The sequence below is a fragment of the Oncorhynchus masou genome, chromosome 5 (genome assembly GCF_036934945.1).
Source record: "Oncorhynchus masou masou isolate Uvic2021 chromosome 5, UVic_Omas_1.1, whole genome shotgun sequence".
Lineage (NCBI taxonomy): Eukaryota > Metazoa > Chordata > Actinopteri > Salmoniformes > Salmonidae > Oncorhynchus > Oncorhynchus masou.
Window position 1 is genome coordinate 34,857,992 of NC_088216.1, and position 129,716 is coordinate 34,987,707.

The 129,716-nt window shown below is 42.3% G+C and overlaps 2 protein-coding genes and 2 long non-coding RNA genes across 6 annotated transcripts; 1 reads left to right on the forward strand and 3 right to left on the reverse strand.

The window, feature by feature from the left end:
* Positions 1-10,516: 10,516 nt before the first annotated feature.
* On the forward strand, positions 10,517-11,198 carry LOC135526665 (uncharacterized). The gene is made up of 3 exons (XR_010453342.1): positions 10,517-10,651; positions 10,900-10,959; positions 11,109-11,198. It is a non-coding gene; the product is annotated as an uncharacterized LOC135526665 (long non-coding RNA).
* Positions 11,199-25,612: 14,414 nt separating this feature from the next.
* cpne1 (copine I) lies at positions 25,613-92,314 on the reverse strand. 3 transcript variants are annotated; one of them, XM_064965431.1, is made up of 16 exons: positions 92,247-92,314; positions 66,744-66,875; positions 52,193-52,372; positions 51,971-52,045; positions 51,801-51,872; positions 51,585-51,668; positions 46,198-46,287; positions 45,726-45,824; positions 45,268-45,354; positions 44,392-44,451; positions 43,759-43,892; positions 43,191-43,245; positions 43,044-43,095; positions 35,643-35,776; positions 29,803-30,039; positions 25,613-29,545 (listed from the first exon to the last, which is right to left on the reverse strand). In XM_064965431.1, the coding sequence occupies exons 2-16, from the start codon at positions 66,873-66,875 to the stop codon at positions 29,432-29,434; spliced, it is 1,605 nt and encodes a 534-aa protein (XP_064821503.1). In that variant the 5' UTR covers positions 92,247-92,314; the 3' UTR covers positions 25,613-29,431. The 3 variants fall into 3 exon arrangements, with proteins under 3 accessions (XP_064821503.1, XP_064821502.1, XP_064821505.1); XM_064965430.1 differs by lacking the exon at positions 92,247-92,314 and adding an exon at positions 70,029-70,274; XM_064965433.1 differs by lacking the exons at positions 45,726-45,824; positions 92,247-92,314 and adding exons at positions 45,891-45,986; positions 70,029-70,273.
* On the reverse strand, positions 76,696-92,326 carry LOC135539516 (RNA-binding protein 12-like). The gene is made up of 2 exons (XM_064965429.1): positions 92,247-92,326; positions 76,696-80,213 (listed from the first exon to the last, which is right to left on the reverse strand). The coding sequence occupies exon 2, from the start codon at positions 80,186-80,188 to the stop codon at positions 77,579-77,581; it is 2,610 nt and encodes an 869-aa protein (XP_064821501.1). The 5' UTR covers positions 80,189-80,213; positions 92,247-92,326; the 3' UTR covers positions 76,696-77,578.
* A 92-nt stretch (positions 92,327-92,418) lies between these two features.
* Positions 92,419-99,080, reverse strand: LOC135539518 (uncharacterized). Its single transcript, XR_010455626.1, has 2 exons — positions 98,313-99,080; positions 92,419-94,891 (listed from the first exon to the last, which is right to left on the reverse strand). It is a non-coding gene; the product is annotated as an uncharacterized LOC135539518 (long non-coding RNA).
* Between the last annotated feature and the right edge of the window lie 30,636 nt (positions 99,081-129,716).

Here is a 129,716-nt window from a genome sequence, read left to right on the forward strand (position 1 = left end):
TGTTCCAGAGTCATCCTTTCAGAAGTGTGTGTTACTTCTATGACAAATGTATTTTGGCATACTGTGGTAATACTGACCTCGTTTGCTTAGAGGATTAACTACCTGAAATTGGTTTTGAAGGGAGTTTTCAATGAATAGTACATTCATTATGGGTATTGCAATACATGACCCAGCAGTGATGTTTCAATCACCAGATCTGATATGTAGTACTATAACCAGATAAATCCATTTATTCTGTCATAACACTGGGCCAACTCTATATTGGCCTAGATTCCATCCAGATCGTGTAAGTTCTGTGCTATAGTGTAATTGACGTTTAAAGGCAATGTTCCCACGTTCGTGGAGACTGCATTCACGTTAAACACTGCATATGTCAGCTCAATCAGAAATTACCTTTAAAATTCAATCGCGTTAACACGCGGATCTTCCGAGGTCCGGATTGAATCTAGCCCATTGTCTTGCCCCATCTATTTCAGCACAGGGTCTCCAAAATACTATGTCACTGCCCTCAACTCCCTATCTGAACTACCAGAGAGAGGTAAACTATTCTATCTATATTTTACAGATTTAATAAATTTTACTCTGTTGTATCACACGTGAAAGCACACCTCTTTCTTGAAGTGGAAAAACCACATATAGTATGCTCTCTAGATGCTGTAGAATTCAACCACATTTACTTCACAGGCATAATGTCTTTATTGCTCTCTCTCCCCGTTGTGTCACCCAGGAAATACGTGCAGATGGAGCGAGCAACTCGTCCCACTTTCTCTATCAGATGTCTCAGCCCATCAGCAGAAACCCTCCCCACATCTCCTCACACCTTCATCCTGGAGTCCAATGGGGCCTTCTCCCACTATGGCAACCCCCTGTACCCTCTGTCCAGGAGAGCACTGGTGAGAGTTGGCAGAGTGGCACATTTCCTCAGAAAATGTTATTTTTTGTTCACAGTAATTTTCCACCTCAAAGTAGTGTATTTTCATAATCTATAGTTTGATATGTTTGGTAGTTCAATTTAGTATAGGCTAAGGCTAGCAGGTTATATTTCAGTTTTAGTATTACTGTATATACACTGCATGACCAAAAGTATGTGGACAACATGCTCGTCGAACATCTCATTCCAAAATCATGGGCATTAATATGGAATTGGTCCCTCCTTTGCTGCTATAACAGCCTCCACTCTTCTGTGAAGGCTTTCCCACTTGATGTTGGAACATTGCTACTGGGACTTGCTTCCATTCAGCCACAATAACATTAGTGAGGTCGCGCACTGATGGTGGGAGATTAGGCCTGGCTCACAGTCAGCGTTCCAATTCATCCAAAAGGTGATCGATGGGGTTGAGATCAGGGCTGTGTTCCAGTCAAGTTTTTCCACACCAATCTTGACAAACCATCCTGTATGGACCTCGCTTTGTGCATGGGGGATTGTCATGCTGAAACAGGAAAGGGCCTTCCCCAAATTGTTGCCACAAAGTTGCAAGCACAGAATCGTCTAGAATGTCATTGTATGCTGTAGCATTAAGATTTCCCTTCACTGGAACTAAGGGGCCTAGCCCGAACCATGAAAAACAGACCCAGACCATTATTCCTCCACCAAACTTTACAGTTTGCACTGAGGAAGGTAGCATTCTCCTGGCACCCACCAAACCCAGATTTGTCCATCAGACTGCCAGATGGTGGAGCGTGATTCATCACTCCAGAGAACGCATTTCCACTGCTCCAGAGTCCAATGGCGGCGAGCTTTACACTACTCCAGCCGACACTTGGCGTTACATATGGTGATTTTAGGCTTGTGTGCGGCTGCTCGGCCATGGAAACCCATTTCATGAAGCTCCTGACGAACAGTTCTTCTGCTGAGTTTGCTTCCACAGGTAGTTTGGAACTCGGTAGTGAATGTTGCAACCGAGGACAGACGATGTTTACGCACTATGCTCTTCAGCACTTGCCGGTCCCGTTCTCTGAGCTTGTGTGGCCTACCACTTCTTGGCTGAGCCATTGTTGCTCCTAGAGTGTTTCCACTTCACAATAACAGCACTTACAGTTGACCGGGGCAGCTCTAGCAGGGTAGAAATGTGACAAATTAACTTATTGGAAAGGTGGCATCCTATTGACAGTTTTATTAGGAAGGGCTCATTGAGATTAAAATCTCTTTTTCAAGAGCGCCCTGGCCAAGATAGGCAGCACCAAGTCATTACAAAAAAAAATACAGACAACATGAAAAACTTCAAGTAATCTAGTAAAAACCATTGAATTCACAAGAGTATTAAAACAGCAAATTAAAAACATTGACAGGTCAGGGAATCAGCCTCAAAATCCTTCATCAGTGCCACGTTGAAAGTCACTGAGCTCTTCAGTAAGGCCATTCCTCTGCCAATGTTTGTCTATGAAGATTGCATGGTGTGTGCTCAATTTTATACACCTGTTGGCAACGGGTGTGGCCGAAATAGCCAAATCCACTAATCTGAAGGGGTGTCCACATACTTTTGAATATATAGTGTAGTTGTTTTTACATCCAAAGGCAGGGCATTTTTATCTGTGTTTTTTTGGACAAGCTACACTTGGATACTTCACCACAGAAGGATTGGTTCACCTTATCCTCAGAGATCTTGAGTTAATCTGATGATAGCAAAATATATATTTTGACATTTTCCCTGACTCATTACTGTTGGGCATACACCTATTTTTCTTCAATGATATGGGGGTTTTCCTCCTCAGAGCAAATCTGTTATTTTGGTTAAGCACAGGTTTGGCTTAGTCACCTTTAGGGATGATGTAATGTTTTTCTTTCCTTACTGGTGTTTTTCATTCAATAGTGATGTGGTGTTTCTCTCTCCAGCCCAAGCCAAAAATGAGGCGGGTCCAAGCGACTGTGAGATGACCACCATGATGAGCTCGCCTTCAACAAGGGCGAGATATTGGTTGTGCTGGAGGAGGACGATGCTGATTGGTGTTAAGGTATCTCTGTTACAGGTAGAAGTTGTCCTCAGACACAGACCTAGCATCAGATTACCCTCCACAAATCCGTTTCGGTGGTGTGCCTTCTTCACTGTGTTCATTTCAAAGTCTTTGGGCAACAGCTAAATTGATAAATTGATATAATAGTGAACAAAAGGTGCTACAATTAACTCAGCTGCTTGAAATTGGTACTGACTTTAACCATTGGAGGGGTAAACTATTAGTGATCAGTGTTTATGAAGGGACTTCTTACTTGCATTCACTCATACATTCTGTGTTGTACCGGCTGGTCAGTCATGCATAGCTACAGGATTGGGTCTGCTCTTCTGTTTCTGTTTAAATAATCAAATTGTATTGGCCAGATATGGGAAAAACAACAGGTGTAGACTTTACCTTAATTTGTGGAATTTCTTTCCTTCTTAATGCATTTGAGCCAATCAGTTGTGTTGTGACAAGGTAGGAGTGTAATACAGAAGATAGCCCTATTTGGTAAAAGACCAGCACAAATAACAGCACAAATAAGCAAAGAGGAACGACAGTCCATTACTTTAAGTCAGTCAAATTTCGATAACTTTTTAAAGTTTCTTCAAGTGCAGTCGCAAAAAACATCAAGCGCTATGATGAAACTGGCTCTCATGAGGACCGCCACAAGAAAGGAAGACCCAGAGTTACCTCTGCTGCAGAGGATAAGTTCTTCAGAGTTACCAGCCTCAGAAATTGAAGCCCAAATAAATGCTTCACAAAGTGCAAGTAACAGACACATCTCAACATTAACTGTTCAAAGGAGACTGCGTGAATCAGGTCTTCATGGTCGAATTGCTACAAATAAACCAATACTAAAGGACACCAATAATAGGAGAGACTTGCTTTGGCCAAGAAACACGAGCAATGGACATTAGACTAGTGGAAATCTGTCCTTTGGTCTGGAGTCCAAATTTAAGATTTGTGAGATGACACCGTTAGTGATTTATTTAGAATTCAAGGCACACTTAACCAGCATGGCTACCACAGCATTCTGCAGCGATATGCCATCCCATCTGGTTTGGACTTAGTGGGACCATCATTTGTTGTTCAACAGAACAATGACCCAACATACCTCCAGGCTGTGTAAGGGCTATTTGACCAAGAAGGAGAGTGATGGAGTGCTACATCAGATGACCCGGCCTCCACAATCACCAAACATCAACCCAATTAAGATGGTTTGGAATCAGTTGGACCACAGAGTGAAGGAAAAGCCGTTTCAGTTTGTTTCTGTGCCTGAATTATCTGTTGGAATACATCTCTAGACTAACAGTAAAGGTCCTGATGGACCAAGACCGCTGCTGCTGGACCTCTCTAAAGACCCCTCAAGCAACTAGGGGGAGACCTCCCTGCCTCCCAGTACCAACCCCAAAACTGATGCAGCACTTTCTCCATGTACCAGGCCACACACAAACTGATGACAAGAATACACATGGACAGCTTAAGCTCTATGTCTGGCTGGCATAGTGAAGGAATGGGATGAAATGAACATTGATCTAATGCTGTGCAGAAGGCCGACAGTGGCAGACAATTTTACTTTGCTCTGTAAACATGGCCTTACTTTTGAGAGTACATTACTTCAGTACAGGCCCACCGCTATCACATGATCACCCCATTCAATTTGCCAAGCAGCTGCTCCTAAAAGGCTCTTCACAAAAAGTGACATCACACATCCCAACTTGCAATTTTTTTATTGGTTTAGAAGACAAAATAAGAGTGACAATGTCATTTTTGCCTATTGAAACACAGAGCAGACACCTGAACCTTATTTTGATTTAGAATGTGTTCGGTTGTGTACATGTGAGGTGATTTGAATGGGGAGATCTTAGGACACTAAAGAGGCCTTTCTACTGACTCCAAAGAATGCCAAAAGGAAGATGCCCAGGGTCCCTGCTCATCTGCGTGAACGTGCCTTAGGCATGCCGCAAGGAGGCATGAGGATTACAGATGTGGCCAGGCCAGGGCCAGTCCGTACTGTGAGACGCCTAAGAAAGCGCTACAGGGAGACGGGACAGACAGCAGATCATTCTTGCAGTGGCAGACCAAGTGTAACAACACCTGCACAGGATCAGTACATCCGAACATCACACCTGCGGGACAGGTACAGGATGGCAGCTACACCTAGCTGAATTACACCAGGAACGCACAATCCCTCCATCAGTGCTCAAACTGTCCGCAATAGGCTAAGAGAGGGTAGACTGAGGGCTTGTACGCCTGTTGTAAGGCAGGTCCTCACCAGACATCACTGGCAACAACGTTGCCTATGGGCACAAACCTACTGTCGCTGGACCAGACAGGACTGGCAAAAAGTGCTCGTCACTGACGTGTTGCGGTTTTGTCTCATCAGGGGTGATGGTCAGATTCGCGTTTATCGTCGAAGGAATGAGCGTTAAACTGAAGCCTGTACTCTGGAGTGGGATCAATTTGGAGGTGGAGGGTGGGTCATGATCTGGGGCGGTGTGTCACAGCATCATCGGACTGAGCTTGTTGTCATTGTAGACAATCTCAACGCTGTGCGTTTACAGGGAAGACATCCTCCCCCCTCATGTGGTACCCTTCCTGCAGGCTCATCCTGACATGACCCTCCAGCATGACAATGCCACCAGCCATACTGCTCGTTTTGTGCGTGATTTCCTGCAAAACAGGAATGTCAATGTCCTGCCATGGCCAGCGAAGTGCCCGGATCTCAATCCCATTGAGCACGTCTGGGACCTGTTGGATCGGAGGGTGAGGGCTAGGGCCATTCCCCCCAGAAATGTCCAGGAACGTGCAGGTGCATTGGTGGAAGTGTGGGGTAACATCTCACAGCAATAACTGGCAATTCTGGTGCAGTCCATGAGGAGATGCACTGCAGTAGTTAATGCAGCTGGTGGCCACACCCGGTACTGACTGTTACTTTTGATTTTGACCCCCCCCTTTGTTCAGGGACACATTATTCTATCTTTTAGTCACATGTCTGTGGAACTTGTTCAGTTTGTTTACATTGCATCTTAACTCCTTAAACCTGGAATCAGTGAGTTGTCTGCGACCCCCAGAATGCACTTATTTTGTTATTTAATTTGTAACAAAACCCAATACACCTATTTTTCTCACTTTTCTTTTTGGGTCGAATTGATGAGGATGCTTGTTCAGTCAAACATTTCTTAAAAACCATGTCCCTGCTACCACAACTGTTTATCTACAACTAGCTAGCAGCTGACTCTGCTGTTTACATTCCAGCTCCCTCATGCCCAACTAGGCAAGTCAGTTAAGAACACATTTTTATTTACAATGACGGCCTTATCTACCTAATCTATGCGCTCTCCCACAACCATAGATTGTGTATATATAAACAACACAAGAAGCGGGGGGAAGCCTGGGGTCATGGACAACTCTCTGATTACCACTTTAAATATGTAATGGAGTTCATTTGTCCAGGGGTATGTGTTTCATATCCCAGTTGAAAACTCCTCTGGAATATCAGTACCATAAACTAATAATTTCACGCCTGTCTTGTGTCTTTTTCACTGGACATCCCATGTCTCCTTGAATAGCAAGGCTTGAAGTGCATAAACCTGGCACAAGTCATTGGTGTTAACCGTTGTTTGAAGGGGGACATTTCAACCGTAGAGTTATGTCAATGGTAACCAATTTTCAATATAGACAAACGTCTAAAATGTGTAGAACTGTGTGTTTGAAACTTTATATGAAGTAAAAAACAAATTTGCAAAACAAACAAATTTCAAATGATTATTTATTCAAGCACTCTTTCAGATGTATAAAACCTTTAAAATCTTTGATATGACATGGTGTGCCCGGTAAGAAGATTTTTGATGTCCTGAAGATGCACCTGGAAAGTGTTGATGTGTGGAGAATGCAAACTGAGGGAGAGGTTGTGTTCTGTTCACAGCAAGTGACATGATGCCATCCTAATGTCATGCCAATAAGTGTCTGGAAACAGACACTCTTTGGACATAACACTAGTATGTCATCATGCCAAATGCTTTGAGAATCCTAGCGCCCAGGGTGGAACCCATTGTACTGTGAATGGGGATCAGGGAAAGTGTCCCTGAGTCTCCAAACACAGCAACTGGGGATGACAACTCGGTTTCCTGCACCAAGGGCACAAACTGTGTGTAGGCAGCATGCTGGTACTCCCGGGCATCATCTCCAGGCTCTGCTGCATCAGCCACTGTCAACACGTCAACCCTATGCCGCCTGTACAAACGTAAATATCCATTGTCTAGGCAGTAATGGGCAAAATGTGGCAGCTGGCTTACGCAGAGGTCTGGTCCCTGACCGTAACACTTCCTCTCTTTGTCTGTAGGCATCTCCCTGCAGTTGCCACAGGTGCACCAAGGTGGTACATGTGCAGATGGTGGCCCACTATTCCGCCGCCGGTAAAAATCTCTAGGACATCAATAACCAACCCTGGCTCTCGCTGAAACATCAGCCTCACCACCTCCCTGTTGTCTGCATCATCCAGCTCCCCGATGAAGAATTCCTGAATGAACAGATGCACACACAGCCTATTATCAGTAAGGCAGAATGTGATATACTCTCCACACCAAAGGTATTTTTCATATGTATGGTCAAGGTCTACGATTCATTCAAAGCCAATTCAAAGTACTTTCTATTGCACATTTATGAAACTAGATCATGTTTGTATTGAAGTAGCATGTGTGGAAAAATACCAAAAACCAAAATGACGTTGGTTAGATATTGTATGTCCTGCTTGTGTATGTGTAAATATACTGAAATGTAATTGGATGCATTTTACCGCCATATCATACTGTGCTATGATTGGTTAAGACCACCCAAATGGTAAGGTCATGGTCAGTTTGATCCTGGTTGGCGATACGCGAACATGACAGTTATAGCTAGCTAATAAAGAGCTACGTTAAGAAATATCCTGTAGTTCTGCATTTCATTATTTTGTACAAAGTGTGAAAAACAAGACACTGCTATGTGAAATACTTTCTTACATACATTGGCCATTACAAAACAATTTCACAACAACACAGCTAGCTTAGCTGTAGTTGCAATTGTGTCAAACTAGTTTTGGTTTAGCAAACGTTAGCAAGGGAACCGATAGAACACATCACGAAAACTTGCACAACGTTGCCATATAGGATTACAATGCAAATACTTTTTGGAGTTTAACATTATATTTCATCTCATCACTCGACATTATGTGTCCAGTGGTTAGCTTGTAGACTGCTGCTGTAGCTGTATGAAATGGCTAGCTAGCTATGCCGGTGTAAACAAATCCACACGTTTCAGAATGAAAGGGGGAGTCACGCTAGGCTTGTTGAGAAATGGCGCTGGGATGGAGAGGGGAGGAAGTTGTTTGAAAAAAGCCTAACACCATGCCCAATCCGGACGCGCGCAAATGGATTTTGCCCCCCCCCACACCAAACGCGATCACGACATGCAGGTTGAAATATCAAAACAATCTCTGGGCCAATTATATGAATTTGGGGACAGGTCGAAAAGCGTTAAACATTTATGGCAATTTAGCTAGTTCCTAGCTAATTTGTCCTATTTAGATAGCTAGCTTGCTGTTGCTAGATAATTTGTGTGGTGTAATTTCTGTGGTGTTACTCGCCCTTGTGGATGCCAATTACCACTTCACAGCTATTCAAGTGGGGGATTTTGGGAGAAACAGTGATGGAGGAGTCTATGCCAACTCCCCACTTGGAAGGACAATGGCATCAAAAACACTGCAGGTGCCTTTCTGCCTGGGGGTGAAGATTTAGGAAAGATACCATACACATTGGTGGTGCACGCTGCCATTCCCACTAAAGCCCTACCTGATGAGGCCATATGCCGGGCATAACATCAGCTACGAGAAAGAAATCTTCAACTATCGTCTCGGTCGAATGACAATGGAGAAGGCATTCGGGATCCTTGTGGCCAGATGGAGGATCCTCTACCAAAAAATTAACCTACTGTCAAGCGAGGTTGATATCCTAGTGGATGCAATGTACATCCTCCACAACTTCCTCACAGAGCCTTGTGATGTGGAGATGTGGCTACAGCAGGGTGGGGCAGGGATGAGGCAAGGCATGAGAGGCATAGCCATCCAGGCCAACAGAGCAGGTCAGTGGGCAGTTTCTGTCAGACAAAAGTTTACTAAGTATTTCACCTCTGTGGAAGGCAAAATTGACTTCCAGGACAGAATGGTTGTAGCTAGGCCTACTTAGATGCACTGTGTGAGAGTGTGTGTGTGTAGTTTATCAACTCGGGATAGTAAGTTCAACTTTGACATCTTCGTTTGTTTTGTGTATTCATTCTACACTTTAAAACGATTGTACAATTCCACCATTATTTCAACAACAAACAAAACATTTACATGAACATTTGAAAAATTTAAATACTTGTAATTTTCAACACAAAAATCTCACGACTGTTGGCTTCAGAGGATTTATGTATTAATAAAAGCATACAGCACACATGACATTTACATTCAGCTAACGCTAGCTAGTTCGTTTTATACCGAGGATGAACATTGGGTTGTTATACTTTACCTGAAATGTGCATGGTCTTTGCAATCTCTCTCCATAACACATCCTTATTAGTTGGATCCTTGTAGAATTTTGAAGACGGGTCATATAAAAGTGAGTACTTCTCTACTTCAACGATAAATCTCTCCTCGTCCATCTTTCAAGCACCCACGTTGGCTTTTGTTTACAGGAAGTAGGGGACGGACATATGTTTGTTGTAAGAACCAATGAGTTGATGAGAGGCGGAACTTCCAGACTTGATATGGCGGTTAGCAACCAATTTAAGGTGCATTCCGCCACCAACTGGAATGGAGTGTGTAACTTGCAGTTCGTCTTTCAGTCACACTTGTGGATAATAACCAATGAGGAGATGACACATGAGTACCTGATAAACCAATGAGGAGATGGGAGAGGCAGGACTTCAGCGCAATCTGTGTCAGAAATAGGAATGACTTCTATTTTAGCCCTTGGCGTCACAGACGCTCACAAGCAGTGGGTGCAATAATTGAATAACATGGATTTCTACATTTATTTTGCAACGCTTGTGCACGCGACGTGTCCGGGCTGGTCAGCATGTTATGATTAACTTAGACTCAGCAAATGAAGATAAATAAAATATTTTTCAGTGGGTTATACTAGACTAGGTCAGTGTGTTAATGCTGCCGGACCCCAGAGTACTGAACGATGTCTCGCTCATCTAACACATCTGTTTCAACTCATGAAGACTGAACTATGTCAGAGAGACGCCTATATTGTCCAGTACTGTGCTGGGTCGGAGAAGGACTGAGAAACATTTGAGTTAGCTGGTTTGATTGCACATGTGAAGATTTGGCATTTCTGTTTAAAACCAGGTATACGTGGCAGAGCAAAAATATGTGAAACTGTCTGAGCTGACATTTGATTCTTTCTTGAAAGAAGGCATGTGTGCGTTACCTTAGGTTTGATGGTGCCTTTAGTTAGTTAAGTTGTATTTTTCTTCATATTGACACTAGTCCCCTACTATTTCACCTGGACACACAATGTCTGTTTTTTTTATTCTTCAGTTTTCATCAAATTCAGCATACCAGAGGAAAGACAGTCTGATATCAAAGTGTATGACTAGTCTCACACAGAAATTGACTCAGAGGTGTTTGAAGAGATTGCAAAGGAGTCACCTGGCACCTTCTGGACCACTCTAGGCGATGAAGGACTTGGTGGGTCATCACTGTGTGAAATTATTTGTAGTATTTATTAATTCAGACTCTTCACAGTTTAATGTTAAGCTGAAAGGTTGATTTATTGCAAGTATGACACAATTCAAAATACTAAATGTTCACATATTCACATGGCTTTTACATTTTTTGCTCTCCTATTTCAAAGCTTTTCAATCATCATCATCATCCTCTGTAAGATCTGATGACACTAATTCTGAATTTCACTTTGTGTGACCATCATGAAGAAGCAGCCACTGGTGAAGGGAGCCAACCCAAAAGACAGTGCCGGATAAACTGAGGCTAAAACGGTATGTGGTAGAAACTACTTGTTTAGTGTAATCTGTATGTTTGTTTCATATTATGGGATTGGGGAGTGTTCTTGAGCTGATTCTTTACTATTTTTAAAAAGCTTAATTTACTCACCAAGAGCACCTAATTTCTTTTTTTTTGTTTAAAGTTGATTGAAAGACTCCGAACATCAAAACCTGGTGGTGAACGCATCATACAAGAGTATGGAAAAACCAAGACTGACAGATGCCACCAGAAGGCAGAGGTCAGGATGATGTATGCACAGGGAATTGTTGCATTGTTTACTTATCTCTAAGACTAATTTTCAAAAAATGTATATGTAAGTAAAGTAAAAGTGTCTCTGGAACATTACGTACATGATCAGTCTTTGAAATGTATACATTATGCATTTATATGTATGTTTTATGTGGGAACATTACTATGATCAAGAGAGTGGGTCTGGATACATGGCATGTCGATTGAAGACCATACAAAATAAAAGCACATCTCCCAAAGGTAGGTTCACATACATATTATAGGTTAATATAACAATGATTTAATGAGTTGTGAATCATGCAGGCTCTCAAATCTCCAGCTGTCTCCAGTTGGTGGGCCAGGCCATGGTCGATAGCCCTTCACCCGTGACGAAGTGCCAACTAACGAAGACATCGAGGCAGCCATTGCTGTTTTGAGATACTCTGCTGATGAAGACTCTGTCCGGGAGAAGATGAAGACTGCCTTTCCCTCATTGCCAAGCAATGGTTAATGATGCAGACAAATCAGCAGATGTCTTCTCAGTCTTCCCCAGGGTATTGGATATACCAGGACTGGTATGACATGTTAAATCACTACACCACCAAAATACCAAATACCGCTTCAAGTGTCAATCAGAAAATTATGTTATGTTTGTTTCATTGCAGATAGAACAAGACTTCAGGCTTCTGTTTGGTGAGGCCACAGCTAACAAGTTCTTGGAGAAGTGGCCAACCACTTTCAAGGGATGTGCAATGTTTTATCTTGCCATTATTGTTTTTGTGCAGGTGCACAATGTGCATTTTGGTAGCAATGTAAGTTTGTGACAACCAGTATTGAATGCAAATGTACATTTGACATTGATTTACTGATCAACAGGCTGGGACAGTGACATGGCTGCTATCTTGCTGCTGCTACATTTGCTACCACCAGCTGTTCAAGGTCGTAATAAGCCAGGACAGATGTCTGCATGTCAAGGGGTAGATCAGCTCATCAGATTTCAAAAGGTGTGTTGAAAAGTTGTCTAAAATGTGTACACCAGAAATGGCTCAAGTTTAATAATCTGTCCCTACCTCAATCTCCCATGCATAGTGTGAAGTGATCTGATGTTCCTATAACTGTCATGTCTTATTATGTCTGTTCCTGTCCTTTCTCTTCACTCTGTCTCTCTCTGCTGGTCTTATTAGGTTACCTTCTCTGTCTCTCCTTCTTCAGCTGTTCTACATCTCCCCTAACTAGCTCATTCATCCTTTCCCACCTGTTCTCTCTTTCTCCTCTGATTAGGTCTCTATTTCTCTCTCTGTTCCTGCTACTTTCAGTGTCAGATTCTTGTTTGTGTTTTTCATGCCAGAAGCAAGCTATCGTCTCGTTTGCTTCCACCTTGTCCTATCCTGTCGGAGTCGGCCTGGCAGGTGCATCCTGCACTATACAACGTCGGAAGAGGATTTATGCCATTCCTGTTTTTTCATTAAAGAACTCTGTTTTCTGTTAAAACCGCTTTTGGGTCTTCACTCAAGTACATAACAGAAGAATCTGACCAAGAATGGACCCAGCGGCTCCGGACCCTTTTCACTCCGCCGTCGAGATCCAGGGAGCGATGCTAGGCAGACACGAGGAGGAATTGTCTGCTGCTCGACATGCCGTTGAGACCCTGGCCGTCCAAGTCGCCGACCTCACAAGACAGGTTCACCAACTCCACCTCGATCCACCGCCCACTTCCAGGGTTTCCGAGTCTCCGGAGCCCAGGATCAACAACCCGCCGTGTTACTCTGGGGAGCCCACTGAGTGCCGCTCATTCCTCACTCAGTGTGATGTGGTGTTCTCTCTCCAGCCCAACACTTACTCCAGGAGCGCAGCCCGCATCGCCTACGTCATTTCTCTCCTTACCGGACGGGCGCGTGAGTGGGGCACGGCAATCTGGGAGGCGAGGGCTGAGTGTATTAACCAGTATCAGGACTTTAAGGAGGAGATGATACGGGTTTTTGACCGTTCTGTTTTTGGGGAGGAGGCTTCCAGGGCCCTGTCTTCCCTATGTCAGGGGAATCGATCCATAACGGATTATTCTATTGAGTTTCGCACTCTCGCTGCCTCTAGTGACTGGAACGAGCCGGCTTTGCTCGCTCGTTTTCTGGAGGGTCTCCTCGTCGAGGTTAAGGATGAGATCCTCTCCCGGGAGGTTCCTTCCAGTCTGGACTCCTTAATAGCTCTCGCTATTCGCATAGAGCGACGGTTTGATCTTCGTCGCCGAGCTCGTGGAAAGGAGTTCGCGTTCTCCGTTGCTCCCCTCTCCACATCACTGCCACCTGCCGCATCACTGCCACCCTCCTCCGCCGGCTCGGATGCTGAGCCTATGCAGCTGGGGGTATCCGCATCTCGGCCAAGGAGAAGGAACGGAGAATCACCAATCGCCTCTGTCTCTACTGCGGCTCCGCTGGTCATTTTGTCACCTCATGCCCAGTAAAAGCCAGAGCTCATCAGTAAGAGGAGGGCTACTGGTGAGCGCAACTACTCAGGTCTCTCCTTCAAGATCACGCACTACCTTTCCGGTCCATCTCCGCTGGCCCGGTTCATCTGCTTCCTGCTGTGCCTTGATAGACTCTGGGGCGGAGGGCTGTTTTATGGACGAGACCTGGGCTCGGGAACATGACATTCCTCTCAGACAGTTAGGGGAGCCCACGGCCTTGTTCGCTTTAGATGGTAGTTCTCTCCCCAAGATTCAGCGTGAGACGCTGCCTTTAACCCTCACTGTCTCTGGTAATCATAGCGAAACCATTTCTTTTTTAATTTTTCGTTCACCTTTTACACCTGTTGTTTTGGGTCATCCCTGGCTAGTGCGCCATAACCCTTCTATTAATTGGTCTAGTAATACTATCCTATCCTGGAATGTTTCTTGTCATGTGACCTGTTTAATGTCTGCTATCCCTCCTGTTTCCTCTGTCTCTTCACAGGAGGAGCCTGGCGATTTGACAGGGGTGCCGGAGGAGTATCACGATCTGCGCACGGTGTTCAGTCGTTCCAAGGCCACTTCTCTCCCTCCACACCGGTCGTATGACTGTAGTATTGATCTCCTTCCGGGAACTACTCCCCCCCGGGGTAGATTATACTCTCTGTCGGCTCCCGAACGTAAGGCTCTCGAGGATTATTTGTCTGTTTCGCTCGACGCCGGTACCATAGTCTCCTCCTCCTCTCCCGCCGGAGCGGGGTTTTTTTTTGTTCAGAAGAAGGACGGGTCCCTGCGCCCATGCGTGGATTATCGAGGGCTGAATGACATAACAGTTAAGAATCGTTATCCGCTTCCTCTTATGTCTTCAGCCTTCGAGATCCTGCAGGGAGCCAGGTTTTTCACCAAATTGGACCTTCGTAACGCCTACCATCTCGTGCGCATCAGGGAGGGGGACGAGTGGAAGACGGCGTTTAACACTCCGTTAGGGCACTTTGAATACCGGGTTCTTCCTTTCGGCCTCGTTAACGCTCCAGCTGTCTTTCAGGCACTAGTTAACGACGTCCTGAGAGACATGCTGAACATTTTTGTTTTCGTTTACATGGACGATATCCTGATTTTTTCACCGTCTCTCCCGATTCATGTTCAGCACGTGCGACGCGTCCTCCAGCGCCTTTTGGAGAACTGTCTTTATGTGAAGGCTGAGAAGTGCACTTTTCATGCCGCCTCTGTCCCTTTTCTCGGTTCCGTTATTTCCGCTGAGGGCATTAAGATGGATCCCGCTAAGGTCCAGGCTGTCATTGATTGGCCCGTTCCTAAGTCACGCGTCGAGCTGCAGCGCTTTCTGGGCTTCGCTAATTTCTATCGTCGTTTCATCCGTAATTTCGGTCAGGTGGCAGCTCCCCTCACAGCCCTTACTTCTGTTAAGACGTGCTTTAAGTGGTCCGTTTCCGCCCAGGGAGCTTTTGATCTTCTTAAGAATCGTTTTACATCCGCACCTATTCTTGTTACACCTGACATCTCTAGACAGTTTGTTGTTGAGGTTGACGCGTCAGAGGTGGGCGTGGGAGCCATTCTTTCTCAGCGCTCTCTCTCTGACGGCAAGGTCCATCCTTGCGCGTTTTTCTCTCATCGCTTATCGCCGTCAGAACGTAACTATGATGTTGGTAATCGCGAACTGCTCGCCATCCGCTTAGCCCTAGGCGAATGGCGACAGTGGTTGGAGGGGCGACCGTTCCTTTTGTCGTTTGGACTGACCATAGGAACCTTGAGTACATCCGTTCAGCCAAACGACTTAATGCGCGTCAGGCTCGTTGGGCTCTGTTTTTCGCTCGTTTCGAGTTTGTTATTTCTTATCGTCCGGGCTCAAAAACACCAAACCTGATGCTTTATCTCGTCTCTTCAGTTCTTCTGAGGTCTCCACCGACCCCGAGGGATTCTCCCTGAGGGGCGTGTTGTCGGGTTGACTGTCTGGGGAATTGAGAGGCAGGTAAAGCAAGCACTCGCTCACACTCCGTCGCCGCGAGCTTGTCCTAGGAACCTTCTGTTCGTTCCCGTTCCTACTCGTCCGGCCGTTCTTCAGTGGGCCCACTCTGCCAAGTTAGCCGGCCACCCCGGCGTTCGGGGTACGCTCGCTTCCATTCGCCAGCGTTTCTGGTGGCCCACTCGGGAACGTGACGCGCGTCGATTTGTCGCTGCTTGTTCGGTCTGCGCGCAGACTAAGTCTGGGAACTCTCCTCCTGCCAGCCGTCTCAGACCGCTTCCCATTCCCTCTCGACCGTGGTCTCACATCGCTTTAGATTTTATCACCGGACTGCCTTCATCAGCGGGGAAGACAGTTATTCTTACGGTTGTCGATAGATTCTCTAAGGCGGCTCATTTCATTCCTCTCGCTAAGCTCCCTTCTGCTAAGGAGACGGCTCAGATCATTATCGAGAATGTTTTCCGAATTCATGGCCTTCCGTCAGACGTCGTTTCAGACAGAGGCCCGCAGTTCACGTCTCAATTTTGGAGGGAGTTTTGCCGTTTGATTGGGGCTTCCGTCAGTCTCTCGTCCGGCTTTCATCCCCAGTCTAACGGTCAAGCCGAACGGGCCAATCAGACTGTTGGTCGCATTTTACGCAGTCTTTCTTTTCGTAACCCTGCGTCTTGGTCAGAACAGCTCCCCTGGGCAGAGTACGCCCACAACTCGCTTCCTTCGTCTGCTACCGGTCTATCTCCTTTTCAGAGTAGCCTCGGGTACCAGCCTCCGCTGTTCTCATCTCAGCTCGCCGAGTCCTGCGTCCCCTCCGCTCAGGCTTTTGTCCAGCGTTGCGAGCGCACCTGGAAGGGGGTCAGGTCGGCACTTTGCCGTAATAGGGCGCAGACTGTGAGGGCCGCTAATAAGCGTAGGACCAAGAGTCCTAGATATTGTTGCGGTCAGAGAGTATGGCTCTCCACTCAGAACCTTCCCCTTAAGACAGCTTCTCGCAAGTTGGCCCCGCGGTTCATTGGTCCGTTCCGTATTTCTCAGGTCATTAATCCTGTCGCAGTGCGACTTCTTCTCCCGCGCTATCTTCGTCGCGTTCACCCGGTCTTCCATGTCTCCTGTGTTAAGCCCGTTCTTCGCGCCCCCGCTCGTCCCTCCCCCCATCCTTGTCGAGGGCGCACCTATCTACAGGGTTCGTAAGATTTTGGACATGCGCCCTCGGGGCCGTGGTCATCAGTACCTAGTGGATTGGGAGGGGTACGGTCCTGAGGAGAGGAGTTGGGTTCCCTCTCGGGACGTGCTGGACCGTTCGCTGATCGATGATTTCCTCCGTTGCCGCCAGGTTTCCTCCTCGAGTGCGCCAGGAGGCGCTCGGTGAGTGGGGGGTACTGCCATGTCTTATTATGTCTGTTCCTGTCCTTTCTCTTCACTCTGTCTCTCTCTGCTGGTCTTATTAGGTTACCTTCTCTGTCTCTCCTTCTTCAGCTGTTCTACATCTCCCCTAACTAGCTCATTCATCCTTTCCCACCTGTTCTCTCTTTCTCCTCTGATTAGGTCTCTATTTCTCTCTCTGTTCCTGCTACTTTCAGTGTCAGATTCTTGTTTGTGTTTTTCATGCCAGAAGCAAGCTATCGTCTCGTTTGCTTCCACCTTGTCCTATCCTGTCGGAGTCGGCCTGGCAGGTGCATCCTGCACTATACAACGTCGGAAGAGGATTTATGCCATTCCTGTTTTTTCATTAAAGAACTCTGTTTTCTGTTAAAACCGCTTTTGGGTCTTCACTCAAGTACATAACAATAACCTTAAAAAGAAGTTAGTCACTAAATGCTCCTACCAATATCTCTTGTGTTCTAGGTTGGAACCAGTGTGCAGCAGCGTCTGGATAGCATCACCCAAAGCGGTCAGCCCTACCTTCTTGCCTTGGGATCCACAAAGAGCAGCATTCACTCCTACTTTGTTGTGATCGACAAGCATGCGGGTCCATGCAAGGCAACGGCCTCAGTAGGAACCTTTGACAAACACTTTAAGACTCACTTCATCGTTGGTACATCATACAGTTCTTGCCTGAGTAACTTCTTCACTTTTGTGCAAACAACCATCTATAAACATTGATATGGGGGAAACAAAGGAGACTCCCCAAGTTGCTGAGTTGAGAGCAAGAATGTTGCATTAGTGAAGATCTGCTAAGGTGAAATTATGAAGTGTTTTCTATGCAAGACTGAGCATACAAGTTCCACTTCAAGTGTCAGAAAATTATGATTGTATAATAATAATAATTGTCAAGCACCTTAAAGTAATTAATGGACTTTGTCCAGGGAGAACTCTTTATCTAAAATGTGGTCAAGTGGGATGTTCACGTTCCTTTGGTAGCTTTTCTGGTTTTAGAAAGCATTTAAGTAATTGCCACATTTGCAGTTTATTTGGTTCAGTCGATGATGTTGATTTTTCAAACTCTCAAAGCACCTTTAACACTTGTAAAGGTAGTGATGTTGGAGAAGTGTTGACTGGAAATGTAGAGTGAGTCAGCGACGTCTTCCCCAGACATTGTAAATAGTTGTGCGCCTGTAATTGCTGATCTAAAGGCAGCAGGTGTAGGTCAAAGTACAGTTAATTCTGTTGTGAATTCCATGGAAGAGAGAGTTCATGATATCCAACAGCGAGCTAAATAAACTGTCGTTAAGCATGTTCTATGTGATAAAGGACAAACTGAAATATCAGAGAAAGGAGGCATCTTTTGAAGGGTTAGAGAATTCTTTCACTGTGCTAAATTCTGAATACAAGATGTCCACATTTTTTAGAGAAGTGGGAAACTGTAGAACCAGTTGAACAAGTCATTGGCTCAAGATTTGACAGAAGACAAAACAAAAAGACTGGAACATATGACCAGATTGTAGTTCAAGACAAATTCATGTATGTTCCAATATTGTCTACCTTGCAGTCAAATGTAAACATGTTTCAGAGATGTTTCGCGATCCTAGTGACACAAGACTGATGGATCTTTTATTAGGAGTCACCCTCTTTTCTCAACAGAAAGACACGTCATACAGATTAAATTGTTCTAGGATTATTTTAAGGTTGCAAACCCTGTGGGTTTCAAGCGAGGATTTCATAAATTGGGTGCTATATATTTTACTTTAAGGAACTTCTCTCCTGAAATGGAATTCTTGATGGGCTAACATATACCTGTGTGCCTTATTTCATGTTCAAGATCTTAAATGTTATGGATTAAGGGCAATCCTTGCTCCTATTGTTCGAGACATTAAAGTGTTAGAGTGATGGCATTGTGGTTCCTTTATACAGTGGTTGTGTTCATGGCAGTGTGGTTCAGGTTACTGGCGATAATTTGGGTCTACATAGTTTGTTTGGCCTGGTGAAGTCTTTCAGTGGCAAGGTATTGCTGTAGGCTCTGTCTTGCAGAAAAAGATGACTCAGACAGAATTCTCTGAAGATTGTCCCAAGATAGTGTTGTGAACTAAAGAAATGCACACTGCTCACTGTCAGGAAATGAATCGGAATCCATCTCTTCCTTGTGTTTTTGGTGTGACGCATTCGTGTTTATTAAACTCTGAGTATTATCACAGAACTGAGAACTTGATGTGTTAGAGGGTGTGGCCCAGTACGAGTTGAAGTTATTTATCTGAAGAAAAAACATGTAACATCAGCAGAATTAGATTTAAGAATACAAAGTTTTGATTATGGATTCATGGAAAGAAACAAACCAGTGGCTGTGAATTTATCAGAAGGATTGAATGATTTGGGGCTTAATGCAATTCAGTCACAGTGCCTACTGAGAAATGCTCCTCTTATTTTTTGGGAATTGGTAACTTCTACTGAACAGCACTGGGGCCTACTCCTTTAATTACTTCAAATAGGAGAAAATATTATTTTAACTATGTTAACAGCGGGTCTCTGTGTTTATTTAAACAGTTGTTTTCCCAGAGAGAACTTTTACCAAAGCACCATTTTCTAATCCATTATCCCGCTGCATTTAGAAAATTGGACGTGTAATTCATAGTTGGTGTATGCAGTATGAAGGTAAGCATGTTTTTTTAAAACTACAATCTTTAAAAAAATAATGTAAAAAAATATATGGCGTATAATTGGCAATCCTCTACACTTTTTAGTCAATAAGACATTGGTCCTGTGAAATGTTGCCTTTGAATATGGTAAAAGCTGGTTCTATGATTGCTATGGCAATGCAAGTGCCCATTAGCACTCAGGTTATGAAAGTGGACTGGGCTAAATACCATGGTTATGTTTACCGCCCAAGCAAGGTTATCTGTTGTAAAATTGAATTTGAAATGCCTCTGTTTTATCAAATCAAATTTTATTTGTCACATACACATGGTTAGCAGATGTTAATGCGAATGTAGCGAAATGCTTGTGCTTCCAGTTCCGACAATGCAGTAATAACCAACAAGTAATCTAACTAACAATTCCAAAACTAATATCTTATACACAGTGTAGGGGGATAAAGAATATGTACATAAAGATATGAATGAGTGATGGTGCAGAGCAGCATAGGCAAGATACAGTAGATGGTATCGAGTACAGTATATACATATGAGATGAGTATGTAAACAAAGTGGCATAGTTAAAGTGGCTAGTGATACATGTATTACATAAGGATGCAGTAGATGATAGAGTACAGTATATACGTATACATATGAGATGAATAATGTAGGGTATGTAAACATTATATTAGGTAGCATTGTTTAAAAAGTGGCTAGTGATATATTTTACATCCTTTCCCATCAATTCCCATTATTGAAGTGGCTGGAGTTGAGTCAGTGTGTTGGCAGCAGCCACTCAATGTTAGTGGTTGCTGTTTAACAGTCTGATGGCCTTGAGATAGAAGCTGTTTTTTAGTCTCTCGGTCCCAGCTTTGATGCACCTGTACTGACCTCGCCTTCTGGATGATAGCGGGGTGAACAGGCAGTGGCTCGGGTGGGTGTTGTCCTTGATGATCTTTATGGCCTTCCTGTAACATCGGGTGGTGTAGGTGTCCTGGAGGGCAGGTAGTTTGCCCCCGGTGATACGTTGTGCAGACCTCACTACCCTCTGGAGAGCCTTACGGTTGTGGGCGGAGCAGTTGCCGTACCAGGCGGTGATACAGCCCGCCAGGATGCTCTCGATTGTGCATCTGTAGAGGTTTGTGAGTGTTTTTGGTGACAAGCCGAATTTCTTCAGCCTCCTGAGGTTTAAGAGGCGCTGCTGCGCCTTCTTCATGATGCTGTCTGTGTGAGTGGACCAATTTAGTTTGTCTGTGATGTGTATGCCGAGGAACTTAAAACTTACAACCCTCTCCACTACTGTTCCATCGATGTGGATAGGGGGGTGTTCCCTCTTCTGCTGTTTCCTGAAGTCCACAATCATCTCCTTAGTTTTGTTGACGTTGAGTGTGAGGTTATTGTCCTGACACCACACTCCGAGGGCCCTCACCTCCTCCCTGTAGGCCGTCTCGTCGTTGTTGGTAATCAAGCCTACCACTGTTGTGTCGTCCGCAAACTTGATGATTGAGTTGGAGGCGTGCGTTGCCGCGCAGTCGTGGGTGAACAGGGAGTACAGGAGAGGGCTCAGAACGCACCCTTGTGGGGCCCCAGTGTTGAGGATCAGCGGGGTGGAGATGTTGTTGCCTACCCTCACCACCTGGGGGCGGCCCATCAGGAAGTCCAGTACCCAGTTGCACAGGGCGGGGTCGAGACCCAGGGTCTCGAGTTTGATGATGAGCTTGGAGGGTACTATGGTGTTAAATGCCGAGCTGTAGTCGATGAACAGCATTCTCACATAGGTATTCCTCTTGTCCAGATGGGTTAGGGCAGTGTGGTTGAGATTGCGTCGTCTGTGGACCTATTTGGGCGGTAAGCAAATTGGAGTGGGTCTAGGGTGTCAGGTAGGGTGGAGGTGATATGGTCCTTGACTAGTCTCTCAAAGCACTTCATGATGACGGAAGTGAGTGCTATAGGGCGGTAGTCGTTTAGCTCAGTTACCTTAGCTTTCTTGGGAACAGGAACAATGGTGGCCCTCTTGAAGCATGTGGGAACAGCAGACTGGTATAGGGATTGATTGGATATGTCCGTAAACACACCAGCCAGCTGGTCTGCGCATGCTCTGAGGGCGCGGCTGGGGATGCCGTCTGGGCTGAAGTGTTGCTGCTCAGGTGCCTTTAATTACTCTAGCTTTTCGAGAACATTTCAATGTGTACAAAGTAACCAAGTCAAAACATGGTTTTGTTTTCTTTTATGTCTGATAACCTGCATTATCATAGACCATTTGATATACAAATGTCGTATGGAAGGAATTAGATCTCCATTTGTTGTCCCATATTGCTTTCTCTGGTGAGCATGTCACTTGCGATGTTGACAGTTGTAACGGTTTTGACTTGAGGTTATTATTTATAGGGGTGCCAGGTAGGTTGTGCCTACCAGAGAAAACATTGGTTTCTCCTTTTAGTTTGGGAGGGAATGAGTCCCATCTGGTCCGTCAAGTCTACACCAATACAAAGGACTTATGTAAAAGTCAGGATGGAAATAACTTCCAAAACAACTATTCTTTTGCGTGGGTTGTATTAGCTACATCAATGATTACACACACATATAATAATATAACAATGAGTTCTGGTTCCTCCAGAAATGTCCTGTACCTCGGGCCTAAAGAGTCCAGCCCGGTAAAGGAGTTCAGGGAACTCAAGTGACTGTCACGCAGTGTTTTTCCGTTCATTCAGTGTAGCGTAAACCCAGTATTAATCATACAATCCATAAGAATTATTTTACCACAGAACTTTAAAGCGTATCAACTCTTACTAAGTCCTCAACTACAACTAACTACATAAATCATCACCGTATACATGACATCAAAACAAATGAAATACCGTATACAAAAAGGTGGTGGTCAGTCAGACAATCCAATCCGCCAATAGATCTCCAGTGGAGAAAGGCCACGAAGAACAGAGAGGTGTAGTCCACGGAAGCAAAGAGTGGATCCGATTCTGGGTAAACTCAATTAGGCTACAAAACAACGGAATAGAGAAGCGTCGGGCACTAAGGGTTGAACACATCCTTATTCACGTCTCCATCACAACCCCCCCTTTTGCGCAGCTGATGCTGGCTATTTAATTGGGAATTAAAGGGAAAGCGCCCTATGGAAGGAGTAGCACTGAGACGGTTCAGAAAAATTCAGGGCCGTCACAATACTCAAATGACTTCACCAAAATTATGATTACGCTAATAGAATGCTAACATCAACACGCTGGTGTATTGAACTAATGATGATTCTTTCATGTCATTGTGTCAAGTCACAAATATATCCCTCAATTCTCAAAGATTGGAATTTACCTTTCAGCAGGGACAAATTTTATCTATGATTAGATTGAGATCTTACGAGAGAAAAAGGAAATGTTAATTTAAGAATAAAACAGAGACAGACAGAACCCCCTTCCCCTCTTTATTGCGGGATTGTAATGTGGTTAATCAACGTTGACATTTGTGATGTTTAACTGTATTTTGTATACATCATTTGCTAACATAGGTAGCCCTATAGATATGGCATATAGGATATACCCTTAGTCTCGTGGCATTCAATGGGACCTTTTCATTTGCAAACAAGCTTTCACAGCTTTCCATGAGGATAGAAAACAAAGAAATAGGCTTCATTATACAGCACTGACTATTATGTTGCTAGTATCTCTCAAAGTTTTCCCCTCTAGGGATTGGAACTGGAGAATCTTTTCATAATGTCTTCCCACAAAATGACCTGCCCTATCCAGTAGCCTACATTCTCCCTTTACTGACAGCTGGAGCTGCAATTTCACCCTCTTCCATGGCTGTTATCTACAAATGACTTTGGATAGGTAGCTAATAAAGTTAGCTAGCTGATGGCATTTCATTCACTTGGCTAAACACTGTGTAACGTTAGCCTACAAAGTGGTCTACTGGAGCCAGATAATAGGTTTCTTTTTACATAAAACTGGATTTAATTACTTGAATAGGTTCTCCCACTGCCTCTTTAAATCTTTGCTTTTTAAACATTCAATCATTGTCAATCCAAATACCAAGGTATTTGTATGCAGGGTCTTGTTCAATTATAGAACCATCTGATGAGTGAAGATGTTATCTGAACGGAACTTGAAAACATGTATTAAGCAAAAGTTTTAAATCAGTTAGGGCTTTTTGTACAGCTGAGAAATCGGACTGTAGTCTTGTCATATCCAGGTCAGCAGTCGGGGCAATGGCGTACATAATAGTCTGCATATAGATAATCTGCATATAGATGAAATGTACAATTTTTGACATATTGACCAGTAGCATTAATATAAATGGTGAAAAGAACAGGTCCTAGTAGTGACACCTGTAGAACACCTTTTATGTACTTCAAGAAATTCGAACTTAGAACTCAGGCCATCGTGATTGAGGTTGTCACTAAGATAATCATAAAACCATGAGTAGGCATCAGAGCCCATGCCAATCGAACAGCAGTATCAAACACTTTTGACAGGTCCAAAAACAAGGCAGCACAATTCATTTAAGTTTCTAAAGCATTAACTAATGTGGTTGCTGTGCCCTGGCCTAAACCCAGATTGATTAATATTCAATATACCATGCTCAGAGTTGATTGCTTATCTACCAAAGACTCGAATCTTAGCTAGACATGGAAGCCTGGAGATGGGATGTTAATTATCGGGGCAGCAGGGTAGCCTAGTGGTTAGAGCATTGGACTAGTAACCGGAAGGTTGCGAGTTCAAACCCCCGAGCTGACAAGGTACAAATCTGTCGTTCTGCCCCTGAACAGGCAGTTAACCCACTGTTCCCAGGCCGTCATTGAAAATAAGAATGTGTTCTTAACTGACTTGCCTGGTTAAATAAAGGAAAAATAAAATTATCAAGATCAATACTATCCCCACCCTTGGAATGGCGGTACATATGCCGTTTTCCCTGCTTTTGGAATATTTCCTGTTAAACATTACATTGTTAAGATATGGCCCACTGAGCCAGCACACTTGAGTATACCCGGTTCCGATTGGTCAGCCCCTGTTGATTTCTTTGGCAACTTTGTGAATTGCCAAAATGCTAAAACTTATACCATTTTCTGAGTCAATCTGCAAAATTCCAAATCGGCATTCAGCTCAGAGTAGAGCAAGAGGCTCTTTCAAAAAGTAAAACAATTAAATGCATCATTGATGGCATTTTTGTCCATAATGGGACCAGAGTCTGAATGAATTTGTTGGAGCAGAGAGGAAGAAGCACAGTTTTCCAGAATTTGGCCAGATTCCCCTTACCATCAGAAAGAGAGCTTACATAATAATCAGCCTTTCTAATTAGTCATACATTAGGCATCTGAGCAATTAAATGATCGCCAATCCAGGCCTATGTTCCCGGCAACATTTCTTACAAATGACTTCAGATAATTCAGGAGTGAACCAGGCATTCAATCTACTTTTAACTGATGTTTTGAAAGGCACATAGTTATCTAGTGTCAAAGACATTTACAAAAAAGCTAAATCAGGTTCAGGGACTATGGAGTTTGAGTTCATAAATCGGAAAGAGTCGTTCAACCTACAGCATTAACTAATTACAAAAAAATGGAAGCAGTGGCACAGTGCTAGCTTGATTCTGGGTTCGAGTCCAGGCTTTGTTGCAGCCGGTCGTGACTGGGAGACTCACAGGGCAGCACACATTTGGCCCAGCATCGTTCGGGCTAGGGGAGGGTTTGGCCGGCAGGGATGTCCTTGCCCCATCGTGCACTAGTGACTCGTGTGGCGGGTTGGGCGCAGTGCACGCTGACACTGTCGCCAGATGTACGGTATTTCCTCCGACACATTGGTGCTGCTGGCTTCCAGGCTAAGTGGGCATTGTGTCAAGAAGTAGGGCGGTTGGGTTGTGTTTCGGAGGACGCATGGCTCTCTGCCTTCGCCTCTCCCGAGTCCGTACGGGAGTTGCAACGATGAGACAAGACTAACTACCAATTGGAGAGAAAAAAAAGGGGTAAAAAATAAATAAAACCGCAACCAGGCAAGTCATTTTGAAATATGTGTTTATTTCAGAATGCAAAAGACATGTTGCAAAAAGCTATATTTCAGAAAGGGTGAAAACGAAAGCATCCTAAATATAATTGGCTGAATGTTGGTATGGCTAGGTTTAGATAAGGTTATGGTCTCTTGGTTACAATTACAATGATATTTCATTTTTATATAATTTGTGTTGGCTCCTTAATTTAGTTCAATTAAATCTCATAACACAACTGTTTGGCATTAAGTTAGAAAGTGTGTTTTTTCGAATCTAAATGGCACAAATGCTGCCATCAGTCTTGCTGTATAACGAACACAAAATCAATCCCATGGCCCTGTGTAACTGTGCAAGAACAAAAAAAAATAAGATTCTGTTCAAATGTGTAGATCACACCCAAATCCACTTTGGCCACAAAAGCACATTACTAAAGCAAACCAGATTCATGGCACAGAGAACTCATTTTCGTAAATAATAAAATAAAAATATAATAGAACATTTGTCTTAATTATAATTGCACACTACATTTCGGAAATACAGAGACCCCTTTGAAAAACAGCCATCATTAAGGTTGTTTAAAATAAAGTTAATCAATAATAGTCAATTATCTCAACTCACTAACTCAGTTTTTCATATTCACATATTGTAGCGGAGACCCTATTTCACAAAATCTGTGGTGTTTGTTGTCCCCACCATCAGCACACTTGATAACAGGGAGTGTAATTTCAATCAGAGAAATAGAATTCCTAGATTGGTCTGAAGGGATAGGTCCACTACAATTTAGCTGGTACGCCATAGGTATTAAATAGTATTGACATTTTAACGTCCAACTACGAACCACAAAGACTGCTGCCGGTCCTCCCACCGTTGAATGGGACTGTCTATTCCAGTGGTACACAACTCATACCCTACGAGGTCCGGCGCCTGCTGGTTCTCTGTTCTACCGGAATTTATTTCACACACACCTGGAGTCTCGTTTGAGGGGTCTATTCGATCATCTATATTTCTACGATTTCAACACGTTTCCTATAGAACCCTCAAACTCAACTCTGGATCTCAAAGCCAGTTCCACTGTATTTTTTTCATTGTTCCCCTCTAAATCAGTGATTGATTTAGACCTGGGACAGCAGGTGTGTGGAAATCATTATGAGGTATAACAGAAAACCAGTAGGCTCCGGACCTCATAGGGTGAGTTGAATACCCCTGCTATAGAAGATTGACAATATTATTTAAAACAATGGATATTCCCATTCAAGTTAACATTGTCTGATGGGTGGACCTGCAACAATTTTTATGGTACCATTTGGAGTTGAAATGTTACATTTTAATTCACATTTTAGTATTTTAATGTATTTAAAGAGTATGGTGGGCATAACAAACACCTAATTTGATTTGAAATAGGGTATAAGCTACAGCATAACACAAGAAAACATGTTTTGTTAATTGACGTCAAAAAGGTGTAAAAATGACAACCCTGTTTGTACGCTTTCAAATTGCATCAAAATCAACACTTTGTCTGAATCAAAGACCAAGATGTGGACATGTGGGACGACCCTATAATGTAAATACATAAACATTACATTCTCAAATCTATCATTTTAGTTTCCATTGTTTTAGGGAGAAAATAGAATAGGCGAAAGCATCTAACATCTGGATCAATAGCAATTTCCTGATAATAATAGTGGTCAAATGGGTGTAGTAAACAATGTGAGAAGTTCTACAGCACTACTCTAATTAAGGCACATTTTATTTATCTTTGGTACAAAACTTTAGCAATCCATAGCATACATTCTATTGCAGCAGATTAATATGATTTAGCATACATTTCTAATTAATCTCCAGCATGAGAATACCATTCTAAATTGGATACGTTACAAACGTCAAAATGTGAACAATACTGGAGCCGCATCAGTTTGTTAGCTCGCTAGAGCTTGCTAGAGTTTTATAGATTGATTTAGAGTTAGCTAGCTACCAATCCTATTCCTACCTATACTGTAGCGTCATGCCTCCAAAAATGACTGTCTCCAGTTATGTTTACATTTTGGCATTTGTGACATACACTTTAAGCATATTAAGTGCAAGGTGGTGTATACTACCAGCTCTCATAATGTGACACACTATCGTAAAAAAACTACATTGCATAAAGGTTAATAAGCAGTGCAAAAGGCCATGCACAAGTATTCCAAGTTTGAGTGGTGGAATGACCAAGATGTAACAAACACAATTAGGAAATGAAGATGTTTGCACTGATAACGTAGAATCACCCTGACTAACCTCTATAACGGAGGAAGCGTCTTTGCAATGAAAATAAAGATGAAATAAAGTGAAGTATCCTCGAAGAAAGAAAAAGTAGGCTACAAACACACTATGCCACTGCTCAACAAATACTGCAAAACGAATGCAGCCACTTCAAACTCGAAAATCCAAATCTGAAGATACGGGATTTGAAAGGCTGGCCACACGAGACAAAAGGCATCCGCATGCTTCCTATCTGAAACAGTTTGGCATAGTTTGTGCATATATTAGGACGACATTGACATTTTTTTTGTCTGTTCGCACAAAAAAAAACAACCTTGAGGCAAGCTGAATTTCGGTAGCCATACACCCCTTCGTCAGTCATTGGTCAACAGTAATGTTTGTCAATTTTAATAAAATAAAAAAAACTTTATTTAACTAGGCAAGTCGGTTAAGAACAAATTCTTATTTTCAATGACAGCCTAGGAACAGTGGGTTAACTGCCTTGTTCAGGGACAGAATGATAGATTTGTACCTTGTCAGCTCGGGGATTCAATCTTGCAACCTTTCCGTTACTAGTCCAATGCTTTAACCACTAGGCTACGCGCCGTCATTCAACAAAGTAAAAATTTATGACAGATTTCTTCAGTTATCTTAGATTATTTCTGAATATTGTGAGGAAGTGTATGTATACTGGCTACAGAGTCTCAAGTTGGACAAACAGTACTATCACTGCTTTTTTTTCCTCAAGCGAAGGTCTTTTAAGGGAGTATGCAAGCACACTCGTTCGGTTCACCGAGCCAATTTCTGCTAGGTGCCAGCCGAACCAAAGCATACCGAAGCCTTTAGAATCATGTAACGTGCGGTGCAAGCTAAACATTTGTAGCCATTATTATTATTATGAAGATGTAACACCTTGATCAGACCTACAGCATCATTGCAGCAATGCTGCAAAATCAATTCTGGCGGTCAAACCTTTTTCATTACATAATACAATCGTTTTACTGGATGTGTGAAACAAAAGTTAAACATTCACCTTTTGTTACTATTTCCGCCAAGTCTACAAATACAATTCAATGCATACGTTGGATAAATCCATGTATGCGCCACACAGAACGCACTGCTTCTGCCTTTGCAACAGAGTTTTGGTGTACCAAAACGCAGTTACGCTCTTGGTCTGATCGTTCAAACTTTGTGTTACGCGAGTAGCTTACTTTATTTAATCAAATGTTTTGAAGCTGCATTACATGAAATGCATGATTATTTTGGCTTTATTTAAAGCTCTCCTTTCCACTATTTTTCAACATCACCCTTCTTGAACTCCTTGTTACTTCCAGAGGAATGAAAGAAGAATATCTGAAGCAGCAAAGAATGAGAAATATCTATGACTGTAGAAAAAAGAATAAAATATATATATATATATATATATAGTCAGAATTATCATAAGTGGCATCAAAAGGCAAAATGAGCATTGACAGAAATAATTTCAGTATTTTCACATCCAATAGTGGGCATAATCAAAACCCTGTGTGGTGGAGTGTGCTGGCTCCCTCGTGTGGCTAGGAATGCAAAGTGCTGCATTTCTGCTTGCTCCACTAAGCTTTGGGGGCAGGAATGTTGACTGGATCCAGTTTCAGCATCTTGTAGTAGGACACAAGTTGATTGGGCACTTCAGCCAAGACACTCTGGGCGAGGGCTTCCTTAGGGGCCTGCAGAGGGCGGAAGGACAGTGAGAAGATGAGTGCTCCAATAGCAGTGCAACAAAACATACAAATAAATTCAAGATAGAAAAGTACGTAAAAACCTGTCAATATCTCGTCAAAGTGTTATGGAATGTTGCCACACTACCCACTGATACTATTACTGATGTACACTTGTGAATCTTCTCAATTCCTCGCCAAACTGGTGTGGTACTGGTACTGACAACACACTTCACAATGACAAATGCAGATTAAAATAAACATACATTGGCAAACTGTCTGAGGGGCACAAACTGCACAATATCCCTGGTCACGGGCTCGCCACTCAGGGACTTGAGTACGCCGTCGTCTCCATCTAGCAGCTCCATGGCCTTGAAGTCTGCTTCGCCCACCCCGATGATGATGATGGACATGGGCAGCCGTGAGGCCTTGACGATGGCATCCCGGGTCTGGTCCAAGTCCGTGATCTCGCCATCGGTGATGATTAGCAGGACAAAGTATTGCTGAGGGAAGTTAAGAAGACAGAACAGTTTGTTAAATTTGATTTAGTTTGAAATGAACACAAATGGCCTAGACATGACAAATCCTCCTGCTTTCCCACTATGTTCATTCTGACCAAGACACTTTTTCATAACTGTTGAGTAGGCTTGTATTGTAAATGTCTGATTTGCATCATGTTTGTACACAGTGCCTTCAGAAAGTATTCAGACCCCTGGACTTTTAGCACATTTTGTTACAGCCTTATTCTAAAAATGGATTAAATTGTGTTTCTCTCATCAATCTACACACAATATCCCATAATGACAAAGCAAAAACAGCTTTAGACATTTTTTCAAACATTAAAAAATATCACATTTACATATAGTACTAGTCAAAAGCTGACATCAATTCATTCAAGGGTTTTTCTTTATTTTCTAAACCTATTTTCTACATTACAGAATAATAGTGAAGACATCTAAACTATGAAATAATACATATGGAATCAACGTGTTAAATGAAAATATATTTTATATTTGAGATTCTTCAAAGTAGCCACCTTTTGCCTTGATGACAGCTTTGCACACTCTGGGCCTTCTCTCAGCCAGCTTCGTGAGGAATGCTTTTCCAACAGTCTTGAAGGAGTTACCACATATGCTGAGCACTTGGTAACTTTTCCTTCACTTGGAGGTCCAACTCATCCCAAACCATCTCAATTGGGTTGAGGTCGGGTGATTGTGAAGGCCAGGTCATCTGACGCAGCACTACATCACTCTCCTTGGTGAAATAGCCCTTACACAGCCTGGAGGTGTATTTTGGGTCATTGCCCTGTTGAAAAACAAATGAGTGGGACGAAGTACAAACCAGATGGGATGGCGTATCAGTGCAGAATTCTGTGGTAGCCATGCTGGTTAAGTGTGCCTTGAATTCTAAATAAAATCACAGACAGTGTCACCAGCAAAGCACCCCCACACCATCACACCTCCTCCATGCTTCATGGTGGGAACCACACAAGGAGATCATCTGTTCACTTACTCTGCGTCTCACAAAGACACGTTGGTTGGAACTAAAAATCTCACATTTGGACTCAGACTTAAGGACAGATTTCCACTGCTTTTGTTTCTTTGCCCAATCAAGTATTCTTATTTGTGTCCTATTGTAATGGTTTCTTTGCAGCAAATTGACCATGAAGGCCTGATTCATGCACTCTCCTCTGATGTTGAGATGTCTGTTACCTGAACTCTGAAGCATTTATTTGGGCTGCAACCTGAGGTGCAGTTAATTGCCCATTTCTGAGGCTGGTAACTAATGAACATCCTCTGCAGCAGAGGTAACTCTGGGTCTTCCTTTCCTGTGGAGGTCCTCATGAGAGCCAGTTTCATCATAGTGCCTGATGGTTTTTGCGACTGCACTTGAAGAAACATTCATTTTCTAGATTGACTGACCTTCATGTCTTAACTTCACTAGGGTAGGGGGCAGCATTTGGAATTTTGGATGAAAAGCATGCCCAACTTAAACATTCTGGGACTGAGTAGCAGACAATAGGATATGCATATAATTAGTAGATTTGGATAGAAAAGACTAAACTTTCCAAAACATATGTCAGGCAAAAACCAGAGGAAAATCCAACCAGGAAGTACTATTATTTTGAAAGGCTGTTTTTCCCCATTGAAAGCCTATCCACCATACAAAGACTTAGGACCCAGTTCACGAGCTCTGTGCGCTCCTCTACATGTGACCATTGTTTCAGGCTTTTACTCTGAAAGCGCTGTATCTCCCTCATTTTTCAATCAGTGACCAGTGGAAATTTCTATTCATCAGCCATGCACCCCGATTGTGAACGCGCCTTTGTTTCTCCTTTCCTATTGACAAAGCTTTTGTCCGGTTGAAATATTATTCATTATTTATGACAAAAACAACCGGAGGATGGATTTTAAACATCGTTTGGCATGTTTCTACTAACTTTTATTGTACCTTAAAAAAAAAATTAAAAAAACTTTGTCCTGGAAATAGTGCCCGCCCGCGCCTTCTGAATTCGGATTACTGGACAAAACGCATGAACAAAAAAGGAGGATTTTGCTCATAAAGAGGGACATTATCGAACAAACAAACATTTGTCTAACATGGAGACCTGAGTGCCACCAGATGAAGATCATCAAAAGGTATGTGATTAATTTTAATGCCATTTCTGACTCCTTGGTTGGAAAATGGCTGAATGCGTTTCTCTTTCTCTCTAGCTAACATAATCGCAAAGTGTGCTTTCGCCGTAAAGCGTTTTTGAAATCTGACACAGCGGTTGCATTGAGAAGTTTATCTATATATTTCCATGAAAATACTTGTATAGTTTATCAATGTTTATGATGAGTATTTCTGTCATTTTATGTGGCTCTCTGCACTTTCACCGGATGTTTGAGACAATGCATTTCTGACCACAATGCGCCAATGTAAACTCCGATTTTTGGATATAAATATGAACTTTACCGAACAAAACATACATGCATTGTGTAACATGAAGTCCTATGAGTGTCGTCTGATGAAGATCAAAGGTTAGTGATTAATTTTATCTATATTTCTGCTTTTTGTGAATCATTTCTTTGGCTGGAAAAATGGCTGTGTTATTCTGTGAATAGGCACTCACCTAACAATCATTTGGTTTGCTTTAGTTGTCAAGCTTTTTTAAAATGGTGTAAAATACATGTATGTTTGAGGAATTCTAATAATGGGATTTCTGTTTTGAATTTGGCGCTCTGCAGTTCCACTAGCTATTGATAAGGTGGGACGCTACCGTCCCACGTACCTTAGAGAGGTTAAAAGTAATGGACTGTCATTTCTCTTTTCTTATGTGTCGTCTCCCGAGTGCATCTCAGTGCTAGAGACACCCTGGTTCGACCACAACTGGCCGTGATTGGGAGTCCCATAGGGTGGCGCACAATTGCCCCAGCGTCGTCTGGGTTTGGCTCTGTGTAACCCTTCATTGTAAATAGGATTTTTTCTTGATTTCCTAGTTAAATAAAGGTTAAATAAAAATGTGAGCTGTTCTTGCCATAATATGGATTTGGTCTTTCACCAAAGTGTTATTTTCTGTATACCAACCTTACCTTGTCACATAACAAGTTATTGGATCACACACATTAATAAGGAAAGAAATTCCACAAATTAAAAGATAAGGCACACCTTTTAATTAAAATGCATTCCAGGTGACTACCTCTCGTTGAGAGAATGCCAAGCTGTCATCAAGGCAAAGGGTGGCAATTTGATGAATCTCAAATATATTTCATTTGTTTAACACTTTTTTGGTTACTGTGTTATTTCATAGTTTTGATGTCTTCACTGTTGAGTGTAGGGGGCAGTATTTTGATGTTTGGATGAAAAACAGCCTATTTCTCAGGCCCAGAATATGCAGATAATTGTCAGATTAGGATAGAAAATACTAAAGTTTCCAAAACTATCAAAATATTGTCTGAGTATAACAGAACTGATAGTGCAGGTGAAAAAGTGCAGGTGAAAAACTGAGGAAAATCCAACCCGTAAGTGCTGTTTTTCCTGAAAGCTCTCTGTTCCATTGCCTGCCTTCGCTCCATTTAAAGGGATATCAACCAGATTCATTTTCCTATGGCTTCCACATGTTGTGAACAGTCTTTAGACATAGTTTCAGGCTTTATTTTGAAAAAAAAAATGAGCGAGAAAGATCACATCGCGTCATTGTATGGCTGGGTGCCAGCAGCGTTTTGCATGTGCAACAGCTTGGAGCAGGCATTTTCTCTCTCTCTCCTATTGAAGAAGGTACAGTTGAAATATGATCGATTATATATTGTAAAAACAACCAGAGGCTTGATTAGAAAAAACGTTTGACATGTTTCTACGAACTTTATGGATACTATTTGGAATTTGTCTGCCCGGTCGTGACCGCTCGAGCCTGTGGATTTCTGAACATAACGCACCAACCAAATGGAGGTATTTTGGATATAAAAATAATCTTTATGGTACAAAAGGAACATTTATTGTGTAACTGGGAGTCTCGTGAGTGCAAACATCCGAAGATCAAAAAGGTAAGCGATTCATTTTATTGCTTTTCGTGACCAATCTACTTTGCTGCTAGCTGTTTGTAATGTTATGTCTGCTGAGAGAGATGTCCTTACATAAACGCTTGGTATGCTTTCGCCGAAAACCTTTTTTGAAATCTGACACGCCAGGTGGATTAACATCAAGCTAAGCTGTGTTTTGCTACATTGCACTTGTGATTTCATAAATTAAATATTTTTTGTGATTTAATTTGGCGCTCTGCAATTCAGCGGATGTTGACAAATGATCTTGCTAAACGGGATGGGTGCATCAAGAAGTTAACAAGGACAACACACAGGTCTTTCCATCATTGTATGATTTTTTTGTGTCCAAATGAACAAGTTTACAGACAATGTCAAATGTGAAATAGCGAAGCACTTGAGTTGGGTGCGCAATTATGCAGGTACTTTCCACGAAACGGATGACAAACAACTGGATTCGTTATCCCTTTCATGCCCTGCCTCCAGTCCACTTACCAATATCTGAACAAGAGAGCCTCATCGAAATGTAATTTAAATCAGAAGCCACTGCCAGATTTCTTGATTGGGCTGCGCTCAGAGTATCCTGCCGTGGCAAGACACTGATGCCCTTTGCAACCACGTACCTATGCGAGTGTGGAATCTAAGCCATCACTAGCATGAAAACTAAATACAGGCACAGACTGTGTGTGGAAAATGATTTAAGACAGACTCTCTCCAATACAACATTGCAGTTATGTGCATCTTTTTAAGCACACCCTTCTCATTAACCTGTGGCCAGTTATTCACAATTTTCAATGAACAAATAAGGTTTTATACTTAAGATGGTTAAATAAGAGCAAAATTATTGATTATTATTAGTGCCCTGGTCCTATAAGAGCTCTTTGTCACTTCCCACGAGCCAGGTTGTGACAAAACTCATTCTTATGTTTATTAAATGCATTGTATAATGTATGTGGCAGACTTACAATGATGGCAAAAAACAACAACAACGCAACTGGAGGTTGAATGTTTGAAGGGGTACGGTACTATAAAAAGTTTGGGAACCACTGCTGTAGAGCATCTTCTGTTTCCAGGTGTCAAAGTTATCTATAAAGAGTGATTTCAACAGAGCTTTTTTTCTTCTTTTTTTCTTTTAGCCAAGTGTGTAATGCCAGTAGCCTGCTGAATCTTTCACACTCGTGGGCCAATAGAGCTGCCAATGACAACAGCTGGTGCAATGGCGGAGGAGGTCTGGCCATTCTTTCACCTTGACTGGTTTTGCAAACCCCTCAAGGATCGAAGGGCGGTGGGGCCCAATGGACCCGAGCAAGCTGTAGTATCCTTTGTGGATGATTAATGGGCCGGACTCTCAGGCAAGCCTCACATTCCCTTCCTGGAGCCCACCCCTCTTTTATTCACGTTTTTGTTTAGTCTGATGTTTTCTTGTTTAATTTGTACAATTGCAAAGCGACTTTGGGTCCTTGAAAAGCGTTATACAAGTCTCATGTTTTATATTGTTATGGTCTATTTTAAAGGTAAGCTGAAAAAGTGAAGATAACCTTTAATGAGATGGCGGGGAAGAGGTGTTGCATGTGGTCTAGACTCACCGATGCGTTGTTCTGCTGTGCCGCCCCTGACGCGATGCCTGCCACGTGGTTGATTATGGGGGAGAAGTTGGTGGGACCATATAGCTTCACCTGAGGTAGGGCCATGCGGTAGGCCTCCACAATCCCCTGGACCCCTGCAACATATTAAACACACAGGGCCAGTTTGAGCTTGAACTGGTGTAAGTAGGTCAGTGATACTGAAATACTATTTATAAGTTCAATCACACACATTTCCTAGGCGGCAACAGTCTGGATGGATATTGTAATTTATCGTACATTTTATGACTTGGGTTACATGTTTTTGCATGAAATGTTTTGAGGAATACTGGTAAATGCATCAAATGAGACTAAATATTTCAATTTTGATTTTGAAAATGTGCCTTGCAGTGCAGGAATTTGTACATTAGGCTACTGCTATTTTAGTACAACATTAATTATTAACCTCTCTGGGATCGTTTGGGACGCTAGTGTCCCACCTCGCCAGCAGCCAGTGAAATTGCAGGGCGCCAAATTCAAAACAACAGAAATCTCATAATTTAAATTCCTCAACCATACAAGTATTTTACACCATCGTTAATCCAACCAGTGTCCGATTTCAAAAAGGCTTTTCGGCGAAAGCAGAACATATCATTGTTAGGTCAGCAACTAGTCACAGAAAGCATTCAGCCATTTTCCAACCAAAGAGAGGTGTCACAAAAAGCAGAAATATAGATAAAATTAATCACTAACCTTTGACGATCTTCATCAGATGACAGTCCCAGGACTCAATGTTACACAATACATGTATGTTTTGTTCGATGAAGTTCATATTTATATCCAAAAACCTCAGTTTTACATTGGCGCCATGTTCAGAAATGCGAACTTCCAGAGAAGTTGCAGAGAGCCACATCAAATAAATACTCATCGTAAACTTTGATGAAAGATACGTTTTTACATAAAATTAAAGATAAACCTGTTCTTAATGCAACCGCTGTCAGATTTCAAAGAAGCTTTACGGCAAAAGCACAATATTCAATAATCTGAGAACAGCGTTCAGCCACAAAAGCAAGCCATACAGTTACCCGCCAAATTGTGGAGTCATCAAAAGTCATAAATAGCATTATATTATATCTTTGATGATCTTCGTCGGAATGCACTCCCAGGACTCGCACTTCCCCCTTAAAATGTTTGTCTTCTTCGATTATGTCCAAATACCTCCGTTTAGTTCACTATTCCAAAGGCACAATGTGCGAGTGCAAAATCCAGATGAAAGGTCAAAAGAGTTCCATTACAGTTTGTAGAAACATGTCAACAATGTTTACAATCAATCCTTAGGGTCTTTTTATAATACATCTTCAATAACATTCCAACTGGACAGTAGCGCATTCATTAGAGGAATAAGGAACGGCGTGCCCGTGTGACCGCGCAGTAAACAACTGATTGGCCTCAGCCTAGTCCACTTGTTGAAACAGCGCTTATTCGACACCCTTCCACAATAGAAGTCTCAAACAACTTTCTAAAGATTGACATCTGCTGGAAGCCTTGGGAAGTGCAATCTGGCCCCATAGACACAGCATATTGGATAGGCAATCACTTAAATGAAACTACAGACCTCAGATTTCCCACTGGTTGAATTTGTCTCGGGTTTTCACCTGCCATATGAGATCTGTTATACTCACAGACATCATTCAAACAGTTTTAGAAACTTCAGAGTGTTTTCTATCCAATACTACTAATAATATGCATATATTAGCATCTGGGACAGAGTAGCAGGCAGTTTACTCTGGGCACCTTATTCATCCAAGCTACTCATTACTGCCCCCTTGTCACCAAGAAGTTAATCTTGACTGAAAATATACACCAAAAAAAGTGCAAAGTTGTGGCATTGCTGAAGAACAAAGTGGTTGCATAGTTATCTGTATGACAAAGGTACACTGAACCAATGGACAAGGACTTAAAGGGATCATTCATCCCAAATATATGTTTGGGTCAAATGTCTCTTACCTTTATGTGTGTAGGCCAGAACGCAATCTGTTTTTCCACAGCCAGGAGTTAGCATGATTAGCATTGTCCACAAATATGAATGTAATCCATGGTAAATGCAAAGCTGCATTAAGGAGAAATTTTCTTTAAAAAGTTTTTTTAAACTAAATTCGGTAGTTAGTGGAGTTTGCAGGGAATTGTTTACGTGCATACTGATGAAATAATTGCTGGAATTTTGATACTCAAAACAACCCATTTTTTTCTGTAGTCTCACAGCAACATCTGTTTCTGTTTGCTTTAACATGGACAATAAAGTTGTATTACATTGTAATTTGAGTTTTCCATTGGGAACTCAGACAGATTAACTACCAGCTGTGAACAAACTCACAGGTGGCTTGATTGAACTCAGACCATTGGGATATTACTGCAAAAATAACTACATTACTGTGGGGAAAATAACATGAAAAGGTTCTTAGAGTATCAACGCTACTAAGGAGCTCGCAATGCAGCTTTTCCAACATCGGTACCATGGATTACATTCATTTTTGGACAATGCTAAATCATTATGGCAGTGACAAAAGTAAACAACTAATTATTGTGGATGCTGTCACTCGTGGTCTGCAGACAACTCAAGGTAAGAGGAATTTGGCCCAAACATTTTAGATAAACTATTGCTTTAACAGTGGCAGTCAATATGCTTTGAAGTGATTGAAATGCATTAGAGAAGGTATTGGAAAGTTTAGGAAAACATCAAGGATGACAATCTGTGTATTATCTTCTGTGGAGAAGCAATTCATATTCCCCAGTCATTCTCTGGATGCGTCACACTCCTTTATAACGAGTCCTGCAAAGCTTATGAGGGTCGTAGATGGAAACAGAAGACTAATTTGTACATAATACTGCTACATAATCTCTTATGCCTGGACATCAGAACAGCGATTACTCTCCTTGATGAACTGGACAAATATTTTTTCTTTAATGAGTTTGACGAAGGATTTACTGCAGACACCCAAACAAGCCCTCATCAGCTGTTCCGGAAAACTGTGAGATCACGCTCTCCGCAGCCAATGTGAGTAATACCTTCAAACAGGTCAACATTCACAAGGAGATTGGGGTGCCTTGTGAGGATCCAGCGACGAGTGCTTAATCTGCCTTTGCCATCGGTACTATTGGCCAACGTACAGTCGCTGGATAAAAAAGTGGACGAAATACAAGAACGTATATCCTACCAATGGGACATTAAAAACTGTAATATCTTGGCTGAGCCGTGGCTGAATGACGACATGAATAACATACAGCATCGGCAGGATAGAACAGCCACCTCTGGTAAGACAGGGGGTGGCGGTCCATGTATATTTGTAAACAGCTGGTGCACGATATTTAACTTATGGCTGCAGGGGCAGTACTGAGTAGCTTGGCTGAAAAGGTGCCCATTGTAAACGGCCAGCTCCTCAGTCTCAGTTGCTAATATATGCATATTATTATTGGATAGAAAACACTAAAGTTTCCAAAACATTGTCTGAGTATAACAGAACTGATATTACAGGTGAAACCCTGAGGAAAATCAAAACAGGAAGTGGCTTCTATTTTAAAAACTCAATGTTCCATAGCCTCCCTTTGCTGGATTAAAAGGGATATGAACCAGATTCCTTTTCCTATCGCTTCCTCAAGGTGCCAACAGTCTTCAGACATAGTTTCGGGCTTTTATTTTGAAAAATGAGGCAGAACGATAACATCGCGTCAAGTGGTCACATGACTTTTGCTTGCGCAGCAGAGTTTGGATAGTATTGCTTTTCCCTCCCCTACTGTGAAAGACATTTGCGGTTGACATATTATTAATTATACATTTTAAAAACAACCTGAGGAATGATTATAAAAAAACATTTGACATGTTTCTGTGGACATTATGGAAACTATTTGGAATTTGTCTGCGTTGTCGTGACCGCTCTTTCCTGTGGATTTCTGAACATAACGCGACAAACAAACGGAGCTTTTTTGGATATAAAAATAATCTTCATGGAACAAAAGGAACATTTGTTGTGTAACTGGGAGTCTCGTGAGTGAAAACATCCGAAGAGCAAAGGTAACCGATTAATTTGATTCTTTTTCTGATTTTCGTAACCAAGCTTCCTGATGCTATGTGTACTTAATGTTTTGTCGTGCGATCGATAAACTTAAACGCTTGGGTGGCTTTCGCTGTAAAGCAGAATTTCTAAATCTGACACGACAGGTGGATTAACAAAAGGCTAAGTTGTGTTCCTATATTGCACTTGTGATTTCATGAATATAAATATTTGTAGTAATATTTATTGAATGTAGCGCTATGCTATTCAGCGGTTGTTGATGACACTTATCCCATTAGTGGGGTTGCAGCCATAACAAGTTAATGAAGTCTCAAGGTTTTGCTCGCCTAAGGTAGAGTAACTCAAACACTATCTACCAAGAGAGTTTTCATTTATATTCTTTGTAGCTGTCTATTTACCACCACAAACCGATGCTGGCGCTAAAACCACACTCCATGAGCTGTATACCGCAATAAGCGGCGCTCGTAGTGGCCGGGGACAATAATGCAGGGAAACTTCAATCAGTTTTACCTAATTTCCATCAGCACATTAAATGTGCAACCAGAGGGGAGAAAAAAAAAACAAAACAAAAAAACTGTAGACCACCTTTACTCCACACAGAGACATGTACAAAGCTATCCATCGCCCTCCATTTGGCAGAGCTGACCATAATTCTATCCTCCTGATTCCTGCGTACAAGCAAAAATTAAAGCAGGAAGCACCAGTGACTAGATCAATAAAAAAAAAACTGGTCAGATGAAGCAGATGCTTAAGCTACAGGACTGTTTCGATATACATATTTACACTCAGTGTGTCGTCGTGATCTGTTGAAAAGTTTGTTTCTGCTGGAGAGTTTGTCCGCTCTGTCTCGTGGTTAGAATGGATAGTTCAGAGCCGATTCATTCATGTCGTTATAGAATAGATGTTGTTCTTATTCTGTCGGTATCGATAGTCTAAGAGTTTAACCACGTGGGATGGTTAAAAGATTCAGCATTCTGGTCTCAAACATTGTCCCGCTCGTTATCGAGGTAAGCTGGTCTGCAACCTTTGTCCTCTCGTAATTGAGAGAAACATGGTCTGGTGATAAAACCCAGGTGGGGTTTTTATCTGGAACATCGAAAAGGGCTGTCTCATGACGCCCGGTCCTGTCTGTGCCCCTGGGGGAGTGCCAAGGATTTAGTTAAACTTTTTAGGGAAATGGAGTTTCCTTCATTAACTTCTCTAGGGTAGGGGGCAGCATTCGGAATTTTGGATGAAAAGCATGCCCAAATTAAACGGCCTGCTACTTGGGCCCAGAAGATATGATATGCATATCTTGGATATAGAGAAAACTGTTAAAATAGTGTGTGAGTATAACAGAACTGATTTGGCAGGCGAAAACCTGAGAAAAATCCATTCAGGAAGTTGTTGTTTGTGGTTTTGTAGTTTTCTATTCAATGCCATTACAGTATCCATTAACTTTGGACTCAAATTGCAGTTCCTATGTCTTCCACTAGATGTCAACAATCGTTAGAAATGGTTTCAGGCTTGTATTCTTATAAATGAGGGAGTAAGACCCGTCTGAATGAGTGGACCCTGACGTGTCACAGTGCTTTTTCATGCCCGAGAGAGTGCATTTCTTGTTTACCTTTTTATATTGACAACGTTCTTGTCTGGTTGAAATATTCTAGATAATTTAGGCTAAAAACAACCTGGGATTGAATATAAAACATTGTTTGACATGTTTCTATGAACCCTACAGATACAATTAGGATTTTTTGTCTGCCTGTTTTGACAGCGTTTGAGCCTGTGTTTTTGTTCGTTTTCCAGAGGTTTTCGGATATAGAGACTATCGAACAAAAGGAACAGTTATTGAGAAAATGAATGTCTTCTGAGTGCCACCATATGAAGATCAAAGGTAAAGGATTAATTTGATCTCTATTTCTGAGTTTTGTAACACTTCTGCTTGGCTGGTTACTATTTGTAATAATTTGTCAACTGGGCTATGTTCTCAAATAATCGTAGGGTAAAGCATTTTTAAAATCTGACACCGTGGTTGGATTCACAAGTTAATCTTTAAACCTATGTCAAATGTTTTGTTTTCTGAATTTTTATAATGAGTATTTCTGTATTTGAATTTGGCGCTCTGCAATCTCATGTTGGTCACATACCCTAGAGAGGTTAAGCAGTCAAATCTCTCTATACTGTGGCCATGAGGAGATAATCTCCTCCAGGAATTTACGACCTCTCTGACCACAGCAGCCTGGGTGAGGGAGACAGGAGGGTAGGGGTATTGTGCATAGAAAGGGGCTGGTGCAGAGGGAGGGTAGTGCTCGCTGTACCCAAAGAGGGCAAGGTCATGACACCACCATAGTTCCTGTGCCCAAGAACCTGCCTAAATGACTACCAACCCGTAGCACTCACGTCTGTAGCCATGAAGTGATTTGAAAGGCTGGACATGGCTCACATTAACACCATTATCCCAAAAAGCAGGTTAAGAGTGCCTTGTGTCAACATCACCAACAAACTAACATGGTCAAAGCACACCAAGACAGTCGTGAAGAGGGCACAAAAAAAACTATTCCCCCTCAGGAGACTGAAAAGATTTGGCATGGGTCCTCAGATCCTCAAAAAGTTCTATATCTGCACCATTGAGAGCATCCTGACGGGTTGCATCACTGCCTAGTATGGCAACTGCTCGGCCTCCAACCGCAAGGCACTACAGAGGGTAGTGCGTACGGCCCAGTACATCACTGGGGCCAAGCTTCCTGCCATCCAGGACCTCTATACCAGTTAGTGTCAGATGAAGGCCCTAGAAATTGTCAAAGACTCCAGCCACCCTAGTCATAGACTGTTCTCTCTGCTAACGCATGGCAAGCGGCACCGGAGCGCCAAGTCTAGGTCTAAGAGGCTTCTAAACAGCTTCTACCACCAAGCCATAAGACTCCTGAACATCTAATCAAATGGCTACCCAGACTATTTGCATTGTGTGCCTCTCCCGCTCTGTTTATCATCTATGCATAGTCACTTCAATAACTCTACCTACATGTACATATTACCTCAACTAACCGGTGCCCCCGCACATTGACTCTGTACCGGTACCCCCTGTACATAGCCTTGCTACTGTTATTTTACTGCTGCCCTTTAAACATTTTTTTTTTTTTTAGGTATTTTTCTTAACTGCATTGTTGGTTAAGGGCACGTAAGCAAGCATTTCACAGTAAGGTCTACCTGTTGTAGTCGGCACATGAATGAATAAATCATTGTGCATTTAGGCCAACAACAGGTATGGTTTCATTTAATATAAACAGGTTGGATTAATAAACATGAGGTGATAGTCATGCTGATGGACATGGATTATATTAACATACACACTTCACAGAAAGGAAATATTTACCTTGACAGTAAGGATTACTTGGGTTGAAGTTCAGTGCAAATTCATGGGATACCTGCAGGGTTAATAACACAACAATTTATATACTTGTAAAACGTGTTTTCCTGAAATATTTACCCATGATGCTTTTTATTAGATTTTTTATCTAACCTTGAAGTCTGGGGGCACTTGAGCTCCAAATCCAAAGGCAGGGAAGAGTTTGTCACTGAGGAAGCGCATAAAACTTGATTTGAGTAGACTATCACAATTACCATGAAAACAATGGGAGGGATGTTGTCCACGCCTCAATACAAGAGAGTCACAGAGTAACAGCCCAAACCTGCCATGTTAGTCCATTTAGGTCCACGCCTCCATAGAAATAACAATTTGGTAATGATCCTTAGGGCTAAACATTTCCATGACCTAAATCTGCCCAACCAGGAAGTCAAGACATGTGCTCTTATACATCTCAGTTGCTGATTCGGATTCCCTTTGCCTCTCCCCCTAAAATGTGCAGTTCCATCTCCCTCTCATAAATTTAAAAGCATTGAACTGGCGTCAGCATATGGGCTGGAGAGCGTACCCACCATATTCGTTAAACCAGATATTGTAAAAATGCGGTGGGGGGAGGTGAACAAGTGTACACTGAGGAGAAGGGTAGGGAATCTGAATTTAGCCATCTATTAATCTTCTCATGGTCTCTCCCTCTTCGGCGTTCTACTGAGCAGAAAGTTCTTACGTGTCATAGTCCTGGACAACAAGGCCCACTGACCAGGTGGCCGACAGGTACTGGTTCAGACCGTCAGGGCTCAGGTAATGCAGGGACTGTGGAGAGCGAGGGTCGCCGTTTGACCCAGTGAAGTCAATGCCCACCTTAGAAAAATATAGGAACCATGAGTGATGGTCCATATTGGTACAAAAAGCTTGAATAAAAGACTAATTTAAAAGAAGCATTCCAGGAATGGTACATCAAATGTTGGAATTTTATAGATCTAGCCATTGATTCTTAAAAGAACTTGTAAATGCCTCATGAGCTTAGTCTATTTGCCGTGCCACATCAGAACCGCAAATATAAGCTTCTTTTACTCAATTGTTTGTAATTGCTGTAAAATCTGTACTCTGTCTATTTTGAGAGTGGTTACATTTCTCCAGCCCCATCCCTCAGCCATTTACAATTTGACATTTAAAGTAATTTAGCAGACGCTCTTATTCAGAGCGATTTAGTTAGTGCATTCATCTTAAGATAGCTAGGTGGGATAACCACATCACACATTTTCAATCCATCCAAGATATTGCTTAAGTTTTAGACAAGCACTAATAAACAAAACTTCAACCCCTTACTTCTGATTGTATCTGAAGAGCCTGCACTTACCGTAAAATTTATTTGGCAACCTCCCATGACATAGTCCAGGAATGTGTACTGTGCCTGTATCTAGGGGGAAATTACAATTTGCTTTAGAAGTATCAACTTTTAAAAATAGGGTAAAATCTAAGGGATAATGATAAGCTACTGTGCAATTGTACTGAACAAAAATATAAACGCAACATTTAAAGTGTTGGTCCCATGTTTCATGAGCTGAAATAAGATCCCAGAAATGTTCCATATGCAAAAAAAAGAAGCATATTTCTCTCAAATATTGTGCACAAATGTGTTTATATCCCTTTAGTGAGATTCTCCTTTGCCAATCAAGATGCTGGTTAAACAGCATGATCATTACACAGGTGCACCTTGTGCTGGGGATAATAAAGGGACACTAAAATGTGCAGTTGTGCCACAAGACAATGCTGCAGATGTCTCAAGTTGAGGGCGCGTGCAGTTGGGCATACTGATTACAGGAATGTCCACCAGAGCTGAATTGAATCTTCATTTCTTTATCATAAGCCATCTCTGTTGTTTTAGAGAATTTGGCAGTATGTCCAACCGGCCTCACAACCGCAGACCACGTGCAACCACGCCAGCCCACAACCTCCACATCTGGCCTCTCTTGCGGGATGGTCTAATTGGCTGAGGCTGGCACCCCAGTGGGTGGAAATCAGTCAATTGAAATAAATTAATTAGGGCGTAATCTATGGTTTTCACATGGGTGGGCATAGACCACTTGGGAGAAGGACCACCCATGTGAAATCTATAGATTAAAGTCTAATTCATTTATTTAAAATGGAATGATTTCCATTTATGAACTGTAACTCAGTAAAATCATTGAAATTGTTGCATTTTATATTTTTGTTCTGTATAATTATAACCTACCTGGCAGCTCTTGACACTGATTACTCCAGAGTTTTTGTAACTCTTCTTCTTCTTCTTCTTCTCTGGATGGACACAGTCAAACTCCACCTGATCACAATGGACAATATACACAACGTCCTCAAATACAAAACTACCATCACCATGATTAGATACATGAGGCAGAATTTTTTTTTTACATTAAGCTGCTCAGCTCTTACCATATACATTATATATTAACTACATGTGTATCTATACTGTAAAGGCACAGAACAATGATTCAATTGTAATCAGAAACTGGCAAAAAAACACGAGTAATTAGTGAAGTTACTGTGTAGTGGGATACAATTAATTACACAACTTTAAATTCATGCAACATGGTATCTTTACAATTTAATGTCAAGTGGGACCAAGAGAGACAGAAGCGTAATGGTAAGGTAAGCAAAAAGTAAAAGTGCTAGAAGAAAAATACATGGTCTCACCGGTGAACCATGGGCAGCTTTCTGCAGCTCAGACACATTAGTTTGGAAAACACCGATAAGGTCATGCGAGCCATCACTATCATAATCAGAGCAGTGGACCTGGGGAAGGGGGACAGGAGAGAGGGAGTTTGAGACAAAAGGACAGAGGTGTTCTCTTTGGCTCACCGCACGGTCTTTAGCATCCAAAAGCTGGCGGGTAGTGCAAGTAAACTCGCCTATCATATCTGAACTGGTGTCTTCGTCCTTATCGTAACAAGTGACCTGCCAGTAACAGACACATAGGTAAGCCCTGGGGCTACAGTAGGTCAGAGATACCATAACAATAGGGCTGTAGGTTATATCAAGACAAAACAACTTTTTTCGTAGTCACAATTTCTAATTCAACAGGTTCTATAGGACACCATAAGCTCTGAAAGTTCTCTACATGCTAGTGCAGGTCTGTCAAATGCCATGGTCTTTTAGCTATTCATACCTTGATTGGTTTGCTCATGTCACAGTTGCAGAATGTTTGCAGAGCCACAGTGAATTTCTTCCATGATGGACTCAGATTATTCTTGACAACCTAAAAAAATAAATACAAAGAGAATGTAAAAAAGTTCAAATGTGACCGACGGCTCAATTGGTCTTATGTAACAATGTTTAGTTGTATTTTTGTATTTATTTTTACATTGGATATAAGAGACTTGGGTTGCAAAGCGTCAAACTTTCCGGAAATGTAGCTTAAATTCGTCAAAAAAGTTAGCTTAAACAGTGAACCTTTTTTGTGGGATGCACATGAGGCTTTTCTAGGTCTTGTGGCATATTTTAGTTAAACTATCCCCAATTCAATGGAATTGCAACCCTCTGCATGCACAGTGCATTCTTCCATCACATGTACAGCTGATTCTCAAGATCTTGCACACTAATGAGATGCTTTAAGCCCACACTACCCTGTCTGAGCCAAGGACTACATGCTTTCTGGTAAGTTTTGATTACAATACTGGGTGGGATGTATATATTTCATGACATACATACATTTTTGTTAACTAGTAAAGAGTAGCCTACAGACAAGTGTTTAAATAATTTCTAACTTTTAACACTTTCTGCTAGTTAGTTTTTGCTACCATGTGGGTTTTAGCTTGCTTGAGCCTGCTAACTGAGGAGTGTTAAATTCACCTGTTTCCATACAAGTTTCATTTTAAAACATTTACCTTACAAAAGAGCTGTTTAAATCTAACTGCTTAACTATTTATCTGTACATGGAATTGTATTAGTTTAAAAAAAAACTTTTTAACTCATTGTTTTCTAATCTTTACAGGAAAATGCCACGGGCACAATCTGATGTGGAGACATTTCACTGCAGCGAATGTAGAATGAAAAGCTGTGTAGATTTGAGAATGTGCCAAAGCATGTGAAGAATGTAACAAAGATGCAGAATCATCTGGCCATGTGCCATAAGTTCCCTCAGTGCTCACAAGCAACCTGACAAAAGTCCCTCTACTTCTAGTTGAGGGAAAAATGATGAATACACCTTAGATAGCAACAGCTCATGGTCCTCCTGGAATTTGAAGTTGTTTTGACTCAACGGAGGAACGTAGTTAGAGAAAGGCTGATGAATGTCTTGCTCAAACTGTGTATGCAACTGGTTTGCCTGTGATGCTCACAGGCAATGTGTATTGGAAGAGATTTCTGAATGTTCTTCACCCAGCATACACCCCTCCAACCAGAGGGATGTATGCTCATTTGCTGGATGCAGAGTTCAACAGAGTTCAAGTGAAGGTCAAGCAAATCATAGAGAAAGCAGACGGTATTGCAATCATCTCTGATGGGTGGTTGAATGTTCATGGGCAAGGAATAATGAACTACAGCAACTCCACCCCTCAACCGGTATTCTACAAGAGCACAGACACGGGACAGACACACCGGTCTCTACATTGCAGATGAGCTGAAGGCAGTCAATGACCTTGGCCCACAGAAGGTATTTACACTGGTGACAGACAATGCTGCAAACATGAAGGCTGCTTGGTCTAAAGTGGAGGAGTCCTACCATCACATCACACCCATTGGTTGTGCTGCTCATGCATTGAATATGCTCCTCAAGTACATCATGGCACTGAAAACAATGGATCCACTCTACAAGAGAACCAAGGAAATGGTTAGGTATGTGAAGGGTCATCAAGTTAGCAGTAAACTAGCTCCCCAAGCAAAGTGAGAAGAAGACCACCACATTGAAGCTGCCCAGTAACACCCGTTGGGGTGGTGTTGTCATCATCATTGACAGTCTCCTGGAGGGGAAGGAGTCTCTGCAAGAAATGGCCATATCACAGTCTGACGATTTGGACAGCCCCATCAAGAGGATCCTTCTGGATGATGTATTTTGGGAGAGTGGTAAAGCAGCCTGAAACCTATAGCAGTAGCCATTGCAAGGCTTGAGGGAGACAATGCCATCCGGTCTGATGTTCAGACTCTGCAAGCAGATGTAAGAGAAGAAATTCTACTGCCCTGCCCACTTCACTGTTGCTCCAAGCAGAGTACACTGCAGTTCTGAAATACATCAAAAAGCGGGAAGACTTCTGCCTGAAGCTCATGCACGCCGCAGCGTACATTTTGGACCCCAAGTATGCAGGCAAGAGCATCCTGTCTGGTGCAGAGATCAACAAGGCCTATGGCGTTATCACTACCGTGTCTCGCCACTTTGGCCTGGATGAGGGCAAGGTTCTTGGCAGTCTGGCGAAGTACACGTCCAAGCAAGGGCTTTGGAATGGAGATGCAATATGGCAGTCGTGCCAACATATCTCATCAGCTACTTGGTGGAAGGAACTTAGTGGATCTGAGACTCTTTCCCCTGTTGCCTCCATCATCCTTCAAATCCCACCAACATCAGGCTGGTCCTTGTTTGGGAACACACACACACAAAAGCACGCAACAGGCCGACCAATACAAGGGTTGAAAAATTGGTTGCTTGTTGAGGATGGCTCGCTGTCAGGCTCAAAAAGGTTGGAAAGTGACAGTGAAGATGAGGCCTCAGTCTGATGTTCAAGAGGTGGACATTGAGGATCTCCAGGGAGAAGACATTGAAGCCTGAGTCTAGAGACTGAAGCTTTGGTTGTCTTCCTCTATCATTTTACAGATGTATATTGAAAATGTTTTTGGGAGATGCGATGGATAATTGGGGGATCACTCAATATTCCCTTTCTTTCATTGTTCAGTGAAATCATCCCATGTGAAGCGTCAACTCATTTAATTAAAATTCAATTGGTAACTGAATAAAAAAAAGATGCGTTAGACAGGATTACCTGACTAGCTCAGAGGCGCGCTATATGGCAAACCAATCCAAAATCATCTCTCTGCATGCCCAGCTCACTCATTATCTCAGCCAATCATGGCTAGTGGGAAGGTTGCTGCCTTTTTCTTTGGCTAAACCAACTAGACTCGTAATTTAACAATTGTATTCGTATTTACAGATGGAATACAAGTTTGTTATTAAGATACATGAAAGTTCATGTTTTTCTGCCAAAAACGAATTGTGATAATAAAAATAAAAACGTTTTTATGTTCAAACAGCTCTGTGAAGTAGTGACATACACCTAGTTTCCTGAAATGGGTCACAAATGGCTGAGAGCAACAAGTCACAACAAATAAAAATTACAATTGCAACCATGCCAAAATAACAATACAGACAAATAAGGTCAGGCACGATACTCTCCATTAACTTCTTGGAACTCTAGGGGCGCAATTTCATTTTTGGATGAAAAACGTTCCCGTTTTAAACAAGATATTTTGTCACAAAAAGATGCTCGACTATGCATATAATTGCTACTGTTCGAAAGAAAACACTCTGACGTGTCCAGAAATACAAAGATCTTCTCTGTGCGTGCCCTTTAACGTGAGCTTCGGGCAAAACCAAGATGAGATGGCATCCAGGAAATGACAAGGATTTTTGAGGCTCTGTTTGTCATGATCTCCTTATATGGCTGTGAACGCAAGAGGAATGAATCAACCCTCTCTGTCGTTTCCCCAAGGTGTCTGCAGCATTGTGACGTATTTGTAGGCAGATCATTGGAAGATTGACCATAAGAGACCACATTTACCTCGTGTCCGCCCGGTGTCCTGCGCCGAAATTGGTGCGCAAAAGTCACCTGCCAGTATTTTTCCAAGGAATACAGAGAGGAAAGCAAGCTTCCACGAACTGCATGTCAATGAAGAGATATGTGAAAAAACACCTTGAGGACTGATTCCAAACAACGTTTGCCATGTTTCGGTCGATATTATGTAGTTAATCCGGAAAAAGTTTTACGTTGTAGGTGACTGCATTTTCGGTTCGTTTCAGTAGCCAGGCGCAATGTAGAAAACGGAACGATTTCTCCTACACACAGACGCTTTCAGGAAACACTGCGCATTTGGCATGTGACTGAGAGTCTCCTCATTGAAAACATCAGAAGATCTTCAAAGGTAAATGATTTTATTTATTTGGTTATCTGGCTTTTGTGAAAATGTTGCGTGCTACATGCTACACAAAATGCTATGCTAGCTTTGCATACTCTTACACAAATTAGTCCATTTCTATGGTTCAAAAGCATATTTTGAAAATCTGAGATGACAGTGTTGTTAAGAAAAGGCTAAGCTTGAGAGCAAACGCATTATTTTAATTTTATTTGCGATTTTCAGAAATCGTTAACGTTGCGTTATGCTAATGAGCCTGAGGCTTTAGTCACGATCCCGGATGGGGAGTTTCAAGAGGTTAAACAAATACTACTTTATTAGAGAAAGTTTCAAACATGCTGTTCTGATGAAAACAACTTCAACAGACAGAATGAATTATAAAAAATTAGGTAGCTGTATTCTGGACTGGTCTCAGAGTGGTGGTGGGCTTGTGCAAAGAAGCGGGCCTTTTTAAAGAAACATGGGTGGTGAAATGCGCATGAAGTAGCCTATTTTGTTCTGTGTCCTTGAGGAAATTCATGGAGGATAACTACTAAATCAGTTTTTAATCACATACACAACTAAACCTTTTTATGAAAGCAAAACATGACAATTTATTACCAGTATTCTGCATCATAAACACCCAATGAGTATTCAGTCTCGTAGTTATTTTCCTTGAGGAAATGCATGACTACTAAAGCAGTTGAGTTCCCATACACAGAGCAAAAAAAAAGAAGCAATTGTGACAACATGAAGATCTGCAACCAGTGTATCCTCATTTGACTTTGCTGATATGTGTTGGTATAAGACTGGTATAAAGGTAGGCCAGGGGTGTTCTATGACAGTCCGGGAGGGCCAAAACACTTACTGGGTTTTCATACACTCCTAAAAAGGGACCGACTCAGACCTGGGACACCAGTTAAGTGCAATTAACGATAAGGTAGAAACAAACCAAAAAAGTGTTTCGGCCCTCCAGTAGCGGAATTGAAAAATCCCGCTATAGGCCATTTCTGCCTGCTCACTTCGTAAATTGGTTGTCACCAACTCGTCAACAAACTTGTAGCCGGGCAGGCAATCTCTTAAGTCGGCCCTTGAGCACGCTTGTTATTGGGGTTTAGAAACTGGACATCGACAAGTTTAATATTTCACCTTGCCCTCGGTAGCTCACACAACCGCAATTAAACAAGATAGATGTCAAATGTTCACAACACATTAAGATGTTATGATACATGTTTTTCCAATGTATGAGTGATTTTACGACGTTCATTCTGAGTTTCACCAACTTTGATGAGCCTTCCTCTCTACAGCCTTGTCTGCCCGAATCTCTGCACTCGCTGGCAAGAACTGACAGAAACCAATTACATGTGCGCTTTCAATAAGCCTACTTTCTTTGACATACCCAGTCTCTGTTCCACATATTGGGTTGCAGCTACCCCAAACAAATATGGTGATAAGTACCTCTGTTCTGTGAACCAGCTGCCACTTGCCATCATCTCCTTGCTTAAAGAATTCTAGGAATGGATCCGATTTCCCAAACAAGTCCTGCAATAGAGACAACCATGAGCACTGGGGAATAAATAATGGGCGGGAGAGAATTCAGAACTGTTTATTACATCTTAATAACGTAGGCCACTTTCCATTTGAAAAGACTGCACTGAAGTGCCTCTATTGTACCTTCTTATCCAGGCCTTTAGCCTCCACCTCCAGCACTATGGCCCTGTTATCCTTTATCTCCTCAGCAGTAATCTATAAAACACACAATTTAACACAAATGAGAAATTCATTTTAATATCTCAAGACAATGTTTGTCATCACAACATTTCCACAGCCAGTTAAATACTTACAGTAATGGTGCCTTTGCCTGCAGGCTTCCCCTTCTTCAGTTGTAGAGGTCTGGTAATCTTCTTGCTGGACACAATCTGAAAGGCAAAATGGTTGGGGGAGACACCATCATTCGTGTTAGAAATTCTATAACATTGGGTTAAGTTTACTCTTAAGAAAAAAAAATGTACACAATGTATAATAAGGATGCGGACTAATTGGTACACACATTCTTAGATCCTCACCTGTCCCAGCGTACACTCAAACCCCCCCAGGAAGTCATCATCCTTCAGATCAACAGACTTGTTGTCTATGTCATAGACACCCAGCTTCAACTTCTGCACCTTCTCAAAGTGGTAGTCCAGGAGCAGCTTCTTGGAGAACTCGGGGTCCTGGCAGTTTTTCACCTGCTCTGTGCGGTCCAACTGTATAGTGAAACAGAAAACTTCATGAACAAACAATAGGCCATTTGAGAAAATATGGAAAAAGCCCTTAACCAACAATGCAATTCAAGAAATAGAGATAAAATATTTACTAAAACTAAAGTAAACATTCAAATAAAAAGTAACAATAACGAGGCTATATACAGGGGTTACCGGTACAGAGTCAATGTGCAGGTTAGTAGAGGTAAGTTGTACGTAGGGGTAAAGTGGCTATTCAGTGTTGCTTGCCTTGAAGCGAGCATAAAAAGGCATTTAGCTCGTCTGGTAGGATCACGTCACTGGGCAGCACGCGGCTGGCTTTCCCTTTGTAGTAAGTAATGGTTTGCAACCCCTGCCACATCCGACGAGCGTCAGAGCCGGTGTAGTAGGATTGAATATTAGTCCTGTGTTTATGCATTGCCTGTGTGATTGTTCGTCTGAGGGCATAGCGTGATTTCTTATAAGCATCCGGGTTTAGTGTCCCGCTCCTTGAAAGCGGCAGCTCTAGCCTTTAGCTCGGTGTGGATGTTGACTGTATCCATGGCTTCTGGTTGGGATATGTACGCACAGTCACTGTGGGGACGATGTCGCCAATCTACTTATTGATGAAGCCTGGTGACTGAGGTGGTATACTCCTCCATATGCCATTGAATGAATCCCAGAAAATTGTCTAGTCTATACTAGCAAAACAGTCCTGTAGCGTAGCATCCGTGTCATCGGACCACTTCCGCATTGAGTGAGTCACTGGTACTTCCTGCTTTAATTTTTGCTTTTAAAGCAAGAATTATGGTCAGATTTTCCAAATGGAGGGCGAGGGAGAGCTTTGTATTTGTCTCTGTGTGGATTATAGGTGGTCTAAAGTACAAATAATGTAGATAGTGTGGTCTACAGCTTATCATGAGGTACTCTACCTCAGGCGAGCAATACCTTGAGACTTCTTTAATATTAGACATTGCGCACCAGCTGTTATTGACAAAGACACACCCCCACCCCTCGTCTTACCAGACGTACAGTGCCTTGCGAAAGTGTTCGGCCCCCTTGAACTTTGCAACCTTTTGCCACATTTCAGGCTTCAAACATAAAGATATAAAACTGTATTTTTTTGTGAAGAATCAACAACAAGTGGGACACAATCATGAAGTGGAACGACATTTATTGGATATTTCAAACTTTAACACTTTTTTGAAATATCCAATAAATGTCGTTCCACTTCATGATTGTGTCCCACTTGTTGTTGATTCTTCACAAAAAAATAGTTTTATATCTTTATGTTTGAAGCTTGACATGTGGCAAAAGGTCGCAAAGTTCAAGGGGGCCGAATACTTTCGCAAGGCACTGTAGCTGTTCTGTCCTGCTGACGCATGGAAAACCCAGCCATCTCTATATTAGCCGTGTTGTCGTTCTGCCAAAAATAAGATATTATAACTCCTAATGTTGGTAGGACAAACTTGAACGGAGATAATCCATTTTATTTTCCAGTGAAAATAGAACAGATGGTAGAGGTGGGTTACCCACTCGCCGAAGAATTCTCACAAGGCAGCCTGATCTCCGCCCCCTGTATTTCTGTCTTTTCTTCATGCGAATGATGGGGATTTGGTCTCAGAGAAGCAGTATATACTTTGCGTCAGACTCATTAAAGGAAAAAAAATATTAATCCAGTTCGAGGTGAGTAATCGCTGTTCTGATATCCAGAAGCTCTTTTTAGTCATAAGAAATGGTAGCAGCAAACCTATTTACAAAATCAAGATTGTTATAATACTGTTATTGCATCAAATGGTTGCTTTATGTAATAGAATAGGGTTCTTAGAACTCTCACGTGTCTGTGTTAACACTGACAGTAAATTTAAGATGACTTTAGGTTTATCACCTAACAAGCCACATTCCATCCATGCGAGGGAGATTGTTCCAGCCTGACTGGAAGGTAACAGGGAGAGATGGCTCGGGTTGAGAGGAACTTCGTTTTCGGGGCCAAACCCTGGATTCCTTACAATGAGAACAGTCTTCACAACAGATACTGTCCGCTGTGAATTATTCATTTCTTTCATAGCAAATGCTATCTGGCTGGGGGAATACTCCTTTCTCATATCAAGTGATCCATTCCACACATCTGTTGTTTGTCATGTAGACTAAGGTGGTGCATCTATGCCATATAAAATATCTTGGTATTCTTTGTGTCGGGGCTCAACCCAACAGTCAAGAGTATTTAGTTGACCAGCCTCGTTATTGCATAGCACTCACATCCTTCACTAGTGTGTGTGGTGTGATCTGCTTTCCTTATTAATAAGTGAATAAAGATTTTAGTTTAAAGTATAACTCTGAAAGTTTCTCTCATTTGATAATAAAAATAAATACAAGTTAAATGCGGGAAAAAGAAGATTATAGCAGTTTGCTAGGAGCTTGTAAAACGGCAGCCATCCCCTCTGACGCCCTTATCCGATGGTGACAGAGATTCTCACATGGCCCTTATATTAGGCTAGCTGTATTACTGGGCTAGATCAGCCAATATGCTAAATGTAGTTTGAAGAGAGCAGAGTTGCAATCGCACTTTCTCAAGAGCTATTTTTATAGCCTACCTTTTGGGAGTGGGAAGAATTACAGACGGAGAAATATGGGTGATCAATATTTAGGCCTTTCTAGGCAATATTGTAAACTGTAGCCCAATCATAGGCCTATTTAGGAAATACATTTCCTTGGAAAAAAACTGCCCTGTACTTCTCCAATTATTTAACTTTTTCCCACCTTTATTTAACTAGGCAAGTCAGTTAAGAACAAATTCTTATTTTACAATGGCGGCTCATGTATAGCCTACTCAATTTGAGACCATACGTGCAACCTGATTGCGCGGGTAATGACTACGGAACTTGAAGCAGCAAGAACGATGACGCCGACCCTTGCTACGTTTCGCATAGGCCTATAGGATATGGCCTAACTTCTAGGAGGATGATTTGCAGGCAGACAAAATGGGTAATCAACACTTCCTGAAAATTAAAAGGCGCAACCCGTGCGCACCTAAGTAGCCTAACCTGTGCGCATTGTGCCTTCTCAAAAAAAAAATCCGTTGCACTTTGACTCATTTTACTCTGGACCCTGATCTCTCTTTTGAAAAACATATCAAGACCATTTCAAGGACACCTTTTTCCCACCTACGTAACATTGCAAAAATCAGAAACTTTCTGTCCAAAAATGATGCAGAAAAAGTAATCCATGCTTTTGTCACTTCTAGGTTAGACTACTGCAATGCTCTACTTTCCGGCTACCCGGATAAAGCACTAAATAAACTTCAGGTAGTGCTAAATACGGCTGCTAGAATCCTGACTAGAACCAACAAATTTGATCACATTACTCCAGTGCTAGCCTCCCTACACTGGCATCCTGTCAAAGCAAGGGCTGATTTAAAGGTTTTACTGCTAACCTACAAAGCATTACATGGGCTTGCTCCTACCCATCTCCCTGATTTGGTCCTGCCGTACATACCTACACGTACGCTACGGTCACAAGACGCAGACCTCCTAATTGTCCCTAGAATTTCTAAGCAAACAGCTGGAGGCAGGGCTTTCTCCTATAGAGCTCCATTTTTATGGAACTGTCTGCCTACCCATGTCAGAGACGCAAACTCAGTCTCAACCTTTAAGTCTTTATTGAAGACTCATCTCTTCAGTGAGTCATATGATTGAGTGTAGTCTGGCCCAGGAGTGGGAAGGTGAACGGAAAGGCTCTGGAGCAATGAACCGCCCTTGCTGTCTCTGCCTGGCCGGTTCCCCTCTTTCCACTGGGATTCTCTGCCTCTAACCCTATTACAGGGGCTGAGTTACTGGCTTACTAGGGCTCTCTCATACCGTCCCTGGGAGGGGTGTGTCACCTGAGTGGGTTGAGTCACTGATGTGATCATCCTGTCTGGGTTGGCGCCCCCCCTTGGGTTGTGCCGTGGCGGAGATCTTTGTGGGCTATACTCAGCCTCGTTTCAGGATGGTAAGTTGGTGGTTGAAGATATCCCTCTAGTGGTGTGGGGGCTGTGCTTTGGCAAAGTGGGTGGGGTTATATCCTTCCTGTTTGGCCCGTGGACCATGCCTCAGGACTACCTGACATGATGACTCCTTGCTGTCCCCAGTCCACCTGGCCGTGCTGCTGCTCCAGTTTCAACTGTTCTGCCTTATTATTATTGGACCATGCTGGTTATTTATGAACATTTGAACATCTTGGCCATGTTCTGTTATAATCTCCACCCGGCACAGCCAGAAGAGGACTGGCCACCCCACATAGCCTGGTTCCTCTCTAGGTTTCTTCCTAGGGTTTGGCCTTTCTAGGGAGTTTTTCCTAGCCACCGTGCTTCTACACCTGCATTGCTTGCTGTTTGGGGTTTTAGGCTGGGTTTCTGTACAGCACTTTGATATATCAGTTGATGTACGAAGGGCTACATAAATAAATTTGATTTGACATTAGTTGAGCACCATCCACTTCTTCCCATTATCAATATTTGACACTGCAGTAAAATACAATTTAATCTTATTGAAGTTAATTTCATATTCAAGTTCACTGCCATGTAATTCTCTACCCACGTAGGCAGCCTACTCTATTTCAATGAGACCACACATATTAGGTACACTTGAACTCACGTCCAACTAGGAGAGGTAGGCTACTAAAGTTGAAGCAGCTGATGAGAAAAATGTGCTTTTAAATAAAAGGTGGTAGGCCTAATAAGTGATGCTATATTAACTTCTTCGATATAGGGGGCACTCTTAATTTTTGGATAAAAAAACGTTCCCGTTTTAAACAAGATATTTTGTCACGAAAAGATGCTCGACTATGCATATAATTGACAGCTTTGGAAAGAAAACACTGACGTTTCCAAAACTGCAAAGATAGTTCTGTGGCACTCACAGACTAATGCAACAGGCGAAACCAAGATGAAATTTCATACAGGAAATGCCCCAGATTTTGAATGCGCTGTGTTCCAATGTCTCCTTATATGGCTGTGAATGCGCCAGGAATGAGCCTACACTTTCTGTCGTTTCCCCAAGGTGTCTGCAGCATTGTGACGTATTTGTAGGCATATCATTGGAAGATTGACCATAAGAGACTACATTTACCAGGTGTCTGCTTGGTGTCCTCCGTCGAAATTATTGCGCAATCTCCAGTTGCGTCCACTTTTCCATTTGGTTCAGAGGAGAAAGGCATCTGCCACGAATGATTTATCATTGAATAGATATGTGAAAAACACCTTGAGGATTGATTCTAAACAACATTTGCCATGTTTCTGTCGATATTATGGAGTTAATTTGGAAAAAAGTTTGGCGTTGTAATGACTGAATTTTCGGGGTTTTTTCTTAGCCAAACGTGATGAACAAAACGGAGCGATTTCTCCTACACAAATAATCTTTTTGGAAAAACTGAACATTTGCTATCTTACTGAGAGTCTCCTCATTGAAAACATCCGAAGTTCTTCAAAGGTAAATAAATGCTAGGCTTAATGCTATGCTAGCTATCAATACTTGTGTAGCTATGGTTGAAAAGCATATTTTGAAAATCTGAGATGACAGTGTTGTTAACAAAAGGCTAAGCTTGTGAGCCAATATATTTATTTAATTTGCGATTTTCATGAATAGTTAACGTTGCGTTATGCTAATGAGCTTGAGGCTATGATTACGCTGCCGGATACGGGATTGCTCGACGCGAGAGGTTAAGGCACTCTGACAAACCTCAAGTTGATTTACAAACTGTATCAAGGGTTGATAGATGCTCCTCCCCAATGACACAATATGTCAAACAAAAATGTGAGGAAGACCTGGTAGAAGCTATTGATGAAGAAGAATGGATACATTCTTGGGGGAGGCTTTTTTCTCTTATCTTTTCTGTTTTTTCCCCCTCGTTGATGTCCTCACTGTTGCTTGTTTCATCTTGGCTACTTTCTTCTTCACGGACATCCTTCCTGCTGCTTGTTTCATCTTGGCTTCTTCTTCACGCACATCCTTCCTGCTGCTTGTTTCATCTTGGCTACTTTCTTCTTTACGGACATCCTTCCTGCTGCTTGTTTCATCTTGGCTACTTTCTTCTTCACGGACATCCTTCCTGCTGCTTGCTTTCCTAAATTTGCTTCTTGTATTTCTACTTTCTCTTCTCTTTTGTTACATTTCTCCAGTTCTCTTGAAGTCCTCTAGTGCTTCTTCCTCACACTCCCTCTTCTGTTCCATTTGTTTTGCTGGTAGTCTATCTTCCATTCCAGCACCATATGCAGCTCCTAAATCTCTCACTCCTCCAGCAGACACCTGGCCACCCCCAAATGGGTTGTGAAGGGGTGGGACTCCACCAACTCCGTCTGCTGGTGGAGGATTCAACAGTGGTGGATACCAGGGGACCCCCATGAAAGGGTTCCGCTCGGAGAAGGGCTAGCCAGGCTTCTTTTTCCTTCTGTTCATCTTTCGTCTCTGGTAGTCCTACTTGTTTTACTATCAGTCTTCTTACAGCTCTATCTATTGAAGCAAGACGCTTTTTGAGGCAAACCACGCACACAGTTCTGGGTTCCGCATTTACAGCTAGAAACGGTCTCCTGCCTGACTGAGAAAGCAGTAATGTTCTGATGGCACCACATACATACCTGTGTGAGTCAGGGCTCTCAACTCAGGTGTACTTAAAATAAAAACAAGTACAGAAAGACTCAATGGTGAGCACAACCTCAGGGGTGCAGTGTTAAACTGAACCCAGAATAGACACGCTTGTTGAAAACTTCAACCAGCCACACACACATACACCTCTCATTAGGACTGTGTGTGGGGGTTTTCTGTGAGATGTGATCAGTCAGTTTATTCCAATTCAGAATACAAATGTATTGTATCAGCAACAGTTCCAACCTAGACTGTTGTAAATGTTTTTAAAATGTGGAAAAATAAAACATATGAATAGCTATTTATATTATTACATTTAATTTGTCTACATTGCATTTGTTTTAGGCTGGCATAAGGGCAATGAAATGTACTGATGTTTACGAATCGTTGCATGTTTTCATAAGCTTGGGTCCCAGGAATAACTGAATATCTGATTTGGGTCCCAGGGTGAAAAAGTTTAACAACCCCTGTTGTAGCGGGTTTACTAAGGCGTTAGTTCTATTAGCTATGTTGACTATGACGTTACTTTAGCTAATATGGTGATGTCGCTGGAGGCGGTGCTTAGCAGTTACGATATGGTTTGGCCTGGAAAGTTATTTTTACCTGGTCACATACAGCTGATGTGTTGTGCAGTGATTTCTTATTTATTTATCTAGGCAAGTCAGTTAGGAACAAATTCTTATTTACAATGACCGCCTACCCCGGCCAAACCCGGACGTCGCAGGGCCAATTTTGCACCGTCCTATGGGACTCCTAATCATGGATGGATGTGATGCAGCCTGGATTCGAACCAGATACTTCAGTGTCACCTCAAATTTCTCTCCTCAACCTTTGTGCATCTACGTTGAACATTTTTCATAGGCTAGCTTGCAGCAATCTCATGATGGGTATATTGAAAATTTGAGTATCAAGTATTAGCCTAAACCTATCGCTGTTACATTGAACTGGGTGAATGGAAATTTGAAAAATGTTCCAAAAGCACAAATCAGTGGACTGGAGATGCTAAATATATGTTTGTTAATTAAAATCAATTACCGTGATACCGTCAGTCTTATGCATGACAATAACCGACTGATAAAATTTTCTTCATGACCGCCACAGCCCTTGATGGGCCTGATCACCAACGATGATGATACCGCATATAGGAAGGTTAGACCTGGCAGAGTACCAGAACAACAACTTCTCCCTCAACGTAGACTACAGAAAAGGCCGGCCGAGCACGGCACACATTCGCCACACACAAACTGCTGCTACTGTCTATCCTGTTGCCGAGTCACTTTACCCCTCCCTACACATGACCAAACGAACGTGGACACCTGCCCAATGAACATCTCATTCTAAAAATCTTGGGCATTAATATGGAATTGGTCCCCCCTTTGCTGCTATAACAGCCTCCACTCTTCTGAGAAGGCTTTCCACAAGATGTTGGAACCAGAGGTCGACCGATTAATCAGAATGGCCGATTAACTTCTCTAGGGTAGGGGGTCAGCATTTGGAATTTTGGCCCAGAAGATAGGATATGCATATAATTAGTAGATTTGGATAGAAAACTCTAAAGTAAAAAAATAAAAATAATGTCAGAGTATAACAGAACTGATTTGGTAGGTGAAAACCTGAGAAAAATCCATTCAGGAAGTAGGATATTTTTGTGTGTAGTTTTCTATTCAATGCCATTACAGTATCCATTGACTTAGGACTCAAATTGCAGTTCCTATGCCTTCCACTAGATGTCAAGTCTTTAGAAATTGTTTCAGGCTTGTATTCTGAAAAATGTGGGAGTAAGACCCGTCTGAATGAGTGGACCCTGCCGTGTCAGAGCTTTTTCATGCGCGCGACCGAGAGAGTGCCTTTCTTGTTGACCTTTTATATTGATGACGTTATTGTCCGGTTGAAATATTAATAGATTATTTAGGCTAAAAACAACCTGAGGGTTGAATAAACATCGTTTGACATGTTTCTATGAACTTTACGGATACAATTTGGATTTTTTGTCTGCCTGTTGTGACTGCGTTTGAGCCTGTGGATTACTGAAGAAAACACGAACAAACCGGAGGTTTTGGGATATAGAGACTTTATCAAACAAAAGGAACATTTATTGAATAAATTAATATCTTCTGAGGGCAATCATATGAAGATCAAAGGTAAGTGATTAATTTGCTCCATTTCCGACTTGTGTAACTCTTCTACTTGGCTGGTTACGGTTTGTAATAATTTGTCAACTGGGCTATGTTCTCAAATAATCGTAAGGTATGCTTTCAACCTAAAGCATTTTTTAAATCTGACACAGTGGTTGGATTCACAAGAAGTTCATCTTTAAACCTCTGTAAAATAGTTGTATCTTTTCTGAATTTGTATGAGTATTTCTGTATTTGAATTTGACGCTCTGCAATCTCACTGGATGTTGGCCAGGTGGGACGCTAGCGTCCCACATATCCCAGAGAGGTTAACTAGTCCAACGCTCTAACCACCTGCCTCTCATTGCACTCCACGAGGAGCCTGCCTGTTATGCGAATGCAGTAGAAGCCAAGGTAAGTTGCTAGCTAGCATTAAACTTATCTTAGAAAAAACAATATTACTCGTTTAACTAGCGTGTCCTGTGTTGCATATAATCAATGCAACGCTTGTGGGATGATTTAACAAAAGTGCATTTGCGAAAAAAGCACAATCGTTGGACGACTGTACCTAACTATAAACACCAATGCCTGTCTTAAAAATCGATACACAGAAGTATATATTTTTAAACCTGCATATTTAGCTAAAAGAAATCCAGGTTAGCAGGCAATATTAACCAGGTAAAATTGTGTCATTTCAAGCAGTCAGGGTATATGCAACAGTTTGGGCCGCCTGGCTCATTGCGAACTAATTTGCCAGAATTTTGACATAACATTGAAGGTTGTGCAATGTAAGAAGAAAATTTAGACTTAGGGATGCCACCCGTTAGATAAAATACCGAAGGGTTCCGTATTTCACTGAAATAATAAACGTTTTGTTTTCGAAATGATAGTTTCCGGATTCGACCATATTAATGACCTAAGGCTCGTATTTCTGTGTGTTATGTTATAAGTCTGATTTGATAGAGCAGTCTGACTGAGCGATGGTAGGCAGCAGCAGGCTCGTAAGCATTCATTCAAACAGCACTTTTGTGTGTTTTGCCAGCAGCTCTTCGCAAGCACAGCGCTGTTTATGACTTCAAGCCTATCAGCCTAATGGCGCTGGTGTAACCGATGTGAAATGGCTAGCAAGTTGACTGAAACGCTATTAGTGCGCACCCAAACGTCATTCGCTCTGAGACTTGGAGTAGTTATTCCCCTTGATCTGCAAGGGCCGCGGCTTTTGTGGAACGATGGGTAACGCTGCTTCGGGTGTGGCTGTTGTCGATGTGTTCCTGGTTCGAGCCCAGGTAGGGGCGAGGAGAGGGACAGAAGCTATACTGTTACACTGGCAATACTATAGTGCCTATAATAACATCCAATAGTCAAAGTTATATGAAATACAAATGGTAGAGAGAGAAATAGTCCTATAAGTACTATATTAACTACAATCTAAAACCTCTTACCTTGGAATATTGTTAAAAGGAACCACCAACTTTCATATGTTCTCATGTTCTGAGCAAGGAACTCAAACGTTAGCTTTTTTACATGGCACATATTGCACTTTTACTTCCAACACTTTTTTGCATTATTTAAACCAAATTGAACAGGTTTCATTATTTATGAGGCTAAATGGATTTATATTGATGTATTATATTAAGTTAAAATTAGTGTTCATTCAGTATTGTTGTAATTGTCATTAAAATAAATAAAATAAAAATATATATATTTTTTTACGGCCGCTTATTGGCTTTTTTGTTCCTCCAATAATCGGTATCGGGGTTGAAAAATCATAATCGGTCGAGCTCTAGTTGGAACATTGCTGCAGGGACTTGCTTCCATTCAGCCACAAGAGCATTAGTGAGGTGGTGCACTGACGCTGGGCAATTAAGCCTGGCTTGCAGTCTGCGTTCCAATTCATCCCAAAGGTGTTCAATGGGGTTGAGGTCAGGGCTCTGTGCAGGCCAGTCAAGTACTTCCACACTAATCTCGACAAACCATTTCCGTATGGACATCGCTTTGTGCACGGGGGACTTCCCCAAACAGTTGCCACAAAGTTGGATGGACGGAATCATCTAGAATGTCTTGGTGAGCTTTAGAGTGAAGATTTCCCTTCACTGGAACTAGCTTTACGCCACTCCAGCAGACGCTTGGCATCGCGCATGTTGATCTTGGGCTTGTGTGCATGCGGCTGCTCAACCATGGAAACCCATTTCATGAAGCTCCCAAAGAACAGTTATTGTGCTGATGTTGTTTCCAGAGACAGTTTGGAGCTCAGTAGTGAGTTTTGACAATATTTACACGCTACGCACTTCAGCGGTCCTGTTCTGTGAGCTTGTAAGGCCTGCCACTTTGCAGCTGAGCCGTTGTTGCTCCTAGACGTTTACACTTCACAATAAAAGCACTTAGTTGACCGGGGCAGCTCTAGCAGCACAGACATTTGACGAACTGACTTGATGGAAAGGTGGCATCCTATGACAGTGCCACGTTGAAAGTCACTGAGCTCTTCGGTAAGGCCATTCTACTGCCAATGTTTGTCTATAGAGATTGCATGGCTGTGTGCTTGATTTTATACACCGGTCAGCAACAGGTGTGGCTGAAATTGCTGAATCCACTAATTTGAATGCAAATGCACTTTATATACACACAAAAGTATTTCTGACTTTGCTACGTAATTCTAAAAAGGATTCAATTGTTATTCCCCTCCCCCCTAATCTACACAATACCCCATAATGACAACGCAAAAACATATTTAGTCATTTTTGTCAATTCAAAAAAATAATACTTTTACATAATTATTCAGACTCTTTACTCAGTACTTTCTTGAAGCACCTTTGGCAGCGATTACAGCGTTGAATCTTACCGCTACAAACTTGGCACACCTGTATTTGGGGAGTTTCTCCAATTCGCTCCGCAGATCGTCAAGCTCTGTCAGATTGGATGGGGAGTGTCGCTGCACAGCTATTTTCAGGTCACTCCAGAGATGTTCGATCGGGCTCAAGTCCGGGCCACTCAAGGACATTGAGAGTTGTCCCGAAGTCACTCCTGCGTTGCCTTGGCTGTGTGCTTAGGGTCGTTGTCCTGTTGGAAGGTGAACCATCACCCCAGTCTGAGGTTGAGTGCTCTGGAGCAGGTTTTCATCAAGGATATCTCTGTACTTTGTCAACCACGGGTGGATGCCAATCAAGTTGTAGAAACATGTCAAGAATGATCAATGGAAACAGGATGCACAGGATGAGCTCAATTTCGAGTCTCATAGCAAATGGTCTGATTACATAAGTACTTATGTTTGTATTATATTTGCAAAAATGTAATTTACCATTATTAAATCAATTTTAGAATAAAGACTAATGTAACAAAATATGGAAAAAGTCAAGGGGCACTGTATACTACTAACATGAATGACTTTCAGCTTAAGCTTTAAAATTATTCGGGATTGGTGTCCCGTCCACGGGATGGTTAATTTAAGATTAGGGGGCAGTATTTTCATTTTTGGAAAAATAACGTTCCCAAATTAAAACAGGCTTTTTTGTCAGGACAAGATTGCTAGAATTTGCATATAATTGACAGCTTAGGATAGAAAACATTAAAGTTTCCAAAACTGTAAAAATATTGTCTGAGTATAACAGAACTGGTATTGCAGGCGAAAGCCTGAGAAAAATCCAATCTGGAAGTGACTCATCTTTTGAAATCTCTGCATGCCGAAGCGTCCCTATTGAGCAGTGAATGGGCTATCAACCAGATAACTTTTTCTCCGTATTCCCCAAGGTGTCTACAGCATTGTGACGTAGTTTTATACGCCTTTATGTTGAAGAATACCCGTAAGCGGCTACATTGTGTAAGTGGTCACCTGATGGCTCAGAGTGATTCTTGCGTAAAATACAGAGGTAGCCATTTTTCCAATCGGTCCTACTGAAAAAAACAATTGTCCCGGTGGATATATTATCGAATAGATATTTGAAAAACACCGTGAGGATTGATTATAAACCATGTTTCTGTCGATATTATGGAGCTAATTTCCGGTCGATTTCTCAGCCAAACGTGAAGAACAAACGGAGCTATTTTGCCTACAAAAATAAAAAATTTGAAAAAAAGCAACATTGGCTATCTAACTGGGAGTCTCCTGAGTGAAAACATCCAAAGCTCAAAGGTAAACGATTTAATTTGATTGTTTTTCTGATTTTGGTGACCAAGTTACCTGCTGTTAGCTGGACAAAAAGCTATGCTCAGCTATCGATAAACTTACACAAATGCTTGTCTTGCTTTGGCTGTAAAGCATATTTTTAAAATCTGAGATGACAGGGTGATTCACAAAAGGCTAAGCTGTGTCTCAATATATTTCACTTGTGATTTTCATGAATAGGAATATTTATGTCTGTTGCATTATGCTAATTAGTGTCAGTCGATGATTACGCTCCCGGACCAGGGATGGGGAGTCACTAAAGGTTAAGCTAACATAGGCTAATGCGATTAGCATGAGGTTGTAAGTAAAACGAAAATTTCCCAGGACATAGACATATCTGTATTGGCAGAAAGCTTAAATTCTTGTTAAATCTAACTGCACTGTCCAATTTACAGTAGCTATTACAGTGAAAGAATACCATGCTATTGTTTGAGGAAAGTGCACAATTTCGAACATGAAAAATTATTAATAACATTTGCACAGTCTTGATACACAATTTTAAAACAAATGCAATGATTCATTGGATCAGTCTAAAACTTTGCACATACACTGCTGCCGTCTAGTGTCCAAAATATCATTGCACCTGGGCTGGAATAATACATTATGGCCTTTCTCTTGCATTTCAAAGATGAGACAAAATAAATAAAAATGGTATTATCTTTTACCAGATCTATTGTGTTATATTCTCCTACATTCCTTTCACATTTCCACAAACTTCAAAGTGTTTCCTTTCATATAGTACCAAGAATATTCATATCCTTGCTTCAGGGCCTGAGCTACAGGCAGTTAGATATGTCATTTTAGGCAGATCCTAAAGAGGTTTAAAACACTATTTTTGGGAGTGAGGAATATTGTAATAAGGAAATATGCAGTTCATAATTTTTTAAATAAATGGGTGAGCAACAATATTAACCGTTTACTTTGCAAGCACACCAATAGAGGCATAAAGCAACATTTACTAGCACAGGCAAATGGTCTTTTATAGCATGTCAAAATTGCATTTCGAATATGTTCAAATTAATTTTTACATAATCAAAATATTTTTAAGACAAAATAATGAGAACAGCTCAATAAACAGACAAAGATCTGTAGTTGAATAAGTCATTGCAAGCATGTATACATTTATTTTTACTTAAAGACTTGACTCGAACGTTGTGACTCAAATAATATTGACTTAGTCTCACCTCTGTTGTAGCCATTGCGTGCTAGGAATATGGGACCAAATACAAAACTTCTGACTAATAAGTGAATTTGTCCAAATACTTTTGGTTCCCTAGAATGTGGACAAAAAGTGCAATCATTTCTGAACGATTCACCCGATATGGATGAAAATAGCCTGAAACAAAAGCTGACAGTCTGCACATTAACCTCAGTCATTGTATAATTTCAAATCCAAAAAGTGCTGGAATACCGGGGCATAACACACAGTGTCAATATACCTTTGGACCTCACTGAACGTTGCCAATTTTTAAAGGTTTCGATTAGTTAGACTTTCTCCCTACCTCGGTCCACTTGTCATCCCCAATGCTCTGCAGCAGCACGCAGAGTGGGTCAGACTTGGATCCAACGTCTTTGTCGAGGAGATTGCTGCACGAGATGGAGAGTTCTACTTTTGACACGCATTGAGAAGCCATCTGAAAAAGACAGAAAAAAAAACAAGATTTCAGATCAAATATGACTATATTAAAAGCTAAAGTCTCCAGTTAAAAACAATAACAACGGGGTCCCTTCCACTTGCGTTGGTATGACGCTAAAGGAATGTGCCAGGGAAATTAAAACCTCTCATTCATAGATAACGCTCCAGATGCAGGGACCGACATTCCATTACATTTTTTTAAATATTTGAAGCCGTTTACATTCTTGTTGTTTATAAACAATCAAGTAACGAACCCTTATATGTTGGGTTATGATAAAAAAAAAAAAACAGCTCATGAGGCATTTATAAATTATATTCTTCAGGAATAAATAATATAAAGAATTTAAATTACCATTAACCACTTCCCATATCGCAGGCTTTGCTTTAATGTACACTGCTCAGTAAAAATGGCAATTTTGAGGATGAGTGAGTCAACCAGGTCGGCATAGAGGAAATAAAACAAATGGGACAGGTTCTTAGTTAGCAGATTGTAATGGGCTGGGATGCGATGCTCCATTAGCAGTCACGTTAGATACTGTTTGGTGTAGCAGAGAACGGCGATTTTTCCTCAATTTCCGATTTGGAAGGCAATCAAATGTATTCTAAACATCCATGTCCAGTTGCAGGGGGTTTTGTTTGAATTCAGAAAATGTGATGTTATTACATAATTGTTTTGCTCCAGGAAGTAATTCAACAACATGCACACCGCCATTTTGTCAATTTCAAAATTTTTCTCTCATTGAGGGGATTCGGTTAATCTGGCCAAGGCACTCGGTAGGCGTGTTGTGCACCAGGAGAAAGTTGATTGGTTCTAATGCAAACTGCCTTCCGGGCGTGAGCAAGGTGCCCCGTTCAATGCCTAGGTCAGTTCAAAAGTGACATAATTTAAAAAAGGGCCCAGTGTGTGTACACACACACACACACACACACGAAGTCAGAAGGTTGCATACATTTAGGTTGGAGTCATTAAAACTAATTTATCCAACCACTAACAAACAATATTTTTGGCAAATTGGTTATGACATCTACTTTGTGCATGACAAGAGTAATTTTTCCAACAATTGTTTACAGACAGATTATTTCACAGTATCACAATTCCAGTGGGTCAGAAGCTTACATAGTAAATACACAGTCAATTTAGTGTATTTACTTTGCCACCATGGCTTTTTATGGCCTTTTTTGCCTTTACCTCCCTTATCTCAACTCATTTGCTCACATTGTATATAGACTTATTTTTCTACTGTATTATTGACTGTGTTTGTTTTAATCCGTGTGTAACTCTGTGTTGTTGTACCTGTTGAACTGCTTTGCTTTATCTTGGCCAGGTTGCAATTGTAAATGAGAACTTGTACTCAATTTGCCTATCTGGTTAAATAAAATAAAATAAAAAATTGACCATGCAGACGATCGAAAGTGTCTCGTGGTCAAAGCAACAACAAATGCACTCCTTGAGTGACAGGGGGTGGAACTAGGTCTGTGTGGAAAGCAGCATGGAGAAAGAGTGGAGGGATGACTCAAGTAGCGGTGTAAACTATAAGAATTGACATTACACGCGGCGTATCACATTTAACAAACCAAACATTCAAATACTGTTATAGAAGGTAAAGTAAAAACCCAAACCAGTCCGTGCATCAATACCGGTATATAGTAAAATACAGTATTACCGCCGAGCCCTAGACTCTACACACCTGCTCACATATGAGCTGCTGCTACTGTTTGTCTTATATCCTGTTGCTTAGTCCCCTTCCCCCTATACATATCTAAAGCCATCACTCCAGTATGGGGGGCTAGGTAGCCTAGTGGTTAGAGCATTGGACTAGTAACCGAAAGGTTGCAAAATCAAACCCCGGGCTGACAAGGTAAATTCTGTCGTTCTGCTCCTGAACAAGGCAGTTAACCCACTGTTCCTAGGCCGTAATTTAAAATAAGAATTCCCTGCACATGTAAAAATGGTATTGGATCTGACTTTAAATATTTCCTGTATATAGTATGCTTGCTTTAATGTATATTTCCTATTCTTATTGATTGCTGAATTGTTAGGTTTTGAGTTTACAAGAAAGGCACTTCACTTTACTAAACCAGTTTGTAATATCAATAAGGCACCCTGGGGGTTTGTGGTATATGTTGCTGTATCCAGGCACTCCGTGTTGAGTCCAGCATAAGAACAGCCCTTACGTTTCGATCACACCGACAGCTTCATTGCATTTTGGTACACCAGAATGACATTCATTTCCAATGAAACGCTGCGTTTGCCTTGCAGCATTGCGTAACAGAGGCAGTTGCAGGGCGTTCGGTGTGTTGCATATTTATCGAACGTATGCGTCAAACTGTATGCGTTCGGCTTGACAGAAACTGTAGCAGAAGGTGAGTGTTTTACTTTTGTTGCATACATACATTACATACATACATACATACATACATGTCCAGATGATGCTGCACACTAGATTGCGCAACCATACTATCTGTGTTATTGAAGCGTTAGCCGTGGTGTATTGGCCACATACCACATCCCCTTGTGCCTTATTGAGTAATCATAACAGTCAAACGAGTTAATTTTCCATCAATGGATGTGGATTTAATACTCTTGGGAGTTTAATATGAGCGAATTATCTTCTCTTGCGACATATTCAAATTCCTTTAAGTCATAGCTCGCAATAATAATTATTTAGAGTTAAACCGGATATTGCATCTAACGTTGTTAAAAATTACTACGATATTTCTTAATTGCCTCAACGTTATGTTATGTCTATTGTATAAATATGTCAACTCTTTTGCTGTGAAAAAAAATGTTGGGCTAGTTTTCAGGCCTTTTGGGCGGGTTTTGAGTAGTCGTCATGCTAGAAACCCTGGCTCACAACACACTGGTACTGTATATTTACAATAAACTACATACTTCCTAGTTAACAGCAAAAGTTCAGATGTGGATCAGACACCCTGAAAACTACCAGACGCTTATTTTTAGTAGAGACTCGACATGGAGAGAGAACTTCTTAGAAAGTTAACTCAACCATTAAAAAAAGAAGCCTGACAAGAACCCCAAGGCCAGGGCCTATTACGCCCATAAAATAACAATAAACGGATTTGCCTGCTCACCTCGATCTCTAAACTAGCAGAGGCTACTTTATAAAAATAAGTAGGCTACAAATATTACCTTGTCGCACGAAACGGAATATCAGGTCTCTTTTGAAACAGTTGTAATTGTCTTGCAAATGAACAGCACACTGCCGTAACACGAAATGAATGTGGAGTCGAGGAAATATTTCCTAAAAAAGGTGTGGCAGATGGTCAAGTGAGCTCAACATTGGATGATCAGCCACCATAAAAACGTTCTTATTGGACAAGAGACAACGTCACTTGTGGTGCCCGCAGTGCAGGGGAAAGGGTCCGTCCGTGCTAGCCGAATTCCTTGGGACGTCCCTACCCCATATGCAAGCCGTTGAAGTTTAACATGGTTAAGGCAAATATTTGTATATTTGAGGTTATGGTTAGGTAGGGGACGTCCTAAGAATCCCAGATAGTACTGACCGTGCAGGAAGTGACGACACACATATCCCGGTTGTCACTAGTTACCACAGCCACAAATTGCCTGTATAGTAAAAGAAAATCATGAAAACCAAAATGTGCTTTTTGGTCTTAATTTAAGATTAAGGTTAGTCATAATGTTAGCAGTGTGCCTAGGGTTAAGTTTAGGGTTAGGTTTAGAAATGGTAGAAATAGGCGGTGTTTATCCATTTGTGGGTGTGGTAATTAGTAACGAACGCATATCCCTGGTTGAAGCTGCACCCACTGAGACAGGGTGAATGATTTTTTTTCTACAGATATAAAAGATGTAGCCATTTATAATTAGCCTATCCATCCGATGTGCAATGTTAACGTATAAACTCCGTTCAATAAAAAGCCAGCCATTAACCACCGTTGGAAACGGAGCTAACTAAACCAAGCGATACACGTACATTTGTTAATAATTTTATATTATTAGAAGTTGCTTGTACAATATCTATTCAAGTGTCACTAGCGTTGCATTCCAAACACTTAACAGACACATCCTTTCCCCCCAGCCCTCAAATTAAGTGGACACTTCTGATAACGTTTTATGACGTCTGACGAGTATACACTTGCGGGGTTGAGGAAGGAAGGAATGATTTTTTTAACGGACCGCCCTTGCCCGGAAATTCGTCACATGTTTTCATCCACCGGTAGCTTGTTGGTGCTTTATATGCGCTACAGTCAAATATGATTGCATGTCTACTTACATTAAATATATCATTATTAATATACGCCTACTGTATAATAGCTAGCTAATTAATTAGCTAACTAACGTTAGCTAATGAACATAATAGTACATCCGCAAACGCTATTAAAAACGAGGGCTGAGTGGCTAACATTGCTAACTGCTATTGCTTGGCGTCTTCATTTGGACCAACGACAAGATTGGGCGCGGCAATTTCCCTAAGGGCACAAGGCGATGGTAAATTGACGAAGGTGTGTCTTTTATCAGTTTGAAACGCAGCCCAGATCTCTCGTGCCTTGCGAATTTGCAAATTAATAGGTAACCATGTCCTGATCAAACATATTCTTACATATGACAGAGAGCAGAGCTTGAAACTGCTGCATTTTTGCCAAGCACCTAATTTAAAATATGGACGTCTGCAGTAAAATTCAACACATACATGTTTCTATTCAAATCAGTTTTGTTATAATCCACTTATGCTTTGTACTGGTTTAAAATGTGTGCAATTTATTTCTGCACTACTACTCATCTAATTGTAAACAATTACGTAACATTAACACCACTCACTGAAGTTATTTGTATATTAGGTTACCGCACACAAAGGGTACACAACCCTTTCTGTATACAGCAAATACCAAGGCTCTATTTCCTATCTAACATTTCCACTTTGAGCTGTAATTTTTGTTTTCAAATTCTGGCTATCCATTTATCCACACTTATACATTTTATAACTATACATGCATTTCTACCTATATCCTTGGACAGAATGCCTATTCAGCTCAAATGATAATACAATCCTGTAGAACAGACAGTTCAGCTCACTCTGAAGTTCAGCACATCAATTAATAAATAAGTAAAGCAATTAAGTTAGTTAATAGCCAGCAACACTTGTCTTAGCTGTTCACTGCATCACTGAAATTATTTTTTCTGTATAATAATAATGTAGCCATACAACCCAATACATTCGATCTTCTAGTGTTGTTGGCCTATCAACTGCACTCAATAAATAGCCATTTGTAAAGTTGATTGAGACTAATTGGGAACGACACAAATTAGGCAAATCAATCGGATACACTTTTTACTGAACAAAAACATGCATCACAATGAAATCCAGTGTCAATTGGAAGTGATGAAACTGTGGCTTATTCTGCACAAGGCTGTGCTTGCGTCCCATGTCAGATTCACTCCGGATTTGGGATTGTGTGGTCCTCTATTATGTCAAAGACCAGCTCTATGGCCATTTCTGATATAGCCTACTGCTTTAGATTACAATCCGGTTAACGGCTTGATTTCAAAAGTGTGAGATCAGATGGGAAAATAAGGAATATCGTGAAGTCTAACCATAATAAATCATGTCCAGCAAAACTTTGCCTAGATATTGGAAGCATAATTCCACAAATACTTAATCTATTATACACCATGTCACCTTGCACAATTCATAAATATAACTAGTACTTACCTTTGCATGCAAATCCAACAGTAAACCAATTGGCTCTGCAAGTGGCTCTCATTGCCTTATACCTGACAGTTTGGTACCCAAAAGGTAGTGTAATGCATAATATTTAACAAGTAAAATCCAGAAGCACACTGACTTTTAAAGGAAGCAAACCAAAATAGGCATGTATGAATACTGAATGACAGTTAAGTCCGAACTTGCTTTGCATTGTAACTCAGCAGCTCTTTCCATGGGCTCTCTCTGAAAGGCATCTTCCAGGCCATATTAGTTTCTAAATATGCTTTACGTTCATCAGCATGTTCAAAGCAAGCCCTACATTGTCATGTATGTCCACAAAACAGCCTACTATTTCACCCCAGTGCCGTATACTAGGCCTTTCTCAATCTGTGGGCTCATTAGGACAAAGTGAGAAATGCAGATATCCCAAATATCAAAAACACCCAGCATTTCACTCTTTAAAACATTATGAAATAAACAACTTAATTGATGAGAAGCCTATATAAAAAATAGTCTGTATACGTTTTACAACACTTCAAAATAAAAATGAATGTTCAGAGAACTCATGAATCAGTCAAAAATGTTCCATTAAACCACATGATAAAAACAAGGTACATTTAGGTTTAGCGCTAGGCTAGCTTGTAAGACAAGAAACAGATGTTATCTTAGCCTTCTAGTAGGCATGTTTGCCACTAGCATCTAGTGGAATTGAAAGTGGGCCTTGTGACAGTGGAATAAATGTGTACTCTCTTAAAACACACACAATTTATGAACATAATTATATAGTGCTCCATCTGTAAACTGTTTGTGCTGAAATAAAAATGTGAGACCATATCAACAGTAGACTACTGAACAAAATGCAAAAACATTGAGTAAAGTGATCCTTAAAGGGGGAAAAAAATGGCAACTTCATATTCATCTCCAGCACCACCCCAGTATCAACATATGTGGAAATGGCAAATGCATGTTTTGTAGTAAAAAAGATAGAAGATAAGCGTTTTGCAATGACATCAACCAATTAGTAGGCAAGGCCTACACATAATTGGTTAAAATCACACAATGCACTCCAATAATGTAATGTGAAACACTTATCTTCTCTTTTTTACTACAAAACATAGAAATGTGCCATTTTCACATATGTTGGGGAGGTGCTGGAGATGATGAATATGAAGTTGAAAAAAATGTTTTAAATGTCCCTTTTAAAAGGCAGGGGTGGACAACTCAGTTCCTGGAGGGCCATGTGTCTGCTGAGTTTTGTTCTTTCTTTTCAATTTGTTTGCAATTAAGATCTAGACAACCAGGTAAGGGGGAGTTTTAGCTAATCAATTACCTTAATTGATCAATCAAGTACAAGGGAGGAGTGAAAACCCGCAGAACTTGGCCCTCAAGGACTGGCGTTTGAGGTGCTTTAACCTCGCTGCGCACAGAACCCGGTAGCGGGATGAAATTCGACAACATACTGTGATCGCTACATAAATAGTCATATTAAACATTCATGAAAATACAAGTGTCTCACATGTTTGGAAAGCCTAGAATCTTGCTAATCCAACTGCGTTGTCAGATTTAAAAAAGGATTTACTGCGAAAGAATACGATGCGATTATGAGGATAGAGCCCCATAAAAAACAACTATTTCAACCAGCACAGGCTTAACAAAATCACAAACTGCAATAAAATAAATAGTTTACCTTTGACGATCTTCCTCTGTTTGCAATCCCAATGTTCATTTACACAATGAATGGTCTATTGTTTGATAAAATCCATTTTTATAGCCTAACACAAAACATTTTGTGAACCGCGTGTGTCGTGAATTCTGTCTCATTCCATTTTCAACGACACACTTGAGGTAAATAGACACACAAAACGTGACTTTTCCAGTCATGTTTGGTTTCATTGCAATCAACTAGTTTGTTTGTAACACAACCAAACTGATGGGTCATTTCGCGGGACATATTGACTGAAAGAAACCGATTTGAATACAGGTAATGACATCATTGTGCACCAATGATTTGCCCGCTGTTTCGTTGATTGACTGTATTTTAACCCAATGACCACTGATCGTCTTGAAATCTAGCTGGGTAGATAGCCAATGAGCTGAGGTAAACGGCAATATGTAATGTTTATGTGTTGGAAGACCAACAAACTCCGACGTAAAGAGGGTCATTTGCCATTGAAGTTTCATACCGGAAGGAGCAATGCATGTTGCACACAGCATTGTTTTGGTAAAGCGCATATTCAGCTGATTATATATCAATCAGTATGGCGACTACGTCAGGGAAAGCTAAATCTATGTCTAGATATACAGATGTACACACAATTTCAGAAGAAATTGATAGAGGACGATTCATTTAGCGATTCCCAAATGGAGGAATGTTTTTTGAACGGAGAGGACATCGTATTGGACTGGTAAGTTCTTCTCATGCAAATGCCGTTGTTTGAAATTAATAATATAAAATATTATTTGTGAAATGAAATAGCCTATTTGAGGTCGTTGAGGGGAGTGCAGGCCCACAACAATGGCCAAAGTGAAATGGAGACAGTAGATACAGCTGGTCTGTTGTGATATAATAAAGACAGTAGATCTAGCTGGTCTGTCATAATATACATGAGACCGTAGATCTCGCAGGTCTATAATAAGGTTGAATATATTATGTTCCCTGTACTCTATATATATATATATGTTTATTATACCTGTTGATACAGGGTTCATATGTGAAACTATTCTAACTGAACATTTTCTTTCACAGTGACACTGACTCCGAATGGGAGCCCCCAGTGCCAAGGTGTCCATCCCCCACTGAAGCTGGTTCATCCAGTTCCTGCCACAAGTGGTGTTCATCTGCCCAAATGTATTTCTGCAGGCATGGATGTGCTATGACACCTGGCATCAGCAGCATAATATTGTGTAGAGGACTGAGGGTCTTCCAAATATTGAAAGTGTTATTTTGTAAATGTATATATTTTTTTCTTCGTTTTTTCTCCATTTTTTTTGGGGGGGGGGGGGGTGTTAGAATACCATTTTGGTATTTTGTATATAGTTATTCCATTCAAAATATATAACTTCACCAATTTGTCCACTTGGGTACATTTGGGCTACTTGTGTGGGACACCTGGGTCACTTTATGATAAATGTCATGTAGCAAACTCATTTTGGAAGTTATCATTCTGAAACTTTGCACAAGTACTGTTGCCCTCTTATGTTTTTCACTGAAATTGTCCCCATCATCCTATCTGAATGTTTGTTTTATCTTGTTCATTTTAAAGATACAACAATAAAAAGAAAAAAACATGTTTTTTTTTCATTGTATTATCTAAACCAGATCTATTGTGTTATATTCTCCTACATTCAATTCACATTTACATAAACTTCAGTGTTTACTTTCAAATGTTACCAATAATATGCATATCCTTGGTTCTGTGCCTGAGCTACAGACTGTTAGATTTGGGTATGTCTTCAGGTGGAAATTTTTAAAAGTAGGGGGTTGCTCTCTAAGAGGTTGTTAAAGGCTGGTTTCCCAGACACAGATTAAGCCTGGTCCTGTTCTAAAAATAATTCTTAACAGAGAATTGCCATTGAAAGGGCATTTTAGTCCAGGACTAGGCTTAATCTGGGTCTGGAAAACCAGCCTACATGTATGGGTTTCTTGGCAAACCCTGTCAATTTTCCCATTCAACCCTATATGGTCACTTGCAAAACCTCGATATAGCTTATATTACACTTTTTAAGTGGTTTAAACAGCAAAATGTAGGCCTAACTTAAAAGGCCCAGTGCAGTCAAGCTCTTCCTGTGTTATATAAATAAAATGAGGTTGGAATAACACTGAAAATGATAATACCCTTTTCCCCCGTAAGAGCAGTTTCAAAAGGCTGCCAGACAATTCAACCTGTTTTGGTGGGATGGAGTTTTGGCCTGCTCTTTGAAGCTATTTTGTTTATTTTTGACCATTTTAATTTTAAACAATCACAGTAAGGTACTTAATTGTTACCCAGAAATGATTTGAAAACTGCTACATTGGGCCTTAATAAAAATTAATTAATTACCTGGACCGTTTGGTAAAATCTGGGTGCCTTCCCAAAACCATTTTTTTGTTCATATAGAAAATCATCAAGCAAGTGGAAAATGAGAAAAATAGAATGGCTTGTAAATCTGTCAGGAACGTCATTTTATTGACAAAAGTGTAAGCTAAACAGTATATACACACTTGTGAAATAAGTTGGAACGTCCCCAAAAATATAAAACTTAAGTGTCTCTTGTTAGACAACACTACAAAACTAAAACATTCCAAATAGTATTTACATCTTTGCAAAACAGCTCATTTTCAAAAAGAGTATATCGCAGTGGGAGGGTTGGCAGATACAAAAAGTTCTAAAGAGCTCTGCAGACCATTAAACCAAATGCAATGTTCAACATCTTTTTCTCAGAAACAAGCAGTACAATTTATCATACAACATAGCTTGCAACAACATTGACATTTGCATTTATTAACAGTGAAAAACAGCATAGAGCAAATAAGCAAACACTTTAACCATGACACAATGAGTGTTCTCTGTACAAACACCATGCATGGCAGCATTTGGCAAGTACCCCCTTTAGAAAATCATCACAAAGAGAATGTTAAATCTATGGAAGAAATACAAGAACACAAAATGTGTCAGGGCATTTGAAAATAATTACATGCTTCCAAGTGAAAGTGACATCTCAGCACAGAAATAAGACTATCCTCTTAATCCAACCATATCATCCAAGGCTATTACTCTAAATATGATTGGACTCAAGCTACATCAACAGTTGGCTTTTTGCCATTTGGAAAATCCAAACATCCCACTTTAGCTATATTATACATCAAATCAATATAGCAGCGTTCCATTTGATTCTTACGCTACTAACAACTTGATAACTTTGGTAAAGGAGCTAAAGATAGTTGGGAGCTTAAATCCTAAATGCAAGTTCTTACCTTTGCATTAATGAAACCGGATGTTTCACTTAATCATTATTGGTAGAGAGGAACATTGGAGTCTTATCCTAGGGTTATCTTCACTTTCCTAGCTCCAATAGGCCTATCATTTAAATCCATGACAGCAGATGATGCCTCCTCGTGTGACTCAAAGGCAACCATTGCCTCACCAGTGGGCAGGCCCTTTTCACTGAACTGTTGACAGACTGAACCAGGCAGCACTTGATACCCATAAAAGAAATCTAGGATCTCATCGACTGTTACGGTGAAAGGCATGTTTTGGATCTTTACAATGGTTGGTCCACGAGGGTTACCAGGGCCTCCGGGTGACTGCTCTCTCAGAGGGTCAGAGCCAGGGCCACGGCCCAAGGCAGACTGAGGGCGCACATCTAAACGCCCTTGGCCACTTCCTCGGTTGTTATGGCCTCCGCTCTTTCTAGAGCCGTTGTCAAAAGGTGGCCTGTCCCTCATGCCCTCTGGTCCAAAGCCAGGTGGGCCATTGTTGCTACCTGGTCGGAAGCTTGGGGGTGCCAGAACTGCTCCAGGCAAGTGACCAGCAACCATGGGTGGGGGAATGCTATGGGCTACATTCTCTAGACTTGCTGCAAATGGGGGTAGAGGAGGAGGGCCCACTATTCCATTACCTGGGACAGTAAATTGAGCAAAAGGACCATTGCCTAAATTGCCAACAGTGTTTCTGAGGAAGTTGAACTCTTCTCCTGTTATACTGGCAAAGGGGTGAGCTTGGGCTTGACTAGGATTCTGTGCCTGAGCATGGCCGTGTGCCTGGCCTTGAGAGTTCCCTTCAAATTTCTGGCCTCTCTTAACCTGTGGTGGTGGGTTTCTCTCGATTTCCTTCATCTGCTCAAAGGTGACCAAATGCACAAAGGCATCTCTGCCATTTAACTTCTGCCTGTGTAGTCTCTCAGCATTTAGCGCATCCTCCTCTACCCTGAACTGCACAACAGCCTGACCTAGACCGTTACCACTGCTATCAACCAGAACTTTAAGACTTTCTTCAAATACTGCAATGCCTTCCAGAAACAGATGGACATCTTTCCTTGACACATTATATGGAATATTTGAGATGTGTGCACAGTTTCTAGGGCTCTTGCCGGACTCAGAGTTGTTTTTCTTATCAACACCCTGCATCCTTTGACGAATGGAATCAATCTTTTCAAACATAGCTTTCTTACTGATCGGGTGAACTTGTATGAATCGGCTTCCCATATACTGCATGTGACAGCTGAGGGCAACCTTGTAATCCATTTCATTTTTCAACTGGACAAAGCCCTCACCTGTAGCTCGGCCAGTGGGTCCATACGCAATGTAAATGCGGTCTTCCATAATGTCCAGCTTTTTGAAGAACTCACAGATCTGTTTATTTACTGCTTCGTAGGGCAGGCCTTTTAGGTAGACACAGAACTCCTTGTTGTGAGGGGAGCGAGACCTTGCATGATCTCTGGTTGAAGGAGATGCTGAATTCATGTTGCTGCGGTGGTGCTGGTCTTGGGGCACATTACTGGATTTTGAGTGGGCTTGCCCTCCAACCCCGTTGCCACCACTGCTGATACTCATCCACTGGCTCTCTGTGGCCGGAGAGATGTCCACGTACCTCTGCCTTAACATTCCGCTGCTTCTTTTGAGCGCCTCAAAAGTGTCCTGAGGGGAAAAGAACTTGGCCAGGGCCCTGCCGCTACTCCGGCCAATGTTGTCCCTGACCAGTCGGATGGAGTCCACCCCTAACCCACAGAAAAACTCCCCAATATCCATTTCAGTAGCTGAGAAGGGCAGGCCTTGAAGGTGAACATATAACTCGTCTGAATTACCTATTGCTGCCTTCATGTGTGCCTGGAGATTTAACAGAGGGTTCATATGGCCAACAAACATGTGGACGGGCCCCAAATCACTAGGGGGTGGGACACCTGGGTTGAATGGTGGCATTGAGCCCATGTGGGACAGACTCATGGGAAGGACAGGGGGGCCTTGGGTTAAAGGTGACACAGTGGGAACAGGAGGCACAGAGGACACTGGTGGTGGAAGTGGCATGGGAGGTATGGAAGGCATGGGTGGCAAGGATGGCATGGTTGTCAAAGGGTGAATAGGTGGTGGTACAGAGTTGCGGGAGGACATGGCTGTTCTCATACTGGATCCCATGGTGTGATTTGGGCTGCTGAAGTTGTTGCTGAAACTGGGGGGCATGTTTCCCATGCCAGTGGTGGCAAACGTGGACACATTTTTGTTGCTTATGGTTTCATGTGCAGAGGCAACTGTGGTGACGGTGGCTGGTGTGGTGTTGCTGAACCCTTGTAAAGTGTTGGGTAGACTGCCCCTCCCACATGTGTTGACGGGGGGACCTGGCCTTCTACCATTTCCTGCTGCTCCCTCTACATTGCCCGTTTTAAAACGCCTGCGGCTAAGCTCAATCATATTCTGCATCTCGGTCTTGCTGCTCAGCAAAAGTGACACTTTTGAGCCTTTGATTGCTCCCCCGTTACGCATCATGCCAAGCCTGGCATCTTCATCTGTGGCAAAAACAATAAAAGCCTCACCATGTTCACCCCCTACAATATGCACCCCACCATCTGGGATGGTCAATCCAGAGAAGAAATGGCGTATGTCCATGGTCCCCGCCACTATCGGGAGACCCTGCATGCGGATGACCACAGCCATGCTGCTGAGGCGAAACAACACACACCTGCAGGTAAAAAAAGGCAACCACCGTAAGACTAGAGGAAAGAGCAATGAACACACAAGAAACAAAGAGCAGGAGAGAAACCATGATTTACAAGGCGGCTTACGTTTGTATATATTCGATGAGAGCCCAATGCATCAGAGAAATTCAAAATGTATGTACAAGTATATGTACAAGTATTAGGCGGTTTATCCACTCATCACCACTCTTAGACAGGCATCCACACATTGCTTCATTCACCACATACATCAGCCTTGGCTCAAGGACATTATGTAGACCCTAGGTCTAAAAAGCAAATCTTGAATGTAGAAATGTTACCCGTAGGCCTAAATCTTGCTCATAATTATAGTACCACACATTTCAATGAAATTTAGGCTTGGGCGGTATACCGAACAGCGGGGTATTTGGAAATAGCCACAGGATGGTTTTTCATTACCGTCAAAACAATTTCTTTGACTTTTTTTAATGAATTAGAATATTAGCTAGTTTACCTGCAGTCAACTTGTGTAATACTTTAGGAGATGAAGATTGCGAACCCTCATTTCACCTGTCACATAATTTGTCATTATGAAGCTTGTTGGTAGTCCCAAGTCACGTGGTGTTTGTTTACAAGCACAACGATGACAGACCAGAGCCTTGAGTCACTCACTGTTGCTAAGCACGCACCAGGTGATCTACTTACTGTATGGAATTCACATCTAAAAGTTTGCAAGCTAGATATTGTATAAATACTAAGTTAACGTTCTAAAATGTTGTAAATGCTCTGCAGTTGTGCATTTGTTTTGCTAATTTAGTAGCTAGTTAGCCATCTCACTAAGTGGTTGGCTTCTTCCAAAATTAAGCTTTGCTTGCTTGGAAACAGCAGACAATTCCCTACTGGATCAAAAGCCTTTGATGTCTAATATTTGTTTAGTGCATGCAGCAAACTGTAGCATTTTTTTGTTAGTTGTATAACTTTGAGTTGGGATGTCTGTCTTGCAAATACTTTAGGTCAGAGACATTATAAAATGTAGATGGGTTTTTACATTTACTTGTTAGCATTGCTCAGTGGGGTTTGAAAATAGCACCCCTTGTGTGGTACAAGGTCGATATAAAAAGGTATGACAGTCTGGATACAGCCCAAGCCTAATGCAATTAATTAATTGTATAAACCTACAGTGCAATCAGAAAGTATTCAGACTCCTTCCTTTTTTACACATTTTGTTACAATACAGCCTTATTATTTATTTTTTTTACCTTTATTTAACCAGGCAAGTCAGTTAAGAACAAATTCTTATTTTCAATGACGGCCTGGGAACAGTGGGTTAACTGCCTGTTCAGGGGCAGAACGACAGATTTGTACCTTGTCAGCTTGGGGGTTTGAACTCACAACCTTCCGGTTACTAGTCCAATGCTCTAACCACTAGGCTACACTGCCGCCCCTTATATTAAATTGGATTAAATAAAATGTTTCCCCTCATCAATCTGCAGACCCTTTGTGATGAGACTCAAATGATGAGCTCAGGTCCTGTTTCAATTGATTGGACATGATTTGGAAAGGCACACACCTTTCTAGATACAGTTGAAGTCAGAAGTTTACATACACCATAGCCAAATCAATTTAAACTCAGTTTTTCCACAACTCCTGACGTTTAATCCTAGTAAACATTCCCTGTCTTAGGTCAGTTAGGATCGTCAGAATAATAGAATGATTTATTTATTTCAGCTTTTATTTCTTTTGTCGCATTCCCAGTGGGTCAGAAGTTTACATTCTCAAATAGTATTTGATAGCATTGCCTTTAAATTGTTTAACTTTGGTCAAACGTTTTGGGTAGGCTTCCACAAGCTTCCCACAATAAATTGGGTGAATTCTGGCCCATTCCTCCAGAGCTGGTGTAATAGAATCAGGTTTGTAGGCCTCCTTGCTCGCACACGCTTTTTCAGTTCTGCCCACAAATGTTCTATGGGATTGAGGTCAGGGCTTTGTGATGGCCACTCCAATACCTTGACTATGTTGTCCTGAAAAAGGGGGAGGCTTGCAATCTGAAGAACACCATACCAACCGTGAAGCATGGGGATGGCAGCATCATGTTGTGGGGGTGCTTTGCTTCAGAAGGGACTGCACTTCACAAAATAGATGGCATCATGAGGTAGGAAAATATGGTGGATATATTGAAGCAACAGCTCAAGACAACATCAGGAAGTTAAAGATATCCCTCTAGTGGTGTGGGGACTGTGCTTTGGAAAAATGGGTGGGGTTATATCCTGCCTGTTTGGCCCTGTCCGGGAGTATCATCTGATGGGGCCACAGTGTCTCCTGACCCCTCCTGTCTCAGCCTCCAGTATTTATTCTGCAGTAGTTTGTATGCACTCTCTAATGGGCCCTAGGACCATGCCTCAGGACCACTACCTGGCATGAGAACTCCTTGCTGTCCCCAGTCCACCTGGCCGTGCTGCTGCTCCAGTTTCAAATGTTCTGCCTGTGGCTATGGAACCCTGACCTGTTCACCGGACGTGCTACCTGTCCCAGACCTGCTGTTTTCAACTCTCTAGAGACAGCAGGAGTGGTAGAGATACTCTGAATGATCGGCTATGAAAAGCCAACGGACATTTTACTCCTGAATTGCTGACCTGTTGCACCCTCGACATCTACTGTGATCATCATTATTTGACCATGCTGGTCATTTATGAACATTTGAACATCTTGGCCATGTTCTGTTATAATCTCCACCCGGCACAGCCAGAAGAGGACTGGCCACACCTCATAGCCTGGTTCCTCTCTAGGTTTCTTCCAAGGTTTTGGCCTTTCTAGGGAGTTTTTCCTAGCCACCGTGTTTCTACACCTGCGTTGCTTGCCGTTTGGGGTTTTAGGCTGGGTTTCTGTACAGCACTGAGCTATCAGCTGATCTAAGAAGAGCTATATAAATACATTTGATTTGAAAGCTTGGTCACAAATGGGTCTTCCAAGTGGACAATGACCCCAAGCATACTTCCAAAGTTGTGGCAAAATGGCTTAAGGACAACAAAGGCAAGGTATTGGAATGGCCATCACAAAGCTCTGACCTCAATCCCATAGAACATTTGTGGGCAGAACTAAAAAAGCGTGTGCGAGCAAGAAGGCCTACAAACCTGACTCAGTTACACCAAGTCTGTCAGGAGAAATGGGCCAAAAATTCACCCAACTTATTGTGCGGAGCTTGTGGAAGGCTACCGGAAACATTTGACCCAAGTTAAACCATTTAAAGGCAATGCTGCCAAATATTAATTGAGTGTATGCAAACTTCTGACCCACTGGGAATGGGAATAAATAAATAAAAGCTGAAAAAAAAAATCACTATTATTCTGATATGTCACATTCTTAAAATAAAGTGGTGATCCTAACTGACCTAAGACAGAGAATTTTTACTAGGATTAAATGTAAGGAATTGTGAAACTGAGTTTAAATGTATTTGGCTGAGGTTTATGTAAACTTCCGACTTCAACTGTAAGGTCCCAAGGTTGATAATGCATGGCAGAGCAGTGGCCTCCATCATGCTTAAATGGAAGAAGTTTAGAGCAACCAAGACTCTTCCTAGAGCTGGCCGACCAGCCAAACTGCGCAATCGGGGGAGAAGTCCTTGGTCAGGGAGGTGACCAAGAACCTGATGGTCACTGACAGATTTCCAGAGTTCCTCTGTGGAGATGGGAGAACCTTCCAGAAAAACAACCATCTCTGCCGCACTCCACCAACCAGACCTTTGTGGTAGAATGGCCAGACGGAAACCACTCCTTAGTAAAATTCCCCCCCCCCCCCCTTTTGGAGTTTTCCAAAAGGCACCTAAAGGACTCAGCCCATGCGAAACATGATTCTCTGGTCTGATGAAACCAAGATTGAACTCTTTGGCCTAAATGCCAAGTGTCAAGTCTGGAGGAAACCTGGCACCATCCTTATGGTAACGCGTGGCGGCAGCATCATACTGTGGGGATGTTTTTCAGTGACAGGGACTGGGAGACTAGTCAGGATTGAGGGAAAGATGAACGGAGCAAAGTACAGAGAGAGCCTTTATGAAAACCTGCTCCAGAGCGCTCAGGACCTCAGACTGGGTTGAAGGTTCACCTTCCAACAGGACAATGACCCTAAGCACACAGCCAAGACAAAGTAGGAGTGGCTTTTGGGACAAGGCTCTGAATGTTCTTGAGTGTCCCAGCCAGAGCACGGACTTTAACCTGATGTAACATCTCTGGAAAGACCTGGAAATAGCTGTGCAGCGACGCTCCCCATCCAACCTGACAGAGCTTGAGAGGATCTGCAGAGAAGAAGAATGGGAGAAACCCCCCAAATTCAGGTGTGCCAAGCTTGTAGCGTCATACCCCAAGAAGACTCGAGGCTGTAATCACTACCAAAGGTGCTTCAACAAAGTACAGAGCTAAGGGTCTGTGATAAGTATTTTATGTATTATACTTTCGCTAAAAAAATGTTTTTGCTTCGTTATGAGGTACTGTGTGCAGACTGAGTAGGAAAAAATACAATTTAATACATTTTAGAATAAGGCCGTAACAATTTTTGGGGGAAAAAGTCAAGGATTCTAAATACTTTCCAAATGCACTGTATAGCTCAACTTCCAATTGATCAATCTGATGCATAATTAGGCCCATGTCCAATACATTTCAGGTGGAAGAAGGGGCATGAATTTAAAAGGTTGAGTAAGTCGTTTTAGAAGCTTACAGGGTGCATTACTTACCAACAACAAATGCAAATCCTAAAACTAAACCACATTTTGAAGTCGACTTTCATTGATTTATCTGACTAGACCATCTTGAATCTAGCAATTAAGTTGTGGTTTATTAAGGGTTAGGGGGAGGGTCTGCCAATATAAGTCACGGAGGTTTGGGAGGCAAAATCTGCATAGTGTTACAATTTCGCATGGTTCTATGCTAGATTGTTTGTTCCCAAACATTTAGCATGACAGCTAAAATGGCTGAGAAAATCTGATCTCAGCTAATAAGGAGAAGTATCTAACAAAATAACTATATTCTGGCATTCACTAATTATAAACAATTTACAATATAAATGTGGGTACATTTGTTGATGAAAATCTTACTTACTCAACCTTTAAAATATAAACGTGCCAATTTGATATAATTGCAATGCAGTATCCCTAACACTCATTTCAGTAGCAACTGGTAAACACAATCAAATGCATTTCTCATGATAAGCTGTAGACCACACTATTTACCAAGAGAGTTTTCATCTATTTTTCATAGCTGTCTATTTACCACCACAAACCACTAAGTCCGCACTCTATGAAATGTATAAGTCCATAAGCAAACAGGTGGCACTCCTAGTGGCCGGGGACTTGAATGCAAGGAAACTTATATCCGTTTGACCTAATTTCTACCAGCATGTTAAATGTGCAACCAGAGAAAAAAAAAACTCTAGACCACCATTACTCCACACACAGAGATGCGTACAAAGCTCTCACCCTCCATTTTGCAAATTTGACCATAATTATATCCTCCTGATTCCTGCTTACAAGCTAAATCTAAAGCAGGAAGCACCAGTGAGTCGGTCAATAAAAAAGTGGTCAGATGAAGCAGATGCTAAGCTGCAGGACTGTTTTGCTAGCACACTGGAATATGTTCCGGGATTCTTCCGATGACATTGAGGAGTACACCACACTGGCTTCACCAATAATTGCATCGATGACATCGCCCCCACAGTGACCGTACGTACATACCAAAACCAGAAGCCATGGATTACAGGCAACATCCGCATTGAGCTAAAGGGTAGTGTCAATACAGGACTATTATTGAATCATACTACACCAGCTCAGACGCTCGTCGAATGTGGCAAGGCTGGCAAACTATTACAGACTACAAAAGGGAAGCACAGCCGCGAGCTGCCCAGTGAAACAAGCTTACCAGACATGCTAAATTACTTCTATGCTCGCTTCAAGGAAAGCAACATTGAAGAATGCATGAGAGCATCAGCTGTTCCGGACGACTGTGTGACCATGCTCTCCTCAGCCGAAGACATTTAAACAGGTCAACATTCAGGCCGCGGGGCCAGACGGATTACCAGGACGTGTACTCCGAGGACGTGTACATCTATGCTGGCTGGGTAGCATACAGGTTTTTAGCAAATGTTCGAAAAAGGCCCCTTCACAAAAGATTGTGGCTGGATTTGACACAGAGGTCTACCGGCTGGCTAGGGTGTTCAAATACAAGACTCTACTCAAAGACAAGCGAGAGGCACTCACTGAGCTCAACACAAATAGGCTGACAATCATGTACTTCAATGGAGATGTCTGTGATAGATGGAAAACTTACAATGGACAGACATAGGAGCTCACAAGGTAGTTCCATAGGTTTTGCCTATTGCTGCATTATTGCCTGAATCCTTTTTTTTCCATTTACAATGAAACACTTCGAAGCACTTTATTTGACAAAAAACAATGAATGCAATGTTGTTGTTTTTTACATAAGTATAACTCTAGGTTTTGACTATTGCTTGCTGCATTGTTGCCTAGATTCCTGCATTACTTATTTTCATTTAGAATGAAACACTTAGAACTGTATTGAAGCACTTGCCTTGATAAAAAAAATAGTGCAATGTTGTATTGCATCATCACAAAATGTACTCTTATCTAATTAAATTGTTGACGTTTTATTCATTCACATTATTAGACACTCTTTCTGATGATAAAATTAGCATAAATTGTAAAACACAGAATTCAGACAAATAAAAATAGAAAACAATGGAATTTGGGAAAAAACTAAATGGATTTCATAGGGCCCTAAATTGTCAGACTCTAGCCACCCTAGTCACAGACGGTCCTCTCTGCTACTGCACGGCAAGTGGTACCGGAGCGCCAAGTCTAGGTCCAAGAGACTTCTTAACAGCTTCTACCCCCAAGCAAGAAGACTCCCGAACAGCTATTTCAATTGGCTACCCAGACTATTTGTATTGTTCCCCCACCCCCTCTTTTACGCTGCTGGTACTCTGGTTATTATCTATGCAGTCACTAACTCTACCTACATGTACATATTACCTCAATTAACCTATGCCCCCGCACATTGACTCCCCTGTATATAGCCTCGCTACTATTATTTTACTGCTGCTCTTTAACTATGTTATTTTTATTCTTTACTTTACACTTATTTTTCTTAACTGCATTGTTGGTTAAGGACTTGTAAGTGAGCATTTCACTCAGGTCTGCCTACACTTGTATTCGGCACATGTCAAATACAAATTGATTTGATGAATTGTTTAAAATTCGGAGAGGATCAGACAAATTAGGCCATGTGTTATCGCATAAATGCATAACAACATTAAAACACTAAAGGTGCAAGACAATTAGCCTATGTGTTGGCTCAAGTCTCAAGCATTGTTCAGAGCAGGTGTTGGCCAAAACAACCTAGTAAAAAGCAAGTAGAAAATGTGGTCAACAGAAGGAGATCAGTTCATGAAGTGGAGACATTTACTTGGGGCTTGTGGATAATGTGGTATCTTGTCAAAGAAAGCCACCAACATACCATGCTCTTCCTCTATACCACTCATACCTTGGTAGGTCATTCTTAGCTCTGCTCAACTTTAGAGGTTTCCACAATAGAGTACACTATCCCAAAAGGGACACTAGTCAAAAAGGGAATCAATAAGGTCAATGAATATAGCCTAACAAAGCTAATAATTACTGGTAAAAACTATGACAAGCAGACAGAAGGTTGTGGGGGTTGGACTGGAAGTCCAAGCCTGTTCAGGACATATTCACAAGCTTACCTGTAATAATGGTGCTTCGTTAAAACTGTGGCACAGGATATCCAAGCCAATCCTGACAGCAAGCAATTTAAATAATTTCTTGACTAACAAAACAATAGGAAATGGAAGCAAAAACATGAGCAAAAAGCAGGCAAATGTAGGCATCCTTAGTGAACAGCATGTACAAAACACTTTTGATTCAACCCCATATCAGCTTTTGTTTTGCATCAGGAGAAATGCAGTAAATTGGCTTCAACAATTAGAGCACAAACTCCTTCAAATGGCTGCCGCGCCAAAAAGCCATACACTAATATATTTCACAAAGAGTATGCATCTCATAATTTCTCATGTTGACATCAAGCATGAAAATACATTTAATTAATCACAGAAATCCATAAGAGTGAAATAAACATCCATGTCATTGAAAACTTGTATTTCATTGCTCAAGTTTCCCTCGATAGCTTATCCTTAAACTGTTCTATGTAAAATTATGTCAACTATATGGCCTACATATGCAAATAAGGTATAATAATATGGTAATGGACCAGTCCGTTGGAAGACTGCTTCTCATCTACCACCAAACACATAATCTGATCATGGTTATCAAGAGACTCTGAAGCCCAATACCTGAACATACTATGGACAAACCTAAAATCAGGTCTGCTGCATCATCAGTCTCACACTGAGGATTGTATTCAGACCCTGCCCCATGAAAAATGCAAGCCTGGGCCTACACTAAAATTTAGCCTCGCATATTCCTTATTTTGTATGGAAAATGCAACCACCTGCATGTGTGTGAACTCAAAGCTTCAGCACACTACAATATCTCAATTGTGTGGGAATCTTTCCACAAAACATACAGGGGACAACGGTCACTCCGGTGAAAGCACCTAACATGGTCCACATCTGCAACAATGGACAATAAGTGAGGTCATCAACTGTGGTTGTCCCACGTAGCCATCTTAAAGTGGCAATCCGCAGTTGAAACAATAACAAAGCTGCACCTTACCTCTATTTTGGGTAAAAACTGAGGAAAAGGCCTAGAGAAATGTAACCACTTTCAGGTGAGCTTGGAGGGTACTACTGTGTTGAAGGCTTAGCTATAGTCATTTAGTTCAGTTACCTTTGCTTTCTTGGGTACAGGAACAATAGTGGACATCTTGAAGCAAGTAGGAACAGCAGACTGGGATAGGGAGAGATTGAAAATGTCCGTAAACCCTCCTGCCAGCTGGTCTGCGCATGCTCTGAGGACTCGGCTAGGGATGCCGTTTGGGCCGGCAGCCTTGCGGGGGTTAACACGCTTAAATGTCTTACTCACATTGGCCACGGAGAACGAGAGCCCACAGTCCTTGGGAGTGGGCCGTGTTGGTGGCACTGTGTTGTCCTCAAAGCGGGCGAAGGTGTTTAGCTTGTCCGGGAGCAAGACGCCGGTGTCTTGGCTGGTTTTCCATTAGTAATCTGCCATATACGTATCGTGTCTGAGCCATTGAATTGCTACTCCACTGTCTCTGTACTGACATTTTGCCTGTTTGCTTGCCTTACGGAGGGCATAACTACAATTTGTATTCAACCATATTCCCAGTCACCTTGCTGTGGTTAAATGCGGTGGTTTGCACTTTAAGTTTTGTTCGAATGCTGTCATCTGTCCACTGTTTTTGGTTTGGGTCGATTTTAATAGTCACAGTGGGAACCACATCCCCTATACACTTCCTGATGAACTCAGTCACTGTATACGCCAATGTTATTCTCATAGGCTACCTGGAACATATCCCAGTCTGATGTGCGAGTACTAAAGGCAATGTTTTGATGCGTCAAATTTGCTTAGTTAAAATACCCAGCTACATAAATGCAGCCTCAGGATAGGTGGTTTCCAGTTTGCACAAAGTCCAGTGTAATTCCTTAAGGGCCATCGTGGTATCGGCTTGAGGGGGAATAAACACGGCTGTGACTATAACCAAAGAGAATTCTCTTGGGAGGTAATACAGTCAGCATTTGATCGTGAGGCATTCTAGGTTGAGGGAACAAAAGGACTTGAGTTCCTGTACGCTATCACAATCACATTATGAGTTGTTAATCATGAAACATACACCACCTATCTTCTTCCCGGAGAATTCTTTATTCCGGTCTGAGCGATGTACTGAGAACCCAGCTGGCTGTATGAACGGGGACAGTATATCTGGAGAGCGCCATGATTTTATGAAACAGTATGTTGCAATCCTGATGTCTCTCTGGAAGGAGATCCTCGCCCTGAGCTTGTCTACTTTATTGTCCGGGGACTGAAAATTAGCTGAACTGCACATTAGCGAATATATACTCAGAAGTGGCGGATGGTGTGCACGCCTCCTGAGTCGGACTACAAGTCCACTCAGAATACCTCTTCTCCACCAGCAGCATCTTGGAGCAGCCTCTGGTATAAGTTCAGTTGCCCTGGAGGGTACGAACAAAGGATCCAGTTTGGGAAAGTCATATTTCTGGTTGTAATGTTGGTGAGTTACCGCCGCTCTGATATCCAAAAGTTATTTCTGGCTGTACGTAATAACACAAAAAACGTTCTGGGCTAATAATGTAAGAAATCACAACAACAAAAAAACTAAATACTGGAAAGTTGCTTAGGAGCTAGAAGCAGAGCTGCCATGTCTGTCGGCGCCATCTTCATATACAATGGTGCCACTGGACTCAGATCTACAACTCACTCATCAGTCTGAAGTGTCGCCCCTTGCGCAATTGAAGGACTTTTTCAACAGCGCGGGGGGTTGGAACTCAAGAGGGCAGTCACATGTGTTTGCGAGGCAGAGGTCCTGAGTTCCGAGTCTCGATATGAGCTGAATCGGGGGGGAAATGGTACTCAATAAGAAAGCAGCGTGTCGTCCTTTACATTAACTTCCTGAACTTATCCCTATAGGCTTTAGCCAAGTGGGTCAACACAGTCTTGTGACATGCAGGAGACCTGGTTCGAACCCAGTCAGTCACAAGATTAAATATGGAGTGAAAAGTTTATCCATGTTTTTTTTGTGCCACTCCCCTCTATAATATCCTGGCGAGGCCTGTGGTCATCATGCCAGATTGGCTTCAGAAACCACCAGAAGCTTTTGTTTACCATAGAACGTTTGATTCGATACGTGCTCCTTATCTGAAATTATGAAACTTTGGTCAACTTTAAATGATTGTCTGTATCAAGTTTACAAACTATGAATGCAATCTACCATATTCAAACTGAATATATAAATATTCAATTTGAAATCACATTTTAAAACTGAACGCAATTTTCAATTCAGTTTCCAATCATGAAATATAAATTCAATTTGTGCATTTCAACCATGTGTGGACGAATGGTTACACCCCTGCTGGGTATACCGTTGTAACACTTTTGCAACAGAAATCGTTCCCTCCAAACAGAAACCGTTTCCAACGAAAACGAGTTTCTATTGGACAAATTCAGGTAGGTCCCTCCCCCCTTCCGTTTGGTTCTTAAACGGTGAACGGTTTCCGCTGCAAGGCGTAATGAATATACCCCTGGACTGCCCAATCTCTGGTCACGACAAATAGCACATATTGGGGGAAGTTGATGAAATAGCAATGGAATTGCATGGGCACGAAAACGCTGTCAACATGAACGAGACTTCATTGTAAAACACATTTGCCAATAACGTAGCTAAAAGCTCAGTCTGTCACTGTACTAAAGCGGTTTCCAAATGTGAAGGGCTGCAAAAATACAGCAAATTCTGCAAGGCTACAGGAAGAGACCACAGACAAATTATATCTAGCCTTTTCAACATTTGAATGTGTACCACATTACTCGAGAAAGGGCGCCGTGCAAGCTAGCTAACGTTAGTTTGATTGATATTAAGAGCAGACAGCAAATATGGCGTTGGTCCTGCAATGAAAACCCCTTCTCCGACCTAGAAGCTAGCTAGTTAATTAGCAAGATGGGTAGCTAGCTAGCATCATTGGCTAAAGACAGAACAATTGCCCTTCAACGTACTTATTCAGACTAGTAGCTACCTAGCGAAACAAGAGAACATCAAACGTTTAGCTTGCTAGTTCCCACATTTCTAAAGCTCACGAAAAGCATAACGTAATACATGAGTGATATAGCTTGTTGTTCGCTAAACACATAGCGAGCTAACGTTATCCCATTTGGGCAGGCCGAACATCTCACATGCCCCCCCAAATATCTAGTAGCTAGCTAGCCCTTCTAGCTAACGCTATAGTCACCCAATGTCTAACTGCAGATTTGTATTTTCACTAATCTGTAACAACCATTTCATTATTACTATCTCTGTAATTGCATTTGTCCGCTGTTTTTATTTGGTCCTTACCGAAATATCTGATCTTTATTTTATGGTGCGTCCTCCTCTCTTGCTCTTCTCTCTTGCTCTTCTCTCTCTGCTTGTGTCGTTTTTTTTTGTAACAATAGACAATACTCAATTCAGGCAAAAACACATCAATAATCACTGTACACAATTTTAAATAAAATAAGACATCACATCATACATAAAATATTGCATTTTAATTTTCTACAAATTACATAGTAACAGAAGTAAATTAAAAGCTACAAATTCATAGGGGAAGGCTAGAAATCTGGGTTCTTGAGAAATGTACATATCTTGAATTTACTTAGTATTGAAATTAACAATAAAATCTAGCTTCTTATCAATGTTTAAAAAGAAGGTGAGAAATATATAATATCCCAGAATTTGGATATTATATTGATAAAAAAACAACTTCTAAATAGAGGCGTTTGTTGGATATACACGGAGTGTACAAAACATTAAGAACAATTTCCTAATATTGAGTTACACCCCTTTTGCCCTCAAACGCCTCAATTCGTTGGGCATGGACTACAACAAGGTGTCGAAAGCATTCCATGTTGACTCCAATGCTTCCCACAGTTGTGTGAAGTTAGCTGGACGTCCTTTGGGTGGTGGACCATTCTTGATACACACACTGTCCAGCGTGAAAAATCTAGCAGTGTTGCAGTTCTTGACGCACAAACCGTTGTGCCTGGCACCTACCACCATACCCCATTCAAAGACACTTAAATATTTTGTCTTGCCCATTCACCCTCTGAATTGCACACATACACAATCTAGGTCTTCTGCTAGATTGGGTTGGCGGACAGCATCCAACTTTTAATGTGCATACACTGCCAACTACTGTACTGGATTGTTAGGCCAGTCACGGCCTACCTTAATTAGTCCGGTTCCTCTAAGAAAGTAAAATAGAGCCCTGGACAACACTTCCCTGCCACCACTACACCACCCAAACCCCATCCAGCTTCTCCAACCCTTTCACACAATCTCTCCATTCCCCCACTAAACACTCACACAGACCTGTTTCATGTCTCCCAGTGGCATTCAAACCTGTGTGCCCAAACCGTAGTCTACTCTACACAGCTTACTCTCCTACATCCCATACTCCCCACCTCTCCTTTAACTTTTATTTTACCTTTATTTAACTAGGCAAGTCAGTTAAGAACAAATTCTTATTTTCAATGACAGCCTAGGAACAGTGGGTTAACTGTTCAGGGGCAGAACGACAGATTTGTACCTCTCAACCTTCCGGTTACTAGTCCAACACTCTAACCACTAGGCTACGCTGTCGCCCCACGTGATAAAAATGACCCGTGCATGTGATAAAAATTGTCTTCCCTTACTACTAGCATCCTACTCCCTTTTGCCCAGATCAAGGATTTGACTTCCCTGCGGCATCAGCCTTCTCATTACCCTCCACACCTACATGGGCAGGAACCCAGCAAAAGCTTACCACCACTCCCATCCTCTCCACTCCCATTAACAGCACCATCATCTCCACAAACAAGTCTCCCCTATCTGACCAGCCCGTCTTCACACTACTCAACACTGAAGCCGAATCAGAGCAAATCACCACGGAGAGTTTTCACCTGCTGCACCCATCTCAAACCTACAATCACGGCCAACAACTCGGCCGCATACACCGACACAATCAGTTAACTGCTTACATACTCTTACATTGAAATCTGGGATATACACCCCTGCCCCTACCATATCAATGACTGCATCCTTTGAACCATCTGCGTATTTCCTTAATGTACCACAACGTCTGTGCACTTAATTTAGCGTGTGCTCCCCATAAAAACAAATACAACGGATCTATATCAATCCATTAAGGCTTAAAAACCCTTCTTTAACCTGTGTCCTCTGTTGATAATGGGATATGTAGAAGGGTGAGCCGGTCAAGGATCGATTCAGACAAGGTGTTAAATTGTATGACAAGCAACAGTTTATTTGAGCTTTATCCCTGACCACCTGACTGGGATCAATAGCAGTAGTAATGACTCTAGTCACTAGGGTGCGAATACATGGAATGCAGCAGCATCCACAAAGCACTAAAATGGCGGCAAAAACAGCGATCGATACAAGAATAGAATAAACAAGCACTTTATATTTACCAAAAACTTCCATCCAGGAGTCCCACATAGAAGTGTCCGCACCTGAATGGGATTTCATCTTACCATTAAGGGTCCGTAGTCCGTCTAAAGCTACAGTCAGGCTACCATCAGAGGCTGTGTTATTAGGAATGAAAGTACAACACTGTTCACCAAACATAGTACAAACTCCACCTTTCTCCGCCAGCAGCATATCCACTGCAATACGATTCTGAAATGTCATAAGAGAAGTTGCAGCTAACTGACCATGCACGGCTTCAAATCCTTGCTGGGTCCAATTACCCAGTTTCTGTACATTAAAATGTATGTAGTTGATTCTATCCACATTTTTATTAATAGTACACCACCAACAAATGGAGAACTCAAAACCAGCTGCCACCTGATCAACCAACTTATACTCGTCAGGAACACCCCTTGGGACTCCAATGGCATCTATGTATGTGGAATCACCACTAGATGGGGTGGTGGCACGCCTGGAACGTCCATTCAAATATCCTGGGTTCACCATCTGGACCCTAAGAACGAGGTCTGCAGCCCCTGTAGGGTAGATAGAAACAGGCAAAAGGAGAGTAACAAGGGCACAACTTCCAGTAGCATTAGAGGGTAATTTATCAAACAGGACAGTGTTACCACAACACCACCATACATCTGCTCTGGATATTGGCCTGAAACTCCCAACAACACTAAACGTATCAAGACACCAATCCTCTGGAACCTGTCCCACATTGGTACCTCCCCCCGTCATATTAACACAGGTGAAATTTGCCTTGGCAACTTCGTTGGAAAACATTGGTTTCCTAGCGGTAGATCTAGTTATGGGATAGATAAGATCCCATGCAGTACAATTAAAACTGGGGTTATCCTTAGTCATTAATGGGATTAGGCATGTCAAAGCCACTACAGCAGGGACAATGCGAAGTAATGGACGAGCTCCCATACACACCACACAACTCTGTCGAGTGCTATTAGCAGCTTCCTCTGTCAATAACAACCAATTATTAGTGAAGCCTGAGATTCCTGTAGCCATCAGGATGGCATCATCCATTTTGGGAGGAGCAGTGGTCATAGTGACCGGGTTCCACCTAGGGTCATTTGTGACTACAGGTTCTCGCTTTGAGAGCACCGCAAGGGGTGTGGTTGAGTTAGTAAAACATATTTTGAGGTGCCAATAGACTCTTTGCTCCTCCCATGGTGCCAATAAGAGGGGAGTACACCCAGTACCACCTTCCCTATGTTTAACCACTAGCTTTAAACCAATATAAGCCCTCCTCAGTTCGTCCCACAATGGTTGTCTATAGGTTTCAGGAGGCGTGGCCCCTCCGTGGGATTCCAAGCCAGCAGCCTTGATCAGGACGTTCATGGTGGTGTGGTCTGTTGCTCTAGCTAGTAGGGCCTTCATATTCGCCAGAGCCATTCTGATTCCAGACGTCAGTGTCTGCAATTGGAGCAACCAGGCTGAGGCCCCTCCGTGTAGGCTGGGTAGCTGCTCCATGAGAGCTGTCAAGTCCTGCATTTTCCATGGCACATACTCTTCACGGTTGTAATTCCCAGGGCTCAGTCTGAGAGGCATCTGAGCAGCTGCGTACATTTCATGCGCATATCGGTCCACCTTCTTTCTCCTTCTCTCACTTTCCCGCATCTCTTCCTCCCTGATACGCATCGCAATGAGTCGGTTCGATCGCCTTTCGGCTTCCCTCAGGTTGGTTGATTTACCCTTAAACACCCCTTCCAGCAAGAGTGAACTCCCGTCTTCATCATCTGCTTCAGCCAGGATTTCGAGTTGACGAGACAGTCCCCAGACATCCGCAGAGCAAACCTGTGCGCCATCTTCTTCTCCCTGCTCCTCAGGTTGGTTAATCGAACAGATATACTCCCTTCTCAGCTTCTCTCCCTCCAGGGCTCCTTCATGTCCTCTTCTCAGACTGTTTTCTCTTGCTGATTGTTCCTGGTGTGATGTGAGCCCACTCTGGGTTCCCCCTCTAGATTGCAGGGAGTGGGAGGTCAGTGAGTGGCCAGGTTGTGAGCGATTCAACAGTGGTGCTTGGAATGATGAGAGTCCCCCTTTGGCTCCCCCTACAGGTTCCAGGGAGTGGGAGTTAGGTGAGTTATCAGTTTGTGATTGATTTGACGGTTGGAGATCGCACCGAACGGGAGGCAGGCGCAGTGTCCTTGGTTCGTGGCCTCCCATTGGGTAAGATCGACTCCCTTCAGGCTCCCCTGGAGTGGATTGGTGGTTAGGAGTCGGGTTGTCATCACAGACCAGATGGCCCCCTTCTAAATCCACTTGGATCTTCCCATGGAGTTTGCCCCCCTGCACTACAAAGACTGGTGCCTGTATGTTAGGTGCAGTGACAGTGTCCACCACAGGAGAGTATGGAGGAGGCAGGGTTGGGTAGAGTTGTGGAGCAGTAGGTGGAGTTGAGGGAGGATCGACGCTACCCTGCGTAGCTTCCATTGACGCCCCCTCTTCCTGGTGGGTGGCTACTCCCATCATTTCCGTTTTTTTGTTCAGTTGTACTCTCCGAGCCTCTTCAACGGCCCAAGTACCTATTTTTAATTCCGCTTCTCTCTCTTTGTTTGGTCCCTTCCTTTTTAAACATATGACTTTTGTTCCTTTCTACCTCTTTGTCTCTAGCTTCCTGCAGTGTCTCTCTTAACCCACATTCCATCGTACTTAGCTGGACCCTGTTTGGCGGCCCCCCTCCTAGATAACCTGCCTGTGTCCATTTCAACTTCAACCCTTCCCAAATCTTCTTTATGGACTTCCACTGTTCTTTTCCCCCTGATCTGTCTTGTAACTTCTGATCTAGAAAGTTGTTAAATTTCAGTTTAGGAGTGGTTGGGGTCGCCATTTTGTCATGTATTGTGTGTTTTAGTAAATATATATGTATATTTTGACCAATTGAAACATATATTCAGACTATCTGAGTATACTTAGCCCGTCTCTGGTAAATACCCGTGATGAATTCCTGGAGCCACGTACTCTGCCTTATCTCAGAGCTGCTCCCTCGCACACTCAGAATTTTATATGCGTTGCTTAATTTACACGGCATTGTGGAATGCGCAATCAATAGATTATATGGCAACACAACTAAAACATCGTTTAAACATTCACTCGATATAGGCAATACATCTAAAACATTGTTTGAACATTCATTCAATATAGTCGACACATCTAAAACATTTTCTAAGTATTCGTTCAATTTATCATTCAGTAGACACTTAACACTTACGCACATACATTTGAGAATTCTCGAACACCCCGAACCTATTCCTTACCGATCTCTGTCAGACCGGTCTTCAGCCGGACTTATTGAGTGGTTACACTTATCACAGTACAATTTAAGTCTATTCCTTACCGCTCTCAGTCGGACCAGTCTCAGCCGGACTTATTGAATAGAATTATCACTTAACACTTAATTCTATCAGTTACCGATCTCAGTCGGACCTGTCTCAGCAGGACTTATTGAATAGAATTATCACTTAACATAGTACAAATTAACTCTATCAGTTACCGATCTCAGTCGGACCTGTCTCAGCAGGACTTATTGAATAGAATTATCACTTAACATAGTACATATTAATTCTATCAGTTACCGATCTCAGTCGGACCTGTCTCAGCAGGACTTATTGAATAGAATTATCACTTAACATAGTACAAATTAACTCTATCAGTTAACGATCTCAGTCGGACCTGTCTCAGCAGGACTTATTGAATAGAATTATCACTTAACATAGTACAAATTAATTCTATCAGTTACCGATCTCAGTCGGACCTGTCTCAGCAGGACTTATTGAATAGAATTACGACCACATATGTTTACTTCACTGTCATTCTCATGTCATTTTATGCATATAAATTTAAACAAGAATTCATATTCACACTCGGTAATACTGATCAAAATTTGGATAGACTATTCGACAATATGCAAAGTTTGATTTAACAGGTTTTGCTTACCTTGTTTTATGGTCGACCTTGAGATCAGTTTCCCGAGTTGAGCAGAATTGTTGTCCTCCCCCGAAAGTTTTCACCTGTCCTCCGTGAATCGTCCTTTCACCAACTCGCCCCCTCACACCCACATCAACCACTCTGGACTGGGTCTTTAGTAAACCATCCTCTGCTACCAAGATTCTGTTGATAATGGGATATGTAGAAGGGTGAGCCGGTCAAGGATCGATTCAGACAAGGTGTTAAATTGTATGACAAGCGACAGTTTATTTAAGAGTAAAGATATCTGGTACAGCGTATACGGGCCCGTTCATTCGGCTCCTAAGGAACAATCAGAAAGAAGCCCCGATAACAGAGTACAAGCATGTCATATACAGTACAGAAAGTAGGTTGAGTCTGGAAGTTCTGGTCTTCTGGTTGGTCACAGTTGAGGTGTTGTCTTCTTGGATTGGTCTTGTTGAGCCGTTCGTCATCCTTCTGAGTCTCGTCGTGCCGTTCCCCGTCACACAATGTTCAGCTAAGAGGGAGATTATGTGTGTGTGCTTGTCTCCTCAAGTCAAGGCTGTGTCCTCCTCGCAATGTGTGGGTGTATGTGTTGTGCGCTCTTATCTGTGTGTCCTCGGCAGTTAGTGTGTGTATGTGTGTGTGCTCTTGCAGTCACGGGATGTTGTGGCCGAACTGACGGCTATCACCTGTGGCTAGGATGTATCCTGTTTCGACAGTGTTGTGGATGATTTAAATGAGTGTGTGTATGTGTGAGAGATATCCTGTATGAGGCCTACCATGTTTTACTGTGAAAATACATTGTTATGTGTTGTCTCAGTTATAGCAATGTAATAGCAGTAAGCTGGTCATTTGCATAAGAAATAGCACTTTCTTACACCTCCCCCTTCATCTACACTGATAAAAGTGGATTTAACAGGTGACATCAATAAGGGATCATAGCTTTCACATGGTCAGTCTATGCCATGGAAAGAGTAGGTGTTCCTAATGTTTTGTGCAGTGTAACTAATGTAGCACCTTCTAATGGACCTCTCTAGCCTTGTTTGGTATACAAAACATGCAAGGCATTAACCATGCTTTTTTCCAATCTGGGTCTTGAATACTGAGTTAAAATAAAACTTTCTCTTGAGGTGACTCTCTTTTGACAATGAAACACCTCTTAATTGTTTGTTACCACATCTTGGATCATTATTTATTATAAATATCCATTCCTCCAACTAAGCATTTATGGTTAAGTCTCAGATCCCCATTAGGTGAATAAGGCCATTTGGGATCGCATTGATCACAGCACCAAATTATAATCAAGTAACTCATTATTCAAGATATTGGTTTGATAAAGGGAAAATGGGGGCGCAATTTCATTTTTGGATGAAAAACGTTCCCGTTTTAAACAAGATATTTTGTCACAAAAAGATGCTCGACTATGCATATAATTGATAGCTTTGGAAAGAAAACACTGAATTTTCCAGAACTGCAAAGATATTGTCTGTGGGTGCCCTAGAACAGGAGCTACAGGCAAAACCAAGATGAAACGGCAACCAGGAAATGAGCAGGATTTTTGAGGCTCTGTTTTCCATTGTCTCCTTATATGGCTGTGAATGCGACAGGAATAAACCTGCCATATCTATCGTTTCCCCAAGGTGTCTGCAGCATTGTGACGTATTTGTAGGCATATCATTGGAAGATTGACCATAAGAGACTACATTTTCCAGGTGTCCACCCGGTGTCTTCCATCGAAATTGGTGCGTCATTTTCAGCTGGAATGTAACACATACAGTTGCAGTCGGAAGTTTACATACACCTTAGCCAAATCAATTTTAAATTCCGTTCAGAATTCCTGACATTTAATCCAAGTAAAAATTTCCTGTTTTAGGTCAGTTAGGAGCACCACTTTACTTTAAGAATGTGAAATGTCAGAATAATACTAGAGAATGAAATAAAATCAGCTTTTATTTATTTAATCACATTCCCAGTGGGTCAGAAGTTTACATACACTCAATTTGGTAGCATTGCCTGTAAATCTTTTAACTTGGGTCAAACGTTTTGGCAAGCCTTCCACAAGCTTCCCACAATAAGTTGTGTGAATTTTGGCCAATTCCTCTTGACAGAGCTGGTGTAACTGAGTCAGGTGTGTAGGCCTCCTTGCTCGCACACGCTTTTTCAGTTCTGCTCACACATTTTCTATAGGATTGAGGTCAGGGCTTTGTGATGGCCACTCCAATACCTTGACTTTGTTGTCCTTAAGCCATTTTGCCACAACTATGGAAGTATGCTTGTGGTCATTGTCCATTTGGAAGACCCATTTGCAACCAAGCTTTAACTTGCGTACTATTGTTTGTACAGATGAACGTGGTACCTTCAGGCATTTGGAAATTGCTCCTAAGGATGATCCAGACTTGTGGAGGTCTTTTTCTGAGGTCTTGGCTGATTTCTTTTGATTTTCCAATGTCAAGCAAAGAGGCACTGAGTTTGAAGGTAGGCCTTGATATACATCCACAGGTGCACTCCCAATTGACTCAAATTATGTCAATTAGCCTATCAGAAGCTTCCAAAGCCATTACATCATTTTCTGGAATTTTCCAAGCTATTTAAAGGCCCAGTCAACTTAGTGTATGTAAAACTTTTGACCCACTGGAATTGTGATACAGTGAATTATAAGTGAAATAATCTGTCTGTAAACAATTGTTGGAAAAATTACTTGTGTTATGCACATAGATATCCTCACCGAATTGCCAAAACTATAATTTGTTAACAAGTAAATTGTGGAGTTGTTGAAAAACGAGTTTTGATGACTCCAACCTAAGTGTAAGTAAACTCCTGACTTCAACTGCACTACATAAACTAACCATTTTGTAACTTGCTCACAGTCATGAAATCCAATGGTCAATGCTGTTGAAATACTTAAAGTCAGGAATCTGCTACAGCCCCACTGCTTGTGTTGTGTGCTCGGTTATTAGTATTACTGTCCGACCCAGCACTATGGTGAAACAAAAACAATAAAATTGCTGGGGCGAACAGTAATACTAAAAACCGTGTGCACAACACAAGCAGGGTAGCGGATTCCTGCTTCAAGAGCACATAATTTCTGTCAATAATAATACTTTGTCAAATACAAAAGGAACAAAATTATTCAGGTCTGCCAATACAAAATATACTTGTAGGCCTACACTAACATAAGTCAGGAAGGGGCTGAAGAGAAAAAGAAGTTGGAGAACAATGAAGACATTGACATTTACATTACATTACATTTAAGTCATTTAGCAGACGCTCTTATCCAGAGCGACTTACAAATTGGTGAATTCACCTTCTGACATCCAGTGGAACAGCCACTTTACAATAGTGCATCTAAATCATTTAAGGGGGGGGTGAGAAGGATTACTTTATCCTATCCTAGGTATTCCTTGAAGAGGTGGGGTTTCAGGTGTCTCTGGAAGGTGGTGATTGACTCCGCTGTCCTGGCATCGTGAGGGAGTTTGTTCCACCATTGGGGGGCCAGAGCAGCGAACAGTTTTGACTAGGCTGAGCGGGAACTGTACTTCCTCAGTGGTAGGGAGGCGAGCAGGCCAGAGGTGGATGAACGCAGTGCCCTTGTTTGGGTGTAGGGCCTGATCAGAGCCTGGAGGTACTGCGGTGCCGTTCCCCTCACAGCTCCGTAGGCAAGCACCATGGTCTTGTAGCGGATGCGAGCTTCAACTGGAAGCCAGTGGAGAGAGCGGAGGAGCGGGGTGACGTGAGAGAACTTGGGAAGGTTGAACACAGACGGGCTGCGGCGTTCTGGATGAGTTGTAGGGGTTTAATGGCACAGGCAGGGAGCCCAGCCAACAGCGAGTTGCAGTAATCCAGACGGGAGATGACAAGTGCCTGGATTAGGACCTGCGCCGCTTCCTGTGTGAGGCAGGGTCGTACTCTGCGGATGTTGTAGAGCATGAACCTACAGGAACGGGCCACCGCCTTGATGTTAGTTGAGAACGACAGGGTGTTGTCCAGGATCACGCCAAGGTTCTTAGCGCTCTGGGAGGAGGACACAATGGAGTTGTCAACCGTGATGGCGAGATCATGGAACGGGCAGTCCTTCCCCGGGAGGAAGAGCAGCTCCGTCTTGCCGAGGTTCAGCTTGAGGTGGTGATCCGTCATCCACACTGATATGTCTGCCAGACATGCAGAGATGCGATTCGCCACCTGGTCATCAGAAGGGGGAAAGGAGAAGATTAATTGTGTGTCGTCTGCATAGCAATGATAGGAGAGACCATGTGAGGTTATGACAGAGCCAAGTGACTTGGTGTATAGCGAGAATAGGAGAGGGCCTAGAACAGAGCCCTGGGGGACGCCAGTGGTGAGAGCGCGTGGCGAGGAGACAGATTCTCGCCACGCCACCTGGTAGGAGCGACCTGTCAGGTAGGACGCAATCCAAGCGTGGGCCGCGCCGGAGATGCCCAACTCGGAGAGGGTGGAGAGGAGGATCTGATGGTTCACAGTATCGAAGGCAGCCGATAGGTCTAGAAGGATGAGAGCAGAGGAGAGAGAGTTAGCTTTAGCAGTGCGGAGCGCCTCCGTGATACAGAGAAGAGCAGTCTCAGTTGAATGACTAGTCTTGAAACCTGACTGATTAGGATCAAGAAGGTCATTCTGAGAGAGATAGCGGGAGAGCTGGCCAAGGACGGCACGTTCAAGAGTTTTGGAGAGAAAAGAAAGAAGGGATACTGGTCTGTAGTTGTTGAGGGATCGAGTGTAGGTTTTTTCAGAAGGGGTGCAACTCTCGCTCTCTTGAAGACGGAAGGGACGTAGCCAGCGGTCAGGGATGAGTTGATGAGCGAGGTGAGGTTAGGGAGAAGGTCTCCGGAAATGGTCTGGAGAAGAGAGGAGGGGATAGGGTCAAGCGGGCAGGTTGTTGGGCGGCCAGCCGTCACAAGAAGCGAGATTTCATCTGGAGAGAGAGGGGAGAAAGAGGTCAGAGCACAGGGTAGGACAGTGTGAGCAGAACCAGCGGTGTCGTTTGACTTAGCAAACGAGGATCGGATGTCGTCGACCTTCTTTTCAAAATGGTTGACGAAGTCATCTGCAGAGAGGGAGGAGGGGGGAGGGGGAGGAGGATTCAGGAGGGAGGAGAAGGTGGCAAAGAGCTTCCTAGGGTTAGAGGCAGATGCTTGGAATTTAGAGTGGTAGAAAGTGGCTTTAGCAGCAGAGACAGAGGAGGAAAATGTAGAGAGGAGGGAGTGAAAGGATGCCAGGTCCGCAGGGAGGCGAGTTTTCCTCCATTTCCGCTCGGCTGCCCGGAGCCCTGTTCTGTGAGCTCGCAATGAGTCGTCGAGCCACGGAGCGGGAGGGGAGGACCGAGCCGGATAGGGGACATAGAGAGTCAAAGGATGCAGAAAGGGAAGAGAGGAGGGTTGAGGAGGCAGAATCAGGAGATAGGTTGGAGAAGGTTTGAGCAGAGGGAAGAGATGATAGGATGGAAGAGGAGAGAGTAGCGGGGGAGAGAGAGCGAAGGTTGGGACGGCGCGATACCATCCGAGTAGGGGCAGTGTGGGAAGTGTTGGATGAGAGCGAGAGGGAAAAGGATACAAGGTGGTGGTCGGAGACTTGGAGGGGAGTTGCAATGAGGTTAGTGGAAGAACAGCATCTAGTAAAGATGAGGTCGAGCGTATTGCCTGCCTTGTGAGTAGGGGGGAAGGTGAGAGGGTGAGGTCAAAAGAGGAGAGGAGTGGAAAGAAGGAGGCAGAGAGGAATGAGTCAAAGGTAGACGTGGGGAGGTTAAAGTCGCCCAGGACTGTGAGAGGTGAGCCGTCCTCAGGAAAGGAGCTTATCAAGGCATCAAGCTCATTGATGAACTCTCCGAGGGAACCTGGAGGGCGATAAATGATAAAGATGTTAAGCTTGAAAGGGCTGGTAACTGTGACAGCATGGAATTCAAAGGAGGCGATAGACAGATGGGTAAGGGGAGAAAGAGAGAATGACCACTTGGGAGAGATGAGGATCCCGGTGCCACCACCCCGCTGACCAGAAGCTCTCGGGGTGTGCGAGAACACGTGGGCGGATGAAGAGAGAGCAGTAGGAGTAGCAGTGTTATCTGTGGTGATCCATGTTTCCGTCAGTGCCAAGAAGTCGAGGGACTGGAGGGAGGCATAGGCTGAGATGAACTCTGCCTTGTTGGCCGCAGATCGGCAGTTCCAGAGGCTACCGGAGACCTGGAACTCCACGTGGGTCGTGCGCGCTGGGACCACCAGATTAGGGTGGCCGCGGCCACGCGGTGTGGAGCGTTTGTATGGTCTGTGCAGAGAGGAGAGAACAGGGATAGATAGACACATAGTTGACAGGCTACAGAAGAGGCTACGCTAATGCAAAGGAGATTGGAATGACAAGTGGACTACACGTCTCGAATGTTCAGAAAGTTAAGCTTACGTAGCAAGAATCTTACTAAAATGATTGAAATGATACAGTACTGCTGGAGTAGGCTAGCTGGCAGTGGCTGCGTTGTTGACTTTGTAGGCTAGCTGGCAGTGGCTGCGTTGTTGACACTACACTAATCAAGTCGTTCCGTCGAGTGTAATAGTTTCTACAGTGCTGCTATTCGGGGGCTAGCTGGCTAGCTAGCGGTGTTGATTACGTTACGTTACGTTAAAAGAACGACAATAGCTGGCTAGCTAACCTAGAAAATCGCTCTAGACTACACAATTGTCTTAGATACAAAGACGGCTATGTAGCTAGCTAGCTACGATCAAACAAATCAAACCGTTGTACTGTAATGAAGTGAAATGAAAATGTGATACTACCTGTGGAGCGAAGCGGAATGTTGACCGGGTTGTTGAAGTTCTATTCAGTAGACGTTGGCTAGCTGTTGGCTAGCTAGCTAGCAGTATCTCCTACGTTAAGGACGACAAATAGCTGGCTAGCTAACCTCGGTAAATTAAGATAATCACTCTAAGTCTACACACTCTAAACTACACAATTATCTTGGATACGAAGACAACTATGTAGCTAGCTAACACTACACTAATCGAGTCGTTCAGTTGAGTGTAATAGTTTCTACAGTGCTGGTGGACGTTAGCTAGCTGCTGGGCAGATAGCAGTGTAGACTACGTTAGGACGACGAAATACGATAATTACGCAATTATCTTTGATACAAAGACGGCTATGTAGCTAGCTAAGAAGAAATTGCTAAGATTAGACAAATCAAACCATTGTACTATAATGAAATGTAATGAAAATGTAATGAAAAGTTATACTACCTGCGGACCGAAGTGTAGATGCGACCGCTCGCTCCAACCCGGAACCGGAAGTTTTTTTAATGTTGCAAAATAAAAGGATAATATATTATATTCCATTAGCTCTGGGATGGGAAACCTTGATGAGGATGTGGGCACAAAAAATAAATAAAAAAATAAATAGGAACTCATGAGGACCGCAATGGCTCGCAGGTCTGCATACCCACATCCATACCGACACACGCCGTACGCCTTTTGGGGGCACCCCGGCTGGTAATTCTGCCATGATTAATACAAGTTTAGATAGCTGGCCGCAAGACTAACTTACAATCTAAAAAAATGTTAGCTGACATAGTCACTCAGTTAGCCTATCAGTGGACCAAATTCATAAACTGCACCTTGTGTATTCTAATATTCTTACTCTCAACATTAAGTTGAGACTCCGACGGAGTTCCTCCCAAAAAACAAGTGTCTTTGGAAATTGATCCATGGACCTAGAAAGGTCCGGTTTCCTTGACACAGATTAAGCCTAGCCCTGAACTACAAGGCAAATTCAATGGAGATTCTCCTAAGCCTAGCCCTGAACTACAAGGCAAATTCAATGGAGATTCTCCATTGAGTTTGTTTTGTAGTCCAGGACTGGGCTTAATCTGTGTCTGGTAAAACTCTGTATGAGAATGTTCTACTCGTAATTTCTCACCTCATCTCTCTCAGGTTTGACCTGCTGAATGCACTTGTCCGCTGTATAGTCCACTTCTGCGCTAAATAGGCCAATTCCAAATTGTCAGGCAATTTGGAGAAACAGACTAGGTAAGACACCAAAATAATACCATTCAGCTGCAAAATGTTCTTCTTGACCCTGCTCTTTTTCAATTAGGAATAATAAAAAGGAAAGTTTACATCTTTAAAATACCATGACCATCAATGTGAGCTTCCCGAGTTGTGTTTCTGTTACTCACCTGACTGAGGAGTGGGCCAGGTCCTCATCTGTTCCAATTGCTCTCAAGACACATGAAGGCTTCAATGAAGCAGAGGTGCAGGCACTGCATGGCATCACCAATGTATGAACAGTATTTAATGTATGGATCCAAGTTAAAAGCCCTAAAATCTAATAGGTCTTAATCTAAAATAATATACATCTTTTTTTTTTAAGAATCTAATAGCTCTTAATTTGCCTCTGACCTGCCAAATGAAAGAGCAACATCATTCAGGGCCATCAACAGACTCTCTCCCTCCACATAGGCAAAAGACAAATTAATACATCCGGTGTCAGACCGAAAACATTCAATAGCGGATCAACAAACATTTAAGGAATTATTCCATAAAGTGACTACAGAGTACAATCCACCAACTATTAAGTGCTACACTCAATCCGTTGGCATATGCAACATACTATTGCTCTAATGTGATTAACTCATACACCACTTAGACCATACATAACAGCTCAAAAGGAATAAAGGGACTCATTTCATGAACAGATTACCAGCCAATTACATAGATGGTTCTTGTGGAAAATATAGTAATTCTACTTCCACACACACATACCCAGGTGAAGCACAGAGCAGGGGATGTTTGCTCTGGATCACCATTCATCACAACATCAGGGATCTCTGACATTATCTTCTGCACAAGGCGGTTTGCCAAAATGGACACAAGGCTGTGATCATACTGGAAAGGAGAGGGGATCAATATGTAACAAAAACACACATTATATATATAAAAAATTTGTTTTAAATCAATAACTGAATTTTTTCTTTCACTGAAAAGAATATACCACCACTACACATTCAGTAAAACACTTCCAATTTACCCATCGACAACCTGCAGCAAATAAGATGGGTCGTTCCACTTCAAAAAGTTTAAGCAGTCACTAACTCTACCTACATGTTCATATTACCTCAATTACCTTGACTAACCGGTGACCCTGTAACGGTACCCTCTGTATATAGCCTCGCTATTGTTTAATTATTTGTAACTTTTATTTTCTATTTTACTTAAGAAAAAAATAAAAGCGTTAAAGCATTGTTGGTAAAGGGCTTGGAAGTAAGTTATGCATTTCACTGTAAGGTAAGCAATACCTGTTGTATTCGGTGCGTGAAAAATAAAATTTGAAAGATTGACACCCACCATCTCAGATTGTACTGAAAATTTGTGAGAAACAGATAGGATTAGTATCCCTGCAACATTATTTTGTTGAAATATAATTTAATCTGAGATATTAAGCTAATTGACTGCACCCAAATTGGCCATTTTAACTCATAGGAAATCAAATCTAGTACCTAATATATGATTTGGACAAAGCTTTTTTCTAACAATGAGTTAGACATGAGGAATCCAAAGAGAAGGTCAAAAGCCACCCATGGAACCCCCACATCCAGGCCCCCGCACAAAAGTAGGGGCCTGGATCAGGCCCAGGCAGTACAGTGCCTTGCGAAAGTATTCTGCCCCCTCGACCTTTTGCCACATTTCAGGCTTCAAACATAAAGATATAAAACTGTATTTTTTTGTGAAGAATCAACAAGTGGGACACAATCATGAAGTGGAACGCCATTTATTGGATATTTCAAACTTTTTTAACAAATCAAAAACTGAAAAATTGGGCGTGCAAAATTATTCAGCCCCCTTAAGTTAATACTTTGTAGCGCCACCTTTTGCTGCGATTACAGCTGTAAGTCGCTTGGGGTATGTCTCTATCAGTTTTGCACATCGAGAGACTGAAATTTTTTCCCATTCCTCCTTGCAAAACAGCTCGAGCTCAGTGAGGTTGGATGGAGAGCATTTGTGAACAGCAGTTTTCAGTTCTTTCCACAGATTCTCGATTGGATTCAGGTCTGGACTTTGACTTGGCCATTCTAACACCTGGATATGTTTATTTTTGAACCATTCCATTGTAGATTTTGCTTTATGTTTTGGATCATTGTCTTGTTGGAAGACAAATCTCCGTCCCAGTCTCAGGTCTTTTGCATACTCCATCAGGTTTTCTTCAAGAATGGTCCTGTATTTGGCTCCATTCATCTTCCCATCAATTTTAACAATCTTCCCTGTCCCTGCTGAAGAAAAGCAAGCCCAAACCATGATGATGCCACCACCATGTTTGACAGTGGGGATGGTGTGGTCAGGGTGATGAGCTGTGTTGCTTTTACGCCAAACATATGCATTGTTGCCAAAAAGTTCAATTTTGGTTGACAATTTTGGTTTTCATCTTCCGCATGTTTGGTGTGTCTCCCAGGTGGCTTGTGGCAAACTTTAAACAACACTTTTCATGGATATCTTTAAGAAATGGCTTTCTTCTTGCCACTCTTCCATAAAGGCCAGATTTGTGCAATATACGACTGATTGTTGTCCTATGGACAGAGTCTCCTACCTCAGCTGTAGATCTCTGCAGTTCATCCAGTGTGATCATGGGCCTCTTGGCTGCATCTCTGATCAGTCTTCTCCTTGTATGAGCTGAAAGTTAAGAGGGCTGGTCAGGTCTTGGTAGATTTGCAGTGGTCTGATACTCCTTCCATTTCAATATTATTGCTTGCACAGTGCTCCTTGGGAAGTTTAAAGCTTGGGAAATCTTTTTGTATCCAAATCCGGCTTTAAACTTCTTCACAACAGTATCTCGGACCTGCCTGGTGTGTTCCTTGTTCTTCATGATGCTCTCTGCGCTTTTAACGGACCTCTGAGACTATCACAGTGCAGGTGCATTTATACGGAGACTTGATTACACACAGGTGGATTGTATTTATCATCATTAGTCATTTAGGTCAACATTGGATCATTCAGAGATCCTCACTGAACTTCTGGAGAGAGTTTGCTGCACTGAAAGTAAAGGGGCTGAATAATTTTGCACGCCCAATTTTTCAGTTTTTGATTTGTTAAAAAAGTTAGCAATATCCAATAAATGTCGTTCCACTTCATGATTGTGTCCCACTTGTTGTTGATTCTTAACAAAAAAATACAGTTTTATATCTTTATGTTTGAAGCCTGAAATGTGGCAAAAGGTCGCAAAGTTCAAGGGGGCCAAATACTTTCGCAAGGCACTGTATCTGGTGTGAACACCATTTGCCTCATGCAGCGCGATATCTCCTTCGCAGAGTTGATCAGGCTGTTGATTGTAGTCAGTGGAATGTTGTCCCACTATTCAATGGCTGTGCGAAGTTGCTGGATATTGGTGAGAACTGGAACGCTCTGAATTGACGTACAACAGTGTATCCCAAACATGCTCAATGGGTGACATGTCTGGTGAGTATTCAGGCCATGGAAGAACTGGGACATTTTCAGCTTCCAGGAATTGTTTACAGATCCTTGTGACATGTACATTATCATGTTGAATCATGCGATGGCTGCGGATGAATGGCATGACAATGGGCCGCAGGATCTCATCATAGTATTTCTGTGCATTCAAATTGCAATCGATAAAATGCAAGTGTGTTCGTTGTCTGTAGCTTATAACAGCAAACTAAACTACTCGCCCACACAACACCATACACGCTGTCTGCCATCTGCCTCCGTGAAGAGCACACTTCTCCAGCGTGCAAATGGATAGCAAAGGTGAACATTTGCCCTCTTTAGTCGGTTACGATGTCAAACTGAAGTTAGGTCAAGACCCTGGTGATGACGAGCATGCAGATTCCCGAGACGGTTTCTGACAGTTCGTGCAGAAATTCTTTGGTTGTGCAGACCGAGTTTCATCAGCTGTCCGGGTGGCTGGCCTCAGACAATCCCGCAGGTGAAGAAGCCGGATGTGGAGGTCCTAGGCTGGCGTGATCTGCGTTGTGTATTTGACATACTGCCAAATTCTCAAAAACAACATTGGATGCGGGTTACGGTAGAGAAATGAACATTAAATTCTCTGGCAACAGCTCAGGTGGATATTCCTGAAGTCAGAATGCCAATTACACGCTCCCTCAAAACCTGAGACAGCTTTGGCTTTGTGTTGTGTGACAAAACTGCACATTTTGTAGTGGCCCTTTTTTGTCCCCAGCACAAAGTGCATCTATGTAATGATCATGCTGTTTAATAGGCTTTTTGATATGCCACACCTGTCAGGTGGAACGATTATCGTAGCAAAGGAGAAATGCTCACTAACAGGGATATAAACAAATTTGTGAACATTTTAGAGAAATAAGATTTTCGTGTATCTTTTATTTCAGCTCATGAAACATGGGACCAACACTTTACATGTTGCGTTTATATTTTTGTTCAGTATATTTAGGTTTAAAGGTTACCTGTCTTCGACAGCCTGCCTCACAGCAATCTCATTGTTCACCGTCATCAGACAACTTGTGTCTGGATGAATTGTTTCCTCCAGTAGCTATAAAAAATGTCAACGTTAAGATCAGCATGTGGGGGTATTTAGGACATGCAAACATATTGAAGAAATAGGCTAAGTTACTTGAACAATTGAGCTTATTCTTGGTACAAGCAGTAGTGGATTTATACAATGAGGCTCTATAAAACATTGCACATCAAACAAATGTTTATATTACACAACCATTAGTGGCCATTAGTTTTCACAGGAAGATGGGTTATGTCAAAGCCCTCTGCCTCCAAGACTTGACAGGAGTCCAAGCACACTTATGCCCCGTCTGAGTGGTGATAACGTGCTTCTTCTTAGCCTTGTAAAACCAACCACACCCTAGAAGGAAAGCAGACACTGAAACAAAAACAGACACTGTTCCTTTTCCTCAAGTCACGGTATCTTCATTTACAAATGAATTAAACAGAACAGTTGCTCGACCTTAACTCCTTATGTATTAATCTTTTCATCAGAAGGCAGTTATTGGCATATATTATTCACTCTCCCAAATCCTGCCAGAGGCCAACCTTGCTCTTAATCTGACTAAAGCAGTACAAGAGTGACTGACATATTGGATTCAGTGGCACCACTTGTGAAAACGATTTCATGAGGATCTGTAGCAAATCAGGTGTGCCACTTGCTGTAAGGATCCATCAAATGAAGATATGTTAGCCTCTGTCATCATTTGATGATATGATGCAAAAGCTGGTCGATGAATTGTCATTCAAATAACTTTCTAGCTTTTTCCATTGCACTTTCCCAGCCATATGCATGTGTTCTGGAGTGAGGGTTACTGTAATAATTCACTCTTGTTTCCTAGAGTCAAATAAAATCTATTGAGTTTAAGGTTCTGTGGTGGTTGCAATACTCAAAGATCACATTTATTTAATCAAATTAATAACACCCAATGATTTACAGATTTCATGGCGCCAGTTCTATAATTATCGTAGGAGAGGCTGGTGGATAGAATACCATTGGTGTTGCTTGAAAATCCATGTAGAAGTCGCATCTCATCTTTCTCCTGTTCCATACATTATGTAAAAACACCATAATATTGACATTAGTTATTAGGGTCCAGCAAGCATTCAGAGCAGAAAAGTTGGGGAACAGGTGCTAACGTTAGCAGATCATGCACCATTAGCCATTCCAGGGTATGTACGGGCGTAACAGACTCTTTAACAGTACCTAACTAGCTATCTAATAACTCATATCAGCCAGCTGGAACAGGTCTGACTAGGTGATATTTGAATAACTATGGAACTGGCTAAGCTTGCTGCGTCATCGAATGACCATCATTCGCTCGCTACAAGATAAGTAGCTAGTGTGTGTGTATAACGTCGCAGCTACCTCTTGATAGTACTTTGAGCGTAGTTCATTCGGTGGCTTGGGAACCCTCGCAAGGATTTCAGAAACTTCGTCGTAACAGCCTTGCTCATCATCTTCACGTAACGGTTATATAACCTAGCTAACTAACCTCAACCAGTGACAAACAGGATTCGCAGACAGGAAATTCATGCGTCTTCCTCTTTTGAGGTTTATTGGCAGACTACACACATACGGTGTTTTACCGCCATCTACTGTACAGGGTAGAGAAAAATCTTTTGTGGATGAACAAACTCATACTAATTACTAAAACACTAACCAAATTCACACTACTACCCTGAATTTAAAAAAAAAACTACTTCAGACAGATTTAAACAGATAGGCCCTGGGAGGGGGAAACGTCTTAATTCAGTACTCCATGTAACATTTAGGCTGTAAAGTCCTGGAGATCCAGAAATCTATTTGTCACCTTCACAATGTCTAATTCCTTAGATGTTTTATTAGTGTGACTAGTGCAATTTATCACTTGCGCTATAAATGCAACAAAGTCCACCTTCACAGTTAGTGTGTTGGGATCCTTCTCCTGCATGGCATTCACTGCAGACTGTGGGACATCCACAACCATATAATCTCTACTCACTCCAGCTATTTTCACTGCCGGCACATTGGAGACCTGCTGAATAGCCCTGATCCTAGCTACCACAACCTCCTTACATTACATTCACACAATTACAACATGCTTCATCAGAATCTTCAACTACGACATCGTTATTCATTTGACAAGCAATTGTCACGTGTCCAAACTTTGTTGTAACACTGCAGCGGCTTATGTGCACACAATACCCCATAATGACAAAGAAACATCTTTTTTAGAAATGTTTGCAAATGTATAATAAAAATCAATTCACATAATGACTCAGACCCTCAGTACTTTGTTGAAGCGCTTTTGGTGGCAGCGCCTTTGGCAGCCTCGAGTCTTCTTGGGTATGACGCTACAAGTTTGGCACACCTGTATTTGTTGAGTTTCTCCCATTCTTCTCTGAAAATCCTGTCAAGCTCTGTCAGGTTGGATGGGAGCGTCGCTGCACAGCTATTTTCAGGTCTCTCGAGATGTTTGAGGGGATTCAAGTCTGGGCTCTGGCTAGGCCACTCAAGGATATTAGTCTCCCAATCCCTGCCGCTGAAAAATATCCCCACAGCATGATGCTGCCATCACCATGATTCACTGGTGCCAGGTTTCCTCCAGACGTGACGCTTGGCATTCAGGCCAAAGAGTTCAATCTTGGTTTTATCAGTTGAGATAATCTTGTTTCTCATGGTCTGAGTCCTTTAGGTACCTTTTGGCAAACTCCAAGCGGGCTGTCTTGGTGGTTCCAAACTTCTTCCATTTAAGAATGATGGAGGCCACTGTGTTCTTGGGGACCTTCAATGCGGCAAACATTTTTTGGTACCCTTCCCCAGATCTGTGCCTCGACACAATCCTGTCTCGGAGCTCTACGTACAATTCCATCTACCTCATGGCTTGGTTTTTGCTCTGATATGCATTGTCAACTGTGGGACCTTATATAGAAAGGTGTGTTCCTTTCCAAACCATGTCCAATCAATTGAATTTACCACAGGTGGTCTCCAATCAAGTTGTAGAAACATCTCAAGGATGATCAATGGAACCAAGGAGGAGGAGCACAGGAGCTCAATTTCAAGTCCCACAGCAAATGGTCTGAATACTTACGTAAATAAGGAATATTCTGTTTTTTATTTTTAATACCATTTTCAAAATTTCTAAAAGAACCTGTTTTCGCTTTGTCATTATGGGGCATTGTGTGTAGATTGACGAGGACATTTATTTAATCCATTCTAGAATAAGGCTGTAACATAACAAAATGTGGAAAAAGGGAAGGGTTCTGAATACTTCCGAATGCACTGCATGGTCTCACATGCCCAAGTGTTATGAACAGTGGCAAGAAAAAAGTATGTGAACCCTTTGAAAATACCTGGATTTCTGCATAAATTGGTCATAAAATTTCATCTGATCTTCTAGGTCACAACAATAGACAAACAGTCTGGTTAAACTAAATAACATGCAAACAATTATACGTTTTCATCTTTATTGAACACACGATGGAAACATTCACAATGCAGGGTGTGAAAACTTGGATTTAATAACTGGTTGACCCTCCTTTGGCAGCAATAACCTCAAACATTTCCTGTAGCTGCGGCTCAGACCTGCACAAGGAATTTTGGACCGTTCCTCTTTACAAAACAGTTTCAGTTCAGCAGTATTCTTGGGATGTCTGGTGTGAACTGCTCTCTTGAGGTCATGCCACAGCATCTCAAGCGGGTTGAGGTCAGGACTCTGACTGGGACACCTCAGAAGCCGTATTCTGTTGTTGAAGACATTCTGTTGATTAACTTCTGTGTTTTGGGTCATTGTCCTGTTTCGTCACCCAACTGTTGAGCTTCAATCGGCAGACAGCCTAACATTCTCCTGCAAAATATATTGGAAAAATGTATTCCCAAGTTTATCGTTGTCCAGGCCCCGAGGCAGCAAAGCTGCCCCAAACCATAATGCTCCCTCCACCATACTTTACAGTTGGGATGGGGTTTTGATGTTGGCATGCAGTGACTTTTTTTCTCCACACAGTGTCGTATGTTCCTTCCAAATAACTCAACTGTAGTTTCATCTGGCCACAGAATAGCCAGTAGCGCTGTAGAACATCCAGGTGCACTTTTGCAAACTTCAGACGTGCAGCAATGTTTTTATGGACAGCAGTGGCTTCTTCCATGGTGTACTCCCATGAACACCATTCTTGTTTAGTGTTTTGCGTATCGTAGACTCATCAACAGAGATGTTAGCATGTTCCAGAGATTTCTGTAAGTCTTTAGCTGACACTCTAGGATTCTTCTTAACCTCATTGAGCATTCTGCACTGTGCTCTTGCAGTCATCTTTGCAGGACAGCCACTCCTAGGGAGAGTAGCAACAGTGCTGAACTTTCTCCATTTATAGACTCGGGACCTGTAACAAGTATCTCTGCTTTGTCTGGGTTTAAAAGTAGAACATGTTCAGCCATCCACTTCCTTAAGTCTGAAACACAGGCTTTCAAGCGAGGGCAATTTTTGGGCTTCACATGTTTCATCGAAATGTACAGCTGTTTGTCATCTGCATAGCAGTGAAAGTTAAGATTATGTTTCTGAATGACATCACCAAGAGGTAAAATATATAGTGAAAACAATAGTGGTCCTAAAACAGAACCTTGAGGAACACCGGAATTTACAGTTGATTTGTCAGAGGACAAACCATCCAGAGACAAACTGATATCTTTCCGACAGATAAGATCTTAACCAGGCCAGAACCGTGTAGACCAATTTGGGTTTCCAATCTCTCCAAAAAGAATGTGGTGATCAAAGATATCAAAAGCAGCACTAAGGTCTAGGAGCACGAGGACAGATGCAGAGCCTCGGTCTGACGCCATTAAAAGGTCATTTACCACCTTCACAAGTGCAGTCTCAGTGCTATGATGGGGTCTAAAACCAGACTGAATCTTTTCGTATACATTGTTTGTCTTCAGGAAGGCAGTGACAACAGCCTTTTCAAACATTTGAGAGGAATGGGAGATTCGATATAGGCCGATAGTTTTTTATATTTGCTGGGTAAAGGTTAGACTTTTTCAAATCAAATCAAATCTTATTTGTCACATACACATGGTTACCAGAAGTTAATGCGAGTGTAGCGAAATGCTTGTGCTTCCAGTTTCGACAATGCAGTAATAACCAACAAGTAATCTAACTAACAATTCCAAAACTAAATTATTATACACAGTGTAAGGGGATAAAGAATATGTACATAAAGATATGAATGAGTGATGGTGCAGAGCAGCATAGGCAAGATACAGTAGATGGTATCGAGTACAGTATATACATATGAGATGAGTATGTAAACAAAGTGGTTAAAGTGGCTAGTGATGCATGTGTTACATAAGGATGCAGTAGATGATAGAGTACAGTATATACGTATACATATGATATGAATAATGCAGGGTATGTAAACATTATATTCGGTAGCATTGTTTAAAGTGGCTAGTGATATATTTTACATCCTTTCCCATCAATTCCCATTATTGAAGTGGCTGGAGTTGAGTCAGTGTGTTGGCAGCAGCCACTCAATGTTAGTGGTTGCTGTTTAACAGTCTGATGGCCTTGAGATAGAAGCTGTTTTTCAGTCTCTCGGTCCCAGCTTTGATGCACCTGTACTGACCTCGCCTTCTGAATGATAGCGGGGTGAACAGGCAGTGGCTCGGGTGGGTGTTGTCCTTGATGATCTTTATGGCCTTCCTGTAACATCGGGTGGTGTAGGTGTCCTGGAGGGCAGATAGTTTGCACCCGGTGATACGTTGTGCAGACCTCACTACCCTCCCTCTGGAGAGCCTTACGGTTGTGGGCGGAGCAGTTGCCGTACCAGGCGGTGATACAGCCCGCCAGGATGCTCTCGATTGTGCATCTGTAGAAGTTTGTGAGTGCTTTTGGTGACAAGCCGAATTTCTTCAGCCTCCTGAGGTTTAAGAGGTGCTGCTGCGCCTTCTTCACGATGCTGTCTGTGTGAGTGGACCAAATCAGTTTGTCTGTGATGTGTATGCCGAGGTACTTAAAACTTACTACCCTCTCCACTACTGTTCCATTGATGTGGATAGGGGGGTGTTCACTCTGCTGTTTCCTGAAGTCCACAATCATCTCCTTAGTTTTGTTGACGTTGAGTGTGAGGTTATTGTCTTGACACCACAGTCCGAGGGCCTTCACCTCCTCCCTGTAGGCCGTCTCGTCGTTGTTGGTAATCAAGCCTACCACTGTTGTGTCGTCCGCAAACTTGATGATTGAGTTGGAGGCGTGCGTTGCAGCGCAGTCTTGGGTGAACAGGGAGTACAGGAGAGGGCTCAGAACGCACCCTTGTGGGGCCCCAGTGTTGAGGATCAGCGAGGTGGAGATGTTGTTGCCTACCCTCACCACCTGGGGGCGGCCCGTCAGGAAGTCCAGTACCCAGTTGCACAGGGCGGGGTCGAGACCCAGGGTCTCGAGCTTGATGACGAGCTTGGAGGGTACTATGGTGTTAAATGCCGAGCTGTAGTCGATGAACAGCATTCTCACATAGGTATTCCTCTTGTCCAGATGGGTTAGGGCAGTGTGGTTGAGATTGCGTCGTCTGTGGACCTATTTGGGCGGTAAGCAAATTGGAGTGGGTCTAGGGTGTCAGGTAGGGTGGAGGTTATATGGTCCTTGACTAGTCTTTCAAAGCACTTCATGACGACGGAAGTGAGTGCTACGGGGCGGTAGTCGTTTAGCTCAGTTACCTTAGCTTTCTTGGGAACAGGAACAATGGTGGCCCTCTTGAAGCAAGTGGGAACAGCAGACTGGTATAGGGATTGATTGAATATGTCCGTACCACACCAGCCAGCTGGTCTGCGCATGCTCTGAGGGTGCGGCTGGGGATGCCGTCTGGGCCTGCAGCCTTGCGAGGGTTAACCTCTTGAAACTCCCCATCCCGGATCCGGGATTGTGACTAAGCCTCAGGCTCATTAGCATAACGCAACGTTAACGATTTCTGAAAATCGCAAATAAAATTAAAATAATGCGTTTGCTCTCAAGCTTAGCCTTTTCTTAACAACACTGTCATCTCAGATTTTCAAAATATGCTTTTGAACCATAGAAATTGACTAATTTGTGTAAGAGTATGCAAAGCTAGCATAGCATTTTGTGTAGCATGTAGCACGCAACATTTTCACAAAAGCCAGATAACCAAATAAATAAAATCATTTACCTTTGAAGAGCTTCTGATGTTTTCAATGAGGAGACTCCCAGCCACATACCAAATGCGCAGTGTTTCCTGAAAGCGTCTGTGTGTAGGAGAAATCGTTCCGTTTTCTACATTGCGCCTGGCTACCGAAACGAACCGAAAATGCAGTCACCTACAACGTGAAACTTTTTCCGGATTAACTACATAATATCGACCGAAACATGGCAAACGTTGTTTGGAATCAATCCTCAAGGTGTTTTTTCACATATCTCTTCATTGACATGCAGTTCATGGAAGCTTGCTTCTCTCTCTGTGCCCCATGGAAAAATACTGGCAGGTGACTTTTGCGCACCAATTTCGGCGCAGGACACCGGGCGGACACGTGGTAAATGTGGTCTCTTATGGTCAATCTTCCAACGATCTGCCTACAAATACGTCACAATGCTGCAGACACCTTGGGGAAACGACAGAAAGGGCAGACTCATTCCTCTTGCGTTCACAGCCATATAAGGAGATCATGAAAGACAGAGCCTCAAAAATCCTTGTCATTTCCTGGATGCCAAGTCATCTTGGTTTTGCCTGAAGCTCACGTTAAAGGGCACGCACAGAGAAGATATTTGTATTTCTGGACACGTCAGAGTGTTTTCTTTCGAACAGTAGCAATTATATGCATAGTCGAGCATCTTTTTGTGACAAAATATCTTGTTTAAAACGGGAACGTTTTTCTTCCAAAAATGAAATAGCACCACCATAAGTGTAAGAGGTTAACACGTTTAAATGTTTTACTCACCTCGGCTGCAGTGAAGGAGAGACCGCATGTTTCCGTTGCAGGCCGTGTCAGTGGAACTGTGTTGTCCTCAAAGTGGGCAAAAAAGTTATTTAGTCTGCCTGGGAGCAAGACATCCTGGTCCGTGACTGAGCTGGGTTTCTTCTTATAGTCCGTTATTGACTGTAGACGCTGCCACATACCTCTTGTGTCTGAGCCGTTGAATTGAGATTCTACTTTGTCTCTATAAGAGAGGCTTTAGTGAGTTTGGTACACATCCGGTGGATAGAGAGCAGCTTATTACAGTTGAAGTCGGAAGTTTGCATACACCTCAGCCAAATGCATTTAAACTCAGTTTTTCACAATTCCTGACATTTAATCCTAGTAAAAATTCCCTGTCTTAGGTCAGTTATGATCACCACTTTATTTTAAGAATGTGAGATGTCAGAATAATAGAGAGAATTATTTATTTCAGCTTTTATTTCTTTCATCACATTCCCAGTGGGTCAGAAGTTCACACACTCAATTAGTATTTGGTAGCATTGCCTTTAAATTGTTTAACTTGGGTCAAATGTTTTGGGTAGCCTTCCACAAGCTTCCCACAATAAGTTGGGTGAATTTTGGCCCATTCCTCCTGACAGAGGTGGTGTAACTGAGTCAGGTTTGTAGGCCTCCTTGCTCACACACACTTTTTCAGTTCTGCCCACAAATTTTCTATTAGATTGAGGTCAGGGCTTTGTGATTGCCACTCCAATACTTTGATGTCCTTAAGCTATTTTGCCAGAAATTTGGAAGTATGCTTGGGGTCATTGTCTATTTGGAAGACCCATTTGCAACCAAGCTTTAACTTCCTGACTGATGTCATGAGATGTTGCTTCAATATATACACACATAATTTTTTTCCCTCGTGGTGCCATCTATTTTGAAGTGCACCAGTCCCTCTTGCAGCAAAGCACCGCCACAACATGATGCTGCCACCCCCGTGCTTCACGGTTGGGATGGGATTCTTCGGCTTGCAAGCCTCCCCCTTTTTCCTCCAAACATAACAATGGTCATTATGGCCAAAAAGTTATATTTTTGTTTCATTAGACCAGAGAACATTTATCCAAAAAGTACGATATTTGTCCCCATGTGCAGTCGCTAAGTCTGGCTTTTTTTTAATGGCGGTTTTAGAGCAGTGTCTTCTTACTTGCTGAGCAGCCTTTCAGGTTATGTCGATATAGGACTTGTTTTACTGTGGATATAGACACTTTTGTACCTGTTTCCTACAGCATCTTCACAAGGTCCTTTGCTGTTGTTCTGGGATTGGTTTGCACTTTTCATACCTGAGTGGTATGACGGCTGCGTGGTCCCATGGTGTTTCTACTTGCATACTATTGTTTGTACAGATGAATGTGGTCTTGGCTGATTTCTTTTGATTTTCCCATGATGTCAAGAAAGGAGGACTGATTTTGAAGGTAGGCCTTGTAATACATCCACAGATTAACCCCCAATTGACTCAAATTATGTCAATTAGCCTATCAGAAGCTTCTAGAGCCGTGACATCATTTTCTGGATTTTTCCAAGCTGTTTAAAGGCCCAGTCAATTTAGAGTATGTAAACTTCTGACCCACTGGAATTGTGATACAGTGAGTTATGATTTCACTTATAAGTCTGTAAACAATGTTGGAAACATTATTTGTGTCATGCACACAGTAGATGTCCTAACCGACTTGCCAAAACTATAGTTTGTTTAACAAGAAATTTGTGGAGTGGTTGAAAAACGAGTTTTAATGACTCCAACCTAAGTGTATATAAACTTCCGACTTCAACTGTATGTTCAACATAGGAGGGCCAAGCACAGGAAGCAGCTCTTTCAGAAGTTTAGATGGAATATGGTCCAGTATGCAGCTTGAAGGTTTAGAGGCCATGATTATTTTCAACATTGTGTCAAGAGATATAGTACTAAAACACTTGAGTGTCTCCCTTGATCCTAGGTCCTGGCAAAGTTGTGCAGACTCAGGACAACTGAGGTTAGATACGCAGATTTAAAGAGGAGTCCATCATTTGCTTTCTAATGATCATGATCTTTTCCTCAAAGAACTTCATGAATTTATCACTGCTGAATAACACATGTGCCTAGTAAATTATCCTTGGAACTAATAAGCATATGAACTCACCAGCAGCACATAAATGCCACATTTGTAGCTGTCTCTTTGCTTGGTGTGTGGCCTGCCAGGGAACATTGCTGAACACAAGATTGTGTGCCGGTTCTGTGGGTTCGTTCCTCAAACCAGTATCTGTTTGGGTAGGAAAACATGAATGGTTTATACATAGGCTATGACATTCTCTCATCACAACATTCATGCACCTGCATAGTGTCGCATAACACATGAATGGCTAGTCACGATTGAGACGGCATGCTTGAACGGAAATCAATAATGCTTCATAATTATCTCTTCATAGCCTACAACATTTATAACATGAACACATAGGCTTATTAAGTCATGAATATGCAACTGGACTATAAAATTGACAATAGTGTCAACATTGACAGGTCAACTTAACATTATGAATAGTATGCCGGACATTGGAGAAATGGTTGAAGAATCTTTTTGCCAGACCATACAATAGATGTACCCAGTGGTGGAAAAAGTACCCAATTGTCATACTTGACTACAAGTAAAGATGCATTAATAGAAAATTACTGAAGTAAGAGTGATAGTCACCCAGTAAAATACTACTTGAGTAAATGTCTAAAAGTGTTTGGTTTTAAATATACTTATGTAGTAGTGGTTAAGGGCGCTGTACTGCAGCGCCAGCTGTGCCACCAGAGACTCTAGGTTCGCGCCCAGGCTCTGTCGTAACCGGCCACGACCGGGAGGTCCATGGGGCAACGAACAATTGGCCTAGCATTGTCCGGGTTAGGGAGGGTTTGGCCGGTAGGGAAATCCTTGTCTCATCGCGCAGTGCGCGCTAACCAAGGTTGCCAGGTGCACGGTGTTTCCTCCGACACATTGGTGCAGCTGGTTTCCGGGTTGGATGGTGCTGTGTTAAGCAGTGTGGCTTGGTTGGGTTGTGTATCGGAGGACGCATGACTTTCAACCTTCGTCTCGTATGGGAGTTGTTGCGATGAGACAAGATAGTAGCTACTAAACAATTGGATACCACGAAATTGGGGAGAAAAAGGGGTAAAATTTAAAAATAAATTAAAAAAACTGGCAGAGGAATAAACAAAAATATTTAGTTTTATTTGAGGACCGGGGGGGGGGGGGGTAACAAGACCTGTAATATAACGCATGCAAATTATAATAGTGTCAAAGTAAAAGTGCGAATGAAAAACCACAGACAACTCAATTACCATAAAACACACGGTAAAGGGGCTGAGCTGGACCCAAGACAAGAAACAAATATCCAAAAACACCCCTAAGCCAGATGAGCCTACTGCTAACTAACTATACAGCTAACAAACTAAAAATAGTGGGTGGTCCGCCCAGTTCTACCTAGTGTTCTTAGACAAAGTAGTCCTTGTCTTGGTTCCCCCTTTTCCCACCAGCTAAAACAAACAAGAGAACTACCGAGAGATTGTATGACAGATATTGCCAGAGAGATTGAGCTCCTGAGAAAACAACTGATTGGGTTTTTTTAAACCTAAGGGAAAGGAAATGTGATAGGGTAAGGGAAAGGAGGAGGTGTGTCTTAATTGATGACTGCATGTTGACTGATTGGGGAATGATGATTGCCACCTGTGAGGGGAGAAGGAGAGAAAAGAAATACACACACACACAGGATACACACACAGAATACCTGTATCGTAACAACCAGGATGTTGACAACTGTGCCATACAGATTGCAAAATAGTTGGGATGAGATTTTTGTTGTACTGATCCCATGGTACAGGGTGTATGAGTTGATATATAAAACAACATAAAATTCAAGACTGTGCTTTACAGCTAAAATTATATAGAATTCTTGCCACCAACAAAATTTTGAATATATGGGGCATAAAATCATCAAAGCTCTGCAGGTTTTGTTGTGAGGATACAGAATCAGTAAAGACATGGGTAAATGCCAGAAGGTCCAGACCAAATATTATTGATATATATTCTTCAAGGCAAAACCGCTCCAGCTTCTTCAAGTTGGATGGGTTCTACTGGTGTACAGCAACCGTTAAGTAATACCACAGGTTCTCAATTGGATTGAGGTCTGGGCTTTGACTAGGCCATTCCAAGACATTTAAATGTTTCCCCTTAAACCACTTGAGTGTTGCTTTAGCAGTATGCTTAGGGTCATTATCTTGCTGGAAGGTGAACCTCCGTCCCAGTCTCAAATCTCTGGAACACTGAAACAGCTTTCCCTCAAGAATTTCCCTGTATTTAGTGCCATCCATCATTCCTTCCATTCTGACCAGTTTCTCAGTCCCTGCCAATGATGTTCTTGGGGTGATGGGAGGTGTTGGGTTTGCTCCAGACATAGTGTTTTTCTTAATGGCCAAAAACCTAAATTTGAGTCTCATCTGACCAGAGACCCTCCTTCCATATGTTTGGGGAGTCTCCCACATGCCTTTTGGTGAACACCAAATGTGTTTGCTCATTTTATTCTTTAAGCAATGGCTTTTCTTCTGGCCACTCTTCCGTAAAGGCCAGCTCTGTGGAATGTACGGGTTAAAGGAGTCCTAAAGATAGATACTCCAATCTCTGCTGTGGCACAGCAGAGATGCCCTCCTTGCCTGGTCCGGGAGAGCTCATTGGTCTTCATGATGCCACTTGCTTGGTGGTGTTGCATACTCTGGGGCCTTTCAGAACAGGTGTATATACAGTGGGGAGAACAAGTATTTGATGCACTGCCGAATTTGCAGGTTTTCCTACTTACAAAGCATGTAGAGGTCTGTAATTGTTTATCATAGTTACACTTCAACTGTGAAAGACGGAATCGAAAACAAAAATTCAGAAAATCACATTAGTATGATTTTTAAGTAATTAATTTGCATTTTATTGCATGACATAAGTATTTGATACATCAGAAAAGCAGAACTTAATATTTGGTACAGAAACCTTTGTTTGCATTTACAGAGATCATACCTTTCCTGTTGTTCTTGACCAGGTTTGCACACACTGCAGCAGGGATTTTGGCCCACTCCTCCATACAGACCTTCTCCAGATCCTTCAGGTTTCGGGGCTATCGCTGTGCAATACGGACTTTCAGCTCCCTCCAAAGATTTTCTATTGGGTTCAGATCTGGAGACTGGCTAGGCCACTCCAGGACCTTGAGATGCTTCTTACAGAGCCACTCCTTAGTTGCCCTGGCTGTGTGTTTCGGGTCGTTGTCATGCTGGAAGACCAAGCCACGACCCATCTTCAATGCTCTTACTGAGGGAAGGAGGTTGTTGGCCAAGATCTCGCGATACATGGCCCCATCCATCCTCTCCTCAATACGGTGCAGTCGTCCTGTCCCCTTTTCAGAAAAGCATCCCCAAAGAATGATGTTTCCACCTCCATGCTTCACGGTTGGGATGGTGTTCTTGGGGTTGTACTCATCCTTCTTCTTCCTCCAAACACGGCGAGTGGAGTTTAGACCAAAAAGCTCTATTTTTTTTCTCATCAGACCACATGACCTTCTCCCATTCCACCTCTGGATCATCCAGATGGTCATTGGCAAAATTCAGACGGGCCTGGACATGCGCTGGGTGGAGCAGGGGGACCTTGCGTGCGCTGCAGGATTTTAATCCATGACGGTGTAGTGTGTTACTAATGGTTTTCTTTGAGACTGTGGTCCCAACTCTCTTCAGATCATTGACCGGGTCCTGCAGTGTAGTTCTGGGCTGATCCCTCACCTTCCTCATGATCATTGATGCCCCACGAGGTGAGATCTTGCATGGAGCCCCAGACCGAGGGTGATTGACCGTCATCTTGAACTTCTTCCATTTTCTAATAATTGCACCAACAGTTGTTGCCTTCTCACCAAGCCGCTTGCCTATTGTCCTGTAGCCCATCCCAGCCTTGTGCAGGTCTACCATTTTATCCCTGATGTCCTTACACAGCTCTCTGGTCTTGGCCATTGTGGAGAGGTTGGAGTCTGTTTGATTGAGTGTGTGGACAGGTGTCTTTTATACAGGTAACGAGTTCAAACAGGTGCAGTTAATACAGGTAATGAGTGGTGAACAGGGGGGCTTTAAAATGGACCATTATCATGCACCTGTCTCCAGGCACGGGAAAAAAATGTAATCTATGCACTTAAATAGCGACTGGAGGAAGCTATTCCTTTACTTAATTTGCATTGCCCTCCTGTTGTAAAGAGATGCATTGTACTTAATATTAGGAAAGTTGATAAATAAATATAATAGGCCTAGCATATAGAAAGCCGATGGATCCTCTTTTTCATGGAGGCAATCACTCTGTTTTCTCACAATCTTTTATTTAAGCTTTATTTAACTAGTCAAGTCAGTTAAGAACAAATTCTTATTCTTACAATGGCCTACCCTGGCCAAGCCCTAACCCAGATGACTCTGGGCCAATTGTGCGCTGCCCTATGGGACTCCCAATCACGGCCGGTTGTGAAACAGCCTGGAATCGAACTAGGTCTGTAGTGACGCCTCTAGCACTGAGATGCGGTGCCTTAGACCGCTGTGCCATATCCTATAGAAATTTTGTGCAACATGGGCTCTCATGAAGTGTTTGCATTGATATCAGAGTGATTAGAGGGACAATGGAGTGCTGAGTACCAGGCAGTTAGCAAGTTTGGTAGGCTACTAATGACCATTCGCTGCATCAGCGCTTGGAGAAGCCTAATTACCATGACGAAACGGTCACGCGGAAGTTGACTACCATCATGACTCGGGACCGCTGGTGTGGTGGTCATACGGTCACCGTAACAGCCCTACCCATAAAATAATGCAGCCACCACTAAGCTTGAAAATATGGAGAGTGATACTCAGTAATGTGTTCTATTGGATTTGCTCCATACATTGTGCTTTGTATTCAGGATAAAATGTTAATTGCTTAGCCAATGTTTTGACAGTATTACTTTAGTACCTTGTTGCAAATAGGATGCATGTTTTTGAATATTTTTATTCTGTATGGGCTTCCTTTTCACTCTGTCAATTAGGTTAGTATTGTGTAATAACTAATACTGTTAATCCATCCTCAGCTTTCTCCTATCAAGCCATTATTAACAGGCTATAAGTAACACAAAACCCGCCCCATCAAAAACCTGTCAATTTACGGCTGTCCGCATCTGCGTTGGAAGGTTGCCGAGCGACAGTGGTGTTTTTGTCAGACCATGAGATATCCTGAAAATCAGCCTTCTTACGAAAACGTCTGTAGCGTTCGAATCCTTTGGGCTACAAACTAATATGACCCCACGTTGGAAAGGTAAGACTCTCACAAACAGATAATGGTTGGTCTACGACACCAAACAGTGCCACTGGACTCTCTGAATTTAAACCATACAAATGAATGGAAGTATGGAGGTAGTTTTGTGCCAACAAAAATATATACACTGCTGAAAAAAACAAAGGGAACACTAAAATAACACATCCTAGATCTGAATGAATGAAATATACTTATTAAATACTTTTTTCTTTACATAGTTGAATGTGCTGACAACAAAATCACACAAAAATTATCAATAGAAATCAAATTTATCAACCATTGGATGTCTGGATTTGGAGTCACACTCAAAATTAACCTGTTGATGCTCTGGGGGCGCTATTTCATTTTTGGATGAAAAACGTTCCCGTTTTAAACAAGATATTTTGTCACAAAAAGATGCTCGACTATGCATATAATTGATAGCTTTCGAAAGAAAACACTCTGACGTGTCCAGAACTACCAAGATATTTTCTGTGCGTGCCCTAGAACGTGAGCTTCAGGCAAAACCAAGATGAGACGGCATCCAGGAAAAGAGCAGGATTTTTGAAGCTCTGTTTTCCATTGTCTCCTTATATGGCTGTGAACGCGAGAGGAGTGAGTCAACCCTTTCTGTCGTTTCCCCAAGGTGTCTGCAGCATTGTGACGTATTTGTAGGCAGATCATTGGAAGATTGACCATAAGAGACCACATTTACCAGGTGTCCGCCCGGTGTCCTGCGCCGAAATTGGTGCGCAAAAGTCAGCTGCCAGTATTATTCCATGGGATTCAGAGAGGAAAGCAAGCTTCCACGAACGATATATCAATGAAGAGATATGTGAAAAAACACCTTGAGGATTGATTCCAAACAACGTTTGCCATGTTTCGGTCGATATTATGTAGTTAATTCGGAAAAAGTTTTACGTTGTAGGTGACTGAATTTTCGGTTTGTTTCGGTAGCCAGATGCAATGTAGAAAACGGAACGATTTCTCCTACACACAGACGCTTTCAGGAAAAACTGCGCATTTGGTATGTAACTGAGAGTCTCCTCATTGAAAACATCAGAAGCTCTTCAAAGGTAAATGATTTTATTTATTTGGTTATCTGGTTTTTGTGAAAATGTTGCGTGCTAAATGCTACTCAAAATGCTATGCTAGCTTTGCATACTCTTACACAAATTAGTCAATTTCTATGGTTCAAAAGCATATTTTGAAAATCTGAGATGACAGTGTTGTTAAGAAAAGGCTAAGCTTGAGAGCAGACGCATTATTTTCATTTTATTTGCGATTTTCAGAAATCGTTAATGTTGCGTTATGCTAATGAGCCTGAGGCTTTAGTCACGATCCCGGATCCGGGATGGGGAGTTCCAAGAGGTTAAAGTGGAAAACCACACTACAGGCTGATCCAACTTTGATGTAATGTCCTAAAAACAAGTCAAAATGAGGCTCAGTAGTGTGTGTGGCCTCCACGTGCCTGTATGACCTCCCTACAATGCCTGGGCATGCTCCTGATGAGGTGGCGGGTGGTCTCCTGAGGGATCTCCTCCCAGACCTGGACTAAAGCATCCGCCAACTCCTGAACAGTCTGTGGTGGATGGAGCGAGACATGATGTCCCAGATGTGCTCAATTGGATTCAGGTCTGGGGAACGGGCGGGCCAGTCCATAGCACCAATGCCTTCCTCTTGCAGGAACTGCTGACACACTCCAGCCACATGAGGTCTAGCATTGTCTTGCATTAGGTGGAACCCAGGGCCAACCGCACCAGCATATGGTCTCACAAGGGGTCTGAGGATCTCATCCCGGTACCTAATGGCAGTCAGGCTACCTCTGGCGAGCACATGGAGGGCTGTGCGGCCCCCCAAAGAAATGCCACCCCACACCATGACTGACCCACCGCCAAACTGGTCATGCTGGAGGATGTTGCAGGCAGCAGAACGTTCTCCACGGCGTCTCCAGACTGTCACGTCTGTCACATGTGCTCAGTGTGAACCTACTTTCATCTGTGAAGAGCACAAGGCGCCAGTGGCGAATTTGCCAATCTTGGTGTTCTCTGGCAAATGCCATACGTCCTGCACGGTGTTGGGCTGTAAACACAACCCACACCTGTGGACGTCGGGCCTTCATACCACCCTCATGGAGTCTGTTTCTGACCATTTGAGCAGACACATGCACATTTGTGGCCTGCTGGAAGTAATTTTGCAGGGCTCTGGCAGTGCTCCTCCTGCTCCCCCTTGCACAAAGGCAGAGGTAGCTGTCCTGCTGCTGAGTTGTTGCCCGCCAACGGCCTCCTCCACGTCTCCTGGTGTACTGGCTTGTCTCCTGGTAGCACCTCCATGCTCTGGACACTACGCTGACAGACACAGCAAACCTTCTTGCCACAGCTCGCATTGATGTGTCATCCTGGATGAGCCACTTGTGTGGGTTGTAGACTCCGTCTCATTCTACCACTAGAGTGAACGCACCACCAGCATTCAAAAGTGACCAAAACATCAGCCAGGAAGCATAGGAACTGAGAAGTGATCTGGTCACCACCTGCAGAACCACTCCTTTATTGGGCGTGTCTTGCTAAATGCCTATAATTTCCACCTGTTGTCTATTCCATTTGCACAACAGCATGTGAAATTTATTGTCAATCAGTGTTGCTTCCTAAGTGGACAGTTTGATTTCACAGAAGTGTGATTGACTTGGAGTTACATTGTGTTGTTTAAGTGTTCCCTTTATTTTTTTGAGCAGTGTATTATCCTGAGCTTTCTTATATCTCCTAGACATAGGACATGCATTTTAAAACATTGTGATTTATTTTGTAAATGTATGAATGTGTTATTCAGTACATTTCTATGCGCTGTAGTAGTAAAGGCCAAATAAAATATTTTATCAAATAACTTTTGCATATTATTGTACACCCAAAGGGGTCCTAAAATTCCAAATCAAATAGCTAAATGATCCATGGTATGGCCACCTTAAAACAATTCCATATTTTAGCTTAGTAGAATTTTTACTCATCTACCAATAGGTGCCCTTGGCGAGGCATTGGAAAAGCTCTCTAGTCTTTGTGGTTGAACCTGTGCTTGAAATTCACTGCTTGACTGTGGAACCTTACAGATAATTGTATGTGATGGATAAAAAGATGGTGTAGTCATTCAACAATCCTATTAAACACTATTATTCCATGTCCATGCTTTTTATGTGACTTGTTAAGAATTTTTTTACTCCTGAACTTATTTAGGCTTGCCGTAACATAAGAATACTTATTGACTCAATACATTTCAGCTTTTAATTTTTTACATTTTTATTTTTTATCAGTGACACAATCATTTAAAAAAAGCCATTTTAAATTCAGAATAACACAACAAAATGTGGAAGAAAAAGTCAAGGGGTGTGAACTTTCTGAAGGCACTGGTGTGTATACATGCATACATGCTGAGTGTACAAAACATTAAGGACAGCTTCCTAATGTTGAGTTGCAGCCCCCCTTTTTGCCCTCAGAACAGTCTCAATTCGTCAGGGCATAGACTCTATAATGTGTCAAAAGCATTCTACAGGGATGCCTGCCAATGTTGACTCCAATGCTTCCCACAGTTGGCTGGTTGGCTGGATGTCAAGTTGGCTGGACCATTCTTAATACACACAGGAAACTGTTAAGCATTAAGAACCTAGCAGCATTGCAGTTGACACAAACCGGTGTGCCAGGCACTTTACTACCATACCCCGTTCAAAGGCACT

Excerpts from the sequence above, each read along its gene's own strand:
- LOC135539516 (XM_064965429.1), bottom strand. The coding sequence starts at position 80,188 with ATGGCTGTGGTCATCCGCATGCAGGGTCTCCCGATAGTGGCGGGGACC.
- cpne1 (XM_064965431.1), bottom strand. The coding sequence starts at position 66,875 with ATGGCTTCTCAATGCGTGTCAAAAGTAGAACTCTCCATCTCGTGCAGC. Across the intron at positions 51,873-51,970 it reads CAGGCAAAGGCACCATTACT|ATTACTGCTGAGGAGATAAA; the intron begins GTAAGTATTTAA and ends TGTGTTTTATAG. Across the intron at positions 44,452-45,267 it reads TCAGTGTCAAGAGCTGCCAG|ATACAGGCACAGTACACATT; the intron begins GTAGGTTATAAT and ends ATTTCCCCCTAG.